This window comes from Poecile atricapillus, chromosome W, assembly GCF_030490865.1.
Source record: "Poecile atricapillus isolate bPoeAtr1 chromosome W, bPoeAtr1.hap1, whole genome shotgun sequence".
Taxonomy (NCBI): domain Eukaryota; kingdom Metazoa; phylum Chordata; class Aves; order Passeriformes; family Paridae; genus Poecile; species Poecile atricapillus.
In genome coordinates, this window is record NC_081288.1 from 17,989,840 (window position 1) to 18,129,341 (window position 139,502).

Below are 139,502 nucleotides of genomic sequence, written 5' to 3' on the forward strand. Positions count from 1 at the left end.
TAATCTCTGCACAGGATGTATATGTACCAGAAAAACTCAAATACAGTTCATAATTGGCTTAAGCTACTATGGCCCTGGCCTTTTTCCTCCCCTGTTCCTCTCCCTGGAGGCAATGGTCACAGCAGCTTGGGGGGGAAAGGAGAGAGGTTTTCTGCTTGGAAAAGGCCTAAATGCATGGCCTTTTAGCCATGTAAAAGGCTAAACACACCCAAGGAAAAGCAGAGTCACCAGCATATCATGCTCACTGTGCACCAGGATAAAATGAATTCATATGGAAAGTAAAATTACAATGCACACAACAACCACGCACAAGGTATGTGCACAAGAGGGACACCATATTGATCTTGAATGATCCAGTATCATCCCCTTCAACATACTTGTGTCCTTATTTCAGCCCTTTATTTCCTAGTTACAAACATATAAGGAAGGTTCCCACATTTACAATCTTAGCTCAGCATATCATAATATCAAGGAGACAGAGACATCAATTTAAAAAGTCCCTACTTAGAAGAGAGCCACTAGTTTTGATTAGTTCACAAAAACTGCTTCCATTCTCTTTATTTTGTTTCACTTCCTTCCCCTTCCCTTCCTCCAGTGTTAATGGATGCTGCCTGTACCTCATGAAATGCTCCCTCATTGCTTTCACATTCAAGCAAAAAAAAAAGCTTATTTTTGGAAAAGAAGATGCATTACAGTTAGTTCTCCTATAAGTATGTAAAGAGGTAAATACACAGATTTTTTTTTTTTACCTTTGAAGCCTCTCCCATACTTCTGTAAATCCACTTGAAATTCAAAAGTGCACAGACGAATCTGAAGCCATGACACCACATCTGCAGAAGTTACAGGGGCAGCACCTTGTTCTGGACAAAGGAGAGAGATATTTTTTAGCAATTGGCTTTGGGCCACATAGGTGTCGTTTGGATTTAGCATCTATACCAGTTACAGGAAAAAGCCAGCGATTTAAACTAGTCAGAACATGGGCTTGTCTCTGGGATGTATCAGGGTGCCTCTAAATGTGTTTAAGGGAATTTTAGAATCACAGAATAGTTTGGGTTGGAAGGGACCTTAAAGATCATCTAATTACAATCCTGTGCCATGAGCAGAAACACCTTCCACAGACTGCTCAAAGCTCTGCTCAATCTGGTCATGAACAATTTCAGGGATGGGGCATCCACAGTTTCTTTGGGCATCCTATTCCAGTGCCGCCCCACCCTCACAGTATCTCTTCATAGAATCTCTTTTTAACATCTAATTTAAGCTTACCCTCTTTTAATTTAGAGCCATCACCCCTTGTCCTGTCACTAAACACCCTTTAGCAGTGCCTGGATCACAGCAGGTTGGAGGGTCTCTCTCATGTCCATCTCTTCTCTGTGTCCCCCACCAAGGACCGCTGGTGACTGCAGTGCCATCTGATTATGTCTGCATGTCACTTCCCTTCACCCCTGCACTGCCACCCTCCCTGCTCCCTGATGCCCTTCACCCTCCTTTGACTGCCCTCAGAAGTGGAATAGAGGCTCCCCAGAAAAAGAAAGTGCAAATCCAGGCTCTGGAGCTATTTCCAAGTGAGCTTATAGATGGTGATGGTTCCTGGTTTGATAGCTTTGATGGGAAAAGCAGGTGATTTTCTGGGATTTGTTTTTCAGCAGAAGTATGCAGAAAGTGAGCTCTTCTCACATGCCAGAACTTTCAAATTAAAATGAGTTTTCAACAAATTCCCAAGCCATCTGTAAAGACAGCCTGTTTTCAGAGCTGTGTTTCCTGGGAGCATTGAGGAAAATCAGAAAAAAATGCAAAAATGTGTGAGGTCATGAAGAAAGCACTGGGAGAATATCTGCACCCCTTTTATTAAACAAAGCTAGCAGGTGCTCAGTTCAAAGCAAGGCAAAGGAGAGCCTCCCTCAAGCAATATCCCATTCAGCTGTGGGAATATTTGCTAAAAAATGTTGTGGAAGCTAAAATTATATACAGATTTAAAAAGTGATGGAATAATTACTGAAAGAAAAACACATCCGGGGTTATTACATATATAGATACCAACTCTGGCGCAGGAGATCTCCAAGCCAAAATTTGTTGCATGCAGGCAGAGCAGTTTGGAAAAGTATCTCTACAAGTCTGCTTCTAATTTTGTTTGGGCACCTCTATCACCCAGCGATAGGGACAGGCTCTGGTACACCTCTTGTCCTGTCTTTCCTACATTTTGGGGTAAGAAGAGCAGGAAGGGAGTGACTGGCATTGGGTGCTGGGCATGAGAGGGAGATGTTCACTTGCTTTCTGCACTCAACCCAGTGCTTGTGCCCATCCAGCAGCCCGGGCAGCGGGCGTCAGTGATGGACACAGTGCAGAACTATGGACACGGGCAGCGAAAGAGGCAGATGAGGTTCTAGCAGTGCTAAAATCATTTGTAGTAACCCTGCAGCCCTGCCTGCTGGGTGGGTCCCGGTCCGCACTGATCCGCACCCCGTGCTCAGCAGCAGCGATTGACCGGGACTTTGTGGGGAGGGGGCACTGACCTGCCCGCGGTGCGGGTGCCCGTGAGGGCAGGACCCGCAAGCCCCGCGCTGCCCTCAGCTCGGCCTGGGCCAGCGTGCCCCGCCCCGCTCGCCCTCAGCGGTCCCCGCCTCATGGTCCCGGGGCTGCCCTGGCTCCTCCGCCCCGGGGACTCCGGCCTGGGCGGGCACCGCCACCTAGGGACAGGAACAAGGCTCCGCCAGGGGCTGGCGGCTCCGGGAAGCGTCCTGACAGCGCTCCATGGGCTCCTTCTCCGCCCGGCAGCGGCGGCAACGCAGGGAAGTTCGGCTCGCCTTCTTTTCCAGGCGCGCTTAGTTTGTATAATCCTTTTATTATGTGCTGTCCCCACTTTCAGTGTCAATCGCAATGACTCTGAACACACACGTGGAGACCTATCTGACAGCTGAAGAACAAATCGTCGCCTTGTTTTGCCCTGTTTCAAGGAGCACTTCGCTTCTTTGAGATATCCAGACTGGCACAGTCGGTCCTGCAGCCATGCTCAGAGGCATCCCAAATCCACCCTCAGCTCCCATCCTGTACATCTTCCTCTGCTTCGGCTGTATCCTTCCTTGCACCAACACTTGCACTTATCCTTGTGCCTGCTTAGTGGAGAATCCCCTTCTTCCCACACTCCCCTCCATGCTGCTGTAGCACTGACTGCTTAAAATCAGAAAAGAGCTTTTCACTCATCTTGTGTCCTGGCCTGCAAGCCTTGCCCCTGCAGGACATGCTGCGTTGCAGCACTAGTCACATCCCACCTGCTTTAGGCATCAAGCAAACAGATACTTCACCTTTGAAGCGGATCTCATACTGCCAATAATCTGCTTGAAACTGGAGGGTGCCAGTCTGGTCAGACTGAATTGCCTTCTCTGACTGTGTAGGGCTTAAAGCAGGAGAACAGTAATTTGGAGACTAGAGAAAGAAAAGAAGAAAAAAAAAAAAAAAAAAACAAACCAAAAAGGAATTATCCATCAGAAAAAAAATTGGCTTATAGGACCTGCAGAACAGCATTTTATTTGCTAACCAGGTGTAATTGCCAACTTGGAACTTCCCAGTGCATTCCAGCTGAACCCCACCTCCCATCAGGAGCTGTTTCCTGGACTGCCCCCTCCTCATCACAGCACACACGGCTGAGGACTGGTGGTGTGGTGCATCCTCACTGCCCCATCCATCTCTGCAGTCTGCGGTGCTTGCTGCTTTCTCCTCAGCCCTTCCAGGCAGGATTAGAGAACATTGCCACAGCTCTCAAAATGGTTCTCAAATGGTCCAATTGTCAGTGCATAGGAGAGCTTTCTGGCACTGTTTTCTGCTCTAAGTTAGGATTTACAAAAGGAAAAAGCACTTTCCTCATAGATGCACACACAACATATTAAAAAAAAATAATAAGATTAAAGAAATTTTGAAAGGCTCTGGTTTGGTTAAGAAAAGAAACAACATTCAGGCCCCAACCTGTCACGGTCCTCTCATGAGTGATATAAGTAAAATTATGAGATGCTACAGAATACATCAAAATGAATGTGGGAAGACTCTGAGGCAAGGCACAAGACATGCAGAGAGCACATGGACCAGGAGGAAGAAGAAAAAGATTATCAACTTCTGGCAGTTAGCTTAACGGTAGTCTTGAGAGGGAAACCCAAACTCTGCAGGAATTCCTGGACTGTTGTCATCATATCACAGCCCAGAAAATTGTCCAGCTTCCAAATCCTCGGGGAAGAAAACAAGTCCTAAAAGGTTTGGATTTTCTTTTTGCTTGTGCTCAAACCCAGGCATGCCATTTTCTGCCCTATGAGTGTGCCAGCCCACAGAATAGGCACTGAGCAGACACCTGAGCCTGGTTAGTTAACAATAGTATTATTCGGCTGTTATCCATGTTTTACCTATAGAAGGGAATACTTCTGAATTTGCTTAATAAAAAGGCACATTTTTATTTAGAGGTTCCCTAATAAAACTTCCACAAGTGTGGGATTAGATCACCTAGCTATCCAGTCCACATAGCTCATGCCACTGCAAGGAGCTGCTTCTCTTGATGAACAACAACTTTCACAATCATCTTGAATTCACAGTCATTAGAGGATTACGTTAATTTTTTTGTAGGTTGATGGCATTTAGATAGAGTCCTTCAAGTTGTCTTCCCAGTTATGTAATGAAGCTTTTGCATTACTTATGAGTGTCATTAATTATGTTTCAGCTCAGGAAACTGCCTAGATGTCACATGTTAACAGGAACAAGTAGAACTGAACGTTGAGGGGAAGAAAACCAATCCAAAGGTCAATATGGGAAGGAAAAGAAAAGCCAGCTATCAGGACACTTCATGGAGTTACTCAGACTGTTCAAATACATCAGCAGGTGGAGAAGATCCTGATAGGAAAACTCTATTTTGATAGCACTGTCACAAAATTTAGGTTTAGTTAGTAGCCTACAGCTTCATGCAACGAAACTAATCACATTTCTGTGATTAGTAAGGAAATGTACAGAGGACATTCTGTTAGTAAGGAATTTGATTTGCCCAGTGAAAAAACCCAACCAAAACAACCAACCAAAAAACCCTACAAAACAAACAAACAAAAAAAAAAAAAAAAAAAAAAAAAAGAAAGAGGGATTTTTTAAAACATTAGTATTGATGTGAGGACCTTCAGTCAAGTTATGTGAAGGTTGTGTCACTGCCAAAATGAGGTATTAAATTGTATGAGGATCAAAGAGGAAAAAGGATATGAAGGAAGACGGTTAGAAGAATTTTTTTGAGCTGTGAGACAAAACAAAGGTCAGCTGGGTTTCAGGACAGCAGAATGGATCACAGCTTGAGATGGATGCTACAGGACATAGTAAAAAAAACCCCAAAACCTGCAGGAATTTTTAACAGAAAAGCAAACTGGAAGTTGCAAGGGTCTTGCAAAATGCAGTCAGAAAGAGCCTGCAAGAAGCAAGAATAAAAGGATGAGCAAATTGTTTAAGCAGAGACCAATGTGACTTCCAACACCTTCTTTGGACTTAGTAAATAGAAAATGATATTGAAAATAAAATACATTTAAGGAGACCACAGCTGAAGATACATACCAAGAAAAAATATTTACAGAACACACACTGAAAGAAAACTCCTTGGGAGTGAGTAAAGACAAAGCTTTCTCCAGTGGTGGGGAAATCACATGCAGACATTTCCCAAGTATTTCTTAGTTGAACACTGGAACACCGATTAATGGGCCCTCTGACATCACTGTAAACCATCTGGAAGGGAAATCTAAGCTTATTAAGAACAGATGGATAAGAACCAGGTCACCCTTCCCTATTGCTCCTATTTGTAAGCTAGATGTAAAAGTAACCTTGTAAAGACAGTTTGAGCTGCTCTGGGAAATCACACCTAGGATTCAACAAGCCAGACAACAGGCACTGAAAAAGAACAGGAACAACTAGAAAAAGCTGTTTCCTGAGACCTGTCTCCTACAGGCCCCTAACTAAAGACTCCTGCCCTTCCCCAAACCTTCAGCCCCCATCATTACCAGTGATCTGGGTTCATTATTCCCTCAATCTAGAAACAGCCTTGTTAAATAATGCAATTGTTGAGCATGTCATGCCAAGAACAATATCTGTGTTTTCTTCACCTGGCACCCATACAGTGGTCATGCCAGGTTATGGGGCTCAGGTTGATTTTTAACAGTTCGAATGTTTTGGAAAATAATATGTCATTCAGCATGTTCAATCAAGCATTAGGTTTCTGCAGTTTAATCATCCTGTAATAAATTCTGTCAAAATTGTTAAAAAGGTTTCTTAAAAATGCTGAAAAGTCAAACTTGGCACCAGTAAATGAAAAGAAAGCCTGAAAACTTGCTGAGGTGTTATTTAATAGAAAGCCTAGGCCAGTTGCATGAGTATGTAACCAACTGTGTTAAAGCTAGGGATGCTGTGAAGCCCTGAGAGAACCACAATAAAATCAATTAGAAATACCTTATGATGGGAAGATCACTTGAGCTAACATCCTTGCAGACAGAGACAAGGACAGTACATTTGAACAAATCAAAAAAATACATTATTTATGTGAGTACAAAATGCATCCATTGATCCTTCTGAATTGTTGCTGGTTCCTGAAAAGCAATTGCTAAAGGGATTACTGGAGAAGCTGCAGCCTGTCCGGGAGATGACAGAGAGAGGCTGCTGCTGCAGAACAAGCACACTCCACCACCTGCCCATCCCCTGTCAGCCTGGCTGACACTGGAAGAAACAAACCCCTCAGAAATCAGTTTGGCTACTCACAGTGTTCCTCAGACCAGACCTTTTCCATCACCAACTTGGTGACTGTAAAACTGTCAGTCACATGCATGAGTCAGAAACAACTTAACCCTTTCTCAACAGATCTTATATTTTTTTCCAGAAAAAAAAAAAAAAGTGAATGAAAAGCCAGTAGATCCATGCTTGGTGCCTGCCAACTAGCACACATGCTGCTGATGGCTTGCAAGCATTTCTCATCTAAAAGGGTGCTGAGGAATGATTTCTGGTCAGTACTTTGAAGGCACCCAGGTGCTGCAGAGGCAGCCAGAGGTTCAGGTTGGGAAGAAGCTTTAGCAAATTTATGACACTGAACTGAAGTCCCATGAAGCAGTATTCATAGATTAAGTTACTTTTCACTTTTACTAGCAGCTCCTGTTCTCCGTGCCTCATTGGCAGAAATATCCCTGAGCCTTTTAGTTTTAGATTCCCAGATCTATTGGGTTAGAGGTTCAGGATCATCTTATGCAAACTAAAAATCATGCTGCAGCCTGCTCTGTTCTTTGCTGGTGTCGACACAAACAGAACTGGAAACCGCTCATGCTGAACACCATATTTTGGGTTTAGGTTTTGTGGGGCTTTTGGCTAGGTCAGTTTTCAAGTAAGTAAATGCCCTGCATCTGCTCCCCCCCATCCAGCAGTGGCCCAGGTGAAACAGCAGTAGCACCCACCTGGAGGCAGGACTGCTCCTTTGGGCAGTGGCACAAAGGGAGAGTCCAGAGGGTGACCCTGAAAGGGCTCCTCAAGGAGAATTTCCATGTCAGATCCAGTACTCCAGCACCTGCAGAGCCCACAGCAGTGCCACACCACTGCACACTGTTAGAGCTGCTCACGCCAGATCCTGCCTGATCTTCTCAATATAACACCCAGCACCTAATTCTGGAGGCAGATGGAGGCTGTGAGAAACTCTCCCTGCAGTCAGAAATAGTTTTGACTTACTGGAAAATCTCATTTTCTTCCAAACTGTGCATGTTTGCACCTGTCCTCTGTTCTCTGCCTGGTTTCTTCTTTTTCAGATCAACAACCCCCCCCTTTTCCTGTGGCTGGCCTGCTTCTCAGCAGGCTTTTCCTTACCTTCTCCTGCCTCTGAGGAATTTGGCTATCATACTCTGAAGCCCACCTTGCTGGAAAGAACTCTCTCCCACATGATGAGTGGTTTCTTTTGTCATGGAGGAGAAGAATGGGGGAAGATGATTTATACATGGGCATAATTCCACAGAGTATTTTGTATAATAGCAAAACTCTTCCCAAACCCTCCATCTCCCTGCCCTTGTCCTGCCCAAAGGCTGCATGTCCAAGCCCCCTTAAGCTGATTAAGCCATGGAGGAAATCTGTGGAATGTTGCAAGGACCAATGCAGGGTGACAGCTGAAAATGGTCACAGTTCAGTCCCTTCTCATCCACTTCAAGTGACTGTCATTTTTACTTCCTGACTGCGTGGAAAGTTCTCTGCTCACCTGTGACTGACGAGACTTGATAACTAATTTGCAAAAGAACAATCTTTACGCTTCTGCAAAAGCAGTGAGACATGGAAGTGCATGAATTAGTGCATCTTAGGGACTTATTGCAGTCTTTCCAAATTTTCTAAAGGCACTGATCAAGCCTGAAGATAGCAGCTTTAGGAAAGCTGATGAAATCCTACACACAGCCCTCCTCTTGGTTCCTTCCAGCTATGGCACACACAAGTGAACCATTTGTGAGTCCTCTGCTGAATTACAGCTTATACATCACAACTGTTTTAAAATAAACCATTCATTTTTGTTTCCATGCTATCAGTCATCCCAAATGTTATCCCATTATCCACCAAGTTTCAAGTACTATGACCATAATTCAAGCTTTCCCCACTGTCCATCCTAGCTGGAGTACACACCACCAGGGAACTTCTCCATCATTGAGAGTGCCAGGCAGCAGCAGGGTAATCCAGAACAGCCACCACCAGTGCCAGCCTGCAGGGTGGCAGGGAGGTGGCCATGCCAGCAGCCAGCCCTCACAAAGCCCCTGTGTCTCACCACTCACTGCTGCAGGAGCTGGCTCCACAGCCCTGGTGGGACACTGTTTTGTGCCATTATTCAGCCCACCATGGACTTCCTCACTGCTGGTGTCATGGCATTGGAGGGATCTAACTTCAGCAGCTGCCATATCCCTGTTTTTCTTGACCTAAATCCAGTGTGGACAGAGGAAGGAGTGAGTGTTACAGAGACATGCAGACTTGATACAGCAGAACAAGGTAAGAAGAGATGTCAGCAATATGACCAGGAAACAAAGCAAAGTTCTTTGCCAACATTCATTACAAAGCCTTCAGGATGCAGGAGCTTCCTGTTATTTACTTGAAAGACAGGCCATAATTCCTCTCTTGAGCACCATGATGTAGGTACTTTCACTTTTCCTTCCACATTCCCTGCCCAGCCTCCCTTTGGCATATCAGCACCATTACAGGCAGGAATCAACCCCTAGGTGAACATATCAGTGGATCAAGGTCATTTTAACTCAGCAGGTGTCACAGTATGCAAGGCAAGTATGTCCTCATTCCAGGCTAGACATATGGTGAATGGTAAAGATTTGCACTGGTTATGGGGAAAAAAATCACCCCTAACAAAAAAACTATGCCCCCAAAGCCATCAAGGGATTGGTATCAGTTCATTGCATTACAAAGTGTTCTAAAGCTGCAACTAAAATTAAACAAACATTAAAAAAAAAAAAGTACTGAAGAGTAATTTATTCAGTGTGAATTCAAAGGACATTCCACCATTCATTACAGGACCACACAGCTGGTCTCAGTGCTGTACTCCAAGATATAGGCAGGGTAAATTTGTTGCTTCTCAAAGATGACAAAGATGGAAGGGTCTGTCGGGTCATCCACGCAGCTGTCATAAAGTCTGTTTGAATTTTTGGCTCTGGGTGGAGGGCGGCAGTACTCAGGATTCCCCTGCACAAAGTCTCCAACAAGAACCTGGGCTACAAACATTCTGTAGCGCCCACTGTGAGAGGAACAGTACTCGTGGGAATAGCTGGCATCTCTGGCAAAGTAGCTTCCTAGGGAGCAGAAAAAGCCACAGGTCAGACAATACACCAGCCAAGGGACAAACACATGATAATAACACTTTAGCAGCCAGCAATTCAACAACCCCAGCTAGCCCTACAACATGTGGGAACATTCTTGCCAGGAATTCCCACATTGGCTTATTGTAAAGTACCGACAAACTCCAGTCTGCATTTTGCCATCCACCTCCCATCACACCTGTCCAAGAGCAGGTACCCGAGGCAAAGAGAGGTGGGAAATCCTGGGATGGGATTGCTGTGGGTGCTGGGTGATGTACACAGGTGAGAGTGCCTTAAAGGCAAGAGTACATGGGTGTCTCACTCACATGGCCCAGCCTGGCTGGGCTCTGCAGTCCCTGCTGCTACAGCCCCTACACCCTTCTGCACTTGTACCTTTTCCATACATCGTCCCATGAGTCCCACAGAGTCTCCAGTCAAAGTTCTGCTCACAGATGGCAGACACATGGGATGGACTTGTGCCATGGAACAGGAGCCTCTCATTTACCGCTTTCAATTGATGGAGCTTCCTCATCTTTTCTTTTTGCCTAGAGACAAAATAAAAAATAAAAAAAAACACCAAAAACAAAAACAAAACCCAAACAAACAAACAACAAAATTATTTGTTATCCTGGTTCAAACAAGGAGAGTTTCCCAACTCAACTCTTCCTACTTCTGGGTTATGGAGGAACAGTGACACCACTCTCAGTGGGGTTACTGCCTGCTTTGCGCTTCTGCTGGTACCCTGCAGCACAGCTGGCTCCTGCCAGCAAAACAAAAAGTTCTCAGCATCACTATGGACTGCGTCACCCACAACTTCATACCACATGAGAGAGTAAAGAGACAAACATCTCTTGACTGGGAATTGGTCAGTTCCCATGTTACATAAATCCTGAATATAAAAAAATGATTATAAAACTGAGCTGTATGAAGCCACAGTGAAGACTGTATAATCTCTGCCCCTTTATCACAAAAAATACCTCTCCTGGTTTTTTCTTTCTTTTTTTAACTCCTATGTGGAAGACGCTAAAACCAAAAGAATAAACCTGAAACACCAACGCTCAGTTATGATGAAGGAAAAGAATTTGCTTTTTTGAATAACACTAGCAGGAATCACACACACATCTTGCTAGGGATAAAAGGCCCATTTCTACACACACAAAAGAACACAGATGCAACCTTAACAGCCCAGTCACAGAAAGAGGTGCCCCAGTCTCCTTCCAGGACTGCCCCAGGGAAGCCTCAGCCTCAGAGACCCAGGTTTTGGGGCAGTCATAAGCCTGGGCCACCAGCCAGACCTGGGAAGAGAGATACATGGCAGCCTCACCTCTGCTGGACTGCTGAATTTGGCAGCTCCAAACGTAGTCTATGGAGGACCACAGGTCAGGAAATACCACTCTTCTCATACAGTAAGGATAATGAAATAAAATAGATACAAACCACTGAAAAATGTCCCAAAGTGTTGGGTTCTGGATCCTCTGCAGTTGGTTGATGCAGTAATTTTTCATTGTCTTCTCAAACAGACTCTTGATTTTTCTATATTCTTGGGAATCATAACTGAGCTGTATCAACTGAAAATTTTTAAAACACTAAAAATAAGGTATTACTAAGAGTATCAACTCCCAGTCCTTCCAAAGGACTCATCAACCTTCTCACATCTGCTGAAAAGCCCTATCAGAAAAATCACAAGCTGCTCCTGTTTTTCCTGTTAACCCTCCTTTACCATCACTCCCCATGGGGAAGCCCAGGTGCCGGCTGAGGGAAATCAGTGCAATCCCATGAGAGCTTCCTTTAGAGGACGCACCTCCACATCTGGACTACTTTTAGTTCAGAGTAACCTGAAGTTGAAACACACAGCAGTATTCAGGCTGAAGCAGAGTGAAAGTTTCATCTGACACTCTAGCTCCTTCCCTACAGGGCTAAGCTGCAGTTTTACTACAGCAAGTAACAGCCTGCCCCAAACTGAGAGAAGAAATACCTCCTTCAGATGCAATTAATCTGCTTTATCAGAGGATGAAGTGCTTTGAGAGAGTGCAAAGGACAGGTATGAGCAGCAATGGCCTTTTTTACCCTTTGTGGCATCATAGGGGATCTCAGTGGGCCTCCCAGGAAATGCATGTCTATTCTGAATATTAAACTGTTGGTCATGTTTCACATCATAGTTGCTTATTTTACAAGATACATTTTTAAAAGCTGGTAACATCTCAAATGCCTTGAATTATGCTCTTGGAAAAATCAGTACAGGAGAGAGGTCTCCTCATCCACTGGGGAGCTGGAAAGTCCTACCTTGAACCCGATATCAGGTAGAGCAGTTTTGTCCCACTGTGGAGGATAGACAGGATGCGAGAGAGTCATGTTTTGGCTACAGAACAGAAAAAGGAGCCAGTCAGCTGGTGATACTCCTAACCAAATCCCCCTTCTGGAGACTTTAACCACAGGCTCTAAAGCACCCTTCAGGCATCCATTCAGGAGCTACAGTGTGTTTGCTTTTTGAATGAACACACCTTAAGTTGAACCAACACTTTATTTGAACCTTTAGCTTCACATGCACTGTCTTCTGGTGAGTTTCTAAAGCAGAGACAGCTCTTATTAAAATAAATCAGTACCACAAATAACATTTATAGCAGATGTGTTCAAATTCTGTTAAGCTGAACTTCTCTTAGAAAAAGCCATAAGATAGGGTATCTCAAGTAAGTACCCCTAATTCACTTCATTTCAGTGGATTTGCCTGTTCTGAGTTTTAGTTTATCCTCAGCTTTTCAAGGGATGACATCCATATGCACCACAGCTCTTGGGATTGGCAGTCCCTCACTCCTAATAGCTGCACAGTTTATTTACTAGTGTTGGGGCATAAATCAAGGAATAAAAGCTCCTGGCATAGTTGTGTCAGCCCTATGTGGCCTTGCCTCTCACAGAGAGAGCAGATCTACTCCAGTGGTCTCTCACAGCTGCCAGAGACTGCCATCAAACGTCTCTCCAGACAGCTTTACAGAAGCATTGCTTGATTTACAGATACTGTCACTGCAAAATGTACTGTTAAACCAGTCAGGAAAAGGTATCTAGAAATGAATTTAAGAAATACAAAATAGCATTCTAGGCAGGTAGGAGGAACTTCTTACCAGAAAGGTGCTGTCCTCTAGAGACATTGTTAAACAGTGAATGTGCATTACCTTCCATCTTGTCCACCTTCAGGCTGTTTAGGCAGTCGAATAACACTTCTTTGAGTTTGAAAGAGCAGATTTGTTTGGATCATGTCTTGAAGAAAAACAAAATAACTCAATAATGAGATAATTGTCTAGGGACAGGCTCTTAAATATTAAGTAAAAATAAAAGAGGAGATAGCCTTGAATATTGCATTGTGGAGCTCTTTCTATCCCACCCACCCCAGTTCAAACTTAATTCCCTCTTGCACTGCTCCTACTTGGAGATCAGCAAGGTTAACCACTTGTTAGCACAGGTTGTGAAACTTGAAGGCAACCAAGCACTAACTGCACCTGCACTGGTATTCACATCCAGACTGCTGGCCAGAGAAAACCTCATCTGATGGCAGGCCTACAGCAGAAAAGAATTTTCAGTGCAATGGGGCCACAAACCTGGCTTTCCTGGCAGCACAGGGCTGCTCTATGGTGCTAAAAGGAAAGCCTGCCCTCTCTTCTTGGTCCTGTAACAATATCACAGACAACATGCTATGTGACATGGCTAATTATCCATTGTTTCCTCCTTTAAATGCCACTCTTTATTCATGCCAGGAAACATTCCAAGTTTGGAAAGCTAACAGGAGTTTTAAGACGGGTAAATAAATAAGAAACAGAAAAGCATTTCTCATTTCCCCATTTCTCTCTCTCTGTGCAACCAGCCCTAAATTTGTGTTTGCTGCACAATGCTTTCTCTCCTGCAAGTAGCTTGCAAGATGTTCACCATGGGCTCACTTCTTCACCTTTTGACTTTTCAGTGCCTTTTTTTTTTTTCTCATTCCTCCTTTTCAGGTGTATAAACCCAAATGTGTAAGCCAAGGTGCCATGAAGCATTTATTCTCAACTCTTCTAAATGTACAATATTTTCAGGTATATTTTTTGACTACAGATGCCCAAGTGAGAACTTCAAGTGGAGCATCCCTAAACTGCAGAGAAATTTACCTACTGCTCAAGTTCTGCTTGGAGAAAATTTGCAGGAGGAAGAAGAGCTGTTTGAAGAGATACAGACATTGTGTGAAAACATTCAAGCCAGCTGCTCTGTGTAATGAACTTAAAACAAGGAGATACTTCACCTGCAAAGTCTAACTTATACTTCTGAGAACCAGCCCTGAAAAAAATAACACCATTCTTGTCAGCTAGATATTCATTCTCCAGAAATGCAGATGTTACAGTGGCAGTGACGTGATCTGGGTGCTGCAGAAAGAACAACGAAATTATATATGTTAGAAACCACCCTTCAGTTTAGGTGTCACCTTGGGGAAATACTGATGTTTTCCCCAGGCCCCTGTGAGAGGATGATGTTTTGTAGTAAATCTCTATGGCTTCAAGCGTTTGGTTCTACAGCAATGGAGGGGTACCCCACTGAGCACAGCTGCTTCTAACAACAGCAACAAAGCAGCCTTCAGCCTGTGTGGTCAGCTCCAGCCAAATTATGTTTGTCAGCTCTGGAAAATGCACCCACTTTCAAAGCCAGTCCCTTGAAAGCCTTCACAGGGTTCCAGTCCTGCTTTGAGGGACAATTAAAAAGACAATTCCACACAGGCATTGGAGCAGCACTGCAAGGGCACCCAGCGGTGCGTGTAGAACACACCAGCTGCAGAACAACACGCTCTAAACAACTCTCCAAAGATGGCTTAACAAAAGCTTTTGGCATGAACAGCAAATGAATTTCACCTCTTTCCCGTACTCAATCCATTGCTTGGAATCATCGAGCCAATACCAGACATACTCCATTTCAGCAGCAGACAGATGGGTCAGGAGACAACTCAAGTGCAGAAGAGCAGATGGGCACCTGGCTGCTTGCTCTGCCCTGCATTGGAAAAGAAATCCAGACCAAACTAGATGTCTTTTCCAAAGCTGTCAAGTTGTGCAGTATCCCTGGTCTGATCAGAAATCTATTCACTTCTCAAAAAAGGAGACTCCCTCCAGCTGGGAAGTGCAGATTTGCCCCAGAACTGAGGAACTGGTGTTTGGATGTTTACAGGGCATGGTAAACACCACAGAAATGACCCTGACTGCTCTGGCTTGGACCTGTGCCACTGATTTTCCCCAAAATATATCTTCCTAAAAAACACCTTTTAAGAAAGTACATTTGGCACAAAGATTCTCCTGCAGCCCACAAAGAAGGCCACGGTGAGCCAGCTGCTCCCCTGAAGCCTGTGGAGATCCATGGAGCAGAGATCCACACTGCAGCCCATGGAAAAGCCCGTGCTGTAGCCTGTGGACAGGCCCCAAGGAAAGCTGCAGTCCATGGAGAAGAACCTGTGCTGGAGCACATTTATCCTGAAGGACTGGAGCCCATGGGAAATGAACCATGCTGAAGCATGGGAAATTTTGAGAACATTGGAGGTGTAGATGGCAAACCTTAGAGACTGAGGACAGCATCCATTTCCCTTCCCCTCTGCGATCCTTTGGTAGGAGAGGGTAGAAAAGTCAGGAATGAAGGAGTGAAGTTGAACCTGGGAATCCAGCAGGATGGGAGAGGGGAAGTAGGAGACCTAATTTTCTTTTCTCACAATTTGAATCTATTTTAATTGGCAATAAATTAACTTCCCCAAGTCAAGTCTGTCTTGCCCAATGTTCACCTTGGCTTTATCTCAAATTATTAATTTTCCCATCCTATTTTCTCCCTGCTGTCCTGCTGAGGATAGGGAGTGAGAGAGCAGCTCTCATTTGGAGGAGGGGATATCATTACTTACCAGCAAAGTCTCTGCTCTGCACTCTATCCTAGACACAGCACCTACGAAGAGAAGAACATGAAGCAGGTAGTCACTGCTAATTCCAGCTCATAGGATTTTACTTTGCATCCTTGCTGGGCATCACTGTTCATTTAATCTTCCAGTTTTGGACTTAGACAACACTTTTTTAATGTATCTTACCAATTTACTGCCCCTACAACATTACCTATCGTGGATCACATATCCATAGCCAAAAGCTGCCAGCCGTTGAGCTTCCAGCAGTCTGTGACAGAGCTGCTCTGAGCTGCCTGAAGAATCTGAACACGATATTGAAACAGAAACTGGAAATGATCATGTGTCCAGCTCTGATGCCCTTTGTTCTTTGGCAGGGATCAAGGGTATTCAGAGCAAGCCAGTGAGAGGAAATCTTTACAGGAGCAGCTCCCTCATAGAGCTGTTTACAGTGCAAAGGTCCACAAAACAAAGGCGTGGCAGTCCCAGACTGCCAGAACAAAAAGCGAGGAAAAGCCCGGGTCTCCTTTGCAGACAGACCTTGTTCCAGCGCTATCTGTGTACACAGTAACACTGGCCAGGCCTGCTCCTACAAAAATGCTCCAAATTCTTCTTCTCTTGTTTTGCAGGGCGTTCAAGAGATCCAGCACAACCATGAGATTTTTTGGACGTGGCTGTTCCTGTTTTCCCCTCTGCACAGCACCATGATGCTTCTGCTACCCGCACGGCTGAAGAATTTGAAGTTTGTGGATTTGAAGGGTGGGATTTGAGGGGGGAAGTGGGGAGAGGGGAAATGGAAAGGAAATCAGGGAAGTGGGGTGAGATTATATTTCCAGACAGCTTTTTTCCACTGCTGCTCCCCTCTCTTTTCCTTCTATCCCCACTCCAGATAACCCCTGCTAAGCCCTTCCAGCTTCCCTGCCGGGACTTGGGGCTCCCAGTCTGCCCTAATCACATGAGCTTGCAAAACTGTCCACTGGCTACTTGCTTCCCTTTTCACTTTCCAGCATTTCTCTCCATACTGGAATTCTCCTTTCACCAACTAACCACAAATAGAAATAAACAGAGTGAAACACTTAAAAAAAGCAGACAAATATTTCACCAGCAAGACAGGTAGTGTCCTTCACTACCATTCACACTTCCATTTTGCTGAAGATCTCACTACATGGTCTTGTGCAACTGTACGTTTACTTTTTATATCTTAACAGGAATAATTTTATACAGAGAAAACTTCATACTTAAAAAGCAACCTCATGCTAGCTTTTCCCTTACACAAGAAGAAAAGATGAATGAATGAAGATACAAACACAATTTACAGTATGACAAAGTGCAAGCAGGTATCCCTTCAGCAGACCGTAAAGCCAAGCCCACAAGCTATGAAATCCTGAACTTCCTGTATGTCCAACCCTCCCCTCTCAGCTGCACCCTGGGAAGGCTGTCAGAGCCCAGCATGTGCCACTTGCCTGGCACAGTTCTGTCCTCAGGCTGCCCAGTCACCACCCTCAGGAGCTGAAGGCATCAGCCTTGTGCTTGCCAGGCTGGATGAGCCTCCTCAGCCCTTGCTCTGCATGGCAAAGGTGCCCTGGCTGCAGCAACACCTTCAAAAGTAAACCACAGCTGGCCTGTGAGAGCTCCCTGTGAGCTGCCCACAGCACATCTGTACCTCACAGTCTTCCTCGCAGCCTCTCACCGTGGGACCACGGATTCCTCTCTGCCACAGACCCTTGAGGAAGTGGGGCTGAGTAACATTTCCTTCTGGTTATTGCGACAGACGCATGCGCATCTGCCAAGTACGAGCCGGCCGGCCAGGCACAGCCCAGGGCTTTGGCAGATACAGCTGCAAAATCAACATCACTATGAACCAGCAGAGTTTATCCCTGCTTCTGGGTTCCTGTCATCGCACTTATCTAAAGCAAATTCCTCCCAGCCTTCCAATAGCTGGGGATATTCAGGATCTTCTCCTTTCTATAATGAGCAGCTTCTGCTGAACATCATTCTTGGAAACCCAACAGCTGTTTTTGCATTGTAAAGTGACCCCCCCAAATCTCGGTGCAGAAAGTGGGTGCATCATTCCTCCTGCTGTCCCCAGGGTCAGTGATGGCACTGGTGGGGGTTTTGCAGCAAGCAGAGCCACACTGAGCCACACAAACCTGTATGTGCTGAGCACAGAGCCCTGCAAGACAGGCTCGCTCAGCCCTCAGAGCTCTGCACCGTCTCAGGTGTTTGTGCTCCTGTACCTTGAAGTCTGATCCTGCTCTCTGCTCTTCCCACACAAATCAGACAAGGCTTAGGAGCTTTCCAATCTGACCTCCAGCCTTTCAAAAGCTGACAGAGCTTCCCAGCAGAGCTCTAAGGTATAAAGCTTAACAACAGGTCAAGTAGTCTTAACCATGCAAACTTGTTAAGCCAAAAGCATTTCTTTGGCCTTTTTTTTTTTCCCCCCTCAGATTCTGTTCAGTTGAACTGCCCAGAAGATTTTTCTTTCCTGGTGATCCAGTCACACCAGATCAGTAGTGACTGAAACACATAAACCTCTGAGTTTTCAGAAAGTATGCACTTTGACTGCATTCTATAGACATAGCATTAAAACAAACAAACCCAACAGCAACAAAAAAACCTCTAGCGCACACAAAAAAAAGAAAAAAAAAAAGACAACACCACAAATGTGATTATGAAGTTGAACTCTCTTTCACTTCTGGCCATTCTTGAAGCTCTTAGGCCTTCTGAGGCCTAAGTAGACATGAGACAACAGCTTTAGGAAGAGCATTCTGGCTTGGTAGAAAATGTTTACATATCTTTGCTGGAAGCAGGACACCATCTGCTCTAAAAACAAACAACAGTCCACAAACTGGAAACTTGAGCTCCCTGTGAACTGACACCTTGAACATTGTATTTTTTATTTTTATCGCTTTTAATTGCAACATCATCTGTGGAGCTGTTGAACCTCTGATTTCTCCACCATGCTACTACATCTGTCTGCATTTCCAGAGTCTTGGAATGGAACAGGTCTTGGAGCAAACATCCTATGCATAGCCCTGCAAGATCATATTCCTGCACAGTCAGCAGGGGCACCCAAGTGTGGTTTCCCGGTATATGTCAACTAATTTATCCTTTATAAAGAAACCATGGTCCAGCAGGTAGTGTCAATTAGTTTCCTCCCAGGATTTTCAATTCTTGTTCACTTTTCCTCTTCAGAGGAAATAGACAAAGAAGAGCCATTTCACCCTTTGTCTGTGCCTCTGTGACACACAGCAGCTCTGTTGCAATTTCAGACGGCTCCAAGGTTTGATGTGGGAGTCCTGATGCTACAACACATGCACACTGTGTTCACATGGGTCATGCAGCCTGGGACCAGGCTGGCAGTACCTCATACTTCTACCCTAAGATGTGTAAAATCCCCCAAATCACAGAGAATCACAGAATCACTGGGTTGGAAGAGACCTTCAAGATTGTTGAGTCCAACCCAGCCCTAACACATCAACTAAACCATGGCACGGAGTGCCACATCCAGTCTTTCTTTAAACACATCCAGGGATGGTGACTCCACCATCTCCCCAGGCAGACTGTTCCAGTATTAATCTTTCCATGAAGAACTTTTTCCTAATGTCCTGCCTAAATTTCCCTTGGCGCAACTTGAGACTGTGTCCTCTCATTCTATCAGTTGCTGCCTGGATAAAGAGACCAACCCCCACCTGAGTGTGATAGGTGATACGGTCACCTCTGAGTCTCCTTTTCTCCAGGCTGAACAACCCCAGCTCCCTCAGCTGTTCCTCACAGGGTTTGTGTTCCCAGCCCCTCACCAGCCTCGTTGCCTCCTCTGGACGCACTCAAGTGTCTCAACGTCCTTCCCGAACTGAGAGGCCAGAACTGGACACAGAACTCACAGAGCAACCTCACCAGTGCTGAGCACAGGGGGAGAATGATCTCCCTGCTCCTGCTGGCCACACTACTCCTGATATAGGCCAGGAGCCATATGCCTTCTTGGCCACCAGGGCACACTGCTGGCTCATGTTCAGCAGCTGTCACCAGCACCCCCAGGTAATTTTCTGCCTGGGCACTGTCCAGCCACACCATCCCCAGCCTGTAGCACTGGGTTATTGTGGCCAAAATGCAGGACTCAGCACTTGGACTTATTAAACTTCATCCCATTGGACTTTGCCCATCCATCCAACCGTTCCAAGTCTCTCTGCAGAGCCCTCCTACCTTCCAACAGATCGACACACACTCCCAGATTAGTGTCATCTGAAAATTTACTAATGAAGGACGCAATACCCTTATCAATATTTTAATTGATGACATGGAACAGAACTGGCCCCAGCACAGACCCCTGGGGGACACCACTGGTCACTGGCTGCCAGCTGGATGCAGCACCATTCACCACCACTCCCTGGGCCTGACCATCCAGCCAGTTCTTAACCCAGCAAAGAGTGCTCCTGTCCAAGCCATGGGCTGCCAGCTTCTCCAGGAGTGTGCTGTGGGAGACAGTGTCAGAGACCTTGCTGCAGGCCAACTAGGCAACATCCACAGCCTTTCCTCCTAAAGCTATGCTGGCTGGGTCTGATACCTTGGCCATCCTATAAGTGCTGCATGATGACACTCAGTATAAGCTTCTCTGTTACCTTACCAGGTACTGAGGTCAGGCTGACTGGCCTACAATTACCAGTATCCTCCTATCCTCCTTCCCACCCTTTTTGTGAATGGGTGTCACATTGCCCAGCTTCCAGACATTTGGAACCTGACCAGTGAGCCAGGATTGTGGTAAATGATGGAAAGTGGCTTCACAAGCTCATCTGGCAGCTCCCTCATCACCCTGGGATGGATCCCATCTGGGCTCATAGATGGATGAATATTCAAGAGGCTCAGCAGTTCTCTGTCTGCCTCCTCCTGGATGACAGGGGGACCATTCTGCTCCCTGACACCATCTACCAACCCAGGAGGAATGTTGTCCTGAAGACAAGTTGCTTTCCCACTAAAGACTGAAGCTAAGAAGGTATTAAGCACTTCTTCCTTCTCTTCATCTGCAGTTACTAAGTTCCCTCCCTTATCCAATGAAGAAAAAAGGTTGGTCTTAGCCTTCCTTTACCATTAATATATTTGTAAAAACATTTTTTATTGTCTTTTACAGAAGTTGCCATTTTAAGTTCAAACTGAGTTTTGGCCTCTCTATTTTTTTTCCTACATGCTCTAGCAGCCCCCTTAAATACTTCCTGAGAGACCTGACTCTCCTTCCAAAGATGACACATCCTTTTTTTGTTCCTAAGTTCCTCCAAAACCTCCTTGCCCATCCAGGCTGGACGTTTGTCTTGTACCAGTACCTAAGTGGGTGGATTCAGGAAATGTTGGGGTGATTGATCTCACCTGGTTCTGCAAGGTCTTCTGCAGGTTGGTTCCCCAGCCACCCATACTGGTCCTGCTTCACCAGTGGGGTGCTGTGGGAAGCTGTACCAGGGGGTTCAGCTTCAGCAAAGCCTGGCTTGAGGAGAGACTGGCTGTTGTCTGGGACCCTGGAAGCATTTCCAGATCTCACTTGAATCCATTTCATCATTTAAAGCCAGTACTTTCTCCTGTAGGTTGTGATGGTTTCTGCTGTGAGGATTTTCCCAGTGAGACTGTATTTCCTGTTGGACAATCTCCAGCAGCTGGTAAATTAAATTGTGGGAGGGTAGTGGGGAAACAAGCCCTGTAACCACACTGCTGCTGTCCCAGCTTAATTCAGCACAGGAACAGGAAGCAATCATTACAAGAATAATAATTCTCAATTGCTTTGAAAAAAACCCAGCTTTAGTTCCACAATTTTACACGTTTTAGTAGATTACATTGGATTTGTAAATGGTACTTTGTTTTTATTCTGAGTACATAAATTTTTGATACAAAGGATTAAAAAATGCTCCACTGCATTCTGCTGTTCCTCTTTCCAGCAATCATTAGAGGAGTCTCAGCATGCTACTTCCCATCTTTTAGGAACCGATTAACAATTACATGATTGTAAATAGCTAATTGCTGTTTTATCTGGACATAACATTGCCACATTAATAATGTAAACCAAAGTAATCCAATAATGGAAACCTTTCTTATGCCATTAGTTCAAATGAGCATCTGTGGATTAAATCAGCAAGTCATGTGCAACAGGCAAATTAAAGCTTGGATGTGAAGTTACTCATGTCCTCTTACAGCACCAAAAGATGCACTTATTCAGGAATCTGCCCAAACCTCATCAGTGGTCCTGTCTAATTAAAAGAGGAATTTTATCTCACTGGAGCTAGGCCAAATTCTGAGTTTTCAACCTCACTGGTGAGGAGTGGGTCGGGGAAGTTGGGGGAGGGACCAGGACTCTATTCTGTTGATACTCTCTTCTAGTTGATATTTAACTGTTTGGTTTGGGGTTTTTTTAATGTATTTGTACATTTAAAAATGCAATTTCAGAAAAGTAAAATTCAAAATTGAAAGATTATTCCAAAGCTAAAAGAAACTCATTCTGCTTATACAAAAATCAAAACAAAACATTCTGACCTTACTTTGTTAATACTCAAATTTCAAATATCTTCTCATTAGCTCAATCTGCACTTTCAGGTGAATAAAATTTTATCCCCCTGCATTCCCCTTTCCAATTCATCTGCCTTATCTCTAATTTGCTCTCCCCAACTCTTCCCCTTGTCCACAACAAAGCTGCTATAGTGGTTCTGTTTGAAACTTGCATTTGGCTTCCATGTGTTGGATTCTAAGTTCTGCAACATGCCCACTTCCTCTATTTGCCAAGCTAGGAAAACAAAACATTGTCTCTGTACACACACATACTCAATTTTACTCAGGACTGGGCTAAATTAGGATATTGGTTTCAAAGACACTGCAGGCAAAGCAAGCTCATTTCAGACGACTAGTTTGCTCTCCTGAAAAAAATGAAAGGGCAGGATCAGATCCCTATTGGCAAGCTTAGGAACACTTGCAGCAAGGTTTTGGCTCAGAGTCATCCTCATTTTCACTGACTAAAAAGAATAAAAGCATGGCCTGCTTTTGGTAGAATCAAAGGTGTCAAAAATGGTGTAAGTAGATTTTTATTGTCTTCTGTGAGTTCTGATGGTTTTCTCAGTAAGTCTTGATTTCTTGTTGGACAACTTCCAGCAGTAACTGTAGTTTATGTGTAAGATAATCTGAAAGGGTGGAAAAAAAGGAAGGAAGCTTAGTCCAGAGGAAATCCTGAGATATGGTTGAAAATCAGAGCATCAGCACTGATGGCTGGAGCCCTTTATGTTGGCAGATCACAGTATCTGTTTCCTATTCTTGCTGTATGCTTTCTTCTATTCAGTGGTTACTGATACACCTCCATCCAACAGCAAATCAAAAGAAAGCAAGGCTTGGAACAGAAATGACAAGAACAAACCATCATCCCAACCCTTGAGCATGTTTAGGTCCACAATACTGAAAGTGCATACTTACAGAACAGGTTGCGGCAGCGGTCCGACATCTGCCTGTGAATGATGAGGTAGTAGACTGGAAAACCACTCAAAACCATGGTGCATCCAATGCTAATGCTCACAGGGTCTGAGTAGAAAGACATTGCCACCGTGAAGAGGCAGATGATGGTAAAAGAGACAGGAACAAAGAGGGGAACCTGGGGAAAAGAGCAGAGAAGACTATCAGGGAAAACTGGTAGCTATAGCCAATCAGACTCTGCATGTGCCAGCCCACATTGTATTCATTTCTCCTAAAGAAAATGAGAAGAATCATATCCTGTTCCACAGAATGCTTCTGTACAATCAAACTGCAAACAATTGCATCAGCTTCAGAGCCCAGTGTGCCCTGTGAGGTGCATGCCTCCTATGTTCATGTGCACCAAAATCTAAACCTCACAACTGGGAGCCAAGCAGGGGGCGAAGCCACCTACACCCCACAGCTGTGAATGTCCTGCTCCTGTGCACACACACAAACCTTCTTGTCACCTAAGGCAACTGCTGAGGGAAGATTTGAAGCCAAAAAGAAGTGACACTTTGAATCAAACTGTTCTTTGCTTATAAAACTCATGACTTGTGTTGACCCACCTCCAGTTCACCAGAGACTTAGAGTGACTAAACCAAGACAAACCAGACTCCCTATCCCCATCTCTGTAGTATCTGTGCCAAGAACTTCAGCTTCAGCAACACCATGGTGAAAATCAAAGCAGAACTCAGCACTTCAGCCATACCCTATTGGGTGAGCCAATTCATCTGGTTTATTTGGAGAGCAAATAGGAAGACTGCAATAAATAATAAAACTGTGAAACACTCCCTCTGTCTCTGGATCCAAACTCAGCCAAGTAACTCCTTGCCACAGCTGATGGAATGAAGGAGCTGCTTTCATTTAGGGTGACAATCTTTAGCAGCAATAAAGATTGTATTTTGGATGTTCAACATGCCAAGTTGGAAGAGATCAGTTGCTCTAGGTATGGCAGTCATCCAGCCATCAAACTTAGGTACTCTTGTCTTCCGAGCCAGAGCACCCCCTGCCAGCCACTCCTGCATGCACACACGCTGCACATCTGCTTGAGAGGTGTGCGAGCGGACTGCTCCCTGCTCTTTCCGGTGTTTTCTCGCCGTTTCTAACTCACAATGCTATGGAGAGCCTAAGTACCAGCACTGTCACACGCGTGCTACGCTTCGCGCTCCGCCGGGCAGGGGACAGCCCGCGTGCGGCCACTAGAGCGCAGCACGTGCCCGCGCCAGGCGCGCACGGATCCCATAAACACCGGGAAAAGGCAGGGAAAACAGCCGAACCGACCAAAAGGCCAGCGTTTCCCTCCCCCGCTCAACCAGCATTTAGGAGCCGCTGGAAGTCTGAATCTTTGTCTGAAGAAAAGCAGGGCAAAATCTCAGCATTTGAAACCATCAGCAGTGACACCCATTAATAAATCTCCCCTGAGAAGTTTGGTTTGAAAGAAAAACTAAAAACTTACTCAGTTTGGTTTTGGGGGAGTACATGAGTGCAGCCAACCAACAAACTGGGAAGCTTCAAGATCTTGCTAAATGCAAAGACCGAGAAGAAAAATTGCCCCGAACTTTGCAGGAGGATGTTCCCAGCTCATAAAGGGGAGCCCTGCGAGCTGCAGGAAGTGTTTCTGTCCCCCGAGCTCCTCGCTGCCCAGTGCCAATGGCCCCGGAGGTCCCCTCTCTTCCCCAGGAGCTCTGGCTGGAGGCACCATGCAGGGGCCACCAGAGTCAGGAACAAACTGAGCCTGCCTCAAGCACCCCCCCAGCCTAATGCCTTCTGCACATTCATTATCTGGCAGTGGAAAAGGTGCCCAAGCACAGGAAAGCTGCTCCAGCACCAGCTCCAGCATCCCCTGCTGACATGAGGGGGATCCCAGCACCCAGCAGAGTGAAAGAGACCGTAAGAGGGGCCCACTGCTTTACACGAGACAATATTTCCATACCAGCAGATGATTCCTCCCAAGTCAGGTTTGCTCCCAGGATCCCTCCACCCATGCTCCTTTTTCCCCCAAGCCTGACACCTTCCTGATTCTCAGCTAAAGCTGAGACTTACCTATCACTGAAATAACATTCAGGAAAAAGTCCCTTCTTGTAGCCCACAAGAGATGAGCTAGAGAACCACTCTCCATACATCTCCCAGTTCCAAGCCTGAAACTTTGTCCCCTGTAGCAAGCAGTCTTCTAACAGATGCATCTGGTGACTTGGTGTAGAACTGGCTTTATAGGATTTACCACATCTGGCTGTTTGGGCACATCAAGCACTTTCAGGAGCTCCCCACAGGCATTACTAAGCATCAGGGACGGAAACCCCTAAGAGCCTAAATGCAGCCATAGCCATGTAATGCTGTAATTATTAGCAAATCAAAGAGAGGAATGACAGGCCTGCACATTGCTGGCTGCCAGGTGGGCGCTGTGCATTTACCCTGAAGGGGCTGTGCAGCTCCGGGTGACGGTGCCGATGGACGATGAGCCCGAGGGTGGCTAATCCTATGAAGAGCCATCGGGAAAAGCTGAAGAAGTTCAGTAGATGGTAGATGTCTCCGATGCACACCATGGCAGTGACCAAAGGGAACTGAGCATTGTGAACGTGAAATACAGTCATTAAAGCCGTGGATCACCTCCTCCAACCCCCCTGCAACTACATCACAGCTGCAACATTTTGGAGGTCAGAGAGCTTTACAAAACAGTGTCACAGACTGAAGGCAAAAGACCTAAAGGCACTGTTCTGTAGTGCTACAGAAAAGAGTGATCATTTCAAGATCAGCAGCATCTTTGATGCTTCATGTCCAAGCCAGGGCAATTAAAACATGCATGATCCAAAAACCTGCACTGTTGGTACACAGGCTATCTACAACATCTGCTAAGTTTTCAGCAGGTCAGCCAAGCTGCAACAGGCACTGCAGCACTCTTGGGATGGAGCTGGACCATTGCCATTAAAAAATCCCTGAACAAACCAAAACATGAGACCAGATCATCTCTACAAATGCTCATTCCCTGCATTTCCACCACGCCTGGGAATTTTCAGTTTCCAAATAGCCAAGCCTGGCAGAGGTGTTCTCACAAGGCTATATCAAGCAGCACACCTGTGGCAGACAGTAGGGACTGTACTTTTAAAAAAGGTGTTATAAGGCAGGGACTTCGAGGTTGTACATTTGGATACCACTGCTGGCTCAAGGGGACTTAATATTTTGCAGCCATTTCCTGTATCCTGCCTTCTTTATTTTTCAGGGGGTAATTTAGTGCCTCAACACCCTTTAAAACTCCTCAGTTTATCCACTCCTTGCAAGAAAGCCAAGACAGCAAAAGAACAGAGCATGTCACACACAGCCAGATCTCCTTACCATTAACATGACAGCAGGAAGGGGGGTATGCCTTCGAATGTGGATCATGGAGAAGAGAGGAGGCCATTGCCCTTCCCTGGAAGCCACAAACAGAGTCCTGGGAAAAGACAAGGAGCCTTTTACATTAACATTCTACATCCACATTAGAAATGAGATCTGGACTGACCTGAGGCATCAAGACACTCGCTGCCTTCCCCAGCACAACTCTGCTATTCAAGGCCACAGTTCTGCCTTTATCTGCACTTTCATAGAAAGTTTGGGTTGGGTTGGAACCCACCCCTCTGCCATGGGCAGGGACAGCTTCCACCAGGCCGAGTTCCTCAGAGCTCCACTTTAGGGCCGTTTGTAGGAAAACCAAGGTTGAGTTCCCATAGTTCTCCCAATACCAGTTCAATGCAGTTCAGAGCCCACCATCAGAACACTGGCAGTGGCTCCTTGGGTGCCTCATTAGCAGGGACCCCTGGGCAAGTCCGAAGTGACCGTGAATGAGCCCAGACTGGAAACAGGAGTAAGAAGAAAGTCTCTTGCCATCAAAAAAAGGAATTAATCTTTCCAATGAAAAGGAAGTGGAGGAGTCACAAACTTTAATCCTATATAAGAGAAACTGTTGAGTTTATGAAAGGGGATTGTCAGCTTTGAAGTCTATATTCTTATATGTACATATATAGAAAAAAATAAAGTGCAATCTCTTCAAATGACAGATGATTTCCAATCCTCTGGTCAGCTGCTGGAAAATAAAGTTTGTCCTTCTGCCAAGAGACCAGCTACACACAAGAACAACTACAAAATGGGAGCAGAGAGTTCCTTGTTTGCATCCCTCCTTTGACTCATGAAAGAGCAATTACGGAGAAGACAATCACATCCAATTTTATAAATTTAATATCCTCAAACAAACCATGCCAGAGCATCATCTGTGCTGAAGCAGGGCCCCATGCAGCTGGGGCACAAGTGTACAACTGGCTTTATTGCTGTCTCTGTGGCTTTGCAGGGGTGTGGCTGGCAGGCAGCCAGGGAGGCCCCATCAGTGTTTATATGGACTTTCTGCAGTGATTATGGTAATGATGCCAGGATGGGGGAGAAAAGGTCAGTAGGGGACATGAAGAACCTCTGTGCTGTCCAGCGACTTCTCATCCTCAAAGAAAGCCACTATCTAGAGCAGTGAATAGGAAGGATCATCCACACCTGTATTTAACACAGGACTTCAGGGTAGTGGATCAGATAATTCATTAGCTTTCAGACTATGAAATATTCCTTTCAGATCAACTTATTTTTCCCTTTGCAGTCAAAGCTGTGAAGCAGAACCCACTGCAGAGGGTTTGCTCAGCTTCACAGGACCAACACAACATACTTCTTCACAAGGTCTGCCCTCCTCTCCAATTTCAAGGCTCCCATAAGGACACAGAGTGTGGCAGACAGTGAAGCTGGCAAGTTTATTTTTCCATGGAACAAAGCTTTTCTTATTGCTATAACAAGACTTCTTGAACCTTGACTATTGCTTTAGGAATAGCCCATCTCTATGACATTTCACTGACTTCAAAGCAAAGTCCTCAAGGGAGAGTTTGCCTAGAGAGCCTCACAGCAGAGGGACCCCATGCCCTCCAGCAGCACAGCTGGGTGAACCCAGTGAAAGAAGACTCAGTCTCACTGAGCAGCTGCCAACATCAACAAAGCCTTTAGTTCACCAGAAACATTAACATTTCACTTTAAACTGGGGATTTAAACTGAAGGGTAGGGGAGAAGATAAAAATCTTTGTTTGTGACCAGTCCTAGACACCAAAGTCTGGACCTGGTCAGAAATAGAAAAAGCAGACTCTTAGCCAAAAGGGACCATCCTGTACCTGACAACCTGACAGTCAAAAGCCTTTTTTTTTCCCACAAGAGTGGCTAAAATGCCACTGTATGGATGGGTAGTTGCACAGGTTGGTGACACTTCCCTCTGATTCAGTAAGCCAAAGGCATAACAGATCCTTAGGGATGTGACCTTGAAAATGTGAAGATTCCTCCATTCATGGTTCCAAAGCAGGACAGTGCGACAAGGACAGGGACCACGGAGATCAGGCTTTTGAAAGCTCGCTGCACAAAGCTCTGGAGGAAAAGCAAACATGACTTTACAGAAAATGTGGTGATCTCTAGGTGACATCAGGGTCAAAAAAATGAAAAGTTCTTCCCTTGAAGGAGCAATATAGAAGTCATAAACCTCACTTTTTCTACTGTCATCTGCAGATTACTTTTTCATTATGTTTTAGGCATGACAAGAAGAATTTACTGTTGCCCTGTAATCCAGAGAAATTACAAAGCAATAAAGCATTTTATAGGAAAACCATCTCTGAAAGACTTGCCATGACCACAGCATAAACTTGCCACACTGAGGAGATAACAACAGCAATGACAACTCACCACAGCCACAGCAGGAGAAGCCAGAACATCTTGTGTTCCCAGGACCGTGTAATAGGAGACATTGGTGAGCATGTACCCCACAATTACTGAGATCACGGACACGATGACAGCCAGGGGGATATTTCTAGAAGGAAGGGGAACACACACACACACACAAAGAACAAGCTGCTATTCCTTGTTATGCGCAGCATTACTGCAGATTTTATCTGGCAGTACAATCGATTGCAGTCAGGTGAACCCACAAAGTTATTCCTCCTGTCCTGCACTTGGGAAAGCTGCGGGACCCCCGAGGCTGGTAACCCAGGGCAGCTTCCTCCCAGCCTTACCGTTCAGGTTTGACCAACTCTTCACGCACAAAGCTGGTCTGAAACCTGCACGATGGGAAGAGACGGGGTGAGAGTCTGAATCATGCTGAGGGCACCTGCCTGCTGCCCGAGAAGTGCCCTCCCATCGCACCTACCAGCCGGAGTATGCGAACATGCCTGCATAGAAAGCCAGGGGGAGCTTATCCAGAACCAGCGACTGTCTGTCAAAAGCATCCTGAAAGTTCTCGGTGTGGCCTGCAGAGGAGACAAACAAGGGACACAGAGCCGGAAAATGTCAGAGACAGGCTTCCTTCCCTGTAGGATAACATCCCTTGTACCTCTTGCCCAGACCTGGGAAGAGTGTTTGCTATTTCCTTGGAACAGGGTATTCAAATTCATTTCACTGCTTTAATTTCAGTGCTGTTGCTGATGTGTTTACTTTCCTACAGTGACATAAAAAAAAAAAAAAAAAAAAAAAAAAAATCTATCCCTTGTCCAGCTACTTTAGGCATTTCAGGAAGGGCAACAACAATAGCTAGTTGTTTCCAACAGACCCTGCTGTGGGAACAGGAGATCATGGAGGCGAGGGGAATCATGCTGTCCTCTCATTTCTTTAGGCCCAAAATTAAGTTGCTGGATTGACCCCCATGTTCTGTCCCCAGCCCCCTCAGCAGCTGGACACACACTGCCCTTTGATGTGGTGCAGCCAGCGAGGCAGCTAACTCAGCTCTCACTGTGCTCTCTCCTGTTCCTGCTGCTGGAGCACTGACCCCAGCCCTGTGCTGGCCAGAGCATGGGAACCAGGCTGGAGGAGGGGATGGGAGCAGGGACCTGCCAGTCTGACCCACCACCACTCACCCACAGGAAAGGACACAGAGGGTGAAGCAAATAAAATTTTCAAAGTAGAGGTGTCTCAGATATTTACCAACTCTCCTTATTTTCCTTCAAGTTGTCTGCTTGAAATAACAAAACAAAACATAACAAAAAAGAAAAAAAATAAGTCAGGATTTTCTCTAAATTAAAAAAAAAATTAGGGAAGAGAGAAATGCTGAATGGCTTTTCATTTGAACACAGTTAAAAAGAATTGTGTCCCAACATTTTCAAATCCAGGTAACCCAAGGTTTGATTCAACATCTATGTTCAATTTTCCATAATAAACTCTCTTTAAGAGGTGAGAAGCTTGCCTAGTTGGGCTTCACCAGGCAAAGTGTGACATGGCATGGAGCACATGGAGAAAGTCAAGCCACTTCTGTGGAGGTGCATCTGCAAGAAGTTCAGTGATGAGATTTGGGCACTCGGGTTTGAAACACTGGTCCAGCCAGTCTCTAATATAAGCCTGAGCCAAAGAGAAGGTAATGGCAGAGGAAAGGACAGAAGTGTAATTTAAAAAAAAAACAGCACAAGGCAGAGGAATCACACAAAGCACAAAACTGATTTTTATTTAAAAACACAAAACTGATTTTTAAGCACAAAAAAAAAAATTAATCAATTTGAAAATAGGTTTGAAGAAAACTAACCCAAAATATAGGAGTGGGCCTACTGGGGTACTTTTTTAATGTTCTAAAATTATGGCTGGTAAGTGATGGTGCATGAAAAGGATTTATTGCCTGCAATGCATTAATGAGCACTTTACAGTCCCCTGTGAGTCACATTAAATACAACCTGTCATACTGGAGCCTCTTGGTGAATTCTCCCTCCAGATGTCACCTGCACTTATCCTCCCCTCCAGAGGAGGGGTGCCAGGGCTCCAGATTGTCATTTGAAGGCATTCCTAACAATAATGGCTCGGGATTCCTAGCTGCAGGGCAGTCCTTTAGTTCAGTAGTGGTGCCAGCCCAAGGGGAGCTTTGCATGTTCAAAGGAGCCAGCTCCAGACATCAGAAAGAAACATGAATGCGGAGCCCACTGCCTGTGGTGTTTTCTCTGCAGAAGAAGGTAATAGCAAAAAGAGGGAGCAGTCTTCATCCCTTGAGTGGGGATGCCTTGGGCTTTTCTATAAACTGAGGCTTGGATTAAAGCCAATACTCTTGTATCATTCACAGAAGGTGCTACTGGCAGGGTTTTCTCCCCCACTGCATGCAGGCATGAAATCCTGTACAAAGTTCATTGTCAATTCACTAAATTACCACCCATCTCAATCTGGAGGTAAAAAACATTAGCCACAGTTAGAGATGCCATTACCAGGGCTCAGCTGAGGGCTGGTAACTCACAGCTGTGACTGGCACAGCTGTGACTGGCACAGGGGATGCTGTCACATAGCCTAAACGTCCATCAAATATGTGCTGCTTTGGAAAGATTTTGAGCTACACAGGAAATAGGCAAGTCTGACTCCAAAGAAAGACCATCTGCAGAGAAAGGTGTCTGTATGACCCTGGGTAGGATCACACATCCTCTGGTGCTAAGACCCACTAAATTTTGGAGAAAGCACCAACCAGCCAGGTACATCAGCCCAGTGCCAGCTACGCCGGTCTCAGCTCCCAGATAATTCACATCTGGCACACAGACAGAGAAAGCTCCTGCCAGCTGAGTGAACACCACACTTGTCACTTGGGACTGATAAAAGCCATGACAGGGGGCATATCGAGCACCCTCCCTGAGCCATGCAGCAACACCTACCCTGGGCCAGCAGCATCATCCCTGGCACGATGATGAGTGCAAGAGCCAGGAGTTTGACAACGGAGAGAGCTGTCTGCAGCCGCGCGCTCCAGGTGACACTCCAGGAATTGAGGGTGAGGACCATGTCTGGAGAGAAAACCACACTGCTGCAGCTGCAGCCTGTGCTCAACACACACAGGAAAAAATACAGCAGCTCTCCCTGCCCTGGGGATGCTGGGGGAAAGCCACATCTTTATGCCTTAGAGAGGATGCCCGGGGTGAGAGATGTCAGAAAACATTGGTGTGGTCCAGCATACAGTGTTTAAAGAAGGGGCTGACTTATGTTCCTAAAAGGGAGCAGAACCTGGTTCCTTCTGGGTAATCAACACCTGCCTGGGGGAAAGGTGTGGGACATCCCAGCAGCCCACTTCACAGCATTCCCTGTGCCAGCCCACACCAGTCTGGAGCAGGCAGAACATGGCTGGATGCACCAGGAGACGAGTCCAAAACCTCAAGCCTTACACCCACAACTCATGTGGCTCTTGCACAATTACACATTGAGAGTTTCTGCTCCCACACCTGGAAAATTCCCCCTACCTAGGGCTCCGGCTAGTCAACAGGGAGGCCCATTCCACTTCCTAGAGAATAGTGTGGCCCAACACCATCACCTTGAATCAGAACGTTTTTGGTTAGCTGAGGAAGTAAGACAGGACCCTCCCCCCACAGTTGTCCCAGAAATAACACCCCATAAGTGCTCCTAGTCTAGGGCAGAGAGGCCAGGACAGACAATCCCATAGGTGTTAGTACTTACAGTAGCCCAGGAGAGAGACGAGCTTCACCGCAGGGACAGGGGCAGCACAGGGGGTGAAAAATGGCTCCAGCATGTAGCGACCAAATGCCAGGGAAACCACAGCACTGTTGGCAGGCCTGGAGTGGGGGGGACCAAGCACAATCTGGCCTGAGGATGGCTGGAAAATGGCATGAGGTAAAACTGCACAAAACTTGGGAAGGGGAACAAGTTTCCCCCCTGGCTTAATCCTCTCACCCATGCAGATGGTGAATTCCCATCAAGTTTTTCTCATAGGTTTTTCTCAGTGAATGGGTTAAAAACCACATGCTGCAAAATTATTAATTTCCAACTTGAAAGCAAAAGTTGAGATTAATCATACTGAGCAATGCGAGTGTAGTTCATATGTTCTGCTTCATCTAAGCTTACATGAAGGATACAGGTTATTGAGACTTCCTTTTTAATGCTAAAAAAAATAAGTGGTTCACAATTTTATAAATTATTTGACTTGGGGCTAAGCCATGAGGTTGTCTCCACTTTCCAAATCTGGAGAAACCAAAAAAGTTTCACACTGAAAACAGAAGACCTGAAATAAATCTGGCATCTATTGTCTGAAATACACCACAGCTCTTGGGGGATATGAGCTGCCAGGGGAAAAGAGAGATATTCTTCAAGTACAGAACATATTTAACATTTCTAACTATTTCCACATTGCGTCTTCTTCCTTTTACCACTGAAAAATCTTGAAAAATCATTCATCTTGTTTCTACTCTTTTGTTTACAAACTGCCTGGACTGTTACCTGGCCCTATAACTTTCAGTATTTTAAATTAACACTGCATCCATGCAGAGGCAAGCAAACAAAATCTCTTACCTGATAGCAAAGAACTCTGCCCACAGGAATAAGAAGCTTGGCAGAGGCCCTAGTGTCTCCAAAATGTAGATATAATGCCCTCCAGACTTGGTGATTCTTGTTCCAAGCTCTGCATAGCACAAGGCACCTGGAAAAGTTCAGGTAGAAATGTACCAAGTAAATAATCCCAGGGATTTTCCCTTTTCTGTGTGATTTTTTCAGGGATCGAACAAATCCATTTAAAATAAGTAGTGAATGAGAGGAAGAAAAAGAGGTTTAACAGAACTGCTTTTCCCTAATTTTGTGCACTACTATGGTTTGAACTTTTGAAGTAGTTGGCTTACCTGTCAGGTGGAAAGAAATTCTCTATTTTGTAGTTAATGTTACAACATTTCCATGGAAGCTCTGAATAAAGGTGCATGAGAGAAATGCTGCACAGAGCTGCAAGAGGTTTTTTGTGAAAGATGCCCTGGATTCTTACTTCTCCTCACAGTTAGACTGGTAAAATGGTGCTTACAAAGCAGCTACAGCAGCTCAACCACAGGCCATGGCTGAACTGGTCATTCCAATCATGTTTTTGATCTCAGGCAACATTCTTGTGTCCTTATCTTGCATCTTCACATAAATCCCTTCCCTCCTTTGAATCCAGTGGTGACATGACCATGCCTCCAAGTCCAATGGCATTCATGACATATTCAGGTCATGCAGGATGGTGACAGCCTCAATGTTTCCCGCCTCCCTGTTGGTAAATTTGTGCAGAACTCCTGTTCAAAGCATCCAATATAGGCAGACAGCTCATCTTGTTTATTCCAGTGGGTCCCTTTAAAGGCTTCAAGCATGCATGTAAGTATGTTGCTGAATTCATGCAAAGGGACTTGTATATATGCCCCACTTGAGAGGAAAAAAAAGCATAAAGAAAAGCAGGCCTTTTAAATATAATGCAAAAAAGTGTCAGAGAAATGATCAGGGGAGGTCATCAAGCTGATAAAAGGGAAGAACAAACCAACAAATCCAGCTATAAAATGCAATCACTTGATAAAGAGGCTCCCAAGGCTCTTCCAGCAGAGTGTATCAAAGGATGCTGTAGAGGGAGAAACCTTTGCAAGTGCAGAGCTTGGCTATGTGATCAGCACTCACATTATCATTTACTGCTCTGATTGGTTAGAAGAAACCATGCTCACATTATATTGTCAGCTTTTCCTTAAGCAGAAGTGAATAATTCACCAAACAACCACACAAAGGTTGCAATGTGAAATATTGGTACACATATACTGAGAGCAAGAACAACTTACTGCCCTACTAACAACTGAATGTCTCAATTTCTAAACCTGCATATACAAGCCACAGTGTCAAAGTGGGCTTTTTTCACATGGACTATTTTTCCTTTCTTGTTTATTTTTCTGGTTGGTTGGTTGGGTTTTCTTGGTGGGGTTTTTCTGATTGATTTTTTTGTTTGGTTTTGGGGATATTTTTTGTTTGTTTTTATTGTTTTTGTTTTGTTTGGCTTTTTGTTTCTTTATTTTATTTTTTAGTTAGTTACAACAGAAGAGGAATGTTTAAGTCACCCACTGTAATAAGCATCAGATTTCTCTCCTGGGCTGGGAGAACTTACAGTCGTCCTAATAGCACCTTCAGAGAGTTTCTGAGATAGTGACCTTATGCAGTTAATGAAAGAAACTGAAAGCCATGTGTTTTATCCACTGTAACTTACAAGAGCTATGTTATTTCAAAAGAACTAGAATGAAACTGTCATCAAAAAAAACATGCTTTGTGAGAAAAGACTGGTATTAAATGACAGAAATCAAGCCAATAGCAACACACAGAAAATGGGGCAGCATCAGACATACCCACATCATTTCTTACAGACACCCAACACCTGCCCTGGGCTGGTGCATACCCTGCAGCTCCCCAAGAATTCTGCTTCAGCTATTCTCTCTAACAGAAGGGGGGTCCCATGGGGCATATTGGGACTCCCTACTCTCTTCACAGTGTCTGTGAAAAGAACAGCACAGCCCTCAGATTCCCTTTTAGGCGCCTACATCTCCTTTCTACCTTACAGAAGGAGTCCCCTCATTCTCTCCCAGCTTTCCTGACAGAGACCAGGCCGTCTCCATTTGCAGTCACTGTCACTCCCCTGCCCTGGACTTGTACATGAATTGATATTCGCAGACCATAAGTGCTGGAAGTTTCTCCATTGCCCCAGGGAAATCATTTGAATTAAAAACTCCTAGTGACCATTCCCCGACTTCTTAAACCTTTGTGGCAGTAGGAACCAGGAATTTTGGGTTTATTCATCTCCCAACTTTCTAAACACAAAAATGCACAGGCTGCCCTCACCTCCCAGGTGTTAAGCAAAGGCTGCCAAAGCTCAGCACTCACCAAACATGGAGAAAACCCCACAGGAGAACCACACGACCAGGGAGAATCCCACGCTGCCGGAGTTTTTCAGTACTCCTTTGGGGGAAATAAAGATGCCACTGCCAACCATGCTGCCGATGAGCAGCGAGAAGGCCCGCAGCAAAGTTATCTTTTTCCTCAGGAAGATGGCCTCTTCTTTCTTGTCTTTCCCCATGGCTTTCTTCTATTCACAGGGGAAGGTCACGCATTCAGGAGCTACAGTCTCCCAGGTGTCCTCAAGGCTCACCTGTAAGACAAGGAGTTAGGGATTCAAGGATCTTCTTTTCTGGACAAAATTTTTTTACAGTAACCGGACAAGAACTGTTGAATCTGTTCTCCTCAGCTGCAGGAAGCACCAGCCAAAGCACAGGTGCATAAAATGCTCTTGGTATCACCTCTCTCATCAGTACAGCTCCCGAGACACACTTTAAGTGTTTGCTGCTTCTTCTTCCAGGCAGCACAAAACATTACATGTTGCATGCCAGCCACACCTCAGGATGATTCCCAAATTTGACTTGGAATAATGGCAGATTGCCCAGACTGGGACTGGCCAGCTTAGGGTTAATTTAATGGGATCTAATATGGGGATAACATTGATTTTGGCTCACTGGCAGAAAACAGATTTAAAGTTGCAAACCTAACAACCAATACCTTGAGAATCTCGGAGGGAAGAAAAATATTAAGCTGTGTTAGCTGGTGCACAGAGAAGGTTTAAGCTTTTTTAACTTCCACCCTTGCTGAATGAACTAGCCATGATTTTCTCACTAGAGCTCCATTTTATCAGTGTTTCTTAATATAGTGTCAGGCTTCTTTGCTTTCAAAGTATTAAAGAGTCAGGAATAAGTATTACAATTGTAAGGCAGAGATTAGTCATTACTAACAGACGTGCCATTTCTTCTATTCATATAAAAAATTCCTTGGTAATAACAGCAGCAGTGAAGCTTTTCCTAGAAAAGAGGGAACTTCAGACACTTCAGGAATCACTAGTTGATCCAGATTTAGTTCTCACAAACTGCAGCAACCTCCCACTTCCCATTCTTGTCTCTCCTGTCTCTCTCTAAATTGGCAACTTCACCAAGGAACTCACCTTTTGCTTAGGAAGGTAAGATGAATTCAGGTCAGTTGCTACAGCCTCATTTGCTGTAGCAAACCTGTCTGTAGTTTTCCTTATAGCAAGGCAGACGTTTTACACTAGTAATTATCCTTGGTAGAGCAGGCAAGACAAGTCTGGAGTAAATAATATGGCTCTTGTCCAGCCTCCTGCCACACATCCCCAACAATAATAATAATAATAATAATAATAATAATAATAATAATAATAATAATAATAATAATAATAATAATAATAATAACAACAACAATAATTAGCTCATGCACTCAGCTTCAATGTTGGGGTTTTTTTTTCATTATTATAATACAATAAATTGCATTATGGCGAATATTTGCCCCAGCCCCATGGCTGTACATTACTGCAAAGTTACACTTTACATGAGACCCTATTTTATGAGTTTCTTGAATAATTTAGTAATTGCAGTGGTGTATCCAGAAGGAGACAGTGGTCACCTCTAGAAGCAGACCTAAGCAGCCAGAAACTGCCTTCTTGCTAAAGAGACAAAAATGTTCCCCTAACTTTGAGGGGACAATTGTTATTACCACTCACCAATGATATTTCTTGGCATGCCCTGTGTAAACTCAGGGTAACCAAGGTCTTTTCTCCCCCATCCCCAGCCCTTTTCCCACCTGGAAGCTGTTGGGAGGAAGCAGGGTTATCACTTTCTCTGCACACATATGACAAACACATGCAGAAAGCCCTTTCTCCTGCCAGCAGCACAAGCTGGTTTCTCTGAGATTGTGCCAAGCCTGCACAAGCATCTTCTCAATCAAACCAACCAAGTTTAGTTATTAAACCTCTAATGAGTCCCATAGGACTCTTTAAGGTTCAGATGGGTCACATCAGCCTCGTCTGGTCCCGCAGAGTTCCTCCTCAGAGTCCCAAAACCTCCCAGGGCTGCTGGAGACAGTGGCTCTGGAAGAGCGAGGATAGACCCCTGGGAGCCTCCCAACCCCACAGCTGCAGCTCCTTCAGACACCAGTTAATTACCTTAATGTGGAATACCAATAGTGTCTGGTTTTTCTCAGCTGAAATGAGACCCACACAGCATTCATTTGCAGGGGTGAAACACAGAGCCTCACCAAACTGAAGAGAGACGCTGTGCACAGCTATGTCTAAAGCACTGTTCGGAGATAATTAAAAGTGCACTTATCTGTATGGCTGGGTTTTAAACAAAGCAGGTGCATTTACAATCCATCAGACTCCCATTTCTTGCAGGGATCCCGAAGCCACAGAAAACAGCGTCTCTTTGAAGGCTCTGAAAAAAGAAAGACCAAGGGAGGAACAAAAAAAAGGAGAGATCAAATCAAATTTACAGACCAGGTTAATGATCCAAAGTAAACACCAAACTCCGTACTTCTGTCCCCATGCCCTTTTTTTTTTTTTTTTTTAATTTTTATTTTAATTCTACTGCCATGCAAAAGTATGTGGAGATAAAACAATCCAGTCCAGTAAATTTGAGAAACGTGAAATGTATCAGTACTTGTTCCAGAAGTGGTTGAAAGAAGAGGAAAAAAGGCGGAAAAGGGAAAAGATATAGAGTAACAGAAAGCTATTGGATAGAACTTCAAAGAGTCACCTAGCAGAGCCTACAGCCCAGAGAGACCATTCCTGCCTGCTCTGCTTTCCAGCTACATTCCAGCACCAGGCACATTAAAATTCAGGGATGTTAATCCTTGTGGCAATGCTTAAGAATATTCACAATGTGCTTAGCGCAAAGGAAACAGGCAAAGCTGCTTTTTGTTCACCCCTTTGACTTAAAGGATAGGCTCAAATCCTTCTTGTCCCAAAACGCAGTACCTTTACATAAGAGAGATCACTGGTCAGCAGGGCTGGAGAAAAACACCGCTCAAACCTATCTCACAATTTATCACGTATACTGGATCTTTCCTTCTCCATTTACACTGATTTTATTGTTGGTTTGGGGTTTTTTAGCTGTTAATCTTACCTCACAAGCACTGGAGCATGGGCGGAGAGGGAGGAGACAGGCGTAAAGAGAGAATCATATCTGTTACTCCTAGTGGTGTCTAAAAGCCCCAGCCAAGAGCAGGACCCACTGTGCTCAGCACAGAGGCAGAGTGGATGTTACTCTGATGAAAAGCTAGTGAGATAAACAAGCAAGCTAGAAAATGAGAGGAGGGAGACAGCATCATTCTCAGCTGGGAGCCGAGACCTAGAACAACGAGTGACCTTTCTCCTCCTATCACGCAGGGAGCGGGTGGCATCCCTGGGAAAACAGACTGTACCTCCAGAGTTCCACTTCAATGACCTATTCCCCTAAAAAAAAAACCCAGCTACTAGAGAATATTCCTAAATATTTACAGCTGTATTTTCTCTGTGTCCTCAATCAATATCATATAAGCCAAGAACAGGTTAACCCCTTCCTTTTCGAACTGCAAAAGATGCAGGAGTCAAACTATTCCTTGTAGTCTCACTATTTTTTCTTTTTTGGTGCCAAAAATGTCACTCCAATTCAATGTCTACCACAAGGCACAGAATCTAACTAAATAAAATCAGCAGTGAATGGGAGCTTTTTTTATTCATGCATGAAAGTAACATAAATAAGCTTTAATGAGGCTGGTGGTGGTCTGTTCTGGGAACTCAATCAGAAAATCTATTTAGGAGACCTGAGAGATGTTTGTTTATAGATCAGAATGAACGCAAGAAAGAGGCTGAAAGGACAAGACATGCAGCTCAACTTCTTTTCAGCACTGCACAGCTGGTTTGCCACCCTGGATAAGAAACCAAAAGGGACAGTAGTTAATAAATCAGGCTCAGGCTTGCAGCCCCAGATGTAATAATAAATCCATGCAATTGCCTTAGGTGTAAATGTAAAAAATAATTTCCATTGGCTTCTCTTTCTACAGAGTCTCACAAACATCATCTTGTGAACTGTCTATCAAAAGACTACTATTTCCTAACATTTCTGTCTTAATGAAAATTTTTTTTCCTTGACAGCAAAATTGCTCTTGGCTCAGGTCACAGCACTTCCATAATCTCATTTAGGCATTTCCAGTTATCCTTCAGACAGGGGTAATTTTTCTGGAAAACTGATGGCTGATGGTATGGTGAGCCTGGACTGCTTGATGGTGTGAGGATGACCTTTTAATTGAGAACTTAAAAGTGATGAATCCACACTTTGGCTAAAAATTGGACTAAGCCAAGACCAAGGTTTTCAAGCAGTTGAATTCCTGTTGGCTTGAGAGTTCCTTCCTACATCAAGTTTAAAATTCTTCATTATCACCAGTCTGCCAAAGCAGATACTACAAATGGAGATGTTTTATAACCATAGTGCTGGTTGATTTCCAGGATGCACGGATCATACAACATCATCTCACTTCTCTAGGCATCCAATTATAACTCTCCATTCAGCTGCCACAAGGAACTTGCGTGTCCAGAACTGATTTCCCATGAATGTTGTTGTGCAGGAACATTGGCCCTCTCATGACTATTTCTTCCTCACACATTGCCAGTGACACGCAAAACACAAATCTAGAGAGACACACACCTGATTAAAAAAAGACTCCAGTGTTCTTCTACAGCACCAGCTATTAAAGACTGTCAGAAAAGTGCAGCAGCATCCCTGTATTGTCACCATGAAAACTAAAGCCTTCTGATAATGTTTTCATAGTTCTAGTGACTTTCCCATGAATGTTCTATAAACATAGGTTGTTTATCACATTCCTTCTAAGAAATGTCTTTTGATGGACGTTTTGCATGACCAGTGTGCTTGGGAAGGTGGTAACTTAATTATCCAATCCCTGGTCATTGTCAAGAATCTATAAATACTGGAGTCAGAGAATGAAGATTGGTTCTTTCCTGTTCTAACACTGAGAAGCGTTTGTGTGAATCATTTCATGTCCTTTAGTGACACTGTATGATGAACTAAAATGATTCCTCTTTCTTACAAGCAGGAGTAGGGAATACCCAAGGCACTTGCCTCCCAGCCCATCAGATCCAAAGGAGCAACAACACCCAGAGCACCAGGAACTGGAGCACACGAATCCTAGGAAAACAAGGAAACAAAATACTTAAACAAGAGACTGTCTCACACAGTTGTGTTTCCTGAGGCCAGCATCTTGGCTCTACATTATCTCTAGTGGGGCACAGTGCAGGGAAGTGTCCTCAGAGCTTCATTCTTTTGTGGACAGTCCTCCAAGTAGCAAGCTGTTTTCACTCTCCAGATCAGACCTCCTCCCTGGAACAAGACAATTTGTCCTATTCAAAACTGTTTTCTTAGCTGTGTAAGACAGAACACAAACAAAAATAAATCTAAACGTTTCTAGCAGAAGACACCCAACAGAGAAGTCTAATGTTGTAGCAAAGCACAGCCAAACTTTCCCCAAATGAGAATTCTTCTCAAGCGCCTCAAATTTAAAAAAAATAAAATAAAATCCATACAGAGAAACAGCCTCCCTCATTCCAATGGTTTGTGGCATTGCATCAGTGCCTCGGGGTTTGTGTGCCTTTGATCTGGAGCTGGGCAGTGCCCATGCTCAACAGCTCTTGCAGGGAAAATTCCCCCATGAACCAGGCCTTTGTTTTAACCTCAGGCCTTGACTGAGGGTTATAAAGGGCATTGCTTCCTAGCCACTGCTTGGTGATCTTGAAAAAAAAACAAGTTTGAGAGACTCAGGCTGCTTGGTGGGAGCTGCTACTCATCCCTGGGGCTGTTGCTTTGCAGAGCTGCTATGGTGGGGTCTTTAGCAAGGCCATTATTCCCATCAGCAATAGCCCAATGGCACCATCATCCAGAGCCAGGAGGTGCTTTAGAGCTGCACACTAATCCCTAAACCTCTCCATAAATATTCTGCAAGAACAAGACACATTTCCTTAGTGGGGGAAAATGCCAAAAAGTCCATGCTCATCACCAGCTTTCCTCACTAAGGAAAATTTCCCACTAATACCAGCTATTTTATCCTTTTATAGACACAGCTCTCTCCTGATGAAACTCTTGCTGGAGTGAGAAGAAACCCTTTGCTGTTGTCGGATGGTGGGCCCCATCGATGGGGGTTCCTCATCTACCCTGTTTTAACCATCTGGAATGGAATCCTTTGAGAGCTGACTGAAGTAATAAAATTCCTCTTTCTGTATTGCTTCATATATTACATTAGTTTCCCCCTTAATCTCACTGCACTGCTGATGATTTATCACCTCAGGCCTCCAGTTCCCCTCAGACTTGACCTCAGTGCCTGGGTTTGCTCCCTCTCTTCCCACTTTCAAGGAATTCAAAAGAAAATTTAAACATTAAAAAACAACAACCCTTTACACCTGCGTTAGTCACTCACTTTGATTGCTTCTCATGGTCTAATCCACAGTTAAACCTCAGTGTTTTATGCTAAATCATCCACTCTGGTACCTGACACTCACACACAGCCCAACCTCTGCCTTGGACATACCTCAGGGTGGGGGGAGTCTCCCCTGTTGGCCTTTCTGCTCAGCTGTTACTCATTTAATAAAATATAAGCCAAATACACAATTATGCTGGAAGGAATATGTTTCCTTGTTAGGCCTTTTTGGCTCTTATCCAGCAATTTTCAGGCAATGGGGATTTATATTTTAGTCCACAAAGTTTCAGATTAATTCCTTACCATTTTCCATGCTTCTGATGGAAGGAAGGGGACCAAGAAGGGTTTTCTCTGACCTCTGCCTCACTCCCCATGAGACAGCACAGGAACACACGTCCTGGTCTGTCCAGGGTAACAGGGAGCAGCAGTGACGTGTACAAAGACAGCATATGTCTTTTTATATAATATGGCACCATATCATCTCAGGCAGTGCAGCCCCTGCCAGCTTCCCAGAACCAGAGGGGAACTAATCAAACACCTAACTTCTGTTTTTTCAGGTAACAAACAGGCCACCCCCCATTTTCACTTGTATTTAATGAGAATCGGTTTCTAGGAATGAGCATGTCAACAAAACCAGATCAACATGCTCACTGGGAAGGTTAAGTCAACACAAGGCCATGTTTATTCAATTTTAATGTCAGTATAGTCATGGAAGGATCTGCTGGGAAGGATCTCTGGGTGCCTCTGGCCCCATCTCCCATACGCAGCAGGGTTGTTACCAACACCAGCTCAGATCATCTCTTGCTTTGTCTAGCCAAGTCTTAAACCCTCTCCAGAGTCCCTGAGCTGTCCTGGTAACCTGTTCCAGTGCTGCACCACCATCCTGTGGAGAAGCTTCTCCTAAAGGCCTCTCAGAACATCCCACCCTTTTCTTGTGGCTGTTCCCCACAGCCACGTCATCTGTCACTCCAGAGGATTCCAGGAGCTCACCCTCACAGGTCGGCTCATAGCGGCCTTTGGTGATGGTCCTTGCCACCCCTCCCTCTACAGCAGCCAGGGCTCCACCACCCCCCAGAGCTTCACTTCTCTTTGGGTTTCCCTCAAGTCTGTGGACTCAACATTGCTGCAAGTTGTGATTGCTTAAGCACGAAGAGCTACAGGAAACGAAAGGCATCAAGTGGATTTTCCCCTCCAATCTGGAGGCTCCAGCATGTTTCTGATGTCCCCTGAGCCCCACACTGAAATGACCTCCAGCCTTGGAAACTCTATTTTTGGCACTTTTTTTTCCAGCCCCCCTCTCCTTTTTTCCATCCAGGACTTTGAACCTCCCTCTGATCTTGTCCACATGATTGCATCATTCATGGCAGGTAAGGTCAGCACGAATAGAAGGAAGTACAAACAGCACTTCACACAGCACGCCGGCAGCTGGGAGAACCTGCAGCCAGCAGAGGTTATGGACCCAGTCAGGTCTAATAAAGACCTGCATCAGTGGAGGGGCAGGAACTACAATTGTGATTATTCATGTTGAAACAGAGGTCACTGCTTCTCCTGCTTCAGAAGCAAATCTGAGCCCTGTGGGGCATCTCAGGAGGAGGTTTCCTTTGTGCATAGCACTGAGCCAGGGCAGCCCAGCAAGCCTCTACTGCGGGCTGCACAAAGGAAGAAATACCATGTGTTTTCTTTCCCTTGTCACAGTAGCTCGGCACAGATGCAGAATGTGCATGGAGAGAGGAAGGGAGGACTTTCCCTTACAGGACATGGCTGTCGCCCTTTGAGGTGCCTGGATTTGGGGTCACTGAGGCCAGTACCAAGGAGTCACCATCTGGAATATGGAAGATCTGAATTCAGCTCCCCTCCTGGATGCCTTAAAACAACACCAGCCAGTGTATCCCTAGCTCCCGGCATCTCCACATGGCTCCATCTTGGGAGTCCTTCCTGTGCAGGCTCCAGCAGCTCAAACCTCTGCTTGTTTCCATCCCCAGCTGACTTCCCATGTGAGACAAGGAGAACAAGGGGACTGTTCAGGGCAGCTACTGCTCACCAGGTACAGGTGGGACAAGAGGTGGGACCGTTTTCCTGAGGAGGATCACTGCTCTGGCAGGGGCTGCAGCACTGTCAGCAGTGCTGGCTGCCTCATCAGTGCTTCGTGAGAGGTGCCTCATGCAAGTGAGAACACTGCAAAATTCAAGACATCTATACAAATTCTGGATTGATGCAGTTGCTGAAATGCAGTTATAAAAAATACTAGCAATTGAATTGAGAGGACATTACAAAATATCTAAGGAGAAAGAAAATAAACTAGCATGCTGTGATCGATATAAGCACATTACAGCCTCCACATGTCACTGGGACCAGCAGTCTGCACCAGCTGAGGCACTCCTTCCAGAGATGGAAAAACACTTCCAAGGGGAGCAAATACACTGCTGGGACCAAGCCCTTGTTCCCTGTCACAGTGCTGGTGAGCCATGTGGGCCTCTATGGCCACACAAAGATGGGTTCAGAGGCACGAGACCTCTGACTTCTGCACTTGTCAAAGCTTTGGACTGAAATGTAATCAGCTGCTATGAGTTAACTAGATGTCAGGAATACTCTTCAGCCCTGCTCAGAATTGGCCCTCTGGGCCACCAAGAGTGTTTGCTTTCAATCAGCAGATGCTGAGCATCCCCAGACTTCACCAGCATTACCAGGAGCTGCCAGCCACTTTCCACCCCACTGCAGCCTTTGATAACAGCTGACCCGGCCCTTTGGTGCTGAGCTCTGGAGAGATTCAGGGACAAATGAAGAGGGTTTGAAGTGATGGTCAGTGTTGCTCCCTGGACTCACCAAAATGAGCAAGGTTGTCAAACAATCACCCTCTCCCAGTGTCTCTTTGGCTGCCCCCAACAGGTATCCTAATATCAGTTTGGTGAAAAAAGCTGGGGAAAGGTTGCCGTTCCAGATCAAACAGCTCAGATCCAAGCCCCAGGTCAATGGGTCATGCATTATGCAACTGTACTCACATGCAAAACACATCTAGCCTCTTGCTGTACTTTCATAAAGCACATCCAGAAAGAAGATGCAACATATCCTGCATATCAGTGGAGACAAGACAGTAGGAGCAGTGTTAAGAGATTATCCCACATGCATCCAACTGTTTCTACTTAAGGGGTGGTTACTCAGTAGCAGGTACAGAGGATACCAAATCACTAAGTTTTGGCAATGCCTGTAACTCTCTCATCCCTCCCCAGCCACCTAGTGCTCTTTTAGGTGAAGGAAAGGTGAAGGAAAAGGTTTCTTAGGTTTAATTCCCCTTCCTCCCCTGCAGTCTTTTTGTTTTATCCTGAGAAATGCAATTGAAAAGGGTGCCAGCAGAATGCTACAAACATGTAGCTGATGGAGAGGGAAGCCATGGTTTCAATCCTAAGAGAAGGGGAAGCCAACAAGCCTTTCCACAGGTTTCAGCAAGCTTCAGGTAAAGACCTCCAGGGTAAGGAAGGGAAGAAATCACACTGTACTTTGATCATGCCCTCAAGCAGTGAGGAGCCTGGGATCCTGGAGGTGAAGCCTTTGGGGGTGCCCCGTCCCCACGGCGTGCGAGGACGGAGCGAGCCAGCAAGTACATCCAGCAGTGGCTGCTCCCACCCAAGTGGGATACGGCTTTTCCAGGAGGCCTTGGAGACAACTTGAGGATTTTGCTGCTGAATCAGACTTTCTGCAGCACAGGCAGAGACCCTGCTGCTGGCACCGAGCCCTGCAGCTGCACAAGGCCTGGCGTGCGCCGCCAGGGCCGAGCAGCCAACACGGACAATCCTGGGGCGACGCTGCCGCTCGCTCGCTTCCAGCCGATGGCATCACTGGAGGCTTGCATCCTCTCAGCAGGAAAAGCTAAAAAATAGGCACTGCAGGACAAACCACAGGAACCACGGCCCCTTCTGGGACAGAAAGGACTTGTTGTACAGCACACGCCGTAGATATTGCAACACAAAGGAGGAGTGTAGATTTGGCACTTGAGTGCAAACACTGGGTCCCTGCTGTGCCACATCACTGGTTGCCTTAGCCTTAAATATTTTGGCTATTCATCTAGGAGTACATGTTCTGAAATACGTAATTGTTGGGCTCTTCCAGAAGCTCTTCAAGTGCAGAATGCCTTGGTCCTTCCTCCCAGACAGCTTCCACCTGCAGGAAAAGGCAGCCTTGTCTCTAAAAGCCTCATTTTCAGCTGCCACCAACTGTTTATCTCTGCAAAGGAAGCAGCCAGGGCCATTTTTCTTCCTGCTTTGCTGTAGGTTCTTCAGAGCAAGAAGTTGTTGAGCATGAAGGCAGCACGGACCCTGGCCATGCTCTGTGCATGCCGCAGCAATGTGTACGTTCTCCTTCCTTATTTTGCTCTGGACCGAGTTGTCTTGCAAAGGACTTGGGGCAAGCACAGATACAAATGCTACCTACCCCACCCCCCCACCCCCCAAACACTCCCCCCGAGGTTTTGGGATCTTCTGAAAAGCCCAGGAATGCCAGCTCGGGTGTTTAATGTCTGGCTCACATGAGCGCTGCAGGAAGGGCAGGACCTGCGCAACTTTGTGGTGGTGTTTTCATTTATTGTGTGAGAACAGCTCCCCTCTTTTGGCAGACAGCAGGAGTAGGCAGGTAAAGCTGCTTCCCTCTCAAGTGTCCCACTCCAACTGGCAAAGAAAGGCAGGGGAGACATGAGGAACAGCAGCAGCTCTGGAAAGGGAATCGACAGGGGCAGCCGCAGGAAGACAGGGGAATTGGAGATTAAAACATCAGATTGAAAAGGAACAATAAATCCCGGTTGGGGAATATAACTGGGGGATAGAGCAGGAACAGAATGCAGCTCAGTAATGAGGCAGATGGCATTTTCTTTGGGATCTGCAAATCCATTTGGGCTTTCTAACAGACAAAGATGCCACACTATCCAGAAATCAGCTTGATACACGACCTGCCTCCCCCTCTGCTTTCAATAGCTGCAGGAACAAGCAGCCCTGGTAGAGCCCACCTGCTCCAGCAGCACGGGCTGAGGCCAGTCTGCTCTCACAGCCGAGTCCCTGCAGCATCCCTGCTCCAACTGGGCCACAAAGACAAGGTGACAGCAGGGCTCAGTGTCACAGGCACAGCCCCAGACATGAGGGGCTCTCTAGAACCATTAAGGGCTGAGGCCATCTGGCAAAACACTGTCTTGTGCAAGGTCCTTGGAGTACTGTGCCTGTGGCTCCTCCGTCCGTCAGGATGGCTCCAGACACGTGGCTCACACACCTGTAAGGGCTGCAGGCAGCAGTGTAGAGCATTCCAGGATATGACACCCTTGGAGCAGCAATGTTTCTACCAGCCATCAGCACTCATGTCGTGGCAGTGCTGAGGCATTCTTGCAAAACACTTCCAGGGAAGGAGAGGGAGGAAAACCAGCAAGTTGCAGATGCTCACATCTAGCCCCCACCCCTCAGTTCCCTGTATTTCATTAGGCAAATACTACTCTGGGTCAATAGCATCAGCCTCTTTCCTGGAAATGAAACAGCTGCAGCCAACTCTCAGGTTGCCAGGCTGGGGACCCGGGGGTGCAGCACAGGTCCCTTCTGTAGTCAGCTTCTTTTGGTGTCTTTAGCACACCATTGCTCCCCTGTCCCTCCTTTGCTGGGGTTTGGGTAACATGCATGTGTGAAAGATGGGGTAAGAGGTTCCACCCACACACTCTGCTTCCTCATGGAAGCCTTGGCAGAAGTGCTCAGGAATAAATGGGTATCAAGTGGTGCATCAGCCCTTTGAAACGAACCCTTCTCATCAGCTGACATGGGCTCCCCTTGGCCAGCAGTCAGCTCACACCATAGGTAGGGGGACAGATACAGATCTCGCCTAACAGCATTTTACAGCGTTCCTTCTGATGCAAGAGTCGGGACTGTGCCACATGCAGCAATTGTAGACTGGCATTGTGTTGCCACTGTGCTTGCAAATGCACAAATGTACTCACCTCCTCCTTGGCTGCACATCCATTTTGTGTTATCACCAGTTTTTCATGGACCATCAGATTTAGTTCTTGCACTTTCCTCTCATGAAGAAGTTTTCATCATGCTTTAGGCTCAAACTCCCTGACTCTTCACAACCCACCTCTGGCCCTTTATTTCAGGCTGTTTGCTTATAGAAGGTGCTGTGTTTCTGGCTGGAGCTGGCATTGTACACAGCGTTAGGAAAAACCCATCTGTCAGTCTGCAAGGTCAGGGCATTTTGTAGCAACAACTATTCTAACAACAAATAGGCAGGCACTGTTTAAAATGTACCCCAGACCTTCAGTCACTAAGGTGCTCTGCTTTATCAGTCTTACTTGCAAAGCACTGAGTACCAGCCCCTGTGCTTTTTGCTTTTTGATGTTCCTGTCTTGCATGAAAAGATGCTTCAAAACATCTCTCTGTCCCAACTTAAAAAAAAATCCCAAACAACCAAACTAAAAAAAAAAAAAAAAAAAAAAAAAAAAAGTCATAGAAACGCCATGCAAATCCCCATAAGCTGATTTTTTTCCAAAGAGGTTTGTTAGAGGTTCCTTACCTCTAACACTGCTGATGGAAAGTCAATATTTAACAGAACAGATGCCACAGAGATACACTTCTATTTCTGGAAATAAACCTGAAGGCCAGATTGGACATGCCCTCACATCCCCAACATGACAAACTTACCACATGGCCCCAAGGACAGCCATAGCTCAGAGAGCTGGCTGGGTTTATCTGCAGACTGGTGAGGAGACATGAGGGAGGATAACGCAGTAAGTTGCAGTCCTGAGAAACCATAGTAATTCCAGGGTCTACATAAACATTCTTCCAAAAGACATTGGAAAACCCAAGGGACAAGTGCAACATCAACTTTCTCCAAGTCCTTTCAGTAAGGAAAAGAAGTTGCAGAGCAGAGGTTTTTCATAGTTTAAAGTAGCAATAAAGTGCCTTCAGTAGTAACAATTCCTCAGCCCAGCTGAACAACACATGGCTTTCTAGAACTGTTGAGGCATGGCATATGTAGATTTCACTGGGAACCATTTTTTTTCCTTCTCTTCTCTTGAATTCCCTCCAATCTTTTCATTTTAGTGACAGATTGCAAGATGGATCCCAATACTTGAAGTTTTTCTTTCTTTCTTTTCTGTGACACTCAACACACACTTTAACCAACAACAAACCTGCAGAAAAGATTGCGCTAGATTCTCACACAAGCTTCCTCAAGGAGTGAATGCCTAAAAATTGATGACTGGTCTAAAATCCTTCTGAATGTTTTACTGCATGCACAAACACCTATGGAGTGAAGTAGGCCAGGGGAACTCTGTCAGGCTACCTGGAGCAAGGGAGCTGCAGGGAAGATCAAAGAACCAAGTGAAAAATAAAAGCTTGTAACACATTACAAAAGGAAACTCAGCAGGAAGATGCATTTGCTCTGCCTTCACATGGGCATCTTCAACCACTGACAGCAACAGCCAGGACTACAATGTTGGTTTTTCTGATAGACAGGACTACTGAAAACTCCAAGCCTACCAGAACAGCACAAAACCCTCACAGATCCAAGCCACAAACTGTCATGAACTGGTATTTTTGCTTCCCTCCTCTCTCCCCCAGCCTTCTCCCCAAAAAAGCTATTGAATCAAAAATGTGTTTTGGTTTTATTTTAAGGCAGTGACTATTTTAAGCCCAAGTTACTTTGAAATAAAAATAGAATCATCTTTATTTTCTTTTTCCCCACTGAAGGAAACCAGTTTTAAAACCCAATCTCCTTTCACACACAACATAGGTGCCAGGAATTTGCATTTTCCCTGCAGAAGAATGCTGTGGGAAAGACATCCCATACACATCTCCCAAGTTCATGGGAACTGGAGGTAAACTTGAGGACCAGCTGAGAGACGCAATAAAAAGATTGGCTTTATTCTATTGTAGGAATATCCCTTTGACTGTGACCCTGCCATTTTAGTCATGGTCTCTCTGGGGTACATCATGCCTAACATCTCCCACTGTACATCCCTGAGAGCAGAGGAAGTGCTGGCCTCCGAAGCGGCAACTGGGGTGAGTGCAGTCCTTTGTTTTTACCGGATATTTTCAGGGCAGCACAGAAAAAGCAATCACATCTGGGACCACCTCAAGGGGCTGCTGGCAAAAATCCAGAGGCTCCACAGCAGAAGCAGCAGATTGCGGATTTCGATGCCTTGGGCAGGATGTCTGTTTCCACAATGGCTGGGGAAGGAAGCAATATAAAGGGAGATGGTCTGATAAGAGCACAGCTATGATAAAAAGACTCTGTTCAGTACTAATTTCTTTCAGCAAAAAGAAAGGTACCCACAGTCACTGGGTTACAGACATCAGTCTCTTGCCTCAGTGAAAAGGGAACTGGTTAGTCCTGAGGCAATGTTGAATACTAGATTTTAAAACAAGTACAAAAAATAGACAGAGGGCAGAACAGATGTGACTGGCAGTGGGTTCTCCTCATTCATCCTGCAGTTTTGCAGAAAGTTGTTAAATTAATTTCTTCATCAATTTCAATGCTGGTGGCTCTGTCCTGCTTTGTCATCGACAGAAGAAAATTGGCAGCCACAAAGTGAAGCTCTGTGCTTTGTGAAATCAAGCATCATTTCCACAATAAAAACTACCGGGCTTTAACTTACAAATTTGTTCTGCCTACCCTGGATAACTGGGAACATTCACATTAGTGAACAGTGGCATTACTGACTTGCCTATAAAGAGCTTTACTAAAACTTTAAAAAGCATTGTACCATGGGAACACTCCCTTTTTCTGGCTGCCAGCTGGTCTTTATGCCACCTCGTCTTGTTGTTTTGTTTTTTTTACCAAGGGGAAAAAGACAGATTTTGGAAGTAAAGCTTGAGGCCAGGATTCTCTGTATAAATGAAGCCATTCACAGTATGAAGAATATTCACATTCTGTTACTTCCCAGCATCTGCCCATGGCACATTGTCCCACCTGCCCTCGTGTTTGGTTCGTTTTACCTTTTCCAGGTGTAGTTTTATTTTGTGCATTCCTACGTCAAAGCACTGAAAGCATCAAGGGGATGGCTGTCCCTGCACTGCTCGCACTTGAAGTTCCCTCTTCGGAGAAATCCTGACAGGCTCGGAGCCAGGGGCCAACGCTGCAGGCTGTGCCACGAGCTCCTCCTGGTGGTCAGGAATTCTGGATTAACTTCCCTGTGTGAAGAGCTCATGGATAAAAATACAGCTTTCCAATGAAAACAAAGCTTTCTACTTTTCTTCTGTCCTATGCTCAAGAAACGCATAAAGTGGAAATGTAAAGTGAGCCACATATGCTGGGAGTGATATAAAGGCTTTCATTGCTCGCTGCTTGCACATGTGGCAAGAAGGCAAGAACACATCCTTACCCCTCCTATTTGGGGACTTTTCATAAAAATCACAAGTGTCAGATTTTGTTCCGAGCAGAGAATTAATTCATTTGATGTGCTTTCCAGTCTTGTATGACCCACAGCCAAGGAAATACAACCTTCCTAAATATTTATGTCTGTTGAAGAATTCTCCATGCTGAGTCTGCAGAGAGCAAGAGGGAAAAAGGAAGGAATTATCCCTACCATCTTCTGAGATTGGAATGGAATGGATAGAATGGGAAATTCTATTCTACTCAAATAGCATGGGTAAAATTATTACAGACAGTTGAATCCTGGCCCAAGGTGTTAACTAATTCTCTTTGTTAGGCACTGCACAAGCATCCAGCATCTAAGAGCTGCCATCCCAGGAAGGATTCATCACAAAGGACAAGCAGTAACACCCAAGTGAAACAGGAGGGAGGAAAGAAAACAGTGTAAGAGTTTTTGCAAAGACTGTCACTAGCAATGGGCTCCACTCCCTTTCTGGCTGGCCATTAGAATATGATATTAGAGCACTGCAGAACACTTTTTGATTTCTTTATAAAGATATTTAAATACATGAATGTGAATACAAGTATAGACGAATTTGTATTAATTTACTATTCACAATCCATCAGCCAGGTAGTAGAAATGTAACCTTGGCATCACATCTGCCTTTGCTCAGAGCATTGCCATCAGAAACCAACCAGAACTACTGGGAAATTTCAGAAGGAGGCACCAGGCAATTTCTTCAGAGTGTGAAAGTAGAAACTGTTGTGAATCCTGCCCCTTTTCTGTAGGCACACAAGATGCCTCACAGCAGAGCTATTAAATCCAGCATCTTGCACTGGAAAGGCTCCTTTTAGAAATGTTTTATCCAGAACATCCTTTTGATGACTTGGCACAGAATTGTTCAACAGCTAACCTAAGTAACATCAGAGGGTTCATTTTCCCCTACAATCTTCAGCATCCCTTCCTTTTCTCCTCCCTTTGCTGCTTCCACAGGATCGCTGTCCCTTATTCCATATATGAGGTGCAAACCATGGACTTCCAAAACCCAGATTTTGCTCAGGTTCTGCCACAGAGAGAGAAAGAAAACCATGCATCAGGGGCACAGCCTGACCCTCTGTAGACAGTATTTACCTCAGAAGTCAATCCCTAATCGTGGAAAAAACATGGATAAAATGCACTGCATACACACGGACACAAATACCCATATTTTCTTCTGCATACCTCTAAGACACCTTGCAAAATAAAAATTATGCAGGTTCTATGTTTGAAAGTGATCTAAAAGTCGCTTGCCATAATACCTTGAAGAGAGAAAAATCTTTTTCTAAATTTTACAGTAACTCTTTTTAAATTCCCCAGGTATTGATGTTATTGCTGATGATTTGATGGTGTTGATTGAAAGTTCTTTGGACTCTTGAGTTTTACTAGCCGTTCACAGGTATGCCAACCTTTGGATTCACACTGTGTCATTAAATAGTACCTTAAAATATCAATAGCATTTGAGGAGAGAGGAAAATCAGGTAGCAAGAGTTGCACTCAGAAACATCCCCAAAGATTTGGAGAATTTGAAAAATGTAGAAGGGAAGGCCAGAGATGTCATAGTTTAGACATGAGAATCACAGCAGTGAAAAGGACTCAGTACCTCACTGCAGAAACACTACAAAACATAGCCAAAAAAAAATAAGTGAAGAAGTAAAAATCAATATAGATCTCTAAAATGCTCATTGAGATTCTATAGCTTCCAGCTACAAAAATTAAAAACTAAAAAAAAAAGGAAAAAAATAAATAATCCATTTAAGATTTATCAGATTTTTGATTTTTAACTTGTAAAAACTTGGTTGCAACAGCATACAAGTCAAAAAATGAGAAATTAAATAGAAAAAAAAAATAAAATTAGAGTCAGTAAATATCCTCCATTTCAGATCTTTTGCAAAACCAGCCAGACTCTGGATCCATTATAGCCCAGCCTTCTTGGTGGCTGACAAAGAAATTCAAGCAGAGAGGGATCCAGAGTTTTAAAACAAGTCTCCAAGAGATGCTTAGTTTAGATGTTTTTATACAAAAGCAAAATGTGTCTCTTTTACTTCCTTCCATCCTGTTACTGCAGTGACAGAAATGCTGATGATTCAGTGCCACTGCCAGGGCTTTCCAAGCAAAGCTGCTACATTATTATGTGACTGGAACATCAGACAAAGCTACATTCCACTCAGTTTCAAAGTAACAAATGAAGAATGAAACAAACCAAAATTACAATGGTTTAGAAAGAACTTTTCCAAAACTGCAGAACTGAGAGGTTCACTTCACATTATGCCAGTAGCTTAAGTGAAAAACTCGTTTGGAAAAGTAAGTCTTCAGTAACACTTCAAAACGCTCAAAACCCAAGCTGTCCTCAGGGGTTGCATCTGTAAGAAAGCTCACACCATTCCAGGTACAGCTTGGATAATTCCAGGTTATTTTTTTGTTGTGTTTATCACACACATTATTATTATTATTAACCTCTGCAGACCTGACATCCTTGCAGAGGACAAGAGGAGGCCACCAAAGGAACTCCAAAACCCCTTCCCCATCTGGCAGCAGTCCCAGGAGGCAGTGGCTGGGGATGGGAGCCGTTCCCTGAGATCACCCTGGTGAGGCTGGTCAGATCTGGGTCTGGCTGTCACTTATGCCCACACACATAGGGGGAAGGCAAGGATGTCTTTCAGGATCCCACCCTTTCCGTGCTCTGCACCACAGGGGCTGGCAGGGTCAGAATACTCCGCTGACTTGTGATTCCTCTGACCCCTTCCCTCACCAGTACATCCCTGGAGCCCTCAGCACATTAGCAAAACAAAAGTTTAGATTCAGCAGCACAATCCAAAGCCTTCCCCTTCAAAGAATTCCTGCACAGGAGAAAGCAACTCCCAGGCAGTAGAGAGGGTCATCTTGCCTCCCTCCCACAACAGGCTAGGACCAGCAAGATCACTTTTTTCCAGAAGAGCACTGGGAGTTCTGAATCATCCTAAGTCTTGACCAGGAGAGCAAACTGCAGCATCACCTGAAAACCCTTAGAAGAACAGCTACATATTTTAAAGATATGTCACTATATCAGCTGAGGCATTAACACTTGTCTCATCGGAATTCTGATATGCATGTTCAGTATATGAACTGGTTAGAAATAAAGGGCAGACAAGGTGTGCAAATCTAAGCAGATTCTTCCCTAAAATAAAACAGTGGTGCTTCTAGTCAGAAACCAATCCTATTTCGGCCCTGTTACTTGCAGTGATTTCTATCAACTTTGTCTTCCAGGTATTAAGACTTTTCAGTTCAACTCCTTCATGCAGGTGAGAGTGAAAAATCCAGTATTCCTGTAGCTAATTAATAAAAAAATTGCTTCATTTTATATATATATATGTGGTTTCCTTTCTATTCTCCACCACTATGTACATTTTGTTCTGATTAGTCAACGTGACATCTTTAAGATAGCAAGTTATACCACAACCAGTGCTCTAGTGCTTCAGTTAATGACTGGAGGTATGGGCTCCACAGAATGTTTAATCGATTAGTGATTTTTTTATTGTGTCATTCCCAATCTTTTAGTTGTTCTCAGTGAACCACAACAGTGCAGCACAGGCTAGCAACTCAGCTTTTTCTTCAAGCCATGCACTGTAAAACATACTGAGAGTTTGCATCAGTGCAGAAAAAATATACAGAAATGTCTGAATGTCCCAACCAAGAGGAAAAGAATTTAAGTGTTTTAAAAGTATTGACAGCACTATTTTGGTGTCTACTGAAATGTGTAATTTTTAAAAGGATTAGTGAAGACATTCCTTTAATCGTAGCTAATATTGCTGGAGTTTGGTAGCTGACATTTCATACCATTCAATATTCTTTGAGATTAGAGGCAACAGAAAATTAGTGGCAACATTACTGAAAATAGTCTATAAGCTATCAGGGCACAGCAGTGGCCCTGTATTGTGAGAACATAAGGTTTGCATGGAGGAAATGTCTTACATCAGAACCCGAGCACTACACAGGAATTCCCACTCTCCAGACACTTCAGTACAAACCTCATTCATAAGGGAACTGGGATGTGTTACAGAAAGTATCTTTCATGTTCTCTACAAACTGAACTTCTTAAAGTGAAATCCTCTTAATAGTGAAGAAAATGCATCAACAGAGCCAGTGTCTAAAAACAACTTCCTGTAGCACCAGAAGTGGTATTATGCTATACAGTGTTTTTGAGTTTTCCCAAAGCATCTCACCAATTCCTCTTTTCTGACCTGCTGCAAAAGCCTGGGGAAAAAGGCATCCTTCACATGCCATGTCCCATTTAATGCTTGGTTTCCCTCCCAAGACTACAGTTCAGCATCACTTGTGGTGCTTAATGACAGGCACAGCTGTCCAGCAGTCTTTACAATACGATCAACTCCATTTGCAGTCGTGCACTGCACAGCTCACAGATTTTTCCTGTCCCCACTCCCAGCAGACCTGGGCTGAATATGAACAAACCTGGAACCAAAATGGTTCATTTAAAGGAGGAACCTCATCTGAACAACCAGTTTTGACATTACTTTGAGGACAGCTGGCATGGCAAATGCACTCTGAATGCTCTCCTGCAAGAGGTGCAATGCTTTAACACATGGGACTAGCTCTGCTCAGTAACCATATCATGATGGAATTTAAAACCCTTTCTACAAGGGCTGGTTGAGCACAGGAAAACTTTTACTGGGCCAGAACTGTAACAGAACAATTCAAAGACCTTTTGTAAAAAACTAAAAAACCCTTTGTAACTAGAAATCAACTTAAGAATAAAGCACAAGATTTAGTATCTTGTTCAAATTAAAACTCAGCTGAAACTGTTGCCATGTTAAAACAAAATTTCCACAGCCCACATTCTATTTGAGGAGACCAGAGTAGCAGTTTCTAGAGTTTGTTGGCTTTTAGCTTAACCAAAACAAAAAGCCAACTTGTATCTTTATGACTTACCACCAAGTCTTATGATTCATGGGCAAATTATACTTCCAGACAGATACCACATTCTCCAAGTATGGACGGGAACTTTACTCAAACTCATTTCAGCAAAAATTTCTTACAAGGGATAAACTTTGGGGCAAAGCATCACAAACAAGCAGACTCTTTGTATACTGGTTTTTGGTTTGGTTTTTTTTTTTTTTTTAGTTGACTTATATGTTCCAAAGTAGAGTATTTTTTCCAAGACCAAAGCAAATACAGCAGAAGCAGTACAGATAAATAGATCTATTGAGCCAAACACAATTCTTCGAAAATTTGCAGTAGTTATTCTAAAGACTGAATATAACTGGCTTTCGAGAAATCAGACCTTAGTCTAGACAAAGCAAACTCTGCTATTAGCCAGCTGTTAGGTGAAATACTATGAGTTCTGGCAATGACAGATTTTATTCACTGTCTTTATCACCAGCTGTTTTTTCTGCAGGTAAAAATTTCCATCACTACCACTGTAGAAACCAAGGTGTTTAACAATCCTGGCTGTATCAGAAGGAGTAACAATAACATTCTGGTTTTACAGTTTCAGTCCTCATTAACTTTTGGCTTGAGACAGCTGACATTACTTACCAGCACTAGAAGTCTAATTTCAAGGGCTCCCAGGACAAATACTTCTATACAAAGAAAAAAAACTAAGTTTCTACAGAAACTAACACTCAGCATGATTGACTTCACCATATTCATGCTATTAGTCAGGTTTCCATCATCAAGCCAAAGTTCCACCTAAACAAAACAAACTAGAAAAGGTTTGGTTGAACATGTTAACTGATGAGCCACCACTACACAAAAGCTTCACAACTCAAGCAGGTCAGGACAAACCCTCTGAAGAGAGCTGAACTTCACTAAATGTACAGAAATGAAAAGCCACTCTGTAGGCACTTTACAAGTGGGTACTTTACCTCAAACACAGCAGAATACTGTCGATTAAAAACCAAAATCAGTAACTTTAGTCTTCAGATACCAAAACGGGTACCTTGTTCATTCCCTGACTTTAGAAATTAAATTGTTTTGCTGGATTTGGTAGCCTTGAAATTTTTAAAATCCATCTGTCCCTCAGGAAAGATTAATCCAGGTAAGTATTTCTCCATTCTCTGCAAACAGAAAATCAGACCAGAAAATCTGACTTTTAATGAAAATATGGCTCCAGCTGCTGAAGGCTATCCAGTAGCATTTAAAGCAGCACTTGAGATATTTCACAAGTTTTCCAGTGTATTATCCTGTCATCCACTAAACAGCTGAGAGAAAAAAAAACCTCTGTGTAGCTGGCAAAAATCCAAAAGGGCAAACAGTAAAGTTGCTTGTGTAGGTTTTTATGTGAGTATGAAACTTGTAGTTGTGGCCCACTGAGGAGCTCTCTTAAGTCTATCACTTTAAGACCAAAACATTACTGTGTGCAATGAGCTGAGTGTGACAAATCCAGATGAGTGTCTGATGGAAATGCATAGGTTGTAGCATTGCTCTTCAATCACAGTGATTAAGACCCTTTCAAAAAATGCAGTTGCTCTGACAGACAAACAGCTCTTTCAGATCTTTGGCAAATCTTGGGCTAACAAATTTTAAAATCAGTTTTAACACATTAATTGAAAAGATGTAAACGTGTGTCAAAGTACAACGGGAACAGATATCTGGATGCAAAAATATTTCATCATCAACCTCTGTACTTGACTCATGATTTTTCCCTCCACTCAAATAAAATTTGTTTTTGAAACAGCACAGAAGTTTTTGCTCCCCAAATCTGCAGCACTATCATGCTTTAAACTTTAGGCCACAAAACTTCCCAGTTTGTCATGGGTTTTTAACTGTTCCATTAAGCAGTACACGATTTGATGAGGTCAGTATTCTTGCTCTTTTCCTGGAAAGCACCTGGCACAATTAAGTCAATGAACAGATCTTCAAGTCATTATAGTCAACCATAAATTCTCTGTAAACTAGAAGCCAGGCTAAGAAGCAAACCTGAACAGGATGCTGATATCAAACTCTTTTGCCAGCTGATTCTTCCAATGCCATTGGTGCATCATTCATTTCTCTTGGGCTCCCATGAATGACTGCACTGCAGCAGGCCAGTGGGCCAGAGGAGAAGGCTTCACACCAAGCTGCAGGGTGGGGCAGCAATGCTGGCATCACCCCCTAGGAAAGCACCCACATGCAAACACTGCACTACCACAGGAGTCAGAATAGGGAGCACAGGCAGCTGCAAAACAGATGATGATGATGTCTGGAGGGAAAAATCAGCAGGGAAGTCCTCCAGGACCAAAGCAAGTATGGCTAAGCATATGTAAGTGTGAAAGAGAAAGCTCTTCCAGAAACTGCACATGCTTCAAGGAAAAAGAAAAAAAACAAAACAACCAACAAATCAAGAGCTGAGTCCGCCATCAGTAGTGTGAGACAAACCTGAACAAAAGCCAAGAGCAAGAATACAAAAATACCATTTGACACCCTTCTTACAGATCTAGATCTGATAATACGATGAATCACAAACACTTCCATCTCCTTTTTAGATTAGGATTCAAAAAGAATACACACATCTTCACAAAATGCATTTAGTTGCCACATAATATACTTGGATTGAAATGAAATTTGCACTTTGAAAAAATGTTTAAAAAAAATGGTATGAGAATATTTCCTCACATTTCTCCACAAAATTTCTTCTTTAAAATGTGTCAAGCAAAGGGTACAGAGATTGGACCTACAAAAGCATTTCTCTCCTGATGATATTCTGTACATTTTACTGTATTTACACTGAAGTAAATGAGCAGAAGTCTGAAGAAATTAAACACTTTCGAGTGCTAAAATCAAAACATAAGCATACAATTTTTTAATTTCAGTATTTTAAAGTACAGAAAGTGGAAACTATGAATATCAAATACAAATTTAAACAAAGCCACTTGTCCTCCCCTAGAATAGTCAATGTGAACTACTTATAGAAACTTACAAATTTAAAGTAAAATCAAAACAAAATAAATACTGTACATACACTTTCCCTGCCTGCAGGCAAAAGAGGATGGGAAATACTGTTATGAATTGAAAAAATGCTCTTAAAGCTGCAGCATCCCATTTCCCAGCCAATACTTAACACAGTAGTGCGTTTCTGTAAAAAGGAAGACACACATACACCGACCCCTACTGAGCAGACAAGCTAGTATTTTGAGAAACATTAAGAAGGAAAGACAGAAATTAGACTATGAGAGTAGAAAAGGGGGGAAGACAAATGGGCCAGCAAAACATTACTACAAAACTAGTAAATATAGCCAAGAACTAGCCCCATTTTTTTTTCAAATTCCATGTTTTTTTAAAAAAAAAAAAAGATTCACCAAAGCATTGGCAGCAATAGACATTTCCCAGCAGAAGTGACAATACATATCAATATAATCTCTTAAAGTGATCCCTTTCATTCCCTTCCCACAGCATGAAATTCTTATGGCTTAATTTATATTAAAAGTAGAAAAAGTCCTTTCTTTTCCAAATAGAAATGCAGCCTATGAAGAATGCATCTCCTTATCAGTGCTACTTTCATTTCCCATCCACTGCATGACTTATCATTCATACTCTCCCACAAAGAGGGTTACCAGGGTGGTTTGTTTTGTTGGGTTTCTTTTTTGGAAAAATGGATGTTGCAGCTTTTCATCTTGTTTAATGATAAACAGTAAGGCCCTTGGTTCCATTTATATTTCTTCTGTCAAAAAGTAGTGCTGGGCTCCCTCAGCCCCACAGCTACAAACAGCTTTTAATGGTCTGGAAGTATTATGTGAATGACATTCTGGAAAGACACAAGGCTTGGGGGTCCTGGTGGGAGTGTGAAGGGACAGGTGGGCATGTGGAGCCTAAAGAGGGCACTGGGTCATTCTAGTTTCAGCTCTGCTCAGTCTCCACCGCAAAAGGGGGTAGGTGAGATTCTAACCAGCTCTGGCTTTGAAATCCTGCAAGAATTTTCAACACTTGCAACTTTATGGTCTTGTAAGTGAAGGTAGCTTACACCTTAGAGCAAAGCCCAGGGAAAGCTGAAGCATCTAAAATGTGATCATGACACTGTGTTCTCTTACATCTCTACCAAAGGTAAACACTTCAACCACCAAAAAATAATTAAAAAATAAAAATACTCAAAACCCCCCATGTGATCAGAAAGCAACAATTTTAACTCTCAACATCTAACCCTTCCACAATTCTCTTTAAGAATTAATTCATGGAGAGTATTATAGGTTGCATAGGTAATCTACCTCAGAGGTCAACAAAGGCTACCCTGTAGCCAGGGTTTATTAGCAAGTACAGTAGGAGAAGAAAAGGGAAAGTTGCTGGAAGAGTCTTTGATATAGTTTCTAGGTGGTCTTTCCATTTTCATATTTGTTTCTTTTTCTTGCAATTGTAGGAACGTGAGAACTTAAGAGAGTGGGAAAACCCCTACAATATTTCGTTTCCTATTGTTCTGCCTAGAAAAAAAAAATAAAAATTGAGTTTTATGCCAAATGTGAGTTCTCTGACTTTTCAAAAAAGATTATCCTTGAAAACAAGTTACCATAGCAGGCGTAATTTGCTGTTGTCCAGCCAGTGTTCCCCTACTCCCTCCCTCTTCCACCCCAAGTGAGACAGCAAGAAAAAAAATTGGGCTTTTTCTCTCCACTACAACAACACAAGGTTCAGTCCATCTACAGAAAGATTGGTGCAGAAGTGATTTCAGCTAGAACACAATAAATACATCTCTACATACAAGTACACAAAACAAGTGAGGTCACCACATCCTCTTCATGAGCTACCAGGGGATTTATTTTTTCCCCTTTGTTGTTTTCCTATTTTTTTTTAATACTGCTCAACATGGCAATTTCTTTTGAATTACTTATTTCTGAGTTGGAACATCAGATTTAACTTCTGCTGGAAGCATGGATATTTGAAGAAAATGGGAATGAACCTCTGCCTGTTGACAGTCTGTGAAGAGACTACTACATAAATTCATGACAGTGGAGAGCCACTTGGAAAAAAAAAAGGTAGAAAATTAGAGTAAAAGAAAGGATAAAACCAAGAAGAAATAATATATATGGGTCCAGCCATATCTATGTTTCAACAGTAAGATACAGATAAATAGCGTGGATGGTCAGAAAAGGGACTTTCTATAAACCAATCACATGTATAAGGAAGCATACTCTGTATTTTAAAATTCCTTACTCCAGATTCTATTCTGGTATACTTTTACTTCAGACAAAAATCTCTCTTTAAGGAGAGAGAACTCATACTTTATTCTGCTCTGAATCTTGACTGCTGCCCTAAACTGGAATTTTCTATCATTAGAAATTGTACAGCCAGCAGGAAGGAAACAGTCTGGTTCAATATGCTAAAGCTAAAACAGTTTCCACAGCCTGGCAGGCATTAAACCATTTGCTCCAGTTTAAATGAAGAGAAAATTTATATGGGTATATAATTTTAACTAATATTGACAATATAGTTTATTTCTTTGACTTACTTTGGTGAGAACATATTAGAAGAGAGTTAATATAGTCTCTTTTAACTATTTCCATCTAGAAAACATAGCACCTGAGAACAGCAAGTCCTTATAGTCATTTTCAGCACCTGTAGAATACTTCTTAGCTTATCTTCTACTTTTTAGAAATCCTTGACTACCTCCATTCCCAATATTCTAAAGGTTGATAACTTGCGTTAAATTAAAAAAAAAATTAAAAATACTAAAAACTTGCTTTTGTGAAACATTAATCAACAAACAAAAAAAGTTCAAAAATTCATCCATACAAGTCACAAAACAAGTCATGTTGTCATAATGTAAAAGTAGGGCTGCAAAAAACACTCCTAAACTATAATTTTCAAGCTCCAGATAAAGTAAAGCTATGAAGGCTACCTGACTTTTTTGCAGTGGCACTATATTTTGATGTTTCTCCATTTAGAAACAGGGTAACAATGGTAATTGGTTCCAACCCTGCAGCAATAAAGGACACCTGACATCAGAACTATTTCCACAAATTTCTAGAGGCATTCATAATCTAGCCTAAATAAAAATAACTTTGCACAAATATTCTGAAAATAAAACTGACTTTGTTTCCAAACTACATGAGAATATTATTCCAGTATAGGATATGGAGGAAGGAAAAATTGGTGTGGAAAATTAAAATCAATTTGATGTCTTAGACAGCTATGCAGGGGTATTTTTACTCTTACAAATAAAAAAACCAAACAAACAAACAAACAACAAAAAAAAACTCAACCAACAATATTGTTGTCACTAGCATATTAATGTTTACATTTGGCTGGACCCTGCAAAATGCCCTTTTTCCAGAATCAAGTAAAAGTATTCCCCTTTCTGCCTTCATCCCCGTCCGTCAAAAGTTAAATATTTAATTTTATATTACAGAAAAATACAAATTTTAAATCAAAATTATTTACAATAATTCAGAATTGGCATTTGCTATCAGTTCTGTATGAAGCCTGACGCAAACAATCATTCTGATACCAGTAAGCTACTTAAATGCTTATATATATATGGACCAGTTAAGACTTTTAATTTGCTGTCTCGCCCAGCTTTGAAAGCAACACGTTCTCCTGCTTTCATGACTCTTCAGTAAAATGTGTTTAACATACAATAACAACACTTCAATGCTTCTTCCATGCTACATTAAGTAAAATGCCAAATCTTATGACTGCAATGAGTATCTTACGAGTTATTTGAGAGCAACTGTTCTGAAGAAACATTTATCGTAACTGATGTCCCCGTTCCTCCAAAAGATATATTGGATCTTCCTCCTTTGTACCAACTCTTAAATAACTTCAACAAATACAGTTTCAGGGAGTCTTTTTATAGAAGAAAACCATCACAGACAGATCATCAGGAGGAAAATATGTACTCAGATTTGGAGGAAAGAGGTGGAGTTTAAAACAAGTTAGCTACTGGACTGACATAAGAAAATTATTCTTTAGGAGTCTCTTCTAGTCCATTAAATAAATAAATCTGATATTAAAAAGGACAAGTCAAAAAATAATCAAGCTGGCAGAGAATAAGCAACTTGCAAGTCAACAGAAGCCCAGCCAACAGCTTACAAAAAGCAGGAAAAAATAAAAAGATTCCTTATGCCTTAATTTAAAAAATAATTAATAATGCATCTCATCCCTATTTAAGACTATAACCTGAATACCAAATTTAGGAGTCCAGACTAATCACAATTAATGTGGCTCTCCACTGCACCAAACACACATTATCAAAACAATTTAAAACTTTCACATTATTAAATCTAAATTAATAACCCCCCCACAGAAAAAGTCTTCCAAATAAATAGTTTCTTAAATGAATTTTAAAGTTGTGAAAAATCTATCAGAAATAAATTATTGATAAACCACCTTCATCATCTTCCCCTCATTAATTTAGGTCAGAAACTACCAGCAACAAATGATAATCAAGCCCTGATGAGAGACTATTTCTCACAGTCCATGTCTCTCTGAAGATTTCCCCGTTCCCGTATGGTTATTGCTGAGCAGGTGTGGCACAGTGAAAATGCAGCATTGGGTTGGGTTTTTTTGTGTGTTTTGTTTTTTTTTATTTTTTCTTTTTTTTTTCTTTTCTCTTTTTCTTTCTTTCTTTTGTTCATCAGGCAGTGTTTTCTATGGTACATGCAAGTCTGCTTCAAGCAGAGGAGTAACAGCAGCTCCAGGCTCTGTTGCCCTCAATACTGGTCTGTGTAGGAAAGACAGCAGTAGTAGAAGTAGCAGCTACATTAAACAAAGAAGCGTGCATGGCCATTCCGGTTCAGCTTCAGGATCTTCCCAAGGCGCTGTTTAGCAGTTGCCATTCCTTTCTTTGGACGTTTGCCTGAAAAACCCAAGCAAGTACTTCAATCAGGAATTTCAGAATGAATTTTAATCATTGGAGAGCAATGGTGAAACCCAGCTTTCAAGCTGAAGAAGGCAACATTTTCACCAGAATCAGTTTGAAAAACAAATAGGGAACCAGAATAACTAAAAAAAAAACACCCCCAGGAACTGTTTTCTCTAAACTCTGGCTAGAATTATCATAAATAAAATGAGTATATTATTTACAAATATTTCCAGTCTATGAAGGGCAGTGGGTGTAGTAGGGGAGAACTTAAACTGAGCTTGCTGAATTTTACTCAAGTTATTCCCTTGAGTAAATTATAGAATATAAACCAGAAACTAAAACCTACATAATATGCTCATCAGACTATTTCTAAAGTGTAAAGAGTTTCTAAACCTTCATTGCAACATGCAAATCTGATCCAGGCCAGTTAGATCTTTCTTAATTCCTCCCCATATTCTGTACCAGAATTTGACTCTCCACCACAGCATGCTCACTTGGTATTTCCCCTCAAGGTCTAATCCTGTCCTTCACTCAGTTTCTGCATTTAGTCTTTTACTTCCCTCCCCTGGCCCACTTTGGCAAGGGGATGGAGATAAGCACTACCTTTTGTTGCCTGGTTGCTGATAGGGGGTGGATTTGATGCTGGCCTCTTTGTTGGGTGCAGTGGTACAGACAAGGATGTTTCACCATAGGGCCTGTCAGGGCTAAGGCTGCCATCACTCAGCTGACATTCTGCTTGCATCAGGCTGGAGTCTCGTGTGTATTTGCCATGCTGAAAACTCAAGCTGTTGCTGTGGACTATGCTTCTGTTATCCTGAACCTTAAGACTGGCTTCTGATGAACCCTCCTTCTTGATATATTTTTGAGTCTTATTTGCATCCTAGTACAGAAATGAGAAGAAAGATGTACAAGTTAGTAGCTTCTGGCTACAGGTTCACTCCAATTTTTCCAATTATACAACCGTGTCTTTGAAACAGATATTTCAGTTCCACCAGTATCTGACCATTTTATGAGTCCATTGTTTCTTTTAGGATACCTCTTAAAGATAACATACAAACAACATTGTCACTGTGCAAGCTTTTCCATATGAACCTAAGGGCAATGCTGCAGTTTAAGTACACATACTAACATGCTCAACTCCTCTACCTTTCCTTTTCAGTTTGCAGTGTCCAAAACAAATGCAATTGCTCTTGATTAAACCAGCCACTATAACAAGCCATACCGCTATCACTTACTGCTTTAATTGGTCATTTGTTTTCAATATTCAGCTAATGAAAGAATAAATCCTAAATTGGGAATTACAGATTGTAAAGGAGTACCATGTAGTCAGATATTCTTACAAAGCAAACACTACAAAGCATGGAGTTAAAAACAGTGCTATTTAATGGCTGTAATCTTTTCAATTTCAGTTGTTCTAGTTAATTAATTATTCTAATACTTCTAATACAGACAAGTTCAGAAATATTTAAAAAGTTCAGAGTATAAGACACAACCCTTTATTCCTTGCTGGAGTCCATCTGGACACCAAAAAACAAAAATATTCCTACTTGCCAGCTGTTGAAAGCTATCAGTTTAGCAGTACCAATTTCCTAGGCAAGTATCTTTACTATACATACTATCAACATGTTCACTTGTTCTGATGTTCTGGCTGGGAATAACAATGAATAAACAACAAAGTGCTTTCCCAGTTAGAATAAATATAAATTCACACATTTTTAATGCAGTATTTTTTATTTTTCAAGATACTACCCTGAACACCTTTGTATTAGGTACTATGAGAGAAAAGAATTTGAAAGCAAAAAACCTGACTGAAATAACAGTGAAAAAATGCATGACAAAAATAACCCAGTTACCAGAACCAGAAGTATCTGTCGCACACATAGTGTGTAAAGACCCATCCACCATGCCTTCTGTACTTACAATTTCATGATCTCTTCTCCTATCAAAATGTGCTCAATATGTTGTAATCATTGCTTTACCTGAGGGGTAATCCTCGAAGCTTCATTCAGGTGTCTAGTCCATGATGAAGTTCCCAAGTCTCCTTCCTCCTCCTTCACAGACCTACCTAAAATGAAGTTCAACAAGCTCAAATTTTAATACGTTCAATCTAGCCACAAGTTTCCCATTCTTGTAAGAATGTCACAAAACTTTAAGATGGAAATATTTAGAAGGGGTATTCTGATGACAAGCTAAGTTTGCTCATTTTCAGTTTTTATAGAAAAAAACCCACCAACAAAGCAAAACCACAGAATACACCTGATTGTCCATCTGATTTATTTCAAAGCTACTAATCTAATAACTACATATCTAAAAATGTAACTTTAATTGATTATTCTGAGCACTGTGTCCAAATGCAGAGAGCAGCAGTGTCCTTAGTTGAGATACTTACCACATTCTATGGTTTTGTGGCTCTGAGATGGCTGTCTGTCTTTATGCCGACTCCTGGGGTAGCTTCTGTGTTCCTGAAGAGAGGTTCTTTTATTTGTGCAGTCTGTGCTTTGAGTATGACCTGGTAAACATGTAGTATAGTGCAATCCTGCCATAGAAAGCATGCCCTGAATAGCTTCTTCTTCTGTACTTGTCGAGGTAGGACATTCCCTAGGAAAGTCAAGAGAGTAGTAAGCAGTTCAAAACAGAGCCCTTTGAAGGACTGAATTTACATTGCTATAAAGTAGAACCATAAATATATGCTACAAGATCAAACAGTTTATAAAAAATTCCCACAATGTACTTACTTTTTACTGGGAGTTTCATTTCTGGATGGCTTCTGGGTATTTTGACAAAGATCTCTTGTGACCTTAGATTCCTCTTTGAAATTTGATGTTACTTCCTGCTTCTCTTCATCACCTGAGCTTTCTGACTCCTCTGTGGAGGAATCCTTCTGCTGAAACAAGAGGAAATAGTATGCAAAATGGTCAGCAGACCTCCTAAGTGGAGACTCTACCTTAAGTTATGCTAAGTGAAGAGTTCAAAAGCTTCAAGGTCCAACTTTTTTGTATTTACAGTATCCAGAATGCAGTTAATCTGAATATAGTGTCTGAGATGCTAAACGTTCAAATTTTGTAATACTGATAAGTACATGTTCCACAATACAGAAAGTATCTCCAAAATCCATTTTTCACAAAGCACCACACATATTACACCATACACAGATCCCTGCCTTCTCTTGAATGAGAGAATTATTCTTATCTTCAATATTCAAAATACGGAAAAAAAAAATTACGGTAGTATGGTTTCAAGCAGCAGAGAAATTGATGCCTATTATATATTATAGGACACATTCTGCCTCAGAAAACTGCTTCTGGTTCCTGCTCTCACCAAATATAACTTTCAACAGCACCATCTCTGATGAATGACAGATGCTCTCAGGTAAATCCAGAAGACAACGAGAACAGAGACACAACAGCTGTTGCCACTCTTACAGAGGCACAGCCTCATTTCATGAATGAAAGGGCTTTTCAGCTCCTGCTGAGATTACAGCTTGTATGGGCAGGAGTTTCTCAAAGGTGGAGCAACCATATGTGACTCAATATGCCTTTACAGGAAGCAAGGGCTACAGTACATATGTTCCATCTTGGTAATTCAGACTAATCTATTTTCAACAAGTACAGAGAACATCACAATTTTTTTTTTCAAGATAAGGCATATATGTGACACTCAACAGAGGTTTTGAAAACAGAAGATCAGAACATGGAGGAGTGATAATCCTTAAAGACTGACACAGCATTATCCCCACCATCAAAACCAGAACTGGAATGAAGTGCATTTTATCACTAAGAGGTATATTTATACAATAGTTTCATTCACATGAGCAGCTTCCTAAACTTTGACCCTTAATTATAACCATGATTCAGTGTTAGTAATAAAGGTATATTTTGTTAAGATCCTCTTCAGTACAATAAAAAAAATTTAAAGGATTTCCAGGTGCTAGTGAGAGAATTAATTTTGGATATGTTATTACATATATGTATACAAAAGACAAATTTCAACATGCAGAAAAGTTATTCCATTAGATACTATTAGAAATTAAAAAGTAGGAGAACATGGAAAGAAGAGAGTAAGTATAGCATAAATATAAAACATTCACTCATTTACAAAGTCATACAAAATTGGCTGTATTCTCCTCCAAAGATGAAATACATCACTTCTGAGTAACTACTGATTCTGTGCATTAGAAAAGGAAACCTTCTGAGCCAAAGTTGCTGGCAATGCAGTTTAGGAAACCAGAAGATACCACACCATGAAGATTCCTATCACTTACTCCAACATCTAGATTAGGTAATGATGAAAGACAGCAAGTAACAAAATAAAACCTTGACCAGCATGGAAAAGCAGGAATTTGAAGACTTCTTGTAAAATCATATAATAGGCTGACAATTGAAAGAAAGACCAAGGCATTAGCCTTCCAGAAGCATGAAACAAAAATGTGAAGTAATCACTTCACCTTACCACTAACTAATAAAAATTTTAATTACTAAGGACAAATCCAATTTGCAAATGAAAAAATAACTGAAGTATTTATAGACACATACACATGTCATAATTTTAAAATTTGTATTAAAAAATATTTGTAAATATCTATACATATATGCATATGTACATAAATGCATTCATACTTCATTAATTCTGAAGCAATGACCACAATCTAGACCCTCAAACAGAGGATTCCCATCTATTTCCAATAGTCTAAAATCCCTGAATAGGATTTAGCCACTTCAGGTTGTTTATAAAACTACACCTGTAAGATTGTTTCCTATTAACTATGCTCTAAAATGAAACTGTATAGTAGGTACACATAATTCGAATGATGAAATTTAGACTTGTTATCAAAGAAATAATAAAGCAACTAGGATCTGACTTTTCTCAGACTTTGCTTATTCCAGAACAGGGCTCATCCTCTGCCAACCCCACCTCAATGACAAAGAAGATAAAATTTGGCAAGATAGCATATCTTATCTTTTTTCTCAGCACTAGAATAAATGAAGAATGAAGCAGGATATTGGTTGAGATATTAATCTCAACAATAATTAAAGAACAAGAATTAAATACTTTGTTATGCCGCTTTAACACAAACTTTGACCAGATAAATCTGATGTACATGAGCAAAATTATATTTAATTGCTTTATTAATTTCTGAGACTTTTTTCTAGAGGTACCTGTGTAGTGCAATCAGGCTCAGATTCTTCTGAATCAGAAATATCAGAGTACTCTGAGGATCCATTCCTGAGTTCTGATTTCACACTTTCAAAGAACACTGCAGAGAGAAGAATTAAAATATAAGACACAACATCTACTACATTAAAATTTAGTAATTATTTTTTGAAGCAAAACCCAAGAAACACATTTTGGTTTTAACAGTCTGTAAACAAAGGCAAATGCACACAATGATCTGGTTCACAAGTTTGCTTAGGACAACAATGAGTTGTCTACTGCTGACCAATAGCCTCCTGAAACAATTGAGCTGATGAAGACAGGAAGAGAAGTCAGGTGTAGCAGGAGTTTATGTTTCTTTCTTCCACAGAGCACCCACTCCAGAAAGGGAACCTTGGGCAGTTTCTGCTTTTTTGTACAGGCTGGAGTCAGATCAGCTCTCACCAGCACATACCCTTAAAAGTCTGCATTTGTCCCAAAGAATGACAAGCAGGAAACACATTTCTAAGTCTTTGGATTCCAAGGCTCAAGGCCAGGGAGCAGTATGTATACCTGTGTCAAGGCTGCAGCAAAAATCTTGATTAAGTACAAATTCATTAAAGATGACAATGTGCAGTTCAAGTAGCACTAGTTTTTCAGAGAAAAGCAAAATAGGGTAAAAAAATTATGACTGTGTGTCAAGAAAATAGGGTCTAAAGAAAGGAATATAATTTTTTAAAGTATTTATAGTTCCATATGAAACAATGCTGAAAGAAAAGCTGCACAAATCAGAAATAATCACTAGATTGAAGACAAGTAAAATTGAAATGTTGGTTTGTTTTCAGCATAGTTTTATATGAAACCATATAAAAGAACACAATTCTTCCTAACTATAATTATGCAATAATAAGAGATGTACCTGTAACTATGTATACATTGCAATTCTAGTTGAGGTTTGCTCCTATTGAAGACTGTGGCAAAGATCACAATTAGGTAATAAATATACTTCAAGGGATACTACTGATTTCTAAACACTGCACAGTGATAATCACTTTCAGCAGCAGAAGAAAGCTAAAAGAGACTTCTCATCAGAAAGCGAGTAAATTGAACAGCTAGAGAAGACTAACTAAACCTAAGACAGTATTAGAAAGAACCACGAGCAATATCCAAGCACATTAAATGACCAACACCACTGCATAGGAAATGAAGCTATATAAAGTAATGCTCAACATATAACAATAAAATTAATATTTTTAATTACTGCAGCTCAACACAACCCAAGGGATTTCTGACAATAACTCATGCCTTTGGCTCATTTCAAAAAAGCAATTAAGATTCTAGGATAAGAAACAGCAGGAACAATACAGAAAACATAATTTTAGAGAACAAAAGAATTTTCCTTTAGACTACTATCTTTTCCAAGAAAATAAATGTCTCTGTATGCCTCCAAAGACAAAGAGAAATATTCCCAAAATGGGGTGAATGAGAGTAGTCATTATCTGTGAGATCAGTCTAAGACACTGTGAATTAAGAAAAATCTCAAATCATCTTCATCCACACAAATTACCTTGCTCAATTAAGGACAGCACTTGAACTTTGTCCCTCTGCTAATACTAGGTCACCATTTAAAACCAGGATCTTGGCACACAAAGCTCAACAGAGCTTGATCTGTTTAAAGGCATCTGTCTGTGGACATTCCTCTTGGCCTCAATCCCAATAAGAAAAATGCAAATTGGCAGCTGTTACAGGAACAGGTAATTCCTCTTCTGGAATTCTCTGCAGACAATGTCTTTCCCCTCTCTCTCTAGAGTCTCAGTTAAGGTAAAATAATCACACATAGGTAACAGGGAAGTCTGAAGACACTCAAGATTCAATTAAAAATATCAGCAATAGTCCTGAGTGCTCAATTTTTGGAAGAACAATCTCAACATTCACTTCTAATTCTAAGTACATTTACTACATTTGTATATTCACTGACATACTCATTCTGTATCAAATAAGAGCAATAATTTTGAAGAAAAGTTACCATTTCTCTGTATGATTTAATCTTTGATTCAAGTGCAAAATTTAGTTTGATTTACTTAGTTTAATTTTGGAAGTGCAAAACCACTACAGTAAGCCTTCACTCAACAAACTGCTTGCCCTGTTTCAAGAATACCCAAGAGAGACTTCTTTCATGTGCAGGTTTTTTCATACTGTCCTCTGTGACACCTGGAAGCAGAGTCAAGAGGGATTTTAGCTTGCTTTCTTAATGAAAATAATTAAATATTTTTTTCAGGCTGACAGCAGAGTCAAATGTTATGGACTGCTGTACAGGAAACTCAGGGAACTGTAAGTCTCCAGAGGAGTCTTACCATCTTTTAAGTGCTGACTTCAGTTTCTTAGTGCACACCTTCTGAGCCCTTTTAAGCTCTATGTGAAAGGATGTGACTTACAATTAAGCAGAGAGCTGAACAGCTATGTCAAGGACTAATTCTCACTGCACACAGATAAAATAGGCATGGGCAACAGGCATTCAATATTTTTACTTTACTAATACATTGTGTGATCAACACTGCTGAATATTTGGCAGGAGGGCCTGAGGCTACCAAAAGACCAAAAAAGATTACCTCCTAGTGAAGGGTGGTTTAAAGCACTGGAAAGTGGAGTTGAAGTGTTTTACAGGTTACCTAAATTCTTTCCAAACCTTGCAGATTACAAAGGTTGAATGCATAAGATTTTATTTATGTGAAATTATGTCTTATCACTTGTATAAAAAAAGCAATTCATTAGTAAAGCATATAAAACTGTATGATCAACTATGAAATTGTCAAAATGAACAGGAAAAGTAAAATATAAGACAATTTTAAAATTAGCTACATCTTTCAGTAGTTTTTTAAGATTAGCTACATCTTTCAGTGAATTGAAACTACAGTGAATTGATGGGATGAGCTTTTCACAATGAGGTGTATTTTAGTTTTAAAAACAAAATCATAATTCTGACATTATGAAGCAGATCCAGAATAACAAATACTCATCCAGAACATCAATTAAATCTCCACTGTGAAAAATGCTGTACATAGCATTCAATAGCATAACAGCATTCACACACTAACATAAAAGGCAAGTTTTACTTTTCATCTCTATCCTCTTAGTTTCTTCAGTAGACAGATAATATTTAAGAAATGTTTTGTGTAACTTCTAATATTACTCCTCTGATTTATTTCTTTATCCTCTTTATACTTAAGTTAGTCTGACTGAAATATTACAAATGCTACACCCTCACTGAGACCATCAAAATCAACTGATATGACTTGGAGAAAATCTTACTGTTCAGTGGCTTCTGGGCATCTGCATTCCCTTCTCCTTCAAACCCTGAGGGCTGGTCTTCTACCTTAACAGCTGTCTTTTTCGACCTTGTCCTGTCATCTTCATCTTCACTGTCCGCTGTGTAAAGACTTCGATCTGTAAATGGACGTCTCTCATCTCTTCTCACAAGGAAAAAAAAAAAAAAGTCAGTTTTTATTCTTAAAAACCTGAAGCAATTGTTTTCCTTTCATTAGTTACAATACACTCTCAAGGTAAAACACATTCTCTTATGCTCATCTTTTCATTCTGAATTTACTTCCTATGCAATGTCATTTCCATAAAGATACAAAGTTTAACACCAGAGTACTTGTAATGAGAACAACTCTCAAAGGTGGATACAAAACAACTTTTTCTACTTTGAAGCATTCCCTTCAGTACAGACCCCACTGAGTAAGGACTGACATGCTGTAACAAAGGAATATGCAAAGAATCCCTTCTTCTTCACTCCCTAACTGCGGCTCCACTAGGGGACAGCAGACACAGACATTCCTTCTGTATTCCTAATGTGCCTCTTACTGCTAAGAACTTAAGAGCTCTAGAAATAGAAATATTAACAATTAGCATACTCCAGACCATAATGACCAGGAAAAAGCATCCACAAGCAATCCTTTATACCTAATTATTCTTCCATTTGACAGCAGAAGGCGAAGATCATTGTCTTTTGTTCTCCATTCAGGTACTGTAGAAGAGGGCTGGAAGGGCTTGTTAAACCTCCCATTCAGTTTTGAGTTTGTGATATCCTAAAGAAGTAAAAGCAATTTTATTATTATTTATTCCTATAAACTTAATTGGTTTTCTGCACTCCATAAAAGATTAAATACACTACTAGGATGGCTACCACCTCCATAATCAACTGAAAAAAGCTCAGACAAAACAGGTTTGGACATAAAGAACTCACAACTATGCCTTCTCCCTGAATCATCTATACTCTCCTGAAGCACCTGAAATAAATACAACTTTCCTATAATACTCCTTTAATGTTTCCTTTGGAGAAATATCAGTAGACTCAGGCAAGCCAGAAGCTGGGCTTGGAACTGCTACAGCAGCTGCTAGATTGGGTATGTGCTCCCTGATATTAGAACCTCAGAACTGATTTAAAGGGCAGCGAAACATCAGTAATGGAAAGTAACTTGACTTAAGCAGAACTTCCTTAGCTCAAAGCAATTTACATTTGACATACACTCTGAAACAATCTATCCATATCTCATATGACGAAGAGTTCTAGTCTGTATTCTTACACATCTTAAAACCATTTTCTTTTCAACAGAGATCAGGAAACTGCTCTGGTTTTGTTTTTCCTTACACATAAGTTGATACTTGCCTCTTCCCATGGTGACATCTCAAGCCTTTTCAGTACCTCCCTAGTGTGGAGTTCCAGGATGTCCAGATTAGAAGGAGTTTTGGTAGCATGGTCTCGCAGCTTCCTCACCCTTCGTCTGGAGTGGTGAGGGGAAGCTGTTTCATGTGAAGATCGTGAAGTTGGAGACACACCAAGAATTCCCTGAGTTTTAACTAATTTGCTGTTTTCCTCCTGTAATTAAAAGCACTTTTCAGAATAGTCTCAGAGGAATAAATCCACATATTTAAGTGCTGCTTCTTATTCATCTAATTAAATGTAAATTATAAGGAAAATTGTTAGATGTTTTAGAGAAATAACTACATGTTTCACTTGGATTTAAGTTTAGTTCTACTGCACCTCTTTCTCATTTAAGGCTTTTATGCTGTTCCACAAGACCAGTGCCACCAAAACACAGTTTTATTCAGGAAGGTAGCACAGGGTAGACATGTATTGTACACAACAGATCACATCCCCTCAGATCCATTCTCTTCACATGGAGATGTGAGAATTTTTCAAGAATCAATAATCACTGAAGAATAAAGGAATAAAACACTGGTACGGGAAAGCAAAAAAAAAAAAAAAAAAAAGCAAAAAAAAAAAAAAGCAACCCTCCCCCACTGACTATATAACACACAGCCACAAACAGAAGAGTGAGCAAAATGATGACAACTGGACCCGAACTAACAAGTAGATAGCAGAATGAAATATGCACAGACTATCAAATGAAAGTCTTTAAAAACACATTAACAATAATTAAGTAGCCATAAGTAGCTACATTTTAGAAAAACTAACCTACAAATAATTTCACCATTAAAATCTAAAAAAAAATTTAGTTTTAATTTTTAAAAAATACATAAAGCACTCACTATCCATTTTCCTTATCTGAAATACCCATAGTTTAGTATTCCAAACAGTTTTCCTCTTGATGTTCTATTATTAAATGAATGGTAAATAAATAAAAAGGTGAATATGGTAAATCAGAAGCATAACTACGATGGAGTTCCCTGATTCAAAGTTTATTTTCTGAAGGCTTACTTAGGGTGGCCTCTGTTCTTACCTCTACAGAACGAATCACTTTAGAAAGCTCTTTGATGAGATGCCCAGGCCTAATGTTGTCTGGAATTTCAAAGGCATGTTCTGTTACAAGCTGTATGCAAAGGGGGAAGAAAAGATACTCAGTTTGGGATTTTTTTGCCCCCAGATAAAAGCAGAAATAATATGAAATACAAAAAAAACTACATGGGAAAACAATAGAAGTAAAAGAAAACCCAGATTCATTTCTGTAATGACAGAATGACAGTAAACTGCCACGACTAATATACACACACAGTAGCTTCCAGTCCAAGCTTTAGTAGTCACCACATATCCCTCAATGTCTCCAAGAATCCAAAGAAGAGATGACACAAAGCCATACTGATGATCACTTATTTTTTTTACCCTCATTGCAGTAATCACTTTCTTTCCCTTTACCATGGTCAGTATAGAGCAATATTTCCAACATTCATTAGAGTCGTAACTTTAAAAATACCTTAAGACAAAGGGTATTTCACCCTGATGAAAATTCAATCTCAAGAGCAAATCAAGAATAATCATGAGTAACCAAGATTCAGATTTTTTAGACATCTTCCTGACATCCAGTTCTTAAAAATTACCTTCTTAGCTTATTTAAGATCTAATAGGTTGGAGAATGCAACTCAGGAAAAAAACCTATTCCTTATAAAAAATGTAGAAAGCTGTAAGAGTTTATGTTCCCTTTAACCCTATGAAACCATATCAGAGACAGATTTCATACACACACACACACACAGTAGAAGTCCAAATACTCTACAGTTAGATTTAGCAAAATATTTCATATGTGGTTTAAATGTCCCTCAGAACACTTTTAGTTAGAATTAAACAGATAAAATATCATGTAACACACAGGCTAGATGACTGACATGAATTCCTGTAACCAACTATTTCAATGGAAAAATATCCCAAACACTTTCAGCTACCCACATTTCTAAAATGAGATTCGGCAGCAAAATGATTGCTAGAAGCAATTCAGTACTTTATGTGCATTTCATTGAACCTGGCTTCCTCTCAGTCATTAAAACAAATGCTTTCTTCCCCTCCCAAAAAAACACAACACCAACATATAATCATGATATGATTATTCATTTCAGTGCCCCTAATTCCACAGGGAGGATTAAATCAGCTGCTATTATTTCCCATTGTTCATTCTTTGAATGTATCATACCTCTACACATTCACCCTGGAGAAAACAGCAGCCCTGTCACTAAACTGTATACTTTTTCCATCAAGTTATTGGTCACTTTAGGACCATTCAATCCTTCCTACTTCCCTCTCTCAGAAAAAGATGTTTGAAATTCTCTAGAAAATGGCACAAAACAATCCTCTAGGATAATTCACCTATGTTGAAAAGACATACTCCATGACACAAATGTGAAAGCTCACGAGAGAGGTTCTCATTTGAGCAGAACATATTTGCCATTTTTCAGGAACTGTCTGAAATCCTCAGCATGAACAGATCATCAGCAATGTACAAAGCTATTCCTGCCCTCACCTACCTACAATTCCAAACCTATCACACACGTGGTCTGCTGCAAAGCAAGACTGGCTCAAGGATGAAGCAGGAGCCAGAAAAGTATGCAATGAAATGCAATGAAGAAAATGGACGCAAGGTATGAAACATGATAGCTGGTGGGATGCAGACAACACTGTGGCTAAATCACTGATGCTCTGCACTTCACTCACAATGGCTGTCTGTTCATCCAGTGGTTTGGGAATACCCATAGGTCTCATTAATAAGCGTTCAGAATGCAGCAAGTGCAATTGATTTTTCTTCCACAGAGAAGCAGAAAACATATCACATTCCACATTCCAAAATACTTAATGACTTACTAGACAGAACACAAATGCTACAATACTACACAGTGGCAATCTAGAAAAAAGGAATTTGGATGCAATTTCAAATCAAAGTAAGGATTTATATAGGCTATGTTTGATCTCAGGTCAATAGCCTGATCACTTGGCTTGCTTATTTATCCATGCCACAGATGCAGAGATGGGTTGGGTTCCCACATGGTTTAACAGCTTAGGCCCAACATCCTGTAAACACTGTGACATTGCTTGCTAACTAGCACTCATCCAGAACAGCAGAGAACAAGAGACACTGGAGAACCAACTCCGAAGGCTGGCAGAGCTTCATCTGGGATTGGTAATGCTACACAGGCTGGAGCCCAGCACATTCCACACGTAAAACACTTCTGCATTTGTACCTCATGTTCACTTCCACAGAGCTCATCCTGTTGGATGCAGCATTATGCAATTATCATACATGTTGCATAATAGTTCTCCTACAAGAAGAATTTGTGGGCAGAAAGAGCAGAGAGCTCCCACAGAGTCAGTTCAAGTTTGGCTTGCAACAAGGCAGTATCACAGGCAGCAACAAACTACAATTAATACCCTCAGTCAGAAGCAAACTGCCTGTCAGTGAACAGCACTTCCCAGGAGCACTGGTTCCAATAGGGCTTATAAGCATAGGCACATGAAAAAACACAGGGAGTTAGACCAGACCCCATTCTGTGCCGAAACAAAAAAGCTTTCCTGGACAGAAGAGCACCAGGAAAGCCAGCCCTGATGGCACACTTATGGTTTTACAAGGGTCAATCAGTGCTGAGCAAAGACAGTATCCAACTGAAGTTAATATTCCTCAATCTGAATCTAAACTGACTCTTTAGAAGGTGTAGCTGAAATATGCTTTCCACACCACCAACATGAATGGAAAATGCTAAACACCATGGCATTTCATCCCTCCACTGCCTCAGACTAGGATTAATTGCCTATATAAACACACTTCTTAGAAAAAGCCCCACCTTATCACCTTGTCCTCTGGCATTCTTACGCCATCCTGAGGTAAAGAAAGATTCTACTTCAATCAGGTACAATACTTGAACTTATTAAATGGTCTAATAGACTTTATTAGCATCACGGAATATGAAATTGTCATTATGATTCTTCCCCAAATCAGCAGTATGTACTTTCAATAGGCTTTTTCAGTACTCATTAACAGATAAAAATAATCTTGAACTTTAAAAGGGCATAAACCTTTACTTAGTTCTAAATCAAAACAGAGCTCACCAAAATAGCAAACAAAATCACTAATACTTACTTCCTTTTTCATCCATAATTTTAAAGCAGTAAGTAAAGCCTTCACTCCTTGCACTAAATAACCTGGAGGCTGGAAACCATCTTCCCTCAGTTCTAAAAAGGATACAGAAACCAATTTAGAAACACTTCAAGACAGAAAACAATAGAATGATACCTACCTTTCAGCCAATAAAGTTGCCATTGTGCAACAGCACAGTAAAGGAAAAATTGTGCATGCAAATGAAACATGGCATCCTGCTTTTATGTGCATACTGTAACAAGAATGACCATGTTAAAAACAAATCCAACCCTTAAGTGATTCTACATAAAACCTTTTTTTTTTTTTAACTTGTGCTTGTATGAATTAGGGTTTGTTTACAACATCCTAAAGGTCATTTAGGGAAAAAGAACCCAGATCTAAAATACAGAACAAAAAATAACATATTTGAAGAAAGAAATCACTTCTATTTCATTGAGAAATATTTTAGTCAAAGAAGACCAGCAGGATGTGGGATGTATCTCTAAATTAGAATTTGCATTGCTTATCTCCATACATATGCAAATGGCTCACACTAGCATATTTCTACTTCCCAAACACTTTTTTGTCACTCTTCCAATTATCACAGTCCTCCCTCACACGGTTTACATCATTTTTACTCCCAAAATCAAAGGGACAGGGGGTGGAAACCACTCTGTTTCAGAAGCTTCTCTTCTTAGGGAAGCTGGTGTTCCCAACTGATTGCAATTCTTTTTCATTCTGTCTTTTGCTTCATGATAAAGCATGAATAAAGGGGGTAAAAAAAGAAGGGAAAAGACAAATCCTCCATAACCAGCCAAAAGCAGATTAAAACCTCTCCTCATGTTCCTGACAAATATTTCCACTTGTCAATAGCAAGTGGATCAACACTAGAACCATTAGGCTCATTTTAGTCCCTTTAAAGAATACACTAATGAAACACTATTCTTATGGATAATGTATTAGGAAGCTGGCAAAAAAATGAAGGTTCTGTGAATAAACAGCTGCTCTTCTCTCAGAGGCCTTCTACTTGTTAAAGGGTATGAGAGGTAATGGCAGCAGAAATCTCCCTGGCCATTAGCTGACTCAGTTTATAAAATTTTAAGAATAAAATGGAGTACCACAGGCTGAATTTTTTAGATGCAATAGAAACAACTGCATGAACTTAAAGTAATTCAAATTAATGGGTACAGCATACATTGACAACAGCACACATTGCCTATTTTGAAACCCCAAGAATTAAGAAAAATATTTAGGTGAATGCAATAATACTTATCATGAAACACTTTCTGCTAACAGAAAGTCAAAACCAAAATGTTTGTGACCCTGTTACCATTTTATATTAATATTATTTATTATATATATTTTATATTGAGAAGCAGAAAGACATGCTGTGTTGATTTTGCTTACTGACCTGAATGTCATAAGAAGTACTGCTAATAGTTGGACATCACCATTACCCCACAAAACCAAATTGGCATCATCCTTTACTCATAAAATTATGGATTCTGACTAGCAAACACCTAATTCATGTGAGTCTTGATGCCAAAATCCAATGTAAACTTCACCCTAGCCATGGAAACATCCATTTTTATTTTTTATGATGTTTGTAGGTCATAGTGTTGTTCAGTGACAAAAACATCTGCTAAACTAAAGATTAAACATAACATGAGACAAGCCCACAAGAGGCTCCCAAGGAGTCACATGACAAAAAGGGGAGAGGGAAGAGTGGGGTGAACAGACACTGTTTATAGTTACCTAGATCTTACAGAAACATACATGTTCCACTGCTTTTCCAGCAGGAACACAGCCCCTATGGCTCCTGACAAGTTTGTAAACATTAAATATGCATGAATGAGACAAACCAAAGCAAGCTTTGAAGATAAAAATACTCTTTCTGGAAGGAAAAGTTTTCTGCAAGTTTGTTCTGTTTGGTAAGATTTCTGAGTTGCTCTAGGGTCACCCCGAGACTTTAAATGCTCATTTAGGAATCAACGGTTGTTCAGTGCTTTAATTTGCTGAAAGGAGATGAAATAATTTTCAATAACTTGTACTGTTTCCACATCAGAAAAGGTTACATGGGATTCTGTTCTTCCAAAACAGAAGTTGAATTCAGTAGCCTCCCCTGAAGGTTGACTTCTATCTTTCGAAATAGATCATATTATTAAGATCAAATAGAGCAAGCAGAGGGCAAGATACTTGAGGAAAAGAAGGTGAAGTCAGATAGGCACCCTCTCAAATATAGATGGGTACAAATACGGTAATTAAGGAGTAGATGAGGAAGTTTGGAAAAGAACAGCAGCTGTTAAGAAGTGGAGGTTGTTGAGACACCTCTTGGAAAAGCACTAATATAAGAGATTTAACACAGCTCATAGGAACTGATGCATCTTTCCTACAAAAGCCCTCAAAGACATCTTTCCTTTCAAAACCAGGAGCAGAGGACAACAGGCACTGTGACTGGAAAGGTCACAGAAAATTGCAGAAGTACAAGAAAATTTTCTTGTTTGGCTGTGAAGCCACCACGAAGAAACCCATAGATACAAGTTAGTGGGATCATTTCATTAACTATTTGCCCAAAGACTATCAAAAGATATTTAAAGATCTTAAAAGATATGAAAGAAGCCTGGGAGAAAAAAACAAAACTGATGCTATGGTCCATTATCACATAAGAGAAAAAGAATTCTAAAAGCAGATACATGTGAATCTCTTAAAACAAAACAAGCATTACCTTTCAATGTTTCCAGTAAGTTTTTGGCCACAAACCAACAGATGGCTTCAAAGAAAGGAAATTTGAAAAGATCCGGGGTTTTAAGCCTCTTCTCCATTTCATAACACCTGAATAAATGCAAATATTACAAAACATGAATGTTTTAATTATGAAATTCATTATTCAACTATGTAATCATTCAAATTGACACAATGTCCAAAATAAAATGAAATAAAATAACCATGGCCATGATAAATAAAAGAAGTCAAGTACCACATAGTTAAACCCCAACAAGACCACAGACAAGATTGAACTCTGGTCTCATTCAGGCTCTGACCTTATCAAGTTTGACTGCGGCACTTCTAAGAATAAAGTTGGACTTCATAAAACTAGGATACAAACCCAATGTGTGATCTTTTAACAGATGGAATTTTATCGGGATTCCACTGTAATAAATAAAAACAATATGTTTAGAAGACAGCTCTACATCTTGGACAAAAACTAAATACAGCTGCCCTTAGAGCAATGCTGACTTGAGGATGCTCATTTCAACTCAGTGTCGCACACCTGGGCTTGCTTAGTTTTCTTTTACTCACTTATACTAATCTCCAAAGTAGAATTTTCTTTTTTTTCCTCCTTTTAGTCACTTAAATTCTTGCACAGCCTTCATTTTGCTATTGAAACAAACTTTGCAGAAGTAAAATAAGAGAATGTGCTTGATACATTCTAACTGAAAATGCCACTATTATCTGTTAGAGAGCCTGTACCAATTTAATCCTGGTTAGGCGCATGAAGAAGAATCTCTATGAAAAGAATATCCTACTTACTGGGGAACAAGTACAGCAAGAGCTGAGACTAACCTGAGCTGCATGCCAATGTTGAGGTTGTGCAAAAAGTTTCCTCCAAAAGCCATACAATCCTGAGATGTGAGCACAGCGTGAATCCAGCCTGCAATGACAGATTGTGAAACTCAATACATACGTATGAATGATTCTGAGACTGTTTTTAAATACGCATATAAGTAAAAATCCTGCTCCTGAAAGAATAAAAAGCAAACAGATTTGTATTCTGTGCTAGGAACAAATAATCTAAATTTTAACAACATGCAAACTACAGTTTTTCAGAAATCTAGTGGAACGGTAGCTTTCTGAAATAATTAAGTTTAAAACATTTATCACTGGGAGGGGGCGGTAAGGTTGCAAAGCCAACTTTTCAAGTAAAAACTCCAAAAGTTTTCACTCCAATCCACAAATATAAACAACTCAGGAGGGAAAAAATATACTGAACAAAAGGTCAAGTCATAAAAATAAAACAAAATTATATGTCTTTCAATATTTACATGTTGCTTACAGTAACTGGGTTGTTTGCACAACATAAAGTCATTTAGCAATACTGAAGTTTCTCAAATAGGAATTCAGAAGTGGTCCCATAAATTATTCTAAATACAGTCATTCTAAGTCAAGTGAAATTATGTTCAGTTTAAAACCCAGTCTAGACACACTATAAAGTTTGTCACATAATTGAAATATTGTCCTTATGAAATCCACTATTCAACATGGTAAAGCAGGGCCAACATTATGCTATTGATCTAGCTAATTACTACTGGATAATTTCAACTAAGTACACAAAAGAACACATTACATGAGGTTCCTGATTAAAAACAGTTATTTATGGAATTTATACTGTGGAGCTTTAATGTAAGTAAACTACAAGTAGACTCTCTTTGCCAAGCTCTTTGTTCTGATTTTGCATGAGTTGGCCAGACATTTGCGGACTACTTCATGGTTTCACTGAGTGTAGGCAAGATGGACAAACACAGCTTCTCAATTTGAGGAAAGATCAGACCAAATCACAAACAACTACATATTACAAACTAGCATTAAATTCATGCCCTGATTCAGATAATAAATGAGCAGTTTTGTGGCATACCTGTATCAACTTAAGACTTTAATTTTTTTATATTCCTGCCTGCCATTTTTATGCTGCACTTTTGATCAAGGTCTACATAACAAGGAATAAAAATCTGGTGTAAAGCACACAGAATATCTTGAATAATATTTAAATAATTCTAAAGAGCCTCCCAGTTGATGCTATTCACTTGTATGCAAGATTAACTTAAGATCAGAAAACTACTCTGAACATATTTCCAAGATTATAAAATAATTATGACATCCACTAGCATCAGTGCAAGCAGAAACAGCAAGTGGTTTTCACCAGAGATCAGGGTTTTGTTTTTTTCAAAGTCTTTACTCAGTCTTACCGAATTTCCCTTTTTTTTAAACACCTGTCTTGAAATCTAATTTCATTTACAGGTTTTTCCACTGTACTCCATTATATGTATGTGAAAAAGTATGTGTTATACACATACATGCACATGTGTAGATACATATTTGTATTTGAAAGTATCTTTTTATGTGTACACATGTTGAAATACATGTACACATGAGAAATTATCATCTGATGATACTTTTCTTCATGGTCACATTACAGTGATAGCTCAGATTCAGCTGATTACTTAGAAAGCAGCTAACTATTTTCTGTGAGTCACAAAGTTCTTCATTCTGTAATTCTGCTTTCTCTGTTCCTAGATGTACGAACTTACATGGACAATTAATGCTATCTCTTGCTGGAAATACATGGTTTTAAAAGCTCTGGCTGTTCAGGAATGTCAAGAGCACACAGAGGACCTCATCAGATAGTACCTATTCTGCACAAGCTGTGAACGAGAACAGTAATCCCTGAACCTCACAGGTACAGAACTGAGCTATGAGAAAAATGAAGTAGTCTAGAAAGTGCAGGATGGAATAACGTACTGATCATAATCTTCAAGGCTTCTTCCAGAAGTAGAATTTTAAACCATTTCCCTATTCCACGTATTCAAAGCTTTCTTTCCCCCCTCCAGAAAAAAGACAGTACCCAACAGTACAAATTTTTAATGATAAAATAATAAAAAGCATTTATAGGAATAGGTAGGATAAGCAACAATACCAAAACCTGGCCGTCACTTTTTGGCAAAATATGGTTTGATTTATTAAAGACTTGTAAGCTTATGGTATTCGGGAATTTGAGCAGCATGAGGGTTTTTTTTTTAAGCATTTCTCTGTGTTTTGTCTTTTATTAAAGAAATTGAATTGTTTTGGCATTTCTCACAATAAAAGCAAACCAAAAAAACCCACCCAACTTGTATTCTTAATACACTAGCCCACAGCATAAGAAGTCTATGTGATGTTTTTTTGTAATAATTAGGCCGAGTAGGCCTTGCAATACTGAAATCTGTAAAAAATAAAATTGTATTATAAAATTAGGGTAAGAATTCAGTCTGATACTTATCAAATAGAGAACAATCTGTGTTCTATTAATTGGAACTACTTCCCTGATAATCAAATTCAACTTTAATTTGTTGTCTTCTAATTGGGTAACAAATACCCTTTCATTCCCTGATAATTGTTATGATTGTCAGCCAATCTTAAAAGCTAATTACTTGGTTTGAAAATCTAAATTTCTAATTTTTTTATTATTCCCTCTCATCCATAATTTTAGAGGATACCCAATGTTGATAATGCAATTATTTTATAATAATCATAATTCCTGGTGATTAAACATGCTAAGTCCTAATAGCAAGAGTAAAATCTTACCTGTTGGAACAAATAAAGTGTGTCCTTGCTTCACAACACACTTGTAACACTTGTCAACCTTGTCCCCAAAATATACTTCACTCTGGGTGACAGATGAACTCCAGGACTCGTAGAGAGCCAAATTTTCATCAGTGGGCTTGATCAAATAGAATATCTTCTCACCCTATTAGATAAATATACCAAATAAATAAATTTATGTTTTCCTACATTAATGTTGTACTTCCTGGAGGTACACTACAACCTCTGAGTCATTCCTAACAGAGTAACAGATTGACCTAAAATATTCCATCTTCTCACTATGGCATGTTCAAGCTTCCCAGCCCAGTGTCTCACAAATGCAATCCACCAAGAGCTTAGATACAGCATATTAACCAGGTGATGTCTTATGATCTAAAGGAAGCAAACAAACCAACCAACTTTTCACTGGACTACAAAAACAATCCAATTTTTATAAACAATTCATGGATATGCACACACCTACCAAAGAAGACTTTGCCTCTTCTATGACATACACATGGTCAAATTTGTGAGAATAGAAAATTGAATATGCCAATGATTTTAATTTAATCTTTTTGTTTTCCTACTAAAACCTCACTGTATCACCCACAAGTCTACTAAAGTCATCAGTCAACCAATTACAGCCTACAAGTCACCGACAGCATGCTAAAATAAAAGCATAAAAATGCAACACCAGAGATCAGTAATTCCCTTTCAAGCATTGCAAGCACGAGGTTTCATGCAGGTGATAATGCCACAACAGAAGGCTACACACTGAACGACTTTTGTTTCACAGTCATAGACATCCAAGGGGTGGCTGGGCTCTGGAACAGGCTCCCCAGGAAACTGATCATAGCACCAAGCCTGACAGAGCTGAAGAGGCATTTGGACAATGCTCTCAGGTACATGGTGTGACTCTTGGCATGTCCTGGACAGGGCCAATCCTGATGGGTTCCTTCCAAAAGAGCAAATTCTGTGATTCAGTAAATCAAGAAGTACTCATACCCAGAGAACGTGGTACCAAACTGATGTTCCTCCAAAATCAATATGAAAATCTGTATAGCTGTCCTGGACACCCATTAAGCAATACTTCTGAACAAAAGGCTTAGGGAAGACAGAATCATCTGGCCAATAGTTTTCCACCCATGAAAGCTTTCTGGCAATGTCTGGTACTTCCACTAATTCAGACATCCTTTTAAAAAACAAACAAAAAAGAACTGTTAATATAAGCAGGAGTAAGCATATCTCTTTTTAAATGACAGCTTCCTACAAAGACATTACTTATGAACTAATAAATATGTTTTATACCTACATTACATGACAATGGCTGTCTACATAAAATACACCTCCTCCTGTCTTTCCCACTACAGGCATTATATTCCTACACATATTGTTCAGCTTTGTGAAAACCACTTCCTACATTCAAGGAATTGAAGTCAATACTCACTTTGTGTCCGAGAATTCCAGGCTGATCACATTCAATACTTTGGGTCGGTCAGGATTTGTGAAGTATTTAATGTAATTATGGAGCTTCATTTTACTGTCTGCTTGTCTTGCTACATCTATGACATCTATCACTTTGTCACCACCTGTGAAAAGAAAAGCAGGGTGACTTTCTTAAGGCTTTCACAGAAAAAAGACATTTCAGATATTTAAGAGAAAATTAACTTTTTTCCAGTCTTTGTTAAAACATTTCTGCAGAAAAACTCCACTACTATCATTATTCTCTTGGAAGAGAGACAGATCAGTATAAACCAACTTTTTGTTAGGTTTAACTATAATTACACTAATCAGCTAAGGACAGAATTGAAAACACTCTAAATATAAATCCACTTTCCTGTGGTTAATCAAAAAGAAAAAGTAGTATAGAATGGCTGCATCTGCTTTTAAAAAAAAAATTAAAATTTGGTTTATGTCTGCTATTGCAGAGAGAAGCATGAAGAAAGTTATCAAGGCAGATCTCTTCCTCACTTTTCCTATCCATAAACCATCATCAAACCCCCACCTTTCTTACACACATGCACAAGCTGCAAGCATGCAGTAATTTCACTGAATAATTATCATGGGTGTGTTTCTTTTCTGATGACAATAAAGAGGGGGTTACACACCATGTGTTCTGAAGTGATATATTTAGAGAACTAGACAAGCCAAGGAAAAGGACTAAACCCACCACTATAACAGCAATTGGTTTATGTCCTTTTAGTTACACAATGGCCAAATTTGACACTTAATTTTGGAATGCTGGAAACATGCCTAGATGTACATTATAAACATATTCACTTTAAAACTGTAGTTTTGTATCATCTTGATAAATTCCAGATGAAATAGTACTTACTCAGTTTTCTTATTTTTAATTTCAATAACAGGAAGGTACATCTGTAGCATTCCAATTTTTTCCCTGAACTGGAAAACTTGGCAGGTCAAAATGTATGTACAGGGATAAGACAATCAAGTTTCTCTCTGAATCCAAAGAGGCAGTAATCCAGACAAAAAGATTCAGAAAAATCACCATGATAATTAATTTTTAAGGCAGAACACACATTACTATTTATCATCACAATGGTGACAACACTGCATATTCTGGTGCCTTTGTAAAATATTGATGGGCAGAAAACCTACTTTCAGCACACATCATTACATTAGGTGATCATGAGAACACACTCATCTCTACCATGTGTTACAGGAAATGTCCTGCTGCAGCTGGCTCAGTCTCTGTACTGCACACTTACATAAGCTTGGCACAATTACTGATAAGAGATCTGATAAGAAAGAAGTGGTTATTGGGAAGCCTCTCCCAGGAAAGAATGCCAAGGTAGGAATTTTTTCTGGAAGATTTAATTAAGAAATGCCAATTTACTGAGTCCATTAAGTTTTGTCATAGCCTAACCAGTGATTAAATTTATTAATCCTAAGAGTGATTAATTCAATTCCCATTATCCTTGATATACATGTAGCAGAAAAAAACCCCTGCATTCCACATATAGCCTGCACTAAAATTAACAAGTTTGAAAATTGAGACATAAGGCTATAGTCCTACCACACATCTACCAAACAGACACGGAAAAAAAAAAAAAATAAAAGAAGAAGAAACCGCTCCAAACCACTGTTTTGATTTTACTCTCTGCTAGTCTTGAATTTAGACTAAACATTTAGCACTCTGGAAGCTCTTATAATCATGCAAATATTTATTATATAATCATGCAAATATTTATTTTAGTTTATAGACAGGAGAAAGACATTTTAATAAGTACTCCAGAGTGACTCTTACCTACATAGCGTTCCACATCTAAAACGGAGAAAGTTGGTGGAGGAAGTCTGAGTCCCAAACCATCTAATTTAGGAACCATAATGGGAACATCAAACCCATGTTTCTCCAGATATCTTTGTGTTAACTGGCTTCCATGCATTTTCAAAATTACTTCATCAGCACTGGCGGAAAGAAAGGATGAAGTATTAGCAGAAAAGCATCCTCCAAGCATTACTGAAATAAAAAAAGTCACAGTTTGGGGCAGGACAGATGGGAATGGCTACACCTGAATCTAAAATAAACACACAGTGCTGTTTTATTAAGTATTTAACTAAAAGACCAAGAAAACAACCTCAACAAGCAAAGAAATTTTTACTGTAATGCATTATCTGGAAACTCATAGTCCTTCTGTATGACTGAAGAGAGTAATGTAAAAGGATAGAGAAAAGGAATTCAAAGAGAAGGCATTACTCATTAAAGTACATTTTGCTAACAACAGCCACCAGCTGCTCTAAAGAATCGTAAGTCATTGTGTTTCAGTGAGATAGCAAACCAAGCTCAGGATCAAAATATAATCATGTTTCTCCATTTTCTTCTAAAGCACACGAGAATGGGTAGAACATCAGCTCATGTGAATGTTTTATGTTACTTGGAATGAAGCTGAGAACTAAAGGAATGGACAGACAATATTCAGACAGTAAGAGCACGAACACCAAACAAACAAAACCAAAACAAAAAAAAAACACCCACCCTAAAACTCAAAACCTTTCAGACCACCCTGCAGCAGTTCCAGCAGACAACTCATCCCAGTACAAAACTGAACAGTTACTGTGTGAAAAGGCAAATGTGTCCCTCTGAAACAGGGATTCACTGGGAAGAATTGTGAAGGAGGAAGTCATCCTCAACCTTCACTATATGAAGCAGAGAAATGTTAGTCAATTGCACTAAGACAGATGACATTTCACTGTGTTTTCCCACCAAAATATGTAAGGAAGGTTCTGTACCTTGGGAAAGAGCGAGCCCGCAGCTGTTTAACAAAGGTCCGTGTTCCAGCCTGCACTGGTTTGGAGCCATCATCTGGCTCTGTGTAGTCATGTCTGTGCCAGTTTCTCCTCTTCTTCACTACAAGTTTCAGGAAGATTAAACATGGAATTAGTTAAATCAGACATCTCAGATTAGCAATCATCCCATCAGCGAAACAGACATGCCTCGATCACATTTCCGTGACAACAAACCTTATGTTTTTTAATTAGGTGACACTCTACCTATTTCCAACAAATGAAATCTGCAAGACACAGTAACTCTCTGTATTTTTATAGCTCCTTCTACATGAGAATCTCAGTGTACACTATATACAAGACTCCACATCCAGTCCAACACAAGTAAACAGGTGCAGCCTGAAAGCTGTACAAATTCAAAAAGCCAGCTACAAAACTAACAATTGAACTTTAATTTCTTAAAGCTCAGACTTTTTTTTTAATAAACAAAAGGACCACACCTCCTGAATAGCCAGAGACTTCATTTTACACATTCACACAACGATAAGACTTAATCCCACTGTGCTGTCACACCCCATAAGCATGCCCATATCCAGTCTGATAATATTACTGCTATTCACTATCATTTCTACTTCTTATGTCTCTACTACAATTTTGTGTGCAAGCTGTTGTGGGCAGGTGTGATCTTTACAATACATGTAACAAAAGCACTGCACTCCAAAGCATACAAATTCTTAACAGTTTGAAGCTTTAATGCACTGCTACAGCATATTAATAAAAAACAAAGGATAAATTAAAGTTTTATTACTATTTTGGGAATCTGGTAGCTCAATTGTAGCAAAATTGTATTTCTAACCACTCCTTATACTTAAAAGCCCAAGGAAATTGAAACACTAGACATTCTCAGAAAAACTTGTGGTGATCTCCCCATGACAAATGACAGATACCCAAATGAAAAAGAAGTATGTGTAAAAAAAGTGTATGTACTTTCACAGAATCACAGAATGGTTTGGGGTGGAAGGGACATTAAAGATCATCTACTTACAACATCCTGGCATGAACAGGGACACCTTCCACTATCCAGATTACTCAAAGCCCCATCCGACCTAGCCTTGAACACCTCCAAGATGAGACACCCACCACTTCTCCGGGCAACCTGTGCCAATGTTTCATCAATCTCACAGTAAAGAATTTCTTCTTTAATCTAAATCTACGCTCTTTTAGTTTAAAGCCATCATCCATTGTCCTATCACTAAAGACCTCAGTAAAAAGCCCCCTTATTTCTTATACACCCCCTTTACATATTGGAAAGTTGTTCTGTAAAACACTGAAAGCTGTATGTAGCCTCCCCATTTGAATTTTTTGACCTTGAGTCAAAAGAAGAGGACAAAGTGACTTATGATATTGTGGTTAACTTAACTGCCTGTCTTCAAATTTTCATAATTTCACAACAAATCATTCCATAATGGATATTTCATTGATTTGGCTTCCTGAACCACTCATTTTTCTTCTTCATTTATAAAGAACACAAGCTTACAGCCTTGAACGGAAGTCCTTGGTTGCATCATCTGTTTGTTAGTAAACTGCTCTCTGGAGCACTTCCCCTCTATTCAAATAAACCTGTATTTCTCATCTTTAAACTCTCAACAGGCTGAGAAGCCCTATTAAATCATCAAGAGGTGCCCCTCCAAAAGGGACCACCATCTCACCATTTGGGAAACAAACTCCAAGAGTGCTGAACTTCCAAACTTTATCACTTACTGTACTAAGAAACCCACTAAGGGTCCAGTAATTTTAAGTCTGCATTTCAGTTTTTCCTAAAAAAGCCGGATTCTGCTCCACAGCTAGACAGTTGCTACGGGAAGACTGCCCCAAGATGATTTACTGACACCAGATCTATAATTTAACCACTAATATTAAACACAAATTTAGTTGTGTATGCTGAGGAAACTCAGAAGAGGAAAAAGCTAATTTTATTTGTCAACACAAATAGTGTTTTACAGTAGTCTGCCAAACAGCCTGAAATACAACATCCAGCAAAACCACTGCAGTAATACAAATTCATGGAAGAGCTCATTCTTAAATTTACCTAAGTCATGATGCACCCAAAATGTAAAAAAGCACTAGCAATACTGAAAACACAGCTCACTGTAATAGAAAGCTGAGGATGCATGAGGAGGGGGGAAAATAGTTTTTAAAAAAGACAAAAAAATTGCTGCTTCTCCAGAAAAAAACAGTTGGTTATACTGGTTATATGGAAAAATGGACATCTTATAGTCATTACACATAAGAGGGAATAATTCTGTTGATGTGCTGTTTCCCATAGGCGTGACAACATAGACCCTCTAGAAGACTTTTAAGAGAATAAACTGACATTTATAGATCTTTGCTAACCTGCAAACCAGTGCTGCTTAATGAACCAACTATCCAAATACTGTAAAACTTCATAAATAATGAAGACAGGTTTATTAAGTTTTCAAAGCTATTTTCTCAGTCATAAATAATAATACAAGAAATTAGTGGCTAATACTAATCTTCGTCAGAGTAGTTTCCCATAAATTCACTGCTGTTACAACAGCTCATTAAAATTGTAAGATGATACAGCTGCTTAAGAGATTTTATAGCACAGACATAGTTTTTAAAGTCTGTCTTTCCAACATTTACAAATCAGAAAATAAAATCACTTTTGCTTGTACTTGGCAATGTATATCATCCTTTCATAAGAGAACACTGAAGAGGAAACAGTCATGAAAACTGTCTGCTTATGTGTGCCTTCATTCTAGAGCTTTTTTAACCCCCTAAGACATTACAGAAACAACTGCCAAAAAAAACCAAAACAAAACCAAAACCAACCATTTTAACTGAATGGAACATAAAGCTCAAATTAAGGAAGGAACCAGTGTTCACCCTTGGTGTTTCTAAACTGAGGTAAAACCTGCTGTGACAACACTGAGAACTACAAGTTCTTAATTGCAGGGAGGTTGAAAAAAGAAGAGTCGGCTGGAAGTTTTCATGAAAATTAAGTAGGAATATTACTTTTTTTTTTTTTTTAATTACATTCCTCCTACATTCAATGCAATGGGTCAATAACTGTCTCTACTTAGGCAAACACTCTTCCCTGTCTTCTCCCACTACTGGACTGTTTCCCTCAGAGACCACCATCTGCTAGACTTCAAATGGAGACCATCAAGAGGTGTACACAAGTACAATGAGGCCCCAAGTCTTGGAAGAGGTACTGGAGATTCCCAGTGACCAAAAACACAAGAGCAATGTTGGCACAGGAAGACTGCAAAATTGTATGGAGCACCCAGTAAATCACAGAATTCCCTGCCAAGGCCTGGTACAACATCTCATTCTCAGCTCAGACCAAGCACAGGCATTAATACCACAAACAAAAAGATGCTGGTTGGAGAGTAGTCACAGAAGTGAGAAGACAAAACCAGAAAAAGAAAGGGATGTCCTAACAACTACATTCATATTAGCATTTACTGAACGTTGTGCTTTCTTAGAGCTCTGGGCACCACAAGCTGGTGACACATCTGACTCACAGCATTCATGCAAATAGAGCATTTTTACACTTAAAGATCACCAAGAAAACTTTGAAACTAACAAAATGAATATGAATACTCTAAATCAAATTATCTAAAAAAAAAAAACCAAAACAAAATCCTCCATAGTATATTACTTTTAATTGTTCTCTTTTGGAATTACTTCTGATTTTAGGATTCATTATTTAGCATTTTATACACATGGCTGCTTACTAAAGGTCTTGTAAAATTGTTCTTTCAAATCATGAAGAGGATTTTTTTTAAAATACATGAATAAATTGATTTGTTAATTTCATCTTTCCATCTAACTATGCAGTAGCTTTCTTTTCATTACTGGAAATTTTACACAATTAATTTTGTAGGATACTGAAAGTAACCACCCATTTGTAATGTAAAGTATGTGTTTCTTATATATTTTAAGTAATTTTTTTTACTACTTCATTTAATTACATATTCTGTTGAAGCTACAGATACACTTGCCCTCTTCAACAGCTGAATTTTTGTCTCTTTGTAAACTCTTAGACAAAGTAATTTTAGAATATGAAGCTGTAAATTAAAAGACTGAAGTACTCTGGAACATTTCTGCAACACCTGAAGTCATGAGACATTATCAGTCTCTTTAAAAACTGAAGGAAGTAGGGCCCAAACCACAAACTACCATAGATTTTATTCTGACAGCTGAGAACAATTAATGAAACTCAATGTGAAGACATACTTAATTATATCACCTCTGTTTGGGTTGGTAACTGACATGTCTGAAGCTTCTACTAAATCTAGATGATCTACACACTTGAGGCAATATGAAATAACAAGGATAATTTTTGCCACAGATGCTTGTCTTTTTGAAAAGACTTCCAAAACAAGAATCCCTCTTATCTCACTGTCTAATTGCTGCAGGTGAGACAACACTTACATTACAAGAAAGGTTATTTACAGGCATCAGGGTGAAGCAGACTAGTTCTCATTAATCAAGAAAAGAAAAGAAATTTCAAATTTACTAGTTTATTATTTTGAAAAGTCTGATATGATCTTTCATCTGCTCCTCTTCCTAGTCCCTCTACTCCACAGAAAAAAGAGACAGAAAGTCAAGGAAAAAAACAGCTGTTGTTTGTATTCTGATTTATAAGACAAACATGCAGATTTGGAACTGAAAATGACTACTGGAGTACTAAAAACTACAAGCACACAAACCAGCATTTATCTTATATTTTAGCAAACAGACCATGAACTCACATACTACAGAAGCTACATATCACGAAACATGTATTAATTAAATCAGTAATTGATTTACTTTGGTTTACTTTGAACTTACTAGTTCTCTTCATTCACTTTGTTCATACACCACAAGACTACCACTGAAGGTGGTTTTAAACTTATTTCTAAATGTAAAGTAAATTCAGATTTGAAAATACTATTTATCTTCAGTCAGCATTGACTGTAAAACATTATATGGTGTCTTCAAGAGAAAAAACCCAAAAAAACCCCCAAACTTAACAAAAAAAAATACAAACCAAGGAAACAAAAAAACCCCAAATTAAATACCCAAAACAAAAACACAAACAATAAAATCAACAACAACAAAACCCACAAACAAACATGCATTAAAAAACACAGATTACCATGGCTCAGTGCTTGGAGGGTAAAGGCACTCTGCTTATAAATGTTTTCAGGTCTGAATGAGGAAATTTAATTCATGGTTGGAAAAGTGAAATTTATTTTTAGATTTTTTACAACCCTATTTCATTTGAGAAGGGGAGACATGGGAGAAAACCTAGGGAATTGGATCAAGCAGTACCCTTTCAGCAGTTACCAAAAGAAACTATGTTTCATTTTATCAGTGCAGATCTCTACAGCAAATTTATCTACTCAAAGGAGAACCAAAGAGATGTCTCTTGTTGCTCTCTATCAGACTCTGATGGCAACACATTTTGGCCTTGGTGGAATCTTGTTTATAAATTAGCAACCTGAGATTTGGAACTGTGTAACTTTCAAGGACATAAATGGGGGGGAAACAACAAAATTAATAACAAACAACAAAAAAAGCACAAACAGCACTCACAGGATGTTCATATTCTGCTTTCACTGTTGAAAAGTTGTGTTTGACTGTTGTGGCACATAACTTACAACCACTGAGAAAGGAAAGATAACTAACTTGCACACTTTCTCAAAGTTGCCTTCCTAGGTATCTATCAGAACTTTGATAATTAAAAAGCATGAACTTTGTAACCATCCTTCATATTTTCCTTTTTTTTTTTTTTTATTTATGATTCCCTAATTCTTATTTTCTCACTTTCTGCCAAGTCCAGATTGTTTTCTAACTCTGTGCACTTTGATTTCTCCAATCTATAGCCGTGCCTTATATTTTGTTCTATCTACATCTCCACGTCAGGGGGCATTTCAAGATGGTTTGTCTGTTTTTCAGGTTTTTAATCAGCTCAGAGTTAGTCACATAGAACCAGTACCTTCTAAATAATCCAGCTCATCTTGAATATTCCTCTGAACAGTCCTTTGCAGTTGCACATGGAGAGAAAACAGTCAGAACATGTAAGATGAAATCTGAATAACTCATACTTACTTAGAGAAGGTCCATGGAGAATTGCACAGTTGGGACAATGGTATAGATCAATGTCAACAGCATGGTGCTCCTCTACCCCAACGCAGCTGGAATAATATTTTTTACATGTTAATGAGAATGCACACAGGGTTTATTTTTCAAGCTAAAAAATAATTAAATCTTAGGTTTTTATCAAAACGTGCTTACTCTACAAAATTATAATGAGATACCAGATTATCTCAATTACTGGGTTGCCACATAAATTTTGACTAAGAATTTGTCACTGAACACAGAATGCCATTAAAAAAAATCATAAACAGGAAACAAGAATCAAATTTCTTAAAAATGAGCAAATCTACAATATATACATCATTATGCCCAAAAACTTTGATCCTAATTACAGGAAACAGTTTATACAAAATCATTTAAGCAATTTTTTCTCATAGAAGCTATGAGTTTAAAAAATAATAATAAAGCAGAGGTTTATGTGCTGTTAATTTATACAAGATATAATGGATATTTTCCTTGTCTTTTTCTTTCTGCAAAAAGCGCATAACTGACTCCCACCCCCCAAGACAAATTCATGAAGAACACTTCCTAGTTATTCTTGAAATCTTTACAATAGACCTAACTTCACAAGCTACACAAGTGACCACACAAATAACTTAGAAGAACTGTTTTTGGTTTAAAATAGCAGCATCTATTTTAAAGAGCACTTGAGAGATGTAATGCTTTCTCAGTGCATATTTTTTTCCAGATAAAACAGTCAAAATGTGATTTTGACTATTTTGACAAAAAGCAAAATCTTTACAACAGTCATGACAAAGCATCTACTCTTCTGATACGCAAACAACACAATTTTAAAGTCAATGAAGTACATTTTCTTAGAAGCTGAAACACTAGGGGTTAATTGGAGAATATGTGCTTTTGCACAAAGTTCTTAAGCAAAAAACCCCACAAGTAATTCCTGCTTTCTGGTCTGAATCCTGGCAGAGCGCTTCGTTCTCTGAAAAGTTCACTGACACTTACAAAATTGCTGACTTTACAGTTAATACAGGAAAAAAGAGTACAACTCTGAATATTTACACCAAAATTAGGTATGTACACTCAATGCACTCCAGCAACATAACTGGAACACTACCCCAGTCACGTAACCCATTTCATATCAAGTGTAATGAGTGCTTAAACACTGAGGCTTTGAAATGATCCAGCTACATAAAGTCTTTCCCTCAGCAGCCTTGTGCCAAAAGTGCTGACACGCTCCAGCAAGTGTCAGTACATGCTGCCAAAACAATACAAGAAACAGTCTAGCACTGAAAGCACAATGAGCAAATCCAATCTGAAACTGAAGAGCATCTCCCACATAACTATCAACGGGAAGTGTATTCTGAGTTCCCTCTAAAGATTCAGCTAGCTCTGAATCTTCCCCATTCCCTATGTACCACATGAAACCCAGAAATTATTTAGCTTTTTTTATATGCATACTATTTTAAATACAAAACTCAGCTGCCATAGTTCATCGCAATTCTTGCAATATTTAGCATCTGCTTTAAGACCACAGCTACAAGAATCATTATTACATGAAAATCCAGCTGACATATAAACAAAAAGGAAGGCAGAAGCAGTCTTTAAAAATGCATGTCCCATTTCCTTCTGCTTGTGTTCTCTTGCTTTTTATAGAATAGATGAATGACTCATAATCCTATGCATTATAAGAAAATTGTTTTTAAATGTACATTCTAAAAGCCCCAAATCAGAAGGCTGGTTTTATACATCTTTAGGAATCTCATTATTTTAGCTAAATTTCTAATTTTTGAACAGCTAAAGATATTTATGTTGAACTGTATCTTGATCAAGTCTGCACTTCATTTATTCCCTTCCCTTTTTCTTGATGTTTATCTGATATATTCATCATCATTCCAACCAGATTATCTTGCTAACAGTAAGAACTTTGCATAAAAATATAGTAAAAATAGCTTTGACAACTATTTGTCCTATTCTGTTTAAGAATCTTAATTCCATTGTCTCTTTTTGAATGTCACAGATAACAGAATTTCTGCTTTATTTTCAGGCTTAGTACCAACGATTAACTCAATAACCTTTCATGAAGGCACATGGGATTTTGTGTACAGAGACTGGAATGATATTATAATGTCTGGAATAGCCATTCAATAAGGGAAGCAAATATTTTCAGTCTACTATTTATCCTGTAAACTCAGCACTGGAAACACAAAACACTAACTGGAGATCACAGAAGCGAATCCCGCAGCAGATGCCTGACTGAAGCAAAGGGCAAACGAGGTGCCAGCACCTGCAAGAACAAGCATTGCCAAGGATGCCACAGAGCACATCAATCACACACAGCACCATTACAAGTCACTTCCCTGCATCCCTTTCTCCAACATACACAGATGAATCTGACATTAATCACTCTGGCTACTAGCAAGCAATCAATTACTGTGGTAAATGCAACTTCAGACCTCAAGCATCAAAACAAGGTCACCAAGAGGTAGCAGAGAGCCTGGAAAACATTAACATACTCAAACACTGCAACGCTCCCAATCCACTGATGTTTTCCTGTATGAAATATTATTACCCTTCACCTTGCAATCAACCCAATCCATTTGGGTTGAAATGTGTTGAGTATATATTACCTAGTTTTTGAATTTCTCCTCTCCTACAGGGAGGTCACAGACTAACCCTCAGAACAGTGGAGAGCTTACGGTATTAAACAATACAATAATATTAATTAAAAAAAAAAAAAAACCAACAGCTGTACAAGACTATGCAAAAATACACTTTTAATTCTATTTATGAAGGTGAAAGGCTAACCAGGCCCAATTTCACTTGCAGTGCTAGAAGGAGTAGCAAGGTAGAAAAAAGTTAGTTAAAAACAGATTCCATTACATCAGCCTTGGAATGAATGGTCAGACACTCCAAACTTCCCAAGGTATCTAGCATCAAGGGAAGGTCAACAAGGGGTAGCGAAGATTTGGGAAGTTTTTTCACACAAAAGAACATGCCCATCCCTGGCATCTGAAAAAATCCCTTGCTACTATAAGTTTGAGGAACCCATTCTCCCAACTTAAGTCTTACTAGAAGGTGCATGTGCATGTTTCTTATTTAGTCTCAGCTTTCTATTTGATCATTACATTTGTAGCTATGTAAAAGCAGCAAGTGTAAATCAAAAACAATCAGAAGAAGACTCCAGCATCTGACAAGTACCAGTAGACCTCTGCTTTTTGGTAAAGGGCAAATAAGGCTTCTTTCACAGTGCAGGGGGAAGTCCTGCAGAGGCTGTTCTCCAGTATTATTTTAGATTTTAAGAGATGAGTACTGATAATTTAGAATGACAGATTAAACAACTATTTCACAATTATAGTGAAATGTCTTGTACAAGGAGCGTGCAGAAGTCCAGGACAGTTACAGTAAGTACTATTCCTGGTGACGGCATGGCTGTACATTGTAAGCCACCCAAGGCACCTGGCACATCTCTCCCACAGCAGCACAGTGTGAATAAATACTGGATCCATGTCAGTCACCACACAGGCCACTGTACCTTCTGCATCTAATACCTGCTTGCTCTCAATCCAGCCTGGCTTTTCTCTTCCCTGCTTCTGATGTTATCAACCACAACCACAACATTTTAGAGGTTGCTTAACTGCCTTTGCTGGTATGACTGAAAGAATCCTGGTTTATGAAAAAAATCCAAAGCACTCTTGATCAAAGGCCTTATTTTCAGTGTTCGTAAGGGTACATAACTACTTTAAAAATACTTTATTAAAACAAGTAGTACATGTAATATACTGTACAATTATAAAATTCCCAATGTAAAAGGAAATGCTTACATAAAAAAATCACTACAAAAGTCAAGAAATTAATCAAGTGTGGATGCCCATTTTCCCAGTTTAATCCCTAGATTAAACCAGGAAGATATTCCTACTAGGAAAATTATGAGATTTCCTGTATAAGGGCATACTAAGAATAAAATCTTGAAAATTAAGAGATGTAAGCAATTCTCAATGATCTAATAAAAGGATGACAGAAAACAGATCACCATCAACAATGAAAAGAGCTATTTTGTCAAGAAGCTGGGCAGTATATGTGATATCATTGTCTTGGATTCCCTCTTCTGTTCCTTCCCTCTACTGCTTCAATTCCATAAGGTCCTTCTCAACCTCTTTCAGCAGCATGTGCAAAACTGTCTTACAGGCTCATCATTCTAGATGCACTAGAAGGAAGTTAGGAAGTCTCGAATGAAAGCTTCCACTCCTCTCCACATCAGCATGATACTTTGTGCCTATTAAGCTTCACCTAGCAGATGAGGAAACAGGACAGGCCATCACAGGCATTTCTACTACTTCTTCAACAGATATTGTTGTACAGATATTATTTTACAATTAGATGTTGATTTACAATTCAAAATTAAGCCAGGTTTTAAAAGTTTCTTATTTATTATTGGGACAGATGAAGTTCAGGTCCCAAGAGCTCTTGGTTTCCCAGTGTCTGACCTAAACAGTCTGAATTTTTTGTGGTCACTGTGCAGCAAAAATGCAGGTATGGGGCTCTTGTTAGTACGTTTAGTTAAGCACAAAATATTTCATCTTTTCCAACCTATAAAATTACTAAAAATTACATTTCACAATATTCTCTTATATTTTCCCTGAATAAACACTGTGGACAACCTTCTTCTTTCTCTACCATCCTGTTTCTGAGCAAGAACTCAGCACGTGCTCTTCACATCCACCCTTGCATCAGCACCCACAACCTTTCCCTGATACGCCTCAGTGAGCACTGCAGGCTTTATCCGAAAAAGGAGGAAAACAGCACAGGTCTTGACATCTAGTAGGAAAAAAAAGAAATGAACAAAAATTCTGGAAGAGTGGAAAAATACTAGGAGTATTAAAGCATGTTCCCTGTTACCAAGAATAAAGGGCTATAGACAATTCCTAGGGATGTAGGCATGTTTCCTATTATCTGACAGAGCAGATCGCCAAAAATCCTTTTTCAGTTTCCAGTCATCCACAGAACAGCCAAGATACATAGATAGTGAGTCTCTGCTGTCTCTTAACAGTGACGAGGACAGGAACAACTCAATGCAGGAGGTAGCAAAGATTCATTAGTAACAGGACAGCCTTAGTTGTCCTGAAATTGAAGTCATTGCCACAAGGTACAGTTTCTCATAGCATTAAACTGAACATAGCTGGTGCTGCTGAAAAAAAGGTCCCACCCTCCTTCCTCCAACTGCTTGGCCATGGGCTTCCATTGTTTCTCTCACCAGATCTAAACCATCAGGCAGACACATGACAAGTCAGTTCAATAAGCTGATGGAAAAGAACAAAACTGCCACTCAACTCTCTTTTCCAGATGAGTTTTAGAAACCTTAATGGTAAGATTCCATAAATAAAAAATCAAATGGTACACGTTACACTTATACGCAGTTATTTAACAAATTCATAACAACATCATTTTCAAGAAGACAGATAAAAGAAAATATTCTGTTACTTCATCTCTATTTTGTCTTTCTACAAATTTTTGCTAAACAGTAAGAAGCAATCTTACTGTTTAGCAATCTTATGCTGATAATACACCTTTTACTATCAAGCCTTAATATTGAATTTCAAATCACCAAGGATGAGAGCTATTTCTACTAATACACTGAGCAAATAACTCTAAGAAGTAGGCAAGCATTATAGCAAACTTTTCATTTTACTTGTAACAAGGTTTGCAATTGCTACTTTCAGTCCTAATCTGTTTGAGCATAACAAACCAAAAAAAATCTATTGTAATTATTGCCAAAATTAGTTAGTGAGCTTGCAAGTTATGCAAAGATTAGCTTCTCCTACTCCATCCCAAGAATGCAAATAAAAGTACAGGGTAGGAAGTCTATCTGGGAGATTTTAATTCTGGTTAGTCATTTAATTTAAGCCTATGCTTTCCTAGTGGGAAAAGGATGCCAAGTAGGCAATATTTACAGGTTAAGACAATGGAAGTACTAAAGATTTCACTGCCAAATAGCCACATCTGCCACTTGTTACAGGACAATATTAAAATGCTTAATTGGGAATAGAAAGACAAAGTCAAGCATGACAATACTATTGACCAGCTCCATGCCATCCCATAGCACAATAATAGATCAAAACATGAAATTTATTTGAAGAAGAGTTTAAAACTTAAAGTAAATGTTGTGAGCTTTTAAAACCTGGACCTTACGCTAGGCAGATTTCCCCTCCAGCCCCACTCTTCAAAATGCATGCAGTTACACCAAAGAAAACAAAACAGACCAAAAGAAACCACAAGCAACACCAGAAAGCTTCTGTTTCCCTTCGCTATTTCTTCATCTTACCATAATCATGGCAACAGTTTTGGAATTGCAACAAACTTACAAGGACTTACGTCAGAAATTAAGTAATTTTTGAAAAGTAACAAATTTCTATACACTAGATATTGAATTACTGCTTTAAACTACAAAAAAACCCCAAAAAACCTCAGCATAAAAATATTCAAGGTTTTGCTTTTGCCATATTCACTTTGCAAAACAAAATACCTTTTAAAAGGGAGCAATTGATATAAACACAACCCAAAGAATATGCATAATTGTACCTGAAAATTATTTTTTAAATAGCTGTTTTTCTATCTGTAGCAAACTTTCCCCTCTCTCCAAGTTACCAGTTTTCTCCAGGAAAAAACCCAAAAAAAACAACGAACAAAAAAACCCAAATAAACAATCAAAAAAACCCACCATGTTTTTAAAATAGGTATAGAATATATGCATGTTGGCCCAACGGCTTACTTAGTTTTTCTACACGTTCACTCACACACATTCCACCAAGTTCTTAAGGACACAAAAATGACATGTAAGGCCAACTCTCAAAATACCTAAAAATATACTAACTTATTAAATATTGCATCATCCTTTAACATAGATAAGAATCCCAAGAATAGTAATTCTGCATGCCATAATATATGTAAAACTCTGACCTTTGATTGCTCAGACACATCTGCTCTGATACTTCCAAAGTCCTAAGAGGCCTTGGTCTACTTACGATTAACCATCAAATTGTACATTAAAAATGTTAATGTTCATTACATAGGTTTAGACTTCCCTAATGTAATTCAACCCTACTGCTTTTAAATGATGTAATATTTCTCTGAAATGAGGTATTGCAGTAACACAAACATGCAAACAGGTATACGATCTATTTTAAATTCCAATGGACCTTCCAAAGGCTCAGACTTCCTGCATCTTCTGAAATAAAGTTTGATAGTGATGCTAGTGTTGTCGTTTCAGAAAACATTTTTAATGGCAATACTTGCACATTTTTCTATTGAGAAAGAAATTATATATACTGGTTTTCTTTCTCAACTAACAGTGCTTTTCATTCCCTCAAAGCACAGAGGTTATAATAAATAAAATCAGTATATGACATCTTGTCAATGAAAGCTTAACTCTAAAGAATGGATTGTGAAATGTAGAAACCTAATAGGAAAATTACAGTCAATGGAACAAAGCTATCAAGTTACATAATGAAATGGATTCAGTTACAAACACAACAAACCTTCCACCTGCATTGTGAAAGTAGCCATATAATCATGTTACCTCAAATCTCAGAGAAAAAAAAAAAAACAGTGATGTACATTATTTGTAAGCTGACTTTTCTATTCTACAATTCCAGTCCAGTCTGAAAACAAACCGGTATGGTTTTGAAACACAACACGTTTTTTCCCCAAGATCTGTTTTCTAAGTACAGTGAGTTCAATTTATTGAAATTGCTAGAATAAAGGTAAGAGAGAGTCATTACATTTAGAAAATACTTTGACAACTGAATAATTGGCATAATCAACATGTTCTTATTTCTAATCATTGGTGAAAAGATTGTGTGGAAAGCTGATTTTCTACACAAGCATTTCATGTAACTATTAGGAATTTAAACAAAATGAAGTCAAATGACTGTTCAAACTGGAGTCAAATAATTACATGCTCAGAAAATCCTAACAGCCTTTTGTGCAAAAATGTACATGGAGGTCAAACAACCTTTTCACTACAATGTATGACTTCCAGGAAGCGACACACAGTCCAGGTTGATTCATAATGGCAACCACCATCATGTATTATGCGTAGCAGCTTTATGAGACGTTACTTTTCCTAATGACAATTTCCTGATAGAACCAAGTTAACATTACTGAAGTACTTTTGATGTACTCCTTCTGTTTAGTATAGTCTATTAAACATATAGGAAATTCTTCATCATTCCTATGCCAAATGAGATTTCTACTCATTCTTCCCAAGCAGACTGATTGCATCAAGCTGCTTTAAAAGAGTAGTTACAATTAATTCTGTTCGGGTCCTTTTAAAAAAACTGTCTTACAGAAATGAAGGTCTGAAGAACCTAAATCTTCTAGCATAGATTTTGGCAAAATAAACTGCCTCAAGATAATCAAAGAAATAACATTAAGAAAACTACAGCAGACCTCAAGACTAAACAACTTGTCAGTGAGAGCAGTGGAAAAAAAGGCATTTTAAATGCATCTGTGATAGCTGAAGGCTTTACTTCAGTGTGAAACTATTGAGAGAAACAAGATGATGCCAGCAAGTGAATCATGACACAAGGTTTGTAGGGAAGAAAGAAAAAATATACATTCCTGATCTGACACGAAGAAATTCTTTTTAGCACTTTAAAACCAGTAATCTGTGTAACCCTACACATGTGCAGCAAAGCACAGTGATGAGGAATTCAGAAAGATTCTCTGTAGCAGTTCAGACTCCACTTTCTCCATACATTTTCCCAGCATGGCCAGACTGACACACCAAAGAGAAGAAGGAACAATACTCCAATCTGACTTCAGGCACTGTGTCTTAGTGAAGTTGCAACTGCTTGAAGCCCGTGGAAATAACTTCCCACAACTGATGCAGGAAAAGGGATTAACATTGGATTTCAATTAATTCTAGGAACACTGAAATCCCAATTTATCTGACCACAGCCAGCACTAATTTCAGTTCTGGTTATAATGCAGAGTCTGTAACGGCAGTATTAGGTACTGTGGCCCCTAACTACAGAAGAAAACACATATTAGTTATTTGGTTTAGAGAAGAGAGGGCATTGAAAGGGAGAAACAAAAAGAGAGAATAACTGCTTCTGTATAAACTAATGACAAAAGTTTTCTAGGTGTTTAAGAAAGTTCTTCAATGATGTATTTTTATCTCCTCCTCAAGACTCCAAGTCAACAGTTAACCTCCTCCTCCCTAAGATCAAACAGAACCTAGTAAACTACCCTGACACATAACTACATCTTATTTAGGTAATTTGCCTTATTTCAATTCCCAGACAGAGTTATTCTACTTGTGCTTATTAAAAAAAAAAAAAAAAAAAAAAAAAAACAGAAACAAAAACCCACCTGAACTTATAATAAGCAAAAACTAAGTACTTTAAAATAATGCCTTCAAATCAGAGGGTTTACAGATATAACACTCTTGTCTCAATTCTGCAGAACAAACAAAAAAAACCCAATCAAGAACAACAACAAAAAAACCAACTACAAAATCTTCAACCATTTAAAGCAGCCTCCACACCCATCTTGAAACAGACATCTTAACTGAGCACCTCTGTGTGGTTGTATCCTACTGAAGAACAAACTACTGCCGAAAATTGCTACCATTATTTCCCCAGTAGAAACAAGGAAGAAATATCCGAAGCTCTACAGAGATAACAAGAGGGTGAAAAAGGGAAATCAGTATACAAGTTAATTAAACGTTCACTCATTCAGGAATGAAGCAACTACGACAACTTTAACACAGCAAATTACAGCTGCTTATTACGTCTCTAATTGTATATGTGTGTACATATATACATATATATATAATTTTTATATATACACACATATATAATTAGGATGATGGAATCACCATCTCTTAGTGTTCAAAAAACATGTGGATGTGGTGCTTGGGGACATGGATTAATGGTGAACATGACAGTGGCAGCTTAATGGTTAGACTCAAATGATCTTTCAAGGTCTTTTCTGACCTTCACAATTCTATGATATACAGTCTACACTCACTTGCCTGCCTCAACTTCTAGATTCTTAGCTTTCTGTCCTAATCTTTCTCAGCTCCAACTTGTACATAGGCTCCTGTCAATTCTCACTAGCCATCTCAATGCAGTACTACATATTATATAGTTTTAATGTCTACTTGCATCCCAACCAAGTCTTTTGACCTACTCAACAGGAATTTCAGTTCCATTTCCAGTGCAGTTTCCTATCAAGCAGAGCAAGGGCCTTTTATACACAGAACAGATGTATTAGTTACTTGTTTCAAAGAGAGAGAGAGGGCATTGGAAGGGAAGGAAAAAGACAGAAATTAACAGAATTATAAATACACAGCCGATGAAGAGAAACTGAGGTTCAATCAAAAATGACAAGTCTTAGGAAGCAATTACATGACATAGCTTGCATTGATTCAATGGCTTGCAGCTGCTGGAAGAGGCAGGTTACCCATTCCCTTCCAAACAAGCACTCCCTCTCCCATTCCCTGCAAGGGCCCTGTTACTTGCCTGGATACAAGGCAACCTGTTTTTATTCGCTAATCTGAAAGAAACTAACCTAGCCAGTCTTTTTTGCCTGTTTATCAAGTCAGATTACAGCATGGTTAGGCAACTGTCATAGGCAATCCATGAGAGGGAAGAGGACTGTATGACCCTGAGAGAGGGATTTGGGGGGTAGGACTGCTCCTCTCAGCAGTGGAAGTCACTAGACCTGGCAAGGCCTACTGTTGGGACTTCATTATTCACTAAGACCCAGAACTACTGTGGCCTAACAGATAAATTGCCAAGAGCTTACCAATCAGACTGCATGGAACATCCCTGCCTACACCTGAAAAACCTCCTCAACTTTAACCATACACCCTGCCCAACATCAAGAGAGGCACTATCAAGTCCAAGAGACACACACATTGGCACTAGATGTCATATGTGAACCAAGGTTTTCTTAGCACAACATTAAGATGGTTCTAGTCTGGCCTCTTTTAGGCATCCCAGTCCTTCTCTGATTGGGTGTTTAATCAGCTCCTTGAGACCAGTTATCTGTAGCTCCAGCTACAGGAGTAGCTGAGGCAAGTACCCAGCAGGTGTATGAGATTATGTCACTACCAATATATTATTTGCCTACAAAACACTTTCCAGTAATGCACTGAAGTACAACAGGAATTAGAAAAGAAATAATCCAAACAGTTTGGAAGTGACATTTCTAAACCACATCTAACATTTTTCCATAAAGCAGGAGAGGATCAAAAGGACAAACCTTCAGCTAAATTCCCATCTTCTAGTCTGAGAGACACATGAGAACCACTCTGAAGTGGGAAAATACCTGTGTTTTTTAGAGACTGATAAAAACAAAAATGTCACTAATAGTTCTTGCATACTCTCAGCAGCTTCTAAATTCCATAATTACCTACACTTAAGTTTCACAAAAAACCCATTTATTATATCATTTTTATGTAACAAGTGTCTTTAATACTAGTTCAACCACCTCTTTTAGGCAATCTGCACTCTAAGCATTTTTTAATCCATTTGGGAATTTTTTGGTATGTCTTCACCAGCTCCATCTCCCTCTCAACAGCTAGAAGCGTTGAATGTTCCTCATCTACAAAGTGCATGGACTGCAGACTCCTACAGAGAGAGTAGAAGCTGGTTATTCCGGTTGTCTAATAAAGACGAGTTGTTTAGAAAGATCATGTTGCCTAATAAAGATGAGCTGTTTAAAAAGATTGTGAAGCTTGACAAGTACTATCAGCACTGTTATTTTATGCAATACACAGTCTGCAAAGCTTACGAAATCCTGAGTAACACTGTCAGTAGACACCATCAGATCTGTCTTGCTCTCAAGTTTCTCAAGTGATAAAAAAAGATTTGGAGCCGAACAACAACAAACCCACAATGACTTCCCGGCCTGAGGGGATTGATTAGGACACTAATGATTGTTTTTAAACTGTGCCACTTCAGTTGAAAAATGATGCCAGGAATTATCTGAAAATAGGACTTTTTGTTAACAAGATCAGAGGTACATTTTTCTGTTTCCCACATTCTAGCACCAGCAACCAGTATTAGCACAACCTTAAAACTCCATTGCAGCAAATCCCTTATTTTTGGGATTTCTTGTGTGTTTGCTTCTTTTACAGACTGCAGCAAGAGCAAACTTGGCTTCAGTCTGCTTTACACACCTTTAAATTGGCTCCTTACACCAAAAACACTTTACCACCTAACTGGGATAAGAAATTTCTTACCCAGATTAGTTTCAAAAACCTCCTGCGGCTGTCCACTAAGTAACTTAACACTCACAGTAGCATTCAGAGATTCTACAGTTGTACCTGAAATAAGCTTCTTTTGCCTTCAAAATTCAACTCATTAAATAGTTCTCCTTTAAGAAAAATTAAAAATAAAAATCAAGGACATTTTTCAATTTATCTTCACAATAATTCTTCCTCCAGCCTGCAATATTTTTTCAGACATTGCTAGGAAGTTTTTAGCAAGCTATTTATTAAGCTGAATAATTTCTGCATCTACTAATCACAACACAAAAAATTATACGATGGCTCCTACAGCTTTGAAATACCTTACTTGTATAAGGCAAATAGATTTGCAGTAAATAGCAAGGAGAGACAGATGCTTCATTTCTGAAGAAATCTGAGAGCAAACTGGCTCATCTCGAGCTCACCATGCTCGTTTCAAAAGCAGATGGAGTATCTGATTACATTAACTTCTATTTAAGCTATGATACAAGCAAACTGTTTCAGATACACAGATAATGAGTCTAAATATCAGATGTTACATTGGCTGGCTGGCTGGCAGAGCAGTAAGTAGAAAAAGCTCCTTCAATCAACTAGTTAATGCCTATAATTTAGAGATCTTTATTGGATTCTCAGCTGCTTACAGAGGTCCAGAGGGGCACCCTGGTCAAAACTGCACCTATGCAGTCCATAACATATCAATAAGTTACTTTTACACATTATTCTAGCTACAGCAATCTAACTGCTCAATCCTCTTCAGATGGAATTAATGAAGCACAGTAATTTCCAGACCATGTGGAAACTTCAAATAGTGAAGAACAAAGCTAAAAAGAGTTTGGGGGTGGAGTTAAAATTCAGTGCTGATGTATCTGCATCCATTATTTTTATTCTGGATATAATTTGACATACAGATTTTAATCTAAAATTCTTATGAGTTCAGATCCAGGTTACCAAAACCATTTTTGCTCTATCATATGCTATTTAGAGTATTCTAAAGTATTTGCAAAAGCACAGATCCACATGTTTTAATCTAAATTTATAGGCATGTACTTTTAGAGGTAACCTTGAATTCACAGTCTGTGCTACTCAGCTTCAGTGCTTTTATATGGGGAAAAAGAAGATTTTTATCCATATATCAGTGTATGTGTAGTGTGCATATATGTATCTCTTAAAATACCATCTCCTTCATAGTGGACAAAATTCACATGATTCCAACAAAAATGTTCAGAGAAATGCACAGGAAAAATATGAAGCATGAAGCAGAGGGCCTATTGCAAAAGGGCCCCTGGAGATGAAGACTGATTTACTACTCCTGTAAAAATTATAGGAGATATTAGGGTTCACTTACTGTGAAGAAACACAAAATTAAGTCTTTGGGAGGAGATTTCCAGCCTTACCAATACGTGTAAATATCAACAAGTGAAAATTGCCCAGCTGGAAGGGGAAAGGTAACAGACATTGTTCAGTAATGCCCAATGACAGGACAAATGCCAATGGCTACAGATTAAAGCCTATGAAATCCATCTGAACATGAGGGAAAAAAAAGAAATTGCAAGAACAAAGAAATTATTCATCTATATATGGCTACTAGGACAATATCCAGTTAAAGATGCTGTCCCCTAAAGTCTACTTAAATTCAGAAGAAAGCTAACCTCAGAAGTACCTTCACACAGCTAGCACCTCACCACTTCATCTGGAAATTCCAGAAGCACCCTCTATTGTGCTCACCCTGTGCCCTCACTCAGCTTGTGCCATGTCCCCTGGTGTCCAAGGTATACTGTCAAGGTGCTGGGCACTAAGACGTTGTTATGAAGGGAGAAGTTATTTTGTTTTTCCAGCTGAGATGGCAGCAGTGCTTATTCAAGTTATGAGAGCTCAAGCCCACACATCTCAGGGGAATGTTCAACTCCAGCCCACTTTTTATGTAAAGATACCCTTTATCTTCCCCACTTAGGACCTCTTACTCTACAGAAAAGTATCCAGGAATTATGGGCCCTGAACAGAATGTAACATGACCCGAGCATAAGGGTCTGGTTAAAACCCTCAGACACTGACAAGATTATCTTAAGTTCTGGTCCCTGCTCCTGACATTAGTGAATAAATAGATAAAGTGAGCATGAATTACAGCACAACCTTTTCCAAGTCTTAAGACATACTAATACATTTTTTTTAGTCTTCAGATTTAATAGCACTTTCTACAGAAATATAGTAGTCTATCCCCTGGACTACGAATGCACCTGTTTTCCTTTTTAAAAAGGAAGAACTGTCTGTTTCTCTAAATATTTCAGGAACTGGCAAAGACTTGAAATTTGCCTCATACCTGCCAGGCTTTCTGGAGTATAAGTAACACTTAACAGGTGTTGCTTTTCTGGTTTGAAAGTAATAATGATGTTTTGCTTTTCTTTACAACCTCCACTAACATAATGTGAAAGTGCCAAAGAGGTTCTTCTTTGATAATTAGCAAAAAGTACTAAATACTTGACAGAAGAATAATCTTTTACTAGAAGTCTTTCCTAGATAAAGATTTAGAGGTCAACGATCTCTAAAGAGCCTTCAATGAGTTTGACATATCGCTGAATGTGAAGTATTAAGCTATTTTCTTACACTTCAATTACATAAGTTTATTTATCAGTTTGCTTATATTACATAGCACTGGCTATGAAACTAACAAACTAAAAATACTAAAAAAAAAAAACAAAAAACAAAAAACAAACACCCTCCCCCCAATAAACCAAAAAAAATACTCCACCTCCACCCCTCCCCCCAAAAAAAAACTCCAAGAAGACAAAAACAAAAACCCTACAAGCTGTTTGGGGAATGAAAATTCCCCAATGTTACAATGTAATTTGTAGTACATCAATTTAAATACACACCCGGAGTCAGCTTTCTTTAAAAGGACATCTTTTCTCCTTTATCAATTCAAGACAGAGTTACATAAGACAACCTCAAACTATGTATTTATCTTCAGAAAATGCAGTAATTAAAATTGGACTTTGTGCAGCTGATTCAGGTTAGATTCCATTTAGAGAAAGATACTGAATGTTACAGTTTAAATTTAAATTAATGCTGATCATCAGTCCTTACGCTCTGCACACCATAAAGTAGTTTCCATCCAGTCAAAAACTCAACCACGCATTTGTATCAACAAGTATCACCAAGCCCACTGGCTGCTTTAGAACTTGGATCTTCCTCATATCACTTCAGAATGACCGGTCACTGCAGCAGATATTCTAGCACAGAGGCCTTTTTCAGTCACAAATTAATGTTCAAATTTAAAACGTCACACTCTTGCAGAACAAGTCAATATTCTCCACATATTCTTTGTTTTGATAGTTTTCTCCTGCATTGCCTTTCCTTAGATCTCTCTCCATCCAGCTTTTCACCTACAAGACTCTTCTGTACCAGGCTGTTTACCCCCTTTGTAGATACCCCACGTGAACAGGAAAATCTTCTGATCTCAGTTCCAATTTTTCAGACACCTGAAAACCATAAGTTCCATTCAATTATTTTGTGTCTGGTACAGTTTTGAAAAGGAAGTATCTACTTTATTCCCATCCTCTTGGCATACAGTCAGTATGTTTCCAACAATGATCATTTAGAGATTTACAGTTTTTCTTCTAAACACATGGCAAGCATATTAAGGGGATAAAGCACATTTCCTAACAAAAAACTTGTTCCAAAGTATCACAGTGCACAAGCTCCATAGAAAGCTGATGAATTTCTCAGGGGCTCAGAGCAATGCATAGGTTCACACTAGAAAGATGCTTGTCCAGCTTCCTCAGGTTGGCATAAGAAATAGAATTTTACTTTACTAGGTTAACCAACACATTTATGTAAAACATTTATCTGCTCATACTATCTCCAAACTCCCTATTAACAGTAGAAGAAAAAAAGAAAAAGGGGGGGGGGGAAAAACCACCCCAGAAAAATAGACTATTCAAAGCATTTAATAATGTGGCATGAAAATCACATCAGAGTTTACTATCATTGCCTTGGAATGGAGTAGGAAACTTCAAATGGAGACTTTACTGCTTCAAAGTGGCTGTGTGGTCCACTAGCAACTCCTCGGGAATTTTCCATGTAGCTTGCATTGAGAACTGCCATCACACACTGCAAGGATGTATCCACTTCCCTTCTCAGCACACTTGTGTCAAAAGCAGCAAGGAATGCATTGCAGTTCTCTCTTAATCACACGGTGTAAATGTACCCGTGCCTGTTTTATCTAAGTTTAGTCCAGACAAACAAGATGTCTGCTAAAAATCATTTCGCTGATCACAATGAAAGGCTAAAGCTTTATTTTTCCATGTTTTACCACTTTTTCACGATAGGCTCATTTCCTTGTCCCAGTCCTCACATAGCATCACTGTTTCAGACATCAAAGAAAGAGAATTAGACACAGTGCAACCCTATGAAAAACAAAGATCCAACCAACTAGACACAAGCACTGACATTCATATGCTGGGGGGAAGAAAAAAGGCACAAGAGCACTAATGTGCAATAAGCAAACAGGGTTGTAGAGAAATGTCAGATCTCTTCCTTAATGTAAGGAACTACCTTCAGGAAAAGACCACTTGTATGAAAAGCATCTTCATAGGACGCAATTAACAGCACCTGACATTGAAAGGCTGAACACTGGTACCAGTGATATTCTTCTTTCACTAATATACAAGATTTTGTTCTTTCTTATAATGATAGATCTATTCAGTATCAGAACTAACCAGGAATAAAAAGGTTTATTCTTCTCTAAAGTGAAGGGTTTGTGTTTTTTCATTAGACAATAACTTTATTTCCACAGTCAAATAAGGAGCAGGAAATAGAATGCACAGTATATTTTCACTGGTGATGCTAGTTGAGCCATCAATTCCAAAAACTCAAGGGGAACTGGAATCTGCCCTTACTGGTAAAATATAAAAGTCAGGAGGTAACATTTCCAGAAGGCCTTAGGAGCTGCACCTTTGCATGTGCAATTTCTGATCTACTCAAATGATACTCCTAAGCCTAGTTCATACCTAGATCATTCAGTTTCATGATGCTTCAAGCACAAACAAGCTGACCATGCTGGAAGTGTAAGGTACAGCCAAGGCATCTGCTTTCGCTCAGTTCTAAAATGCTAAATAAGCACTTTTCAGCAAGAATATCAGTCCAATCACTCAATACTACAGCTGTCCCATTTGCTCTTAGCGAGAATAAGAACAGCATTCTAAACTACTTCCGTGATACTCACTCCAGGGCAGCACATTTTACTGCAGTGTTGGGAGATGCAAGGGAACGCCCCAAGATGTCCTAGCTATTCACACAGCATCAGAGAAAGCAAGCTGCTACTCATCTTTGCCTCACACTGATGTGTCCTCTGGGCAGACAAATAGTGTAGTCAGAAGGTAGCTTGAGCTTTAAGAGGCTACATGTGCACACCAGATTTCTTGACATGATTTTGGTCCTCTGGGCTTGAGGCTGTGATATGTCAACACAACACACCTTTGTGAACACGGGATAACACTGTGCGGAGGGGGCAGACTGTTAATATTTTCCTGAGCACAGTGCCCCAATTAGCACAGCTACCTTGCTTTTGGTACTGTTCCTAGACTGCTCTGTACAGCACTCCACACCTCAGAGAGGTGCCCAGCAGTACCTCTGAAAACTCTGGGTTAACTTGCAGCACCTCATTTCTCTTGTTCTGTTTGTTCTTAATAGCAGGTTTTGCAAGGCAACAGCATGATGTAATCCTTTAGTGAAAAGATCCAAATATTCTTGTTATTGAAACAAAACTAAAAATCTGTATGTTGAGCAAGACAACCAGAGGTTTTACAAGTACTATTGGGTAATAAGACACAGCAATTTCTTTGGCTGCTCTTCATTTATCTGATTTGGACTTTGTTTATTGGCAAACATCAATATTCCAAAAGAAAAATGTCACTCTCTTTAGAAAATACTGCCTAGTAAGTGGCAAGAATGACAGATCAGAGTAATCACATATCTTCAATATCAAAGATTCCATTTCTCAGAGAGTCACCTTTTTTTCACTTGTTTTCATGAGAAGTGCTTTAAGAGCCTTTAAGTGAATAAAGTATTCATGTAAATGGAACAAACACAATTAAATTTATGAAATTCATTTCCCAGCCTAGCTGCCATGTCAGCTGACAGTTTCAGATGAAAATAAATAGATTTCAGACCACAATATATTAAAAATCTAGACCAATCACACATACTCCAACTGGCTTTTAAGACAGAATAATGTGGGAAGGTTTAAAAAAAACCTTTCTTGCTTTTGTGGCGAACATCAGTATTTATGCCTGCTTGAGCAACAATGAACTCAGTATTTTCAAAAAGAAACACCAGTTTTGAAGTCTACTTTAGTTAATGCTGAAGTAATGGAGAAAACAGTATTAAATATTAATTCCATTCAAAAGCTGAATTGACCTGAGGAGGGTTACCAGCCACATAAATCCATATTACCACCACACAGCAAACATCTCAAGACGATTCATACTCCATAGATTTTTAGTTCTGTGTATTCATGAGCTAATGATATAATACATTAGAAAGGACTGACAAAATGAAAAATATCTTAGCTTTTTTAAAAGCTATATATTTCACTAAAATACCTCTCATATGTTGATAATAAAGCAATAGCAATGCTGTTAATTGAATTTTCATACTTGAGCAATGAGACAAAGGTAAAATTGGAGCATTTATATGCACTGTACCTACAGAAATCTTTACTGATTACTCAGATTTGTTTTGAGACAATGGTATTTTATTCCACAGTAATGTAGGGAAAGTACAAATAGTTACATGGAGAGTGTAAGTTCAACTTGTACAAACTGTCATTTGAACAGAATGGAGACACTGTATTATTGCATGATCTTTCAAAAGATCCAGAAAGTGCACAGAAATTGCACTGATCATAAAAAAAAATCTGCTAATGAATATGAAAACTATCCCCAAAAAGAAAAGCTAGAAACCACAAATGATGAATGAAAACAAAATTAATGTGATTTTGCCCACTGGCAGTTAACAGAGTGATACTCCACTGTAAGGCTTAAACCATTTTACTGCCAATGTGTTGCTCTAAGAGAACTCATCATTATCAACAGATAAAGATAAGTTTAAAATAAAAATAATATATTTCACATTCTGCACTGTAGCACCTAGTAGGTATATACAGAAATTAGGTGTACCAAGCAGCAATCCCCCAACCAGATTTTTCTCACCTCTCCAGTTTTTAGATACGGAAGTCACAAAACAGAGCCTTCTGAAAACATTTTAATTCCTCAAATAATTTATGTATTAAACATAACAAAGGGAAAGGAAGATATTGAAGTGCTCCAGAAGCATCAACAAATGACATCCTGGAATATAAAATCATCATAAATTAACTAGCCAATAAAAAATTCACAGTAAAATTACGCAAATACTTACAGTGCCTTCATTTGCACAGTCAAGAATGGCCAAAACAAAAACAATTATACCAAAAATATAGGTCAACTATAATATTACAGATAATTAGAGGTAGTGTTTAAATTACTAAATCTAAACCTCTATCTTTCAAATAACACTGAAAAAGTAATAATTAATTTTGCTTTAGAAATTAGAGCTATTACCATTTCATAACTGTTTAGAAACTCACTAGAATCTTGTTGGACTCTAATTTAAAAAGTTTAATCATGTACTATTCAGTTCTCTTACAGATCTTTATTGGACAATATGTTTTCTTCTTGTCCTAGTTACTTTATCAGAAGGCATAAGCTAAAACATCTATTATGTTGTATTCCAGAACAAATGAAAAAAATTACAAAATTACAATCTCAAGGAAAGGAGTATTAACTTTCAAAGTACACCTACTTCAAATAAAGCCAGTTCTTCAAGTTAACTATAAAGAGAAAAATTTGCACACTATTCTACATGTTATTACGCAGTTTCAAAAATTGAAGCAATTTGAATACTTGCAACTCTTCAGCGCTTATTATGGTAGAATGCATATAACTTTAATATATATTAATAAGTCTTCCCACTTCAGAGATGGGAACCAAGAGGAAAAAAAATGGTTTGTCCAAATGAAGAATGTAAAATGATTGGATACAGACACCCAGTCACACAAGTGCTTGTCTAGCATCCTTATTGTAACTAGTTTCTTTTCAGTCTAACCAAAACTCTTTCAGCTTTTGTATTGTTAGAAGAGCTTGAGGTCACTTCAAGTTACTTAATACTTTGGCAGAGGGTACACAGCTCATTGGACTGAAGTTGAGACTTCCATCTTACTTCTGAGGAAATATGGCTAAGCCAAGGAAAAGTAAAATTAAACACATCAGCTTTCCCTTGAGGTCTAAAACGCTTCCCTAAGATCCACCAAATTGCCACATGAAGGAATTAAGGCTTATACACCACAAGAGCCAGAAAGTCAGCTTGAAAGTTCTCTGGTGCCAGACCAAAGCTCTGTTGATTCAGTTCAGGTCCCTGAATGTTTCTAACTACAAGGTCTTAATTTTCTGTAAAGAGAAGGTCAGCACCAGAAAACATTTGTAACAGACTCTTTGCAATCTCCACATTCTCTGACATGAGCATCACCATGCCTTGTCCTCCAACTCCCAGACAGATAAAAGAGCTTCACCTATGCCTGCAAACAGATGATGTTGTGGGGTTGTGCTCCTGCAGCCGCATTGGCAATGCCTTGATTTCCTTGGACTAGATGAGCAACTGGTTCGGGGCAGAATCACACATGGTGACTGAGACACAAAAACAGGGCTCTACAAAATGGGATGAACTATCAATCCCAAAGTAGGCAGTGAGGAAGAAAAATGAGTGACTCTTCTGTCTTTTCCCACCAGTATCATCTCCAACAACACATTCCTTCAAGTGTTTTGCAACACTCTGGGACTCATCCTAGCCTTTGACAAGCCCACTCGGCTCAGTAGCACAACAAAAAGCTAACCCAGCAAGAGAATGGGTTCTGTCAGTTTTCTGAGCAGAGTTGATTTACCAATCAGGCAAGCACTGAACCAGCAAAAGAGGAATTATAGTAGCATGCAGCCAGGAGCAGGACAGCCTCTTTCAGCAGCAGAGTTGGCAAAGCCCATCGTGCAGAACCTCATGTATAAAGCTCCAAAACAAAGAACCAATTCAGGAAAAGTAGTCACTATAGCACACGCATTTCCTTCTTTTCTTAAGGAGAAAGCCTGCCTTCAGAGTACAAATCAGTGCGTTCAGACAGACCTGTACCACGTAACCTAACGTCTCTAAGAGGGAAACCTTGCTTTTACATCAAGATCATATTAAGGAGTGGATGAGAAGTTTTGTGTTTCTTCAGAGACCAAACAAAGACACATTTAAATCTATACAATATCAGAAAAAATACATTCTACATGAACTTCGCTCAGATGTGACTTTGGCACTGAATTTTTCCTCCATGTGAGGAAAAAAGGCCTCAAGGCATCTGCAGTTTAAATGATAATCTTCAAACGGTACCCGAATCACCTTTCTTTTCAAATGATGTTATTAAATGTTTTCTTAGAACGACAAAGCTGTAAAAAACATCAAACACCTAATGGCAAAATACCACCAATGAACTGCTGTAGGAAAGGGCAAAATTAATTCTTTTAAGACTATACAAAATACAGAACTAATCCTGAGAGCAAGAGCTAACTATTTAAAAACAATTCCATATAAATTTAATCAATTTGGCTTTGCTTTGCAACAGAAGCATGTACATACGTACACTACATACAGATTAGTGCTGTATTTCCCTGACTGCTCTCTAAGCTGCTCAAATTAAATATTTATTTCTGTAAACATAAAAAATTTTCTCCTGGAGGGGGAAGACACCAAAGCTGACACCATTATGAAATTTTCAGGTAAACTGCTAATTTTGAATAACAAAAAAAAAAAAAATTAAAAAAAATAAATAAAAAGGATGCTTTCTCCTTCTTATGCCCCATAAACTCTGACTTTGAAGAGCAAAACATTTCCTTCATTTAACTAAAAAAAACAAACATCTTTTTGTAATATAAAGAATGTTAGAAAGGTTGCAGGCATTCCAAAAGGCAAAGATCTGTAATTGACATGCACACATTTGATAATTTCTTAACCTATTCATCATTGAGACGTTATAAGTCCACTGTATGTTTGTTGAGAAACAAAACATCCCTGGAAAAGTGCAACACAGAAGGCTTTACAGGGACATATTCATAGTTTACCTGACTGACTTCTCCAAACTCCTTTACAACTAGTACAGGACCAGTGCAGCTTTACAAAGCCAACCTCTGTAAAAGGCAAATTCTACAGTATTTTACTCCTGAAATATCACAGACAACATTACACTGTGCAGACAAAAACTGAATTATATGCCTAAACTTCAGTTTGTTCTGACCTGAGATCTAGTCTACAGAAATAAGTCACATCTATACAATGCATATAAATCTAGTTGAGTACATGTATCATGGACAGAAAAAAGGACAAAAATTTCAACAGGATTTCTGCAAACATCACAAACATATTTCAAGAACAGAGCTGACTGTAAGATCAGTTTAAAAAAAGATATGTAACGTATGCACAGAATATATCACAGCAAAAAACACAAACAAGGAAAGATGACAGCATGTTGTTAACCTAACTGAAACAATGCATCAAAAAACGAAGGTAGGCAGAGATAGCACAAGAAGTATCACAGAATGATACATATAATTTGAAGATGAAACCAAGAAATTAAAGAGGTTTCAAGAGCTACAGAACACATCCAAGAAAAAGTTGACCACACAGAGCAGCATAAAGGACTTCTTATGCTACATTCTAGCTGCAGTATATTCTAGACAAGTCAGAAAGGGGTAATCAGCTTAATGTGACATTTTCATTTAAAGCAGATAAAAAAGACGGGGAAAACACAAAAATTGTCTAAAATATAAACGGATTTTCCCATCTGAAAGCTCTGACAGTTTGTCACATCTAAAGCTCTGTAGTCTCTGCACACTTACAAGCCATTCAGGAAGGCGACGAAGCCTCAAACAGCACACAGGCACCCGCGTTACGCTCTTTTGTTCAGAAGGGGTAATTACACCAGACTGTGACTGGATGTTAGGCCCACTCAGAGAGTAACTGAAACCCACAATGCAGGTTCGCAACCTTGCCAGGCACAACAGAACATTTGCTTTAACACAAATATTTGCCAAAAGCAATAAAATGTGTATTTCATAATACTAATATATTGATACAGCAAACCAAAGTACAAATCATTTGAAGACAGAGAGAGTGCAAGACCACACAGGGAAAAAAAAATCACATAAAAATTTAAAGGGACTAAGTAACAATCTGTCAGAACAGACTTTGTATGGCCTCCACTGTACTGTTCAGGAGCTCTCTTGACCATACACAGGAAGGTAGCAAAGAGTCCATGATCCAGTAATACACGCTTGGTATCATGCTAGCACAACACAGCCTGGGTTTATATGTTTCTTAAGATAGAACACACATCAGTCCCATTCCACAGGCCAGGGGAAAAAAAAAAAAAAAAAAAAATTAAATCAAGAAAACATGAAACTAAGTTTGCCAAAAAATTAAAGATTTGAGAGTGTGTGTTTTCTTTCACAAGCTATATAACAGTCTTCAGACACTCTTAAAGCAAGGGGAAAGGCACTCCCAGGGCAGACCACAGCTGGCAGGGGGCAACTTGTCTCCCAAAAACCTGCCCCTTAGTCATGAGACTGCATGAGCATGCAACTAAATCCCAAAGCAGCATGGCTGTTGCTATCTCTTGCTTGCTTATTTTCCACTCTTAGGGTTTCAGACTATCAACGCAATTCAGTGCTAGCAGGCTTTTTCTACCCACTACATGGCAGAGCTCAATCACAGGAACCGGTGTGGGGCTTTTTGCAGACCGAGATCCAAGAAAGCTACCAAGTGATCTGTCCCACCTCTGGATCAGGCAATACTTTCCTCCTCACAACAATTTCAGAAATCTAGTTCACCCATACCCCAGCAATACTGACGCACAAGGCTGGCATTTAAGTTAAGCCTGGATGGAACCTGAGCAATTGCCAGGACATTCTGAAAGAGCAACTATACAAAATCAGAAAAAGACTTAGAAGAGAAAGAACCTGTAACTGTACAAACACTTCAGGCGACGCCTGCACCTTTACTGCTGGCAGTGACCGAGTTCTGACAAACTTGTATTAAGCTGCTGTAAGCCAAAAGAGCTGTTGTGTGTCTTGCTCTCTACAACAGTACTGGCAGTCTAGTTAAAAAAATTAATGAGAGGTTGTTTTTAAGGTATAACAATCCTGCTTTGCCGGTTTTTATGGTTTACAAAGCCCATTTCGCACTTTCTATTATACTGCAGTTCGAGCAGGGAGAAGCCCATGTACAAAGAACAAATCACCTCGACGTACACGCAAGTAAACATCCGAAATTCTGCGAGCCTTCCCTTCGTCCTAAAACGTGGCAAGAAAACACCCGTGTGTAACAATTACTGTTAAGTAACACCTAGACACGCAACCTACTTTTTGTCGGCATTTGTCTTTTGCCGCTTGAGGGGAAGAAATAGGAAAATAAATAAGGGAGAAACAAACCCAAACAACTAGGACCCCGCACACGGCCCCCGCCGGGGCCCTGCGAGCGCCGTGCCCGGCGGGCAGGGTCGGGGGCGGGCGGTGCGGGCCCTGGCCGGCAGGGGGCGCGGCGCGGGCGGCCGGCGCTGTTGTTGTTGCCGCTCGGGGTATTTAAACGCCGGGCTGTCAATCACGGGCGCCGCGCGCTCCCCGGCGCTCCCCGCACGGCGGGGGCGGCACCGAGCGGCCCCGCAGCCCCGGCCCGGCCGAGCCGCCGCCGCCACCGCCGCGGGCCCCCAACTTGCTCCTTTGTTTAACTGCCCGTGAATCCCCACCGCCGCCGCCGCTTCCTCCCGCTCGCAGCGGCGGCCGACGGGCCTTTTATTATTCACACGCTCTGCTCGCAAAACACACGCGCGGCGGCGGCGGCCGCTCGGGACCAAGCTGGAAACGTCAAAGCGGCGAGAGGCGCGGGGCGACCCTCTTTCTCCTCCTCCGCCGGCCCCCGAACAAAACGCACGGGCAGCCCGGAGCTCGCAGCCGGCCGGGGACAGCCCCGGCGCCCGCACTTCTCCGCCGGGAGACCGCCCTGTCCCGGGAGAGACCCCCCCCCGGGGCCGCGGGGGGACACGCGACGCCTCTGCACAGTCGGCACAACTTCGGGGTGGCCCCGGCCCCGCCAGCCCCGCATCTGTTGCTCTTTCGTAACCAGCCCCCCCTCCCCGCGCCTGGCCCGGCCCGACCGCCCCCTCACAGCCGCGGACCCATGTGCCCGGGGACGGCCGCCGGCGCCGGCACTGTCCCCGCGGCGGGAGGCGGGGGGAGAGCCGGTCCGGGCGAGCGCCCGCCGCTCCCCCCGTGCTGCCGCCGCGCAGCCATTGTCCCCCCCGGGGGGAGGGGGTAAGGCGACTGCCACCGCCTGTGCCCAGTGCCGCCCGGCGGCTGCCCCGCCGCGCCGCCCGGCCCCGGCGCGGCTCCCGGCGCCTTACCTGCCGTGGAACCAGTCCTTGCAGATGTCGCACTCGATCATGAAGCGGCTCACGTCGTAGGGTTCGCGGCACACGCAGTACACGGGGGTCGCGGCGGCGGCCGTCGCTCCGGCCATCTTTAAAGAACTCCCTGACTGAGCCGCCCGCCCCGCTCCGCTCCTCCCCGTCCCGTCCCGTTCCCCCCCGCGCCCGGCTCCCTCCGCCGCGGCCGCGGCGGCGCCGCCAATAACAACAGCGCGCGTGCCGGCCCCGCACGCCGCGCGCGCCCCCCGCCGCCGGCTGGCACGCGCACGGGGCGGGCGGCACGGGAGCGAGCGGACAACAGCGCGCGGGGGCGCGCGCACGTGCGTCACCCGGCCCCCGTGGAGGCGGGAGGAGGAGGAGGATGGGGACGGCGATGGGAGGCGGGTGGGGGAAAGCACCGCCCCGCCCGCCCCGCCCGGCGACCGTCCCCGCCGCGCCTGCGCCCCGCGGAACAGTCCGCGCCCCGCCCCGCTCCGCCCGAAGCGGCGGGGACTGAGCGTGCGCGGGCGGGCCGGGAGGGGAAAGAGCGATTTTCCCCGTTGAGCGCGCGGGGTGGGGCGGGGCGCGCACGTGCCGCCCCTCCTGGGAGGCGGGCCGCGGGGAGGCACGCGCTGGGCCCCGCCCCCCGCGGAGTCACGCGGGGAGGGGGCGGGGCGGGGGTGCCGCGAGGACATGGGAGGAGGTGGGCGCGGGACGCGGCGCGCGCCGGCCCCCCCCCCCCCCCCCCCCCCCAGTTATGTAACGAGCGCGGCGGCGGCGCTGGAGCGGCCTGGCCTGTCCTGGCGTGTCCTCTCCTCTTCTCTCCTGTTCTGCCCTGCTCTGTCCGGAGACCCCTCTGAGGAGCCGGCTGAGTTCCCTCACAGCAAGGGTCATGCAGTGCCCGTGCTGCCGCCTCCCGACCCCCCGGGCCTCAGCCTCGGCACGGTGGCCCATGCAGGTCTCCTCCTTCGGTTCCTGCCGAAATCTCCTTATGTGGTTCAGCACCTGAAGACCCAGCGCGGGGCACAGACAATCAATGACCTAGCATTCGTTTGCTGCAGTTTCTGAAAAATGTTTTCACCAAGCTAATTCCATACGAGGATAGCTAGGGGACGTGCAGTGGTGCTTTCTCCCGGAGGGACCTCGGGGCAGAGGCACATCTGATTTTAGGAAGCCTGGACAGGCCAGTCCTTCCATGCTGCCCAGCTGGGGGTTGCAGCGGTTTATTTCTTGTCAAGCTCCCTGCCTGTGTGATCGTCACTGTTCCGTTCCGTGCCATCACCCTTTCTTTCAGGACACGAAAGTAACACTGATACTTTCATTAGGTGTCATCGATAACAAAAAAAGTAGGCGTTAAAACAGAATTGTTTTTTTCCCTGCAAGGTCCCGTCAAGGACCTCTGGAGATTATATTGTATGAGGGAACAAAGAGCCATGTCCTCATTTTTAATAGCAAAACAATAAATATGTTGAAGTGCATGTCACAATGATCGTAACTGTAATAGACACTGCCTACAGCATTATAATTTTACAACCCATGGCCTTAACCACCAGTAGCCACAAAAAAGCAAATGCCGTAGGTTTGTTTGGCAGAGGGAAGCTCAGAAGTAAATGTTTCCTTTCCAGACTGTTATTGTGAAGCTTGCTAATGTTAACATTTATATAAGACAAGCAACACGAGATGATGATTTGGCAGCAAAATGGACAGCAAAGAAAGGTAAAACAAATAAATCCAGCATGCAGGCTCTGTGAATGGAGACTGAGACAGAGAAATAAAGGAAGTGTAAAGGATGTCTTCAAGAAATACCAGATTCTCAAACCAAACCCTGACCTATTTAGAAAGTACAGAAGGTTCTGACCTGAAAAATGGTGTTTCTGGATGTTTCAATACTCTACTTTTCCACACCTCAGTATTTCAGCAACTCAAAGTGGGTCCATAGACACATCAGTCTTCTAAAAAGCTGATGTAAATTTTTTTGTGGGCAAGAAACGTCAGCAAGGCAACAATGACAATTTCAGAGTTTCAGGAAATAATACACACTAAGAGGCTTTTTCATTAAAAATACTGTTTCCATTTATTAATCTGATTCAAAGACACACGTAGGAAGTTGCTTTCTAATGGTAGGGCCTGCAAACTCTCGAAGAATCAGCTACAGAAAATGTAACAACTATCAAGAGAACTGTTCCAGTTATAGCTGTTATTCTGTGTTTGTGTAACAAAGTGTTGGTATATGTAACCACTCTGGAGTCTGAGAAGGGACAATTTCTTGCTCCTTAGATGGGTGTTTCTTACATTGTCACGGGGTCAGTCTTATCTGGAAGCTGCAGTTACCAGCTGGAGTGATGTATTTATCCGAATTGGCTGTAAAAACGCACGCCTGTTGTATATCAGGAAGTGTCTGCAAACGACAAACCTGCTGAACACCTTGGTAAGGCATAAGGCACACGGGAATTGGGTGGGTATTCCCGGGAGAGATAGGGTGAGGCTGCCTGATGTGCACTACATAGGGAGGAGACCTGGCTGGGCTCAGGGTGAGTCCAGCGCTATGGGCTGGGTGAGGAAGTTTTCAGTTGACACAGAAGAAAGCAGTGAGAGTGCAAAGAATGAGGAAACAGGCTGGTCTCAGCACCCTGTGGGGACCTGCCCTTCGCTGGCCTTCATTATAGGAAAAAAAAAAAAGTAATTTGTTTGTTTTTTAAAGAGAGTAGTTGTGATCTTAAGCATGCAAAGTAATGTTTGCTATTTAATAAGCACTTTGCCTACTGCCACAAGCAATGTCTTTTTGCCATGGTGATTTATTTCAGAACAAGGTGTGTTAGTGATTCAATCTGCTGCACCTTAACCAGGTGGGGAATACTTAATCTCTTGCAAAAAAAGTGGCATAAACCAGCTCTATCACCCTCAGTCTGACCTGCTGGCAGCTTTTCTCTTCCCAACCTTTCTTTCAAACAACACTAGACTATACTTGAATGTAATACAGCAAAAGTTCAGGAAAGCTGAGGACCACACACCATAACAATTACAAAACCCCTTTGAATAAGTATTCTTTCCAGAAACTTGGAGAGCTTTTCTATGGCAATCTTACCAAACATAGTTCAGAAACAAAAAATGTAATACTTACCTTCAATATAAAGAAGTGAGGCAAGTTTAAAAGCCAGTCCCAAAAATTCTTCAGAAACAAGCTCATTATTCACAGCTACACAATGATATCTGAAGACACCTGAGGCTGTAGCACTCTCAATTCTTGTCTCCCAACCAGCAAGACACACCAGTGTGAAATATAGTGTGCAGACTGTCTTCTAATAGGCAACATAGGGTTCATATGCTTGGCCTCTGGCTGAGTTCTGACTGCCAAAAACAGGCAAGGCAGCACTGACAGAGGGCTGGGGAGGACTGAAGAACCAGCTCTAGAGTAGCTGGTAGCTCCGGAAATCCAAAGGCTGGAGGAAAAAGGCTGGAGATAGTGATGAAGAACCAGTGGAAGGGCAGTGAGAATTAAGAAGATGGGAACAATGAAGCTTGTTTTAGGAAAGGAGAGTGATCAGTGCCACAGACCATGACTCCCTGCTCACTCACTGTCACACCCCCCCGTGCCCCATCTTGTACCCAGCCTACCATCCCCTCAGCAGCTGACCAAGCCAGTTAGTCCTTCAAGCCATGCCCAAATAAAATCTTTCCACCCTAAAATTCACCAAAGCATGCTCTGCTCCATCAAGCCCAACCTCTGAAAAACACAACTTACAGTTTGTACACCAAGCAAGTCCCAATGGCTGCCTCCATCTCTGTGCCTGGATTCCAGCAAAAATGTTAGAAGTACAGTCATGTGGGGCAGGCAGGGGTGAGTGGCTCTGGCACTCAGAGGTACAGGACTGTAAGTAACAAGCATTGGATCTTCAGACACTAAAGTCAGGGTTAGAGATTGAGGCACCAAGGACTAAAGTGCACCATCTCTTTGCTTGCTCTTCAGGGCAAGCCTGGGTGCTGGTACTCAGTAAGGCACAGAACTTCTGCTTGTGATTGAAGGAATGCTGGCTGACAGTTTATCCTTAAGGCTGGAATGAGGATAAAAAGGGCTTAAAGTATAGGATTCTTCCTGAATAATGTGAGGACTGTGGAGAAATTATAAGGCCTGCTACCTGCTTCTTATCATGAGATAAACCTGCAAAGCCACATGACTCAACACGTCAAGTGCCTTCCAGTGAGTTCTGTAGGGATGATGGATGTGCTCAAGCTTAAGTTTGGGCTGAAATATTGCCATGGCTGGACAGTGGAAGGTAGAGAAAATGCCAGGAATAGGAAGAAAATCTTAAGACTGAGGAACTAGAATGATAGGAAGATGATAAAATTGCCTAGTACTGCGATACATGCTTGTGCATATGTGGGTCAGATACAACTCAGTGTTGTATGGGCCAGTATGGAGTCAGGATCATAGTGGGGTTTGGGTCATGGTGCTAAGTACAGGTCACATGAGGCCACTGCAAGGGGCCAAGTGTGGGAATTCTTCTGTGGTTGAAGTTAGCAATCAAATAAGCAGACTGTATGGGATTCATTTCACTCTGCATGCCCTACAGAATGAATCTGCTGGCACATCATCTTCACAGACAACCTTTGCTGTGCAACATCCTTAATCTACTAATGAGTTATTCTCTAGCCATTCACAGACCTTCAGCAAGGTCCACAGGGCTGAGGGCTGCTATCAGCAGGGAAAAGTGGTTTACTGGCAGCTCTAGAATGCTGACTTATGACTACAGGTGAGTGTCTTAGCAAAAAACATATTCTTACCAAGACATAACCACAAGCACACTGCACATTAGTAGAGAAGGGGGTATGGGAGAAGAGGGCACTCATTGTTGCACAATAAAAACATCCAAAGCCCATGCCAAGCTTTGTGTATCTCACAGAGCACATGCCATATGCTGCACATGGCATAAAGGGAGGATAAAGAAGGGAGAGCAGGGCAGGGAGCTTGTCAGAAGGGGAGAAAGGGGAGTTTTCTGGTACTCTGGCTGAACCACATACAGGTACCCACAAATATGCCTATTTGTCTCTTGGGAGGGGAGGAAAACTCACAACCATCCGTCACAGGATGGTGGCTGTCACTCAGCAGGGCATGGACAGCCAAATAAACACCAGAGATGATATCCAGCAGACTTAGAGATGGCCCAGCAGCAACTCAGGCTAGGGAGAATCAGAAAGAAAAATTAGACATTGATAGCTATGAAAAAAATAGATAAACTGTTGGGAAAACATGGGGCTAGAGGGACTTTCCCCATGTTTGGTCATTTCTTCAGTGTATTTATGTACATTTTGGCAAAACAATCATTTTAAAAATCACTTATGTTCACATCAATATTGAAGCTTTCACATCAAGGCTTAAGGCTGCTGAAAAGCAAAGCTCTGGACTGAAAAAATGTTCCAGTTCTCTGTAGGAAACTGTCTGAAATATACCCAGAATTGGCAGTATGATCTTTGCATCTACAGAGAAAATACTGAGTCATGTTGTCAGCCCACACACGTTTAACAAAAATAAAAGTAGACCAATGATTCAAAATTCTCCCACTCATCATTTAAAGAAAACAGAAGTCATTCAGTCATGCCTCATGCTTCAGAGACCTTTAGAAAACACCCAGTGCAGGGAACATTCGCCCACGCCGTGCCCACGCACCATTTCAGACCGGCGATGTCATTTGCAACTTGTTCACTCACAGGTCTGGGCACTGTTTGCTTCAGCATCTTCAGAGGAAGTCGCCGAGACTTAAAAGGTTTCTGCTGAAAACGTGACACGATAGCTGGAGCCCCAGCCCTTCTGTGAGCAACGCTGAAATGATGTAACACAGCATGCCTGGCTTGAATCTCTGGAGGAGGCAGGAAAGTGCTGTGCGCTTCATGGCAACACAAACTTAAGATGTAGTTTGAATAAGAGGCTACTGTGCTCTTCCTCCAGGGGTTAATCTTGTACTGAAGCATTGGCTCTCTGTGCTGAGCTCCCCAGTCATTCATTCAAAAGGGAGGTATTTGCACAAACATCAAGACTGGGGGAATTACCTAGGAAATCCTCCTCCTTTTAACCGTGCCCACATAGTCCTCTGGCAAGGAAAAGCTGGTTTCTGCATTTCACCCAGCTGCTGGCAACATCTCTTCCTCCTTCAGTTCTAAAAGCTGCTTGAAGTATTAACAGCTGAACCTGGATGAGTGGCAGCCAGCCCAGCTCATGACGGAGGGGGAAACGTCACCACACAGAGCACGCACAGATGGAGTTACACAATCTCTGTGGTGTTGAAAGCAGCGCTGGAAACTTGTCAGGAGCCCAAAGGCCAGAGCTAATTTGTATTTCCTATTGCACAGCATGATTTTAATCAGAGCGAAAAGCACCCAGTTGTGTTTTATGTACCGAGTGTTATAAGCAGAGACAAGTTAACAGAGCAACTAGGGGCAGGACATGTATGATGACAGCGTAGAGTAACATTAGATGGGAAATATACCTAATTTATCAGCATTTCCTTTATTCTTCAGGATGGCCGTGGGCTGTGAAGCAAGAGAATAAGAGGCAACTTCCATCAAAATTCTATGATTCACCAATTCTCTTTACAAGAAGAAAAAAGAAAAAAAGGTAAAAAAGACACCTGCAAAAACCTTAAAGACAAGCTTATATTTGAAAACCTCTTTCTGAAAGTTCTAGCTATGTCACCAAGTGAAATATGGTATTCAGTAAAATACGGTATTGCAGCCAGTATTTGACAGCAGTCAAGTCTAGGTGATCTTTAACAGAAGCTGCTCTGGCTTTAGCTTCAGATAAGTGTGTGCAAGTTCCTTGTTACAATTAAATTTCTGCCTCATTGAGAGCAGACAGCACAAAGGACTGGCACAGCCCCCAAGCACCACTATTCCCAAAACAGGCTCACCTCCAGTACCTCCTTTCCCTGCTGTGGTGGCTGGAGAGCAGGAGGTGGGAGCCATTTGGTCACCTTACCCCAGCTGGGCTCACAGCCATGCTCCCTCCCCAGCACACAGCATCAGGATGCACCTTTGTGTGCCAGAGAGGGAATGGGGCACCAGGTTAATAGGACAGTAAATACACCTTGACGTTTCTTGATTAGTTTGCTTTGTATTCCCAATAGATTTACTGGAAACTCAGAGGTGGGGTTTGCTGCTCAGAGAGTGCTATCATTGGAGAAAATCCTTCATTTCAGCCTTCTTCTCTTTACCCACTGGGAATAGATGCTCCTTTCTACCTCAGTTCAGCTTTATTCCTTGACAGCTGAGAAAAAGAAAGAAAAGGGGGGGGGGGGGGGGGGAAGAAATCAGACCTTGGACCTTTATTTTGCTCTGGAGAACCAATGTCTAGTTCAGAGTGGGATAAACTGCATATCAGGGATATAAAAGGAAACCTGTCAGACAAGCTTATCTGTAGCTTCCTATATTCAGTCCGATAAACCCTATTCCCGGAGCATTTACCCCATCAGCCGGGGCCTTTCTATTGTAGCCCCTGAAATCAGCACCCTCTCTGCTCTCATTCTTCCTCCACATGCTCCTTTACCCCCCTCCCCCATACACATTTGTCCCCCTAACTCAGACAGCTCCCTAAGGAGCTCAGGCACCACCTATGTTCAGGGATGGGGAAAAGAGAAGAGCGAGTCAGCTGAATGTGCAAACAATCCTATTTGCACCCCATCATGTACAATTCAGATCTTTGTCAGCAAGATGGAGTGCACTTTGTCCAGTTTGTTTTCTTCTCTGGGATTATCACCCACGCCCTTCCCATATGAACATTACCAAATGCTGTACCTGAATCAGCCTTTTCAAGACAGGCTGACTGCTGCCTGGTTTATACCTGTCCACCAGCTGCCTGTTTGCTTTGTTTAAAAATTATAGCCAACCATAAAATGTAATCTGACATCTACAGCAGCCATGAAAAAAAAAAAAAAATTTAAAAAGCCACCAAAAGCATTTTCCTGGTGTCACTAAGGCACTGGATGGAAGTGGTTTTAGTTGCACAAGCCCTCTTTGGATGTAGCCCACCTTGCACTCCGGGGTGTTTGGAGAGCTGCCTGCTGCCCACCTGCCTTCCCCCCAGCTCAGCTCCGCCTCGCCGGGACACGCGGGGGATGCGGGTACCAGACAGTCCCACCGCGCACCGGCCTGGACAGACGGACAGCCCGGCGGCAGGGACGGACGGCGGGGCGAAGGTGCGAAGAGCTTTCGGCGCTGTGGCAGCAGCCGGAGCAGCACCGGCAGGGCCCCAGGCCCGACAGACAATAGCTGTCTCCCTGCTCTCTCTCCCTGCCGGCAGCATCCGACGGAGGAGCCTCATGAATCAAGTCGAACATCCAGCGACAGGCTGGAGAAATCCATTAATATGCGGGCGCCGCCGCACGCCGCCAGCCCCCTGCCTGGCGCGGCGCTCACCTGCCTGTCTCACCCCTGGCAGGCAGCGAGGGAACAAAGGAGCGGCGCAGGGCGGCCGCAGCGCCTGCCCCCGCCGCCGAGGGAGGCAGCGGCTGCACACAAAGCCCGCTCGCCTGCCGCCATGGGTGTGAGGAATGCTCCCGCTCGCCCTATTGTCTGGGCTCCTTTGTGCTCCTCCAGACCCCGGTCCCCAACCGCACAGGCAGGAATAGTGGGAGCGGGACAGACACGGCTTTGTTGAAGGGAGCCCTCGAACGCGGAAAGCTTCCTGCCCTGGCCCTGCCGTACGTGCCCGTCTGGCGCGCTGCTCCTGCCCCAGAGGACAGGTAGGGAGCAGGGGGTGCCGAGCAGCGCGGACAGATGGACGGGCCACGGGTGATTCTCCACGCGCACGGGGCACTCGGCGGCCCCTTCTTGAGCACCTTTTTCTCCCTGCAGAGACTGACCCTGTGGTGCCCCTGGGAGATGGGGAATGGTCACCGGGTCCTGCAGAAGGGAGTGTGAGGGCTGCCCCCGTCACTGGTGGGGGCTGGTGCCGCTGGCTAGAGGGGACAATAAGGGAGCAGATCTGGGAGTACGGACCACCCGTGACACCACCTGTACCCCTCCCAGCCTCAGGAGCAACACAGACACCTCTGTCAAACCTCCAATGCTTTGTCAAGCAGTAGCTGTGGCACCCCCTGTACGAGCCAGGTCTGTGGCTGCAGCATTGCGACCCCCAAGTCCTACAGGGCTGGTGGCAGGATCCAGATTGCCTCTACCCTCTGTCTCAGGGCAGAGCTGTAATTGCCAAGCGCTCCCGAGGGGTCAGTCCCCAGCTGCAGCACTGGTAGCTCTCCTCCCACTGTTCCTGCACACCGGCATTGGAATGGCCAGGACAGAGGGAGGGGAAAGCCAGGTCTGTCCAGTGCAGGGAGCAGGATGTCCCAGCGGTGCCCATGCCACTGCCCAAAGGACGAAGCTCTCCCTGGTCCCTTGGCAGCTGTAGCACATGGAGCAGCTCCAGCGAGAGAGCCCCATACAGGTATGGCTCACCTGGACTCAGCACTCCGGCTTGTGCAGTCCCTGCCCGAGCACCCTCAGCTGTCTCGCTCCTCTCCACTGACACTGCTCACACAACCAATGTCAGCCATGCACAGAAATACTTGCAATGATCCACGTGTCATTTGAAAAATATGGCCAATGGAACATAAGCAAAGAAAGAGAGAAAAGGTCCAAACCTGAGGGAAAAGCTTGTTCCTGAGGGACGCCACCTAGGACTGCAAAGGAGCCCCAGCATGCTCCTGCTCCACTGTTGGGGCAGCAGTGCTGAGAGCTCTGGCACAGAGAACAACAGGGTTCAGGAGCAAGAACCAAGACACTGTATGGGTGCTGCTAGTGGAGCCTGAGGGTGTCCACAAGGGACAGGGATGGTGAGGAGGGAACATATAACTAAAAAGTCCATTTCTCAGTCTTGTTTCTGGGAAAACAGTTTCTGACATTTTCTGGTTCTAAGGATTGCCATTAAAGAGGAAGGATCTACCCAAAGTGCAATTTCTCATCTTATTTGATGAGAAAATTGGTATATTTTAAATAAGTTCTAAATAAATTCTTGCAAAAATTTCTATGGACACCAACAGGGAGGTCTCCAGACAACCTTTGTTCAGGAATACATTTTTCCTAAAGAAAACTCTAAAATTCCTACTTTTAAAAAAAGGTAGAAACCTTGAATCTAAACAGCATCACTTCCTTCTTTGAGTTTTCCTGCTTCACAGTGAAGTCTCAGCAGATCTTGTAAAGTATATTTGTGCTTTATAAGCAGGAGTCATACAGGGTTTGATGGACAAGAGATCCTCAGCAACATCTAAGTTGCAGAAGCAAGACAGTCATTCCCAAAGCCACCAAATCAGAGAAGACTGTGAGAGCAGATAAAACAAAAAGCCAGACAGAGGCAAAAGGCCTTCGTCTTCAAAAAGTCAGAGAAAATGGAAAGACTGCCGGAAAGGGGAAATACTTGGGAAAGAAAGAGGAAGTACCTGCTGGGCAGCAGGTTGGTGGCAGAGCTCCTGGCCTCTGTCCATGCCTCCTCCATGACCCCTTGCTGTTTCCCCAGGCAAAAAAGGGACACAGCAGCTCTCTTCTCCCAAGCCAGCACCAAGCTGGTGTTCCTGCAGAGTGGCATTTCAGCAGTTGGAGGACTGGCTGCATCAGCCCAGAGCTGAACTAATACAAGAGACATTTTGAAATCCAAACTTGGAGGGGCTGCCTGAGTTAATGAAACTAGTGGCATTGGGATGAGGTGCCTCTTATTGAAAAACAGAGAACTTCCCCCAGGCTGCCTTTGGCCCCTGCAAAGCATTCAGGTCAGTTTGTAACTTATTAATATCAACACTCACAGGCTCAAAGTTCAGCACGTGTTTAGTTGCTCTTCTGGAACAGCAGACTTGAAAAGCATATTGTGCAGGTTTCCTGGGAATAAAAGAGACATGCAGAGAAAGCATCCACTGCCCATCTGCTCAGAGACAGCCACTGCACCTCTTTGGGTCATGAGACATGCTTCCTTCACCACCTCGTGACTGAGGAGCTACCTTTGCTCAACTACTGCATCCCTCTCCATCAAGGTCCTTCCTCCTTTTGTGACAAAACAGTTTTGCACTCAAGCGGTGCTTAAAAGGGTCCCCAGGTTTAGGAGGAAATGCTCAGTTAAGAAGGAAGATTACACTGCACATTTTAAGTGTCTTTCCTGCAGCTGGAATTGTACCTTAATGTAATTACACCTCCAGTGCTCCAACTGAAAGTGCTCAACACATGATGTCACTTGAAAAATTAATCACTTTGCCACTGGACAAGTAGAGATGGGTAGTGAAGTCAGTGTGGCAGCACACAGTCAGATGAGAGCAACAGGGCTGTAGCTTCCAGCACTGGGACTTATGTGCAGGGGGACTGCTGCTCTTGTAAGGCCATCAAGCCCACACAGGCCAGCTCACCTCCAAAAAATGCAGAGTTCTCAGGGCTGGTCTTCTATCTGCTGCTCCTGACAGGCCTTTCCTTTGGAGGGAAAAGTGACCCTGGCAGATGTGGAGCATGGTCACCCCACTGGATGCAGTGAGGGTACACACAGAGGACCTGCAAGAGGGACACAATAGAAAGGAAGGTGAGAGCTCATTGCTGATCAAACCTGGGAGAGAAGTGCTGATGGATGCATCTGAGTGCAGTCTTTCAAAGGTATCACTGGGCAGGATGGCACCAGAAACAAAATCAAATCAAGAGTTTCTGAGCAGGTGGCATGCTTTGAATCCTGCCTGGTCTGGGATTGCCACCCTGGTATACATCTGTTGCAGTGATCAAGTTACCCAGTGAGAAGAGGCTACACAAGAATTATAAGTCCCTCCCCACCAGAAGAGCAACCAAAACTCCTCTGCTACCCTCAGCTTCCCTGCAGACTCACAAGTAGAAGAGCCAAACAGGTTTCATGTGCTGTGCAGCTACTGCCCAAACCAGTGTGGGTAACAGCACGGAACTTGATTGTCAACAGACAAGGCTACACAGAATTTCAGGACGATGCACAGGTGTGCTTGCTTCCTTATCCACATCAGATGTCTAGAGAGCACACAGTTCTGTTGTTTAAAGTGGATTTATGTCCATACTTTATAATGAACAGTATCTATGGATTGTTCATTGTAAGTATGTATGCTTGTGAAGGTCAGAGTTTAAAACACCCAAGTAAAGTTCCTGGAAGCATTCTTCATTTTTAAGCATTTTGTCAGAGCAATCAGTGATTTATCAACCGCTTCTGGCATCAGCTGAGAACACTCTGCTATTGCTCACTGTGACCCATAAAGGGCCACTATTTCAGCCCTATTAGAAGCGAGATGTTCGTTGCTGTTCACATGATACCGGTGCCTAGTGCCAAACCTGCACAGACACATCACCTGTCATCTCTAATCAAAGGCAGGGTCTGGTGGGAAGGAAGTTCAGAGATGATTCCTTTCTGTGTGCTATTACAAAACATCACTAAACACTCACCACACTTACAAATGGATGTTTTGTCTGGTTGTAGAAATCATCCCTTCTCCTTCATGTTTGCAGAAGCAAATACAATTGGAGAAAGGAATGAAGTTCCACTTCTGCAGCCACTTACCAGAGGAAATGATGCATTTTGGCCATCAGGATCATCTGTTTTCCCTGCAAAGATATGTTAACAAGGTCCTTGCTTCTCAGTGACTAAGGAGGAGGGAAGAGAAACCTTGACCACAAAGAGGAACTCAGTCTCTGGGAAACATGCAAAGAGGATGCTGTTAAATATTTCAGGAAACACTAGGGGGAAGATGGGGGCAGCCAGAAGTTTTGGAAGTTTTGATTTCCCCAAGAAAATAAACTCCCTATTCTAGCTAGAGGAGAAATGGCTTGTGAGCCCTCTCTCCTGGAATTTTTCCTGCGGTACTCAATACTGTAAAGGGCTGCAGAGGAGGAAACACTCTTGACTGATTAATTCACAAGGTAAAAGTGACTCTTTTTTTCCCCAGGGAGAGTTAAACTAGACTCATGCCTTTGATGAAGAGTGTTTGAAACCCTCCTGCTTGCATGAGGAGCGCAGGAGCTCCTGCCACTGGAGCACAGGCGTTGCTTAGCCCAGGACCACCCCAGAACTGCCTGAGTGCCATCTTTGTGGGGGAAGTTAAATACTTCAGATTCCCTTTTCAACCAGGCTACTTATGCTTTGGATCTGTTTTTGTTAAAGCCTTCTTATTTTAATTAAGAAAGTACTTGTTGAAAAACAGTACCCTGCCCCTTTGGTTACTATTAACATGTGTCTGCTGAGACCGCCAGCAAGCCTTTGAGATGCAGCAAGGCTGAACTCAGTAGTTCTCAAGGAGTTATAAAAACCTTTCAAATGTAGCCTGGGAGAATGATCATACTCTCAGCAACTGAGGCTACAAAACAACCCTGAGAAATCCAGCTTTTGGGTCAACAGCAGCCTCATGATTCACAGGAACGGGAGTGCAAAACTTGGCCCTGGGGAGAAGGAAGAACAGACATCCACATGGGCTGGGAACAGACTGGCCAAGTAATTGCCCAGTGAAAAAGGAGTTACAGTCTTGCCAAGCAGCATGTGAGTTAACAGTGTGTTCTCACTGCAAACCCAAACTGCACAGCAGGCAGTGTCAGGGGCAGCGTGGCCAGCAGGCCTTGGGGAGAGCATAATTCAACACTGCTAAGGCTGCATCTGGAACAGAGCTGGAATAGCAGGCTTCATTAATGTTATGAATCCCAGAAAAGAGTTAATAGAATTCCTATTATATCTGTTCATTTTTATTTTTAGAGGGAAAAACTAAGGAAAAACCCATAAGTTACTATTTCCTCCCATTTCCCATGTCTTTATAAGTGTCCCTACATCACCAAGTTTTAGGAAGTGTATCTGAGAAATAAAGATTTCTTTTCAAAGGAGAGTTTTGTGTAGGAAGAAGAGTTGAGAAAGGCTACTAAGCTCTGTGTTGTCCAGGACACAAGCCAGTGTTGCCAGCAGCCTTCCTGCCAGCAGAACATAAGGAAAGGACAGAAGGAAAAAAAGAAAAATAAAACCCATGGTTGAAAACCTCCCTGCCCTCCTGCAACCCTACCAGCATTGCAGCAAGATTCTTTTGAGATGGCAGTGTACTAATAGGTGGTTTTGACAGGGTAAGGTGGAGAAGATCAGATAGGAGAAAATATGTCTGCCCTGAAATGGCCATGCAATCCTTGATCTCCTTTGAAGAATGCATTGCTTTTAATTGCCAGGTGCCTGTCCCCACTGCAAGCTCAGTGGGTAAACAGACACAGACAGTGTTTGTAGCAGGAAGCCAAACCAGAAAGGAATTTTATCCACCCAGAACAGGCCCCTGCCTGGGGCAGCTGGGAGACCTCTCTAGTAGTCAAACACTGACACCAGTGAAGGTCTCACCTGCTCACATACCTACTGCTTCTCTGCTCTTTCTGGCAGAGGGCTGCTTTTCACCTCTGGAAACTGAGACACCCACCTGCATTGATCAAAAATCAGTGTTCAACAACAATTTTAAAGGCAACTGCTGCCCATGCAGCAGCAACAAGCTTTTGGCTGGCCATGCTGACAGTACTACAGGTGATGTAGGTGAGCCCCCCTGCTCAGTCCAAGGGGAACAGCCCTGAGCTCACCACTTGAGCACTTGCACACAGCCTATAAATCTCAGCTGTTTGACTGCTGCTCATGGATTATTATTCTCCCCTCTTTTCTTACCTCTCATCCCTCCATGAGCCCACTGTCCTTCTAACAGAGGACAGACTTTTTTCTGGAGAACATCAGCACTACTCCACAAGACCTCCCAGGCACTGGAGGTGATGGACAGCAAGAGAACAGAGCCTAATCCCCACATGTTGTGTGGTTTTTTTCATCCCATTGCCTTCCTTTTACAGCCTAAGCGTGAGAGACTCAGGCCAGACCTCAGCCTCCATCTGCAGCCTGGGATTATGATCTGAAGCATAATATTTCTTTATGAGCAAATTATCACCAAGACTTCAATGTGCTGTTGGCCTTTTAAAAAACTAAGTGTTTAGTATTTTTATTTCTTTCTGCTCTGCAGTTTATGGCTCCCATAAATCAGATGACAGGCTGTGGCACAGAGGGCTGATCTGATCTGTGGGAACAGGGAAAGAGGAGGGAGAAGGGAGCACGGACAGAGTTGTTAACCAGGGAGGACCTCTGCACCCTGCTGTAAGCGTCCCCATGGGGAAGGCAGGATGCTGCCCACCTGGGACAATACTCACAACTATGCCGACTCATTCTTCTCTGACACCAAGTTTAAAAGCCTCATTGCCATGCCACCTGCTTGTAAAATTGAAAACCCAGTTCTCTCTCTCACAGAAGCAGTGACAGACCTGCTAGGGTACACAAACTGTTCCATCACTATAGACATTAGAGCTACAGGGTGTCAGGACACACACAAGTGAAGTGCTGACCCACTACACTGGTAAACCAACCCACCCATCTGAAACAATCAAAGCTGACCCCATCTACTGCTGATCTAGAAGCCTTACCTTGTAGCAAATTAAGGATGCTGCCATGGTTAAAAGTCCATTTCAGGGTCGGAGAGTTGGTGCTGAAGGCCCAGGTCTCACAGTAAAAGACCAAGTCCTTAAAGGCATTTATTCACTCAGAGATGCACCAAAGGTCATGCTACGAAGCATTCCAGCAAGTAGCATTTAGGGAATCCTCCCCACATCTCTGTGCTTCCAAATACCGTTAAAATCTAAGTTATAATCAGCCTATGCCCTCTCAGGGAAATGGGATCCACAGCCCTTCCTTTCTCCTGCCCCTGCCACCTGCCTCAATGACTTGGACTCTACTTCAGGGCTGACACTTTCCTATATGCACATATGTGCATGCCTAACAGTGCTGAGCAGGCCATCATCTTCACAAAGACCTCACAAGACAAATAATATATAATATTGCAAGGACTTTGTTGGATTTGGGCTTGCAGGTTCTTCAGTGAACCTGGGTTTATTGCTAGCTGGACTGCTTTGCTCATTGATAAGAACTAGTCTTCCTCCATGCTCAATGCTGCTTTGCTAGGTCAGACTTTGGTACAGGTACTTTATTTTCTTGGCAGTGCTAGGTTTATGGCTGCACTTGATGATCTTAAAGATCTTTTCCAACCAAAACAATTCTGTGATTCTAAGAGAAAGGGAACACAGGCAGCGTAATGCTCTTTCAAGTGAAGATCTGTGGCAGACAAGAGGACTTCTGCAAGGACAAGCCCTCCACTGGCTCACATAAGACCAGAAGGGGATTTAACTTCATGTGGCAGTACTCCCTTGAATACTCCCAAAATGCCAAATCCGTCCTTTGCTACTTCCAAAGCTGCAGAAACCTCCACCAGGAATCTGAAATCCCATGAATATTTTGCCCACTGAAGTAAAAAATGGTGCTCATCATTGCCCTTCCTGCAACCCAGTCTCTACTACTGTTGTGCCCTTGATCAGGAAGATTTTGCCTGCTATAAAAGGCTGGATAGGAGGCAGGTATTTCTACCATACCCAGCAGGGACCCACCCTCTCAATGAGTGCTGGCAGCTCTGGGATGTGCATCCATCCATCCATCCATCCATCCATCCATCCATCCATCCATCCGTCCGTCTGTCCGTCCATCCATCCATCCAGCCATCCATCCCCCTGTCTGGGTGCCCTGACAGCACTCAGTGTGACAACTGGAGCCAGGCTGTGACAGCAAGGACTTCCAGTTGGAGAGCACAGGTGAGTCAGGGCCCTGCCAGTGGTTCACCCCCATGGCTGGGGCTGTCACTGGGAGCAACAGGATTACCAGAGAGGAGAAAGCTTCCAGGCTAGGAAGAAATAACAAAAGTGAATAAGGAGTTCAGGCCATGCTTTTAAGCAAGTTTTGAGCATTAGAGAATCTTTTCAATAAAAATGAGACTCAAGTATTTTTTTAAAAGGGGGGAAAAAGAGTAGCAAGGACCTGCTCTCTCCCAGAAAACCACATTGCTGCACAGAGCAATTCCAAAACACAGACACCAGTCTGGTCTTCCCAAAACCCGGTTGTAAAGCTAACAGCTGCTGTGCTGTTAAAGTGCCAGATAAGCCAGGCGACAGCACCAGCCAGACTCCTGGAGCTTCAATACGTTCTGGGATCACTCGGACACATCAGCTTTTATCCTGAAAGTATGGGAATCTAGGAGTGTTAAGACCAGGGTAAACATTATCAGTTGTTGTTCTGCCCTCCCGCAGGGACTACAGCTGATCTGTTGGGACAGAAGGACTGGCAGGAAGAAACAGCGCCAGTTTCAGAAAGCTACCTATTCTCTCCCTGAAATAACTTTAGGGAAATACAAAATCCACTGCGTGTCTCTGAAAGTCATGCAACTTCTTTCAGTGCTGAAAATGTGCATCTTGTTTCCAGTGCAATGTTTTCTCCATTTCACTCTCCAGTCATCATGTTGTGTCACGGCTGCTCCTCCATGGTGCTGGATATCTTGGCTCCAGGTGGGTGCTGGCAGCCTGGAGCCCCTCACCACCCCAGACCACCTCCCCTTGCCACAGGGTGGAGGGGTGCATTGGGACAGGGGGAAAAAATAAAACAGAAAAGAAGTGAGCTAAAGCCAATTAAAAGCGCAGGAAAAATGCAGGGAGGCAGGTTGTCATTGCCAGAGCTGGAATTTGGCCTGGGTGCCATGGAGATGAAACTCAGCAGATGGTTAAGGTGTACACGGGAAGCACGCGTGCAGCACCTGACTACAGATTTAAGACCAATTAATACAACAAAAGAGAAATCTTGACAAGGAAGCCAGAGACCTACAAAATGAGTAAGTGAACCATGAAAAGGCGAGGCTCTCCCATCCAAAAAAAAAAAGGAAAAGAAAAAAAAAGCAGCTGAGTGTACAATACCTACAGAGCCGTGAATAAACTGAAGTTGGAACAGATGGAGAGAGAAACAAACCGCCGTGTGTATTAGTTGGCTCCCGAGTAAAAAAGCCAGCATGAGGAAAGAGCTTCCCCACAATTCAAGGAGAGAACAATAGGCTCTGATTCTGCAGCAGCCCCTTCCCCAGGTGCTCTGTGTCCTTCCTACAGCTTAATTTAAGGCTCACAAGCTGCAGCACTCTCAGATACAAGATCCTAACAGACAACCAGCAAAGCATATTCTTTTAAATAATGAACCATGTGTCTCTAATTAAAAGAGCCCAGGCACAAGGCAGTAGAGACAGGAGCCCTCTCTGGCAACCCATCACATAGATCACTACTACATGGCCTTGCCTCAGACTGCATCTGAAACAGGATCAGGGATAACAAACAAGGGCTTTCCCACGGATGGCGACTGCCCTGAAGTGGCCGTGGCTGCAGTCTGATGGGCAAACACTTGGTAAACCCCAGCACTATTTGGAGGCACAGAAGTGACCTTTGCAGGCAAGAGCAGCTTCACACACAAACATTTCCATTCAATTTTGTCTGTCACCGTAAACTAAAGCCCTGGCCAGGTCAGAGATGAGAAAACAAGCAAGGGAGGAGATGAGCCAAACACTCTGGGAATGGGAGTAGGGAGAGGTTAGTGTGGTGCAATTAAGCACAAAGACAGAAGCCCCTCACTACAAGGCCATTAAAAATCGCAAAGAAAAGGAGGGATGTGTCCTGTGGTTCTGTGGAGCACCAGGCACTGCTGCCCCACAGACACCCTTGCCCTGACCCGAGGGCAGCAGCAGGCGCTGCGGGAAGGCTGAGCCCAGGCAGCAGCCCCCTCCTCGGGATGAGCGCTCGGCTTTCCC

General features: G+C 41.8%; 3 protein-coding genes across 9 annotated transcripts; all 3 read right to left on the reverse strand.

The window, feature by feature from the left end:
- Positions 1–9,447: 9,447 nt before the first annotated feature.
- Positions 9,448–21,405, reverse strand: LOC131591733 (protein mono-ADP-ribosyltransferase PARP12-like). Of its 6 annotated transcripts, XM_058862733.1 has the most exons (10): positions 17,348–17,365; positions 15,899–15,989; positions 15,694–15,734; positions 14,669–14,804; positions 14,068–14,188; positions 12,971–13,055; positions 12,087–12,162; positions 11,241–11,371; positions 10,197–10,348; positions 9,448–9,797 (listed from the first exon to the last, which is right to left on the reverse strand). In XM_058862733.1, the coding sequence occupies exons 4-10, from the start codon at positions 14,726–14,728 to the stop codon at positions 9,517–9,519; spliced, it is 906 nt and encodes a 301-aa protein (XP_058718716.1). In that variant the 5' UTR covers positions 14,729–14,804; positions 15,694–15,734; positions 15,899–15,989; positions 17,348–17,365; the 3' UTR covers positions 9,448–9,516. The 6 variants fall into 6 exon arrangements, with proteins under 6 accessions (XP_058718716.1, XP_058718715.1, XP_058718717.1 ...); XM_058862732.1 differs by lacking the exon at positions 15,899–15,989 and having other exon boundaries at positions 17,348–17,885; XM_058862734.1 differs by lacking the exons at positions 15,899–15,989; positions 17,348–17,365 and adding an exon at positions 17,148–17,341.
- A 52-nt stretch (positions 21,406–21,457) lies between these two features.
- On the reverse strand, positions 21,458–39,183 carry LOC131591732 (cystine/glutamate transporter-like). Of its 2 annotated transcripts, none has more exons than XM_058862728.1 (14): positions 38,877–39,183; positions 38,120–38,186; positions 35,800–36,064; positions 33,442–33,568; positions 32,593–32,708; positions 31,803–31,928; positions 29,342–29,441; positions 29,208–29,252; positions 28,882–29,005; positions 28,466–28,569; positions 26,485–26,581; positions 25,566–25,715; positions 23,119–23,293; positions 21,458–22,832 (listed from the first exon to the last, which is right to left on the reverse strand). In XM_058862728.1, exons 3-14 carry the CDS (start codon positions 35,990–35,992, stop codon positions 22,768–22,770), a joined length of 1,422 nt encoding a protein of 473 aa, XP_058718711.1. In that variant the 5' UTR covers positions 35,993–36,064; positions 38,120–38,186; positions 38,877–39,183; the 3' UTR covers positions 21,458–22,767. The 2 variants fall into 2 exon arrangements, with proteins under 2 accessions (XP_058718711.1, XP_058718710.1); XM_058862727.1 differs by having other exon boundaries at positions 37,919–38,186.
- A 20,157-nt stretch (positions 39,184–59,340) lies between these two features.
- LOC131591580 (lysine-specific demethylase 7A-like) lies at positions 59,341–121,128 on the reverse strand. Its single transcript, XM_058862405.1, has 20 exons — positions 120,826–121,128; positions 95,045–95,130; positions 88,928–89,045; positions 87,945–88,105; positions 86,124–86,265; positions 85,682–85,868; positions 84,680–84,842; positions 81,905–81,992; positions 81,066–81,172; positions 78,344–78,435; positions 75,227–75,316; positions 74,152–74,361; positions 73,446–73,570; positions 72,792–72,949; positions 69,509–69,606; positions 67,088–67,236; positions 66,742–66,950; positions 66,332–66,417; positions 64,956–65,232; positions 59,341–64,346 (listed from the first exon to the last, which is right to left on the reverse strand). Exons 1-20 carry the CDS (start codon positions 120,939–120,941, stop codon positions 64,252–64,254), a joined length of 2,757 nt encoding a protein of 918 aa, XP_058718388.1. The 5' UTR covers positions 120,942–121,128; the 3' UTR covers positions 59,341–64,251.
- Positions 121,129–139,502: the final 18,374 nt, after the last annotated feature.

Bases quoted from the DNA above. Each gene is read 5' to 3' on its own strand.
- LOC131591580 (XM_058862405.1), bottom strand. From the start codon at position 120,941: ATGGCCGGAGCGACGGCCGCCGCCGCGACCCCCGTGTACTGCGTGTGC. The intron at 84,843-85,681 runs GTATGAGTACTT...TTTATCTAATAG, and splicing joins TTTGGTACCACGTTCTCTGG to GGTGAGAAGATATTCTATTT. The intron at 74,362-75,226 runs GTAAGAACAGAG...TTTTAATTACAG, and splicing joins AAGTGATTCGTTCTGTAGAG to GAGGAAAACAGCAAATTAGT.
- LOC131591733 (XM_058862729.1), bottom strand. From the start codon at position 21,229: ATGATGAAATGGATTCAAGTGAGATCTGGAAATGCTTCCAGGGTCCCA. The intron at 12,163-12,970 runs GTAATGCACATT...TCTGTTCTGTAG, and splicing joins GAAGGTGGACAAGATGGAAG to CCAAAACATGACTCTCTCGC. The intron at 9,798-10,196 runs GTACAAGTGCAG...TCTGCTCCCTAG, and splicing joins TGGGACGATGTATGGAAAAG to GAAGCTACTTTGCCAGAGAT.
- LOC131591732 (XM_058862728.1), bottom strand. From the start codon at position 35,992: ATGGGGAAAGACAAGAAAGAAGAGGCCATCTTCCTGAGGAAAAAGATA. The intron at 29,006-29,207 runs GTAAGGCTGGGA...CCTTCCTTCTAG, and splicing joins GAGTTGGTCAAACCTGAACG to AAATATCCCCCTGGCTGTCA. The intron at 26,582-28,465 runs GTCACATCCCTA...GTCTTTTCCCAG, and splicing joins GGAATCTTCACATTTTCAAG to GACTCTGTTTGTGGCTTCCA.